The 102,079-nt window shown below is 41.9% G+C and overlaps 8 protein-coding genes and 1 pseudogene across 8 annotated transcripts; 5 read left to right on the plus strand and 4 right to left on the minus strand.

The window, feature by feature from the left end:
* Nucleotides 1-838: 838 nt before the first annotated feature.
* LOC118566926 lies at nt 839-15,535 on the plus strand (annotated as a pseudogene).
* A 4,136-nt stretch (nt 15,536-19,671) lies between these two features.
* LOC118566961 lies at nt 19,672-25,021 on the minus strand. Its single transcript, XM_036150801.1, has 4 exons — nt 24,938-25,021; nt 24,076-24,778; nt 22,142-22,245; nt 19,672-20,103 (listed from the first exon to the last, which is right to left on the minus strand). Exons 1-4 carry the CDS (start codon nt 24,967-24,969, stop codon nt 20,004-20,006), a joined length of 939 nt encoding a protein of 312 aa, XP_036006694.1. The 5' UTR covers nt 24,970-25,021; the 3' UTR covers nt 19,672-20,003.
* Nucleotides 25,022-26,799: 1,778 nt separating this feature from the next.
* On the minus strand, nt 26,800-34,970 carry LOC105932929 (rho guanine nucleotide exchange factor 33). The gene is made up of 11 exons (XM_036150972.1): nt 34,939-34,970; nt 34,511-34,626; nt 34,271-34,315; nt 32,563-32,727; nt 32,352-32,452; nt 29,829-29,962; nt 28,862-28,982; nt 28,602-28,740; nt 28,420-28,524; nt 28,247-28,336; nt 26,800-27,082 (listed from the first exon to the last, which is right to left on the minus strand). The coding sequence occupies exons 3-11, from the start codon at nt 34,310-34,312 to the stop codon at nt 26,900-26,902; spliced, it is 1,080 nt and encodes a 359-aa protein (XP_036006865.1). The 5' UTR covers nt 34,313-34,315; nt 34,511-34,626; nt 34,939-34,970; the 3' UTR covers nt 26,800-26,899.
* A 1,512-nt stretch (nt 34,971-36,482) lies between these two features.
* On the plus strand, nt 36,483-41,902 carry LOC105932936 (cyclin-dependent kinase inhibitor 3). Its single transcript, XM_012872274.3, has 8 exons — nt 36,483-36,597; nt 36,995-37,089; nt 38,043-38,098; nt 38,177-38,221; nt 38,429-38,651; nt 40,815-40,846; nt 40,930-41,033; nt 41,121-41,902. Exons 2-8 carry the CDS (start codon nt 37,007-37,009, stop codon nt 41,208-41,210), a joined length of 633 nt encoding a protein of 210 aa, XP_012727728.1. The 5' UTR covers nt 36,483-36,597; nt 36,995-37,006; the 3' UTR covers nt 41,211-41,902.
* A 4-nt stretch (nt 41,903-41,906) lies between these two features.
* LOC118556596 (protein cornichon homolog 1) lies at nt 41,907-51,610 on the minus strand. The gene is made up of 5 exons (XM_036150680.1): nt 51,453-51,610; nt 48,437-48,505; nt 44,605-44,717; nt 44,354-44,497; nt 41,907-42,860 (listed from the first exon to the last, which is right to left on the minus strand). The coding sequence occupies exons 1-5, from the start codon at nt 51,531-51,533 to the stop codon at nt 42,833-42,835; spliced, it is 435 nt and encodes a 144-aa protein (XP_036006573.1). The 5' UTR covers nt 51,534-51,610; the 3' UTR covers nt 41,907-42,832.
* A 2,117-nt stretch (nt 51,611-53,727) lies between these two features.
* Nucleotides 53,728-66,797, minus strand: LOC105932902 (glia maturation factor, beta). The gene is made up of 7 exons (XM_036150598.1): nt 66,678-66,797; nt 62,320-62,416; nt 60,316-60,365; nt 60,176-60,225; nt 59,984-60,066; nt 59,199-59,272; nt 53,728-57,334 (listed from the first exon to the last, which is right to left on the minus strand). Exons 1-7 carry the CDS (start codon nt 66,678-66,680, stop codon nt 57,263-57,265), a joined length of 429 nt encoding a protein of 142 aa, XP_036006491.1. The 5' UTR covers nt 66,681-66,797; the 3' UTR covers nt 53,728-57,262.
* Nucleotides 66,798-71,067: 4,270 nt separating this feature from the next.
* Nucleotides 71,068-75,401, plus strand: LOC118556599 (galectin-3-like). Its single transcript, XM_036150776.1, has 6 exons — nt 71,068-71,187; nt 71,575-71,592; nt 71,721-72,425; nt 73,403-73,491; nt 73,942-74,098; nt 74,381-75,401. Exons 2-6 carry the CDS (start codon nt 71,578-71,580, stop codon nt 74,534-74,536), a joined length of 1,122 nt encoding a protein of 373 aa, XP_036006669.1. The 5' UTR covers nt 71,068-71,187; nt 71,575-71,577; the 3' UTR covers nt 74,537-75,401.
* Nucleotides 75,402-76,477: 1,076 nt separating this feature from the next.
* Nucleotides 76,478-83,875, plus strand: synj2bp (synaptojanin 2 binding protein). The gene is made up of 4 exons (XM_012872281.3): nt 76,478-76,688; nt 77,133-77,269; nt 79,051-79,146; nt 81,677-83,875. The coding sequence occupies exons 1-4, from the start codon at nt 76,625-76,627 to the stop codon at nt 81,815-81,817; spliced, it is 438 nt and encodes a 145-aa protein (XP_012727735.1). The 5' UTR covers nt 76,478-76,624; the 3' UTR covers nt 81,818-83,875.
* A 2,103-nt stretch (nt 83,876-85,978) lies between these two features.
* On the plus strand, nt 85,979-100,168 carry LOC105932938 (deubiquitinase DESI2). The gene is made up of 5 exons (XM_012872276.3): nt 85,979-86,810; nt 92,200-92,272; nt 94,438-94,531; nt 94,628-94,769; nt 98,587-100,168. Exons 1-5 carry the CDS (start codon nt 86,772-86,774, stop codon nt 98,830-98,832), a joined length of 594 nt encoding a protein of 197 aa, XP_012727730.1. The 5' UTR covers nt 85,979-86,771; the 3' UTR covers nt 98,833-100,168.
* The last annotated feature ends 1,911 nt before the right edge of the window (nt 100,169-102,079 follow it).

Genomic DNA, 102,079 nt, shown 5'->3' on the forward strand with positions numbered 1-102,079 from the left:
CAAGCAGCTCTGATGCTAAGTGAAAGTATTGAAACCACTATTACTAAATGCAGTAATACCACAACAACGGGTTTATCACAAACCTTTTGTAGTTTTGTCATCTGAACTGCACTAGTGACTACCTAAAAAAGTAAAACCTACTAATTACATGTGATATGAACAGTCTCTTATTTAGAAACATCATGTACGTAATAATAACCATATTGATCACATTGCTTTGTTTACCACAGAATAAAAAAAAAAACCCTTAATGTTAACCCTGTCCTTTGACAGGAGCTCCTCAGTTACTTTCATAATTGATGTATCGGTTATTTTAAATTGATGCATGCAGGAGTCTTCTGTGTTTTACAACCCTTAAAGGAGTTATTAGGATGTTTTTAAATTACGTTTTCTTGGCACAAACACGAGAACAACTGTAGGCTTTTCAAAAGGCCCCCAGCACCTTAAAGTCTGCTTTTTCACACATAAGCTTTGGTTGTCACTTACATACCAAAAGCTTGAAAAAAAGTGCGAGACTGTCACTGTCTGATTGTTTTCGAGAACATGAGAGCCTGATTGAAGACGATGGATCAGGGTAAGTTGTTTTATATAGTGAAGTCAGAGTCTCTTGTCATATTTCTGACTAAAACACGCTTTTCCTGTTTGGATTAAACGCACCACACTCTTTATTCTTGCACCGGACAACGACGAGGAGGATAAATCAAAATGTATTGTATCTTAGATTATTTTTTCTCTGAGGCATCTCCGTGCTTTTTTCAAATACCAATAACCTGTAAACATATTTTGATGAATGTTACGAGTAAAAGCCTGATATGTATCCGTTTCTGCCCTGTTTTTTTTTTTACAGCAACTTCAGGAACGTAGCGAAGATCAAGATGACAGAGAAGGCCTGAAACAGGCAATTACAGCCTTGCTTAACCTGCAGTCCAGCGTGGAGCGCATATACGTCAAACACCAGCCTCGTCGTAAACCTGTGTATGTTCCCACCCACAGGATAAAAATCTTTTTAGATAACTAAAACGTGTTATCAGCTTGGCTTTTTAGTCGTTCTATGTCACGTTATGAGTTGGTGTATTTGTGATTCGCTCTTTTTGATGAGCTTCACTGTTTCCTCCAGCGAGGCCATTTACCGCCGGTACAGCCGGCAGGTCCGCGGCAAGCAGCTAGCCATCAAGCGAATGATCGAGATCCAGAAAAGCATCGACGGCTGGGAGGGAAAAGACATCGGCCAGTGCTGCAACGAGTTCATCACTGAAGGGACGCTTTTACGGGCAGGTGCCAAGCACGAGAGACACAACTTCCTGTTCGACGGCCTAATGATCAGCTGCAAGGCCAACCAGAGCTCGCGGCTCCCGGGGTCCGGCAGTGGGCAGGAATACCTGCCTCAAAGAGAAGTTTCTGCTGCGGAAGATCCGCATCGTCGACCGCGAGGGACTCCCCAGAGCTGCAGCACGCGTTCGAGTTGATTTTCAAAGACGAAAACCTCCGCGGTTTTCTGCGCACGGACAGCAGAGGAGAAGGCGAACTGGATGGCGGCGCGGATGGCCCTCCAGTACCGCTCCACTTTAGATCGCATGTTGGACTCCATACTGCAGACGGAGGAGCAGCCAGCGTCCTCTTAGACTGCCCTCGCCCGAGGTTTACCAGTTCGCTGTGCAAGACTCTGAGGAGAATATAGTGTTTGAGGACAGAGTGCAGAGCAAGACTGGGATCCCCATCATTAAGGGCCGGCCACAGTGGTCAAGCTCATAGAAAGGCTCACCTACCACATGTATGCCGGTAAGCTGTTGCAGTCTCCTCACTCGTGCAAAGAAAAAAATTATCTTTGTTGTGTTATTTCTATTGTTTGTTTTTTTTCCCCCTTTGATTTGTTTTAGATCCCAACTTTGTGCGCACATTTCTCACCACCTATCGATCGTTCTGCAAACCACAGGAGCTCCTCACCCTTCTTATAGACAGGTACGGATTATTATGGCAACTATTGAGGAAAAACGAGCTCTTCCTACTGCTGTAGTTCTTCCATAGCGCTGTATTCCTAGGTTTTGTGAACGTGCACATCTGTCTCTCTCACACAGTGTCCGTACCCCTTATGCGTGTTAAAAAAATTATATAACATTACAACCACAACCCTTAATGACTTTTCTTTGGCTTTAGTCTATTAGATAAACACGAGTGCCTGTTTTTTGGGGTTTTTTTTTTTGTTTGTTTTACAAAAAACAAAGCTTAAAGTCTAACTCTTGGACTGAATGTATTTTAACGCAGATGCATTCAAATAGACACCAGAGTATAGAAATGTATATTATATGTGAATTATGTGCGCCGTTTGGAAGTAATTTCGATAAAACTTGCTGTATAAGCGAAAAAGCCTGAACATTCTTCAATCGGGCTGCTCCAGAATGTGACGTCACAAACAGAACGAGTACCGTGCATCCGGCTGCTAACACTACGGCTTTCGCTACCGATTTATTAAATTTAATTAAATGTCAAACCAACTTCACCGCGGTCTGCACTACAGCCACCAACTACGCACCTAGAAGGCATTTTATTGTGGACTTAGTTCGGCGATTTTTTTTTTTTTAAAGCGCTTGCTCAAAGTAGACATGGATCAGCAGATTTGGTGTGTGAAAGAAGATACTGGAAAACATCCATATGTCCTTGTCCGCCGTACCGGTTGTACAACATAAACGCCTGTGTGTTTCTGTGCAAGTTCGCTTCGCGCATTCTCGGTGTTCTTGAACTGACGTCACACATCAGAAATGGCTGATCGTAAACGGAGGCAGCACTCAAACGCGGAATACCATAATCGGTGTAAAAAATTCGCAATATTTCATATTTAAACTTAATTTGAACACTTTTGATACTTGAATATTCAAAGTTTACCTTTTTCTGGAAGTTATTCAACGGTTTTCAGGATTTTTTTTCAGTCCAAGAGTTAGGCTTTAAACACATTGAAACGTCTGTATTCAGCCCCTCTTTAGTCTCGTATCCCTACATAACATCCAGTCCAACCGATTACAGCTGGGTTTATTTCAGACAGGTAATGACAGGTGCTCTGTTATGGCCCCACAAGGTTGACCAGAGAGCTTTATTCAACAACATGTATCACAAAGACCAAGGAACACAGCAGGACAGGCCTGGGATAAAGATTAGGATAAGTTAAAAGTCTGGTTAGGTTATCAGACGACATCCAAAGCTTTGAATGTTATGGTACAATCACAGACCTGCCGAGAAATGGCCGTCCATCTTAAATAACAGGGTGGGTAGGGAGACGATTTAGCAGAGAAGCAGACAAGAGACCAACGGTATTTCTGGAGGAGCTCCAGAGATCCGTAACTCGGGTGGGAGAATCTGCCGACAGGACGGCGATTAGCGGGGCCGTCCACACATCTGACCTTTATGGAAGAGCGGTGGGAAGAAGTTCTTTGGCGAAAGATGACAAAAGGAAGTTCAATTTAAAGTTTGCCCCATAAATTCATCAAATCATAATCATGTGTTGCAATGAGCCAGTCAAAGTCCAGATCTAATCTAGTTTTTTAGCTAGATTCTGATTCCCAGCTCAGTCAGATTAGCTACTTGGCTAATCTGATTGATGTTGAGCTAACTGGAGAGTTAAATATGTCGCTAGATATGGCTAGCTGGTACAGATATGCCAGGAGAGCTGAAGCTCTAATTGCAGTGAAAGGTGGTTATACTACTATGGACTCCGAGGGGCTGAATATAATTTTACATCATGTTATTCAGGTTATTTGGAAAATTAGAAAACTTCATACATATGCACTGCTTTGTGGTGGTCTATGTTGAAGTTTGTGGTTTATAACGTGCAGAATTGAGAAAAGCTTCAAATGATATGAATGTTTCTGGAAGGACATGTGCAGGTCTTGAGGTTTCACCGATGTTTTCTCAGGATAAATATCCCTGAGTCAGGAAACGGTGACGATGAAGTGGCCATCTGGAACGGCGATCCACCAACAACAGCCGAGCTCCAGCGGTTCCGCAGGGAATACGTGCAGCCGGTCCAGCTCAGGTACGGCAGCCGTCCCGGGGAAGTTCCTTCTCCTTTTAGCTCAGCGTTTCAGTGAAACGAGCCACATCCCATGTATTTAAGTCATAATAGTCAATTGAAATAAAGTTCAAACCGATTTGAATGGTTCCCTGAATAAGGTTGCCTTGGAAGGCTTGATCAGTTTAAGACGGCTTTTTATTTCACTTGTGTGGCACAAAAACGGCTTTGATGGAAAAAATGTAAAATCAAGTCGAAATGTTTAGTTTTCAGATAATTGCAACATTCAGCTGCACAATTTTATGAGTGAGTTGCTACAGATTAAAAAGCCAAATTTTCAATGCTATTTTTAGTTTTCTTTGTGCTAGCACACCTAAATAAATATTGACGTTTTATTCTGACATAAGACTTTTTCTGTACTAACATGGCCTTTCACTGAGCAACAATGGAGTCTCTACTATTTTAAACGTTTGTTCTTTGGCTTTTTTACACTTGAATTAAGAACCCAGATATTCACAGTGAGTCACAAAATGACTTTGTTGTGAAAGTTAAATTTATGTGCTTAAAAGGGATTAACGGAGCCAGAGTTAATCATCTTATCAGCATTAAAACCTGAAAGCTTAGCAGCACAGGAGGAGTGAAAGGCAGCTGCTGTGAGGGATTTCATCAAGGAGAACATGAAAACATTGCTGTTAATTGTCATTTAGAGGCATTTGTGCTAAAATGTGAACATTACCATCATCTGGTATTCTAGAGATGCCTAAAGAGTAATTTTCCTTCTGTTAGTGTGCAGCGATATATTGCAAAAACACCACAAACACAGTTATATAGGATGTCCTGTTAAAAAGCAGGATAATCCAGGAGGTGAGACATTTCTCTTTTTAGCTGATTGGGGAGAAAAAACTGAAAATATTATTATTTAAAGTTGTATATCTTCTAAATACTTTTTCTTCCTCATATTGAACAGTATAGAAGTCATTTATAAGTTCATAATCATGGAAAAGGTGATTTTTGAACGTGTGACTCTTTGTATCACGGTTCCTCTCCAGGGTTCTCAACGTGTTTCGTCAGTGGGTCGAACATCATTTCTACGACTTTGAAAATAATCCAGACCTGCGAGTTCAGCTGGAGGAATACATCACCCAGAAACTTCAACTACGGGGTCAGTCAAACATCTAGTGTTATCGCCAATTTATCGTTGTCGGGGTGAACTACTCAATATGTTGCAAAATTGATTTTAGGCCACATTAATTTGGACTTAGACAACTTGATTTGTCATTTTGTATGCACAGAGTTCGTACAGAACGAAATTTTTTTGCATACAGTTTGTAAATTGCAGTAAAATTAAGTTACAGTATAGCCCTATTTCAAATCTCAGAATTTAGTGTTGGTTTTCTCAGTTCCATCCAGCTTTGCTATAACTTGGTATTTCCTCGTTCACGTGGTACGGTGGTACAACCCCCACATACTAAATATTGCGTTGTGCCGTAGTCTATTTATCAAACAAAGGGCTGTGGCTCAAATCATTACGTTGTCGCTTCAACATGGTGCAACAGGTGAGCCATTTTTGAGTCCTGTGGTTTGTGAACCCTCCTGTTTATCTGGATAATCTTAGTACCCTAACAAATTTAAATGTAGTTCAATTGCGGTACAGACTTTACGGTTGGCACACAGATTTTACATGCCTAGCATGTAAAATCCTACCAAATGTTTCATCCCACCTGGGACATTATGATAATAAGTTTGATTCCATATATGGTGCATCTCTACTAAGTGAGTTAAAATTCAACGCCAGACTCAAACCGCTGTTTTTGCTACATGGATTTAATCCAGGATAGACGTGGCACATCTGCACCTTCTGCAGTCGAATTGAACCCCAGCACTGAGATTTCCCAATGATTAGAGATCAGCTAAGAAACTGACCCACAGCAAACGTCTCCACCTGTGGGTGGGTCACCATTCTTACGCCCAGTCCCTGAATTTAAGAAAATATCTTATTTTCTATCATCTCCACGTTATTGTCATCCCTCCATCTCAGTCTTTTTACTGTTGTGCCCTTTTGTCATTACCGTGTGATGGTGTGCTTTTGAATGCCCGTGCTTCAATAAATGTTCTTTCTTTTAGGCAAGTCCATGAGGAAGTGGGTGGAGTCCATCACTAAGGTCATCAGGAGGAAGCTCCAAATCCAGTCAAACGGCATCAGTCACAACATCACCTTTGAGAGCTCGCCTCCGCCCTTCGAGTGGCACATCTGCAAAGCCGGCCAGATCGAGAACTTCGAACTCATGACCCTCCACCCGATAGAGATCGCCCGGCAGCTCACGCTCATAGAGTCTGAGCTCTACAGGTAAACGGTGGCGGAGACGCTGAGGCCGGTAAGGAGGTTGAGGCAGGATTCTGTGTCGTAATCAAAAAAACGTCCCGCTTGATGCGCAGAGCCGTGCGGCCGTCGGAGCTGGTGGGCAGCGTCTGGACCAAAGAGGACAAGGAGAAGAACTCTCCCAACCTGCTGCGCATGATCCGCCACACCACCAACCTAACGCTGTGGTTTGAAAAGTGGGTGCCCTTCATCGCCGCCACTTCACACGTCTGTCGCGTGCCTCTGGAACCAATCTGAATTGCGTCGGTGTGTTGCAGATGTATCGTGGAGGTGATGAACCACGAGGAGAGGGTGGCCGTGTTATCACGGGTCATCGAGATCCTGCAGGTTTTCCAGGAGCTCAACAACTTTAACGGCGTGCTGGAGGTGGTCAGCGCCATCAACTCTGTCCCGGTCTACAGGTTAGACCACACCTTTGAGGTGAGTCGACATGTTGGAATGAAACCTGCGAGGTTCGTGCTGCTCTTCTCAGAGTTTGTCTCAGGACAACATTGAGATTGCAACCAGCGTTATTCAGCGACATGTGAAAGTATTTAAACTCCAGTACAATCATTACAATCAATGTCAAAATAATTTCAGGGCTGATTTAACGTGATAGATCGGATAAAAACAATCCAAACAGAGTCGCTTGCTTTTCTTCCCCGTTCATCCCCCTGAGTCACAACTGTGCACAACCAGCAAGTCTTTAGGGGTTTAGCACACATCAGTGTTGTAGTCAAGTCACTATGCCTCGAGTCCGAGTCCAGGTTCGAGTCACCAGTGTTCAAGTCCGAGTCAAGTCCAAGTCATTAAAAAAAAAATCCGAGTCAAGTCCGAGTCGAGTCACTATTGACGTGTGATGTATGACATGAAGCAGTAACATTCCATTGCACTAATAACTCTTTCGCTGTAGTTACCCTTGGTTTTACTCGGTAAAACTACCGCTTTTTCCAAGTCTAAGACGTCTCCTAACCATGGTTTTTAAATATTGTTTTTATGGAACGCGCAACAGCGACTCGAGGTACGTTGATAGGCCACATATGAAGGATTTTAAAGCCGCAAGCGGCGTCGATCGGCCCTCGCAGCCAAGCGCACTCCGGCCTTTTGGCCACCGCCGCGGTGCCGGCCGGCGTTCGGGGTTCGCGCACCGCCGCAGATGCTGTTACGCATTTTCCTCGCCCGTCCACCGGGCGATTCCCACAAACGCGTTCGGCAGCGTTCCCCCATTACTCACAACAAATCTGGTGAAGATCGGTCGATGCAGCGAGGAGATACAGACGTTGGATAATGATAATGCATTTGGCCACCGGACCGGACTAAATTGTTCGGCGGGCCGGAAAATTTATACCGATTCCTGGACGGTGACTACAAACAGAAAAAAAACGGCCGATGACGCAATGAACGCCAGGCAGGAGAAAAACATCGACTTACCTTTCTATCAACTCGGCCCGTCATTGTTGTATCTGTTGCATGTGTAATGGCTGGTTGCTACGTGCGCGCTCACACTGTTTGCCCTTCCTTAGCGGCAAGGGGCGTTGCTCATGAGATGGTGACGTCACGTGCGCGGTACGACATTTAGATATTAAAATCATACATCAAATAATATTCTAATGACATATTAAAATTATAGCCTAATGATATTAAAAAAAGTCGAGTCTTTTTCTCAATCTCCGAGTCAGAATGATCTGAATGTAGGAGTCCGAGTCCAAGTTCGAGTCATCAGTGCTCAAGTCCAAGTCAAGTCACGAGTCTTTAAATTTAGCTAATGACTCGGACTCGAGTTCGAGTCTCGGACTCGAGTACTACAACACTGGCACACATAGATACTGTAATCTGACGAGCTCAGTCAGACTGGCTGGACAGCGTCTGTGTTCAACGTCCCAGGTTGGCTTGGATCTAAGCGTTGGCTGGCTCCTTCATACCTTGAAGATGCTTGGATCTGAACCACTGTAGCTCCTGTGTCTGTGTGAAGGGTGGTTGCGCCGCTGGAAGGTGAACCGCCCTCCTTCTCAAGTCTAAAGGTCACTGAACCCCAACAAGGCAAAGCTTTGGGATCTTCAGATCTTCAGTCAGTAAATCCATCATTGCTCAATAGAAATATAGCCTAACTGTACGGTCTACAAATGTAATGCATAAAAATTATTTTTGTGCTTAAACGGACAATTCGGACCCTTAACTTTGCGCTAATTGACAGAAAAGTTCAGCTTGTTGAGCTCGAAAGCGGGCGAAGTTCACTTTACTCTATTCGCCCAATTCGTGCCCGTCTCGCTCTGAACGCCTCGTTCACATTGCGGACTGTTAATCCGCTCCTGATCACAGGGATAACCTGTAAATCACTCGCTCCATTGGCCTTGATCGTGTTCGGTGAGAACATACCTTCACAGCGTTTACCAGGTTTCCTGCCAGTATTGCTCAACATTTAGCTCCATCTTTTTTACCACTTAGTCTGTCGCTGCTGGAGAAAACATCCGCGCAGCATCACGCTTCCAGCAGCAGGTTTCACTGAGGGGGGGGGGGGGGGTGTTATGGGTGACCAGAGGTGTTTTATATGCCAAATGGTTCAGTATTTGGTCTCAGACGTTCCCACCTGAGCTCTTGATCTCTGTTTAGGTGGGAGGCAGTATGTCTTTAAGTTGTGCCATAACCTTCTTGATTTTCATATGATGGACTGAACAGTGGTGTATGAGTTGTGTAACGTTTGGCATGTTTTGTCATCTGAGCCGACAATTAACCTTTCCACAACTTCCCCGGTGACCTGTCTGCTCTGTTCCTGGGTCTTCATGATGCTGTTTGTTCACTAATCGTCTCTGACACACCTGAGCTTTCACAAATCAGCTGGATTCATACTGAGATCACACAGGTCACCTTTCTGTTGACCTGATGACTTGTGAGGGCGGTGGGATGATACCGAGAAGTAAAGTCATAGACGGGAGCGAGAACATATGCACACCGCTTCATGTTTTGATTTTCGAATAAAATGGGAAAACTTTGAGTGTCTTTTACTTAGAGCAATATCATTCAGGGGATGACTAAGAAGTAAAATAAAGTTGAAAAAAATATGCTGAAGTTTGTGGTTGTAGCGTAGCCAAAAGTGGGGAAGTTCAAGGACACTTTTAACAAAGTATCAAAGCTTTTTCCTTCCAGGTGTTTAAATTTACGCTGTTTCTATGTATCAGAACTGATATTATTCTGTGTAAAGAAAAAGTAGAAGAAGAGGTGTTGGTGGCTGCAGCTGAGCTGATTGATTCCAGACATTAGACAGAAACCCCCCACCGCTCCTTAGAGGCTGAGCTTTCAGTACAAAGCTGAACTAAACAGCAGCTAAGCTGAACTGGGATTAATGTGACGCGTTCTTCTATTGGGAGACCAGCAGAGCTCCTGCATGCTGCAGCCACTTCAACATGTTTTCCAATAATAGTTAGAAAGAACTTTGATATTGTCAAGCAAATTGTTGGGGCAGTCCTCCAGAAAACATTTGCCTAAGAATAAGCAAAAAAAAATATATATATGTGTATGCATGTATGTTTTTTTTTTTTTAAGGCCCTTTTAGTTAAGATAACCTTATATGAATTTGTATTTTCCTCTGCTTTCTGTCCTGGACAGGCAATACCAGAAAGGAAAAAGAAAATCCTGGAAGAAGCAGTGGAACTGAGTCAGGATCATTTTAAGAAATACTTGGCTAAACTGAAGTCAATAAATCCACCCTGTGTGCCTTTCTTTGGTAGGTCCTCCACAGCATAACGATTCAAGTTTAGTCTCAATGTATTTCTTTATTTCTATATTTTATATATAATTGTCGTCTGCAGACTGTCTAGTCTTATTCTGTCTTTTAGTATTAATGAAACCGTTACATTTCATTTTGCTTATTTCCTGATTAATTGTATTTTTGGCCTTTTTGAATATTTCTAAATGTGAGTTAAAGCCGTGTGATTTATACTTTCTGTCCTCTTCCCTAGGCATCTATTTAACAAACATTCTGAAGACCGAGGAAGGCAACCCCGACTTCCTGAGACGCCACGGCAAGGACCTGATCAACTTCAGCAAGCGGCGGAAAGTGGCCGAAATAACAGGCGAGATCCAGCAGTACCAGAACCAGCCCTACTGCCTGAAGGTGGAGCCAGACATCAGGGTGAGCGTTCCTGTCTGCAGGGTCGTCGTCGTCGTTCAGCCGTGAGAACTCGTGTCTGGAAGGTTAAATCTGTGCTTCCCGTGCTCCACAGAGGTACTTCGAGAACCTGAATCCGATGGAAAACATGAGTGAGAAGGAGTTTTCAGACCACCTGTTCAAAAAGTCTCTGGAGATTGAGCCACGGAACGCCAGGCAGCCCGCACGATTTGTAAGAGTTTCTGTTGACGTGGTGTGCTTGTGTGAAAGAGAAGTCCTTCCTGATTGGTGTGCTCTCACAGCCCTGCTCATCTCCAATGTAATCTTACATCACCTGACTGAAATACTTTGGCCACATGTGTGAAGCGTAACGCGATGTTCTCTTCTGGCATTTCTGAGGTTTTTATTGCTTTTAGAGCAACAATGTTCTCACCAGCTTCAGCATCTTTAAACTTGATTTCATTCTTCTGAGCTTTAGTTTCAGAAGTGACGTTTTTGACAACCCTGGCTGTTTTCATTTTAAAATAAAGTCGCCTTAAATCTTTTAAAGACATTTTCGGCACTGTTAGAGGCCATAGTTGATGCTCTGAAAGACATTTCAAGTAGATGGTCTGTGCCCGATGGAGGACAAACATCTTTCACATTTTCAGGATTCATTCGAATCGCAACCCTGATATTTTTTACAGTGGAAGGTTTTTTGTTACTGATTCACAATTATACTTTTTTAGCAACACAGCTCCTCAGAAACAAAATCTAGTCTCAATATTAGATCCTGGATCTAATGTTTGGCACCCTGCTGCTATTAAGCATTACTGCGTGACATTAACTCTAAAATCTGCGGGAGAAACTAGAATCAAAACTTAAAGAAGTCATTATAAATTAAAAAATAAATAACCTAAAAAAATACAAATAACATATATATACAAAAATGTCTTGAATATTGTTAAGGATAAACTAATCCGCAGGGATAAATATGGATAGCCGCTCAGACTGAACTAATAATGCACAGTTTCTCTTGGTGTGTGTTTGTGAGACAGAAGCAGAGAAGGGGACGAGAGGCTGATCTGTCCCAAACCGCCTTATGGAGTTAAAATTTAGGGATTTATATTTTTATAGGCTGGATATTGGGTGTTTGCGCTGATTGGGTGGAGGTTTCTTTGGGTTAGACCCACCTGCTGCGGCGGAGCAAAGCTCCAGGAGCCTCCACACTGCTGGGCTCCACACAGACAGCGCTGCTACCCTGACTTCAACCACTGACTTCAACCACTGACTAGAGTCTGTTCACGTCACAGCTCCACTCAACCATTTCTATGGACTCACGAAAATCATAGAAAAATCCCATGAGACTTAAAGCAGGTGACATACACAGAGGGTTGAGGTTCTTCATCCTCTAGGGATTAACTACAGACTGTTCTCTGTTTACTTTAGATGTTAGTAAAACTCCTTTTCACACCAAATACTCACACACGTAGCACGATATCACCTCAGCTCCTAATTAATGACAACTACCAGCAAGAAGGCTAGAAAAAAACACCCTGAATGCTGAAGCCCAATCCCAAGCAGATTTTCATTCAACCAAGAAGTTGGTTTCTGATAGAAAATCCGACAAATGTCCTTTAAGACAATAAATCGATGTAAAAAAAAAAAAAGTATTAGGTTTGCAAAATATTATTTGTTCTCATTTACATTTCGAGAATCCTCTGCTTGTTCCCCTCATTCCCTTCCTCTCTGTTCTCAGCCCAGGAAGACCACTTATTCCCTGAAATCCCCTGGGCTCCGGCCTGTGCGAACGTCTACCTCTGGCACCCTGAAGGGCCACCCCGTGGCCCTGGAGAGGGATCTGCAACACAAGATCACCTTCCGCAGCATCGCTGAGAACGAGCAGGACCCGCCGTCGTCCGTTTCAGTGCCCACCTCTCCAAACACGCCCACCCCTCCGCAGTCGGCCTCGTCTGATCTCAGCTCGGTCTTCATGGATCACGACCTCAACAGCTCCTACAGCAGTGAGTTCATCTGTTAACGTGTTTTTCCTCTGTCGACACAAAACAAAGGGAGCTATTTTCTGTGTGAAGCGTTTTCTGTCATGCTGATATAATATTTTTTGGTAGTATTTCTACCCTTTTTAAAGCTGCAGTGGGGAGGTTTGAGAAAACCGTGGCCTTAACCTGACAATGTGAACCAGCACAGCTTACAGGTCCCTCCCCCCTGCTGAGCTGGCCAGAGCCAGATATCCCTCCTGGCCCTGATTGGTTGTTTCTGACCGGGAGCGGTGTTTATTTGCAAATGTCAGCAGGAGGAGCCAGAGGAGCTCCATTTTTTTATTTTTTCACAGATCATCTGTCTCATATTTCGCTGTCAGGACATAGTAACAGTTTTAAAGAATATGTAAACAAATACATTTTTACAAATGTTACCTACTGCAGCTTTAACGTTTTCCCATATTGCCATGTCTGAACCAAAACTCTGTGTGTTTTATCGGCATTGTATGAGATAGAACAACACATGAAGGGATTTATATGAAAATTTAAGGATTTTTTTTTTTTCAAATTAGAATCCTAAAAGAGTAGCAATTATGTATTTGACCAATTTGAGTTTACTGATCCTTGCGCTGCAAATTCATGTTCACAGACATGAGTTTGCATGTATTCCACACTTTTAGGGATTTTTACTTTTTAAAACAAAACAATTGAAAACAATTCATTATTGTTCCTTTCACTACTTATTATTATACACAAGGTTGTGTTGATCTATCACATAAAACCTTAATAAAATATATTGAAGTTTGTGGGTGTAAAGTGAAGGGAGTAGAAATAATTTTTCGTGGTACATTACCTTTTATACTAAGACGTTAAAATAAAAATATTTGTGTAAAGGGACAGTTTTAACAATGAAGGTGAACTCTGCTTGTTTATATCTGCATTTATTGATTTATTCATTTTCAAACTTTTTTGTGAGATAATCCTCTTTGTGTTTGAATTTTACAGGTTCTGTATTTTCTCTGCCTCCTTCAAGTGAGTAATCAGCTTTCAAAGTTTGATTGTTTTTCACTTAAACAACAAATGACACTGATAATTACAGCTAAAGCTTTTTTAATTTATTGTCCGTTTGTTTTTTTGCAGAGTTTCAGTCTGTCTCCTGCGGCAGCCTCCACCAGCTTGGAGAGGAGCTAAAGCCGCCTCCTTTACCTCCTCGGCGCAAAGACACTTTGTCTGAAGCAAAAGTAAGAAAAACACCTGAAATAACGACCATACAATGAAATTGTGAGCTTTGTGACATTGATGTGAAATAAGGTTGGGATGACTGCAGATAAAAGCACAAGAGAAAAACGATAGCATGAGGTGGCAAAAGAAAAATGAAGGAAACTTTGATATTTCACCGGCCTCTGGTAGAGACAAACAAAAGCACCTGAGAACGCATTTTGGGACAGATTTACACTCATCATACACGTAATGAGAGTTTAAGAAGAGAAACCTTTATTAACAGCCTGCAACACATAACGCCTTGCTTAAGAATTAATACTCAGCCCCTCTCCTACTCCTACTATCCACCACTGCTGTTTAAAGAACCGCAGATGCCTACTGCGAGGCTTATGAACATCTAGAGACTGAAATCTCTGATTCTTCTTTATAAACTAGGTTTATAAACACAAATATGAACACACATTCTTGTGGTTTTTCTGTGTTACAGCTGAGCTCAGTGTGCGACAGCCCTCCAGCCATCCCTCCCCGGCTTCCTCCTTTGCCAAGAAACCAGCATCGACCGCTCCTCTACAACGGGCCCCCCTTTGACGGCCCCCTGCCCAGCCCGCCCCCTCCACCGCCGCGGGACCCTCTACCCGACACGCCGCCGCCGGTGCCCCAGCGGCCCCCGGAGATCTTCATCAACTACCCCCTCAACATGCAGCCGTCGCCCGGCGGCCGATACCACTGGGACTTCAACAGCTCGCCCAGCTCGCCCAACACGCCGCCCAGCACGCCGTCCCCCCGCATCCCCAGGAGGGGCTGCCCGCTCAGCGCCAGCCAGAACAGCCTGTGTCCGCTCCCCAACGCGGCTCCGCCCGTGCCCCCTCGCCACAACCCCGTCCCGCAGCTTCCCAAGCTCCCACCAAAGACGTATAAAAGGGAGGCGCTGCAGCCGCCGCTGCAGAGCCTGCCGCTGGTGGAGAACGCCGACAGCAGCCAGTGAGTCCGCGTCGTCTCTTCAGCAGCCGAACTCAGAGCTACTGGTCCGAAAGAACAAGACTGCTTCACACAATCCTCCCCCTGCGTCCATCACACCTGCCAGTCCTCTCAGGGGATCAGTAGCTCCGCCTCCACCACAAAACCCTCTGTGCCAATGACGACCCCCCCCCCCACCCCCCACCGGTGTGCCAGCTAACAAAACAACAAGGAGCGTTAGCGTCTGCTGGGAGCAGCGCGGCCCGCTCCGAGTGAAACTCTTTACCTGACGCGCTTCATCTGTCCCACAGCGCCGCCCCTCCAGAGAGGAGGGGGGGGGGGGGGGGTGCTTGTAGCCTCAACTGTGCTCTCTCTGTTTCTTTTGGGCATTGACATCCTCCGCATTCCCTCTGCCGCTCACGGGGCGCTACGAGCTGCGAGCTCCTCTGAAACGGTGGCTGTGGGCAGCAGGTGGGCTTCGCTTTTCCTACTTACTGAAGACAGTTGCCAAAGTCTTATTTTATGCAGGGGGATAAGGGATTTTCTTTTTTTGTTTTTAAAGCAGTTCTAACACTAAATGAAACACTACAAGGAGCCGAATCCCCCACTTTGTATCTCAAGCTGTACACTGTGACTGTAAAGTAGCACGTCAAACTGTCTGGACTGTTTCTATTTGTTTGGGGTGTTTGTTTGTTTTTTTTGTTTTTTTGTCTGAAGCCTCTCCGCAGCCACAAAAATGTTGCCTTTTAAAAAAATCCAACGGCGGTGACCTCTACACCCAGGCTCCAGTCCTATTGGCCCTGACGGACACAGTAGCTGAGCCAAGAACACTCCATTTGCACAAGGTTTGGGCAAAGTCGGCGGGTTTTTGATTGGACGAATAAAAAGGGAAAGAAAGGAAAAAAAAAAAAAAAGCAGATCTCTGTGCAGCGCAGGACCAGAGGGAGGTCTGCAACGATATCAAAGAGCAGCGGGGTGCAGGAGGAGGAGGAGGAATCTCACTTCAGCCTGCTCGCCTCAAGCCGATGTCTTAAGCCGTTCCCTCGCGGACGTACACTGCTGTCCGACACTGTGCTCCTCTTTTCCCTTCAACTTTGGAAGTTTGCTTTATTTGTGTTGAAACTTTTGCACTGGACGCACGCATCCTCCCACCAAAGCTGGGCCAGCCTTCCCTCCCTCCCCAGTGGCTGCTCCTGATGCCTAAAACCTACGGAAAGAGGAACTTTTTAACCCAACTTCCTCCTCTTTAGCTCTCCTTTTTGTTTTTTTGTTTTTGCTTGAAACATTTTTGTTTTAGTTTAGATAGACTGAAATAATCCATGCATCACGCTCGGATGTGCCTTTTTTAGTTTGTTTTCTACTTTACAGAAATAAGCAAAATGGTGTCTAAAATGCTTAAAAATAAAAGTTGCCTATGTAATGTTTAGAACAAAGCTATACACTATAAAATTGTACATGTCTGTTCATGCCGTGTATATATATACCATGTATACACTAACTCATTTGTATAAAGTGAAAATCCTTTCCCCTCCCTCGGTCCCCCCCGTCTTATCGTACCGTCATCCGCCTTTTTCAGTCAGATATTTCATAAAAGTCCAACGCTGCTACAGTCGGCTAAAAACAAAAAAAAATCTAAAAAAAAAAAGGAAAATAAGAAAAAAACAAAAAAGCAGGTCACTGTTACTAATTTGCAGACAATCTCCAGTTCAGCCACTGTGAGTATTTACCAAGAAAAGCCATTCCCCCCCCGCCCCGGTGGTGCTTTAAAGCAATGGAAACTATCCAGTTTAATATGCCAAGCACTTAAATAGAGGCGTGCTTCACTTTGTACATCCTACTAATTGCCTTTTATCTCCTTTTCAAAGACTTTTTAACGCTTACGTTCATCAAACTGAGGTTGGAGTCGTATCAAAGTTGCAATGAAATATATTCAGTCACGAGTTTTGGCGCATAGCAATTTTTTCTTTTTGTTTTTTTTTTTTGTTTGTTTTTTGTGTGTGTGTTTTTGGGAGTAACACACTTTGTGCACTTTAGGCTGTACTGTTTAAGAGCCACAGTTGTCGCAGGAACGTTTGTAAATGTAGTGACCCTGTGCAACGCGGATCAGGGCAGCAGAGACACACACAAGTCTTACCGCCTCATTTTTCAGTCCCCCTCCTGGCTCTCAGAAGCTCCAGGGTGTCCCATCACCACGAACAACCCGTGAAAACAAACAAAGAACCCAAACTAAACGTTAAGCTAAAGATGATGGATGATTAGTCGACGTTTTCAAACTAGTACTGCAGAGCGACGTTTGGGAGGATTTCCATTCTTATTTCATGTGCGAACAATTTGTCGTTTCGACTCGTGTTTCTGTTCCATTTCCCAAGTTTCCCGTGTCAGTATTGATGGGGTTCATCTTTACCCCCCCCCCCCCCCCCATCTTCAACAAAATGACTATTAAGTTCTCTGTTGATGGCACTGTAACAGCTTGATCCAGCAATCGGTTTGTTTGATGGTATGTGGCCTTTTAACTGCTTTGTATTAATGATCTTGATGAGATTAATAAATCACCCAGTCTTATTTTGTACTGAACCACTTATTTCTCAAATTTTTCCTGCTTTTTATTTGTTTATGGTTTGTTTTTTTTTGGGTGGAGCTGCTGAAGTGGGTGTTAAATGAGCTGCAGTGGGGATCGGGCTAATTAGCCCAAAGGAAATATGAATGCAGTGGAAAAAAGAAACCATTCATACACCTCAAATGTTTTGTCCAATTAAAATCACACAAGTGTGTTTTGTTGTAAATGTGTGTTTTAGGTCGACACAAAGTAGCGCCTAGTTGTGAAATGTTCCTCCATACAGTGTTTTCCATGTTGGCTCAGTTCTGGTCTAGTCTGAAAAGCACCTTCTAACACGTTCGCTGTGTCCCGTTCCTCGTTTATTGCAAACTCGACCTCCTACGGTTTACTTTTTCATCAGCTGCTCTTATTCTTGCAGCTCTAACATAATTGAATGCAGTTAATAGCTGAGCTGTCGACGGGTTCTCTCACCTGAGCCGCGGATCTCTGCAGCTCCTCCAGACCTGCCACCGGCCTCTTGGTAGTTTGTTGCTTTCCTCGCCAGACCTGTACATTTTAGGTGTCTTGCTAGGGCTGCAGTTGTTACTTTATAAGTAATAACAATAACAATAACTACGCGAGATATTCAGAGCATAGAATATTGTCTTATAACCCAAACCCTGCTTTAAACTTCTCCAGAACTTTCTCGTCGACCTGTCTGCTGCGGTCCTTGGTCTTCAAGATGCTGCTTGTTCACAGATTTTCTCAAACATCACAGAACGGCTCTGCATTTGTGCCGGTTCAGAACATCCAGACGGACTCTGGTCAGCCTTGGGTTTTATTAGCAGTAGCGGAGTAAAGGTTCTGAATATGTACGCACACCACACAAAGATTTTTCTTTGTGAAACATGTTTAGCAAATTTTCCTACACAATAATGCACTACTTTGTGTCGGTCTATCGCATAAAATCCCAATAAATGAGTTCACTTTCATGGTTATGCATCTTTCAAAGGTTTGAAGGAAAAAAAAATTATTAAAAAAAATACAAGTCATTGAAATATGAGGGAAAGTAGACATACTTCCAGTTGTGTACCGGTTCTGTTTCTTAGTAAGCCTAAAAGGTTCTTGTATCAAAGATTCCCAGGAGTAGGAAGTAGGTAAAATTAGCCAGAATTTTTAGTCATTAAAATAAACGAGGAAGAAACAAATAAGTGACTTTTTAACTAACTTATGCAATTCCAGCTCTATAACGTGTGCTTCTTCAGGAAAATGTTGTAGTTTTCTGGATTCGCCAGCATGTTTAATAAAACAACTTCCTAGCCATTCGGGCTACAGAGTCGGATCGGCAACCTTTGCTACAGGTGAATATCTAGATGTATCTAAATTGTGCTTTTTGTGAGTCTAGAGGCAGTTCTTTAGTCAAAATCCAGAATCCAATTAAGAAGAAAGAACCCCTGATGGATTGTGAGAATATTCTGTACATGGGCAAAAAGAAAAAAAGTCCAATATCTAAACATGAAAAGTGCATCTAATGTATTCATCCACCGGTGCAAGCAAAATAAAGACCTGTTCTGTTTCCTGCTTCTACTGCTCTTGTAGAAAAGGGTAAAAAAGGATAGGCCAACACCAAAAGAGTAAAAATATGAAAAGACGGATGACTCCCAACACAGATTCCTTTTAGCAAATGGGTCCCGGGTCCACCATACACAGCGCGGCCACTGCAGGTAAAGGTGAGTGAAAAGCCTTCTTTTATTGGCACATAATATGACACATTTACAAAAGTGTAAACTGAGTCTGTTCAGGGGTGATTAAAAAGAAACACACTGATAATAGTTTTAGCAAAATCTAGGTTGGTACCACTAATCGTCACATCTTTACATTTATAAAGAGTTCCTTGGGACTTGTAATTGGTAATCCATGGCTTGGTTGCCCTATTGTGCAAACATGATGACATCCAGAGGCCCATTTCTCTTAGCTACTAGGCTGGACGAGGTCAAAGAAAATCCTCCCCAAAAAAAGAAAAACCGAAAGGTACCAGGAACAGCTTCAGACTCTTATCTAGATGCCAATCTGTTTGGGATTGAAATTATACTATCATAAATGTAAACGTGCTGTTTGCTAGACTACTGGGACGTTAATCTGGTGCTCTGCTCAGATCGGTTGAGCTTTTCCATATCAAACCCTTCAGGTAGAGGACCTATGATGCTGTGGGCCTGCTTGTCTTCCAAAGGTCTAAATCTTTAGTTTTTTGGTATCGTGAATATTGTAAAATTATGTTACTGCGATAAGAAAAAAAAATTGCTATATTAAGACTTTTTTTTACACATTTTTATAACCTTTATTTTATTCTCAGGTGAGGAAAAAAAATGTATTTCATCCTCCACGCTGGCATATTCTTTTCATACTATCAGATAAGCTAAAAATCTATCAGGTTTGCCTAATATTATATACCAAGACAGGAAAGGTAATTTAATTTAAATCAACTGTTCTGCAAGTTGCTGTCCTATATTTACCTCAGTAAAGCTGGAGCCTGTATTCCCTTTAGTTCCAGCCCCGTCCTGCCCCTCTGTGGATAAAAGTTGTTTTTTTAAGTTATTATTTTTATGTTGGCATTCTCTCTTACGTTAAGAGATGTTATACACCTCCATCGAGAGAAAAACGTTGATCTACAGCTACACTTTTCATAGCTTTAGCTTCCCTAAAGAACAAGAAACAAAAATGAACCAAATGTTGCATTTGGACCTTTTTTCTGCTTGAACATGAGTCCAGAAGTTAAAGTGGCTCTTTGGGGCGATTCATCCCACTTGTGCTGCGGTCATCGTGCGTCCAGGGAGGACTGCAGAAAGTCAAACTGTGCTGCAGGGTCCCTCGCTGTCCTCGCTGTCCCACAGTCCTCCCCCGCCCACCGCTGGCGCGTGGTTCCCTCGCTGCTGAGCCAGCACGGGTCTGAGGTGATAAAGCAACAAGTTAAGGGTTGCACACCCAACCGTTAGCATAGATTAAATAGGATGAAAAAAGTCCTACAACAGAGGATTTCAATGATGTAGCTGTTAGTGAAGCTCAGGGTGAAGGATTAAGCGGTAGCCTCTTATTATTCCATCGGGTTTTTGTGTAATACAGCAGCATGACGCCTCCACCGCCGTGCTTGACCGTTGGATCAATGTTCTCAGGTGTGAAAGCCTCACCTTGACTTCACTACAAATTCTTCCTGACACTGAACTTTTTCTTTCTTTCTTTTCCTCATCTGACCCATAAATTTAGCTTCAGAAAGCAACTGAATTGTCCATGTGGGCAAATTATAGTCAAGCTTTAAAATTTGGGTTATTCAGCAGCACTATTTTCTCAGTCAGGACCCTCTAAACGTAAAATGTGCTTTTGGGTAGACCAGGAGCCTGCAACCTTTACAGTCTAAAGAGGCATTTTGCCAACAGTCCACTTGAATTAAACTCTTTCAGAGCCGCAAATGTTGCCTGGCCTTTTGAACAAAGGCAAGTTATAATTTGTGATAAAGAGCTACTGTAGGAAATATGTTGTCATCGTTAAAGAAACGTCCTTTTATGTCTATTTTGAGGTTTAAAAAAAGAAGATAGATGGGATGTTATTTATTGGATCATTATGTAAAAAGAATCTTTGTTTCCAACATGATTTAAAATGAAATATGGCACTTTTAACATCATTCTGTTGTGAAAATTAAAAGCAATTATTCCAAAAAAACTGCTAAAACCTGCATTTATTATCATTATTACATTTAAATACCATAATAAAAACATAATTTGTAGCCACAGTTATTAAGAGCCACAGGTTGCAGAGCCCTGGGGTAGACGGAGACGCTGATGTCCAAGCAGTTTCCGGTTCACAACAGTTTTCAGTCTCAGTTGCTGATCCATCTAACCAATTATCTTTCTTAGAGGAGTTGGATCTCCTACCAGGACAGCGATCCCTGAAACTATTTTATTTTTATTTTATTTTATTTGTGTCCTGTCTGGCAATGTGGCAGTAAGAATTGTTGTCTTAATGGCGAAAAGAGCCGAGAAACAAAGTGGTTTTGGATCGCAAAGAGCAGGCTGGCAAAAGGCCGATGGAAGGCCCTAATTTCAACTGTACATAAAACTTGTCAAATACGATCAAAAAGCATGGTCAGAGCCAGGAAACACACCCTGGAATTCATCTAAAAATTAAATCTGTCACTATCTCATATTCATCAACTAAAAAATTTTTTAAACCTTTGAGCAGATGAAAAATTTATTTGGTCTCCCTAAGACACTTCTATAGATATTTACAAATTAGAACCTTTTGTGACGACGTGTAAAAACTGGGACCAAACTTAATGAACCCAGACCTATAAAATAAATGTTCTAGGTTTATGAAAAGGGAAACCATAAAGTAATTAGTAAATTCTATGATCTGTTTCTGTCTATGGATATGAATCCATAAATGTAAGGCAGAAACGGGAGACTGAAATGAAGGAGAAAAAGCAGAGGACACATGGGAGGACATATGGACTTTAAGACTTCAGAGCACAACCATGTCCTCGTTAATACGCTGATTTGCTTAAATACAGGCCCTCTTTGTACATTTTTGGTATAGCATACCGTTGTGATTAAGAATGTGGGGATTATCTTGTATCAGAGGGGGTTTTACTGTGTTTTTTTTTATTCACCTCATTTTGTTTTTATCTTCACCTTTTCTTTATTATTGCATTGTGATCATTGTTATAACTCGACTTTTTTTGGCGATTTATAATGTGGAATATATTTACCTGTGAGAGATAGAAAATGTAACTATGGAAAAGTGTCACTAAATGTTAGAAACAAATAAAAATCAAGTAAAAACATTTTTTAAAGAGGAATAGTAAAAATATGCATCCAGAATGACGGCAGAAGCCTTAAAAAGCGTGTTGTCAAGGTGCAGCCTCCATGGAAACGTTAGTGGTGGGATGCATGTATTGTTTCCATCATTTGTGTGTTAGAGAAAATTCAGGTACCTCAGGTTTTCCCTGCTGGGATTGACGGCGTGGACGTTGTGCCTCACTGGAGCTGGAACTGGGATGAATCCAGGTCTGTTGTCCCTTTCTGGAGCCGAATCGGCCTGCGTGCATAAAGTCATTTGGATTTAAAGGGAGACGAGGAACGTAAGCAGGAGAGCACGTTATGTCGAGATGCTTGGATGAAAACTATATCACCAGTAGAACTGATTTTTATTGCTTAACTGCATCTGGTTTGCAGAGATTCAGTTTTGCTTTTACATCTATTCACCACACGGGGGCGCCAAATTGAATCCCAATTTAGAAAGACCCAACTGAGCTTGCATGCATATTTTTGGACGGTGGGGAAAAGCACCAGAGAAGACACACCTGCAGAGGAAGATGATGCAAATCCCATGCAGCAACAACCAGTGCTGGGAGTTGATGAACCCAGAACCTTCTGGCTGCAAAACAACCGTGCAAGCCTGTGTTTCCCAGCCCACAACATACGGTGTCCCTTTAAATGACCCCGGTCCTCAGCTCTCACCGTTCAGAATGTCTGCCCCTGCTCCTGCACACCTAAATCAGAATTGCTTCCTCAGGATTAACCTGGCCAGCCAGATTGATAATGTGCATCACTCTAGTTCTGCACATTATGTTTGTGTGGGGAAACATCTAAAGTGTGCAGACCGGTGAGTTCAGAGGGCTGATGGTGGGCTTCAGAGCTTTTGCACAGCTAAAGTTAACCCAGTGTCCTCCTTTTATTCCAGGCCACAGGATTCTTTTGTAAATATTTGTACACCTTGAACTTTCCACATTTTGTCATATTATAACCACGGTTTTATGTGATAGGGCCAACAAAAAGTAGAGAATAATTGGAAACTTGAAGGTAACACTTGGTTTTTACTATGTTGGACAAATATCTGACGCAGAGGAATACATTTGCATCCAGTGTCCTTTACTTTGAGATCCATAAACAAAAACCTGAACAACTGAAAGGCTTCAGAAAGCCTCTCTGAGGAGAGACCCACAGCTCCCTGTGGGATAATGTGCCAACTGGACAGAAATTAGTGCTCCACTGCAAAGATCTGGCAAGAAGAACGACATCGTCCCACTTCCTGTTCGCTGCATGTCCTTTAGGGGACACAGCAAACATGTAGAAGAAGGTCCTCCAGATGAGGGAGACTTTTTTTTTTTTGCCTACATGGTGGAAAACAAACATTGCATGTCACTCTGAACACACACTCCCCATGTTGACACACGTTAGTGGCAGCATCATGCTGTGGGGAAGCTTTTCTACAGCAGGCACAGGGAAACTGGTCAGAATCCATGACAAGATGGATGGAGCTGAACACAACATGAGCTTGGAAAGAAAAACAAAACACTTGAGGCTGGGGGTGTAGGTTCCCCTTCCAGCGGGACAACGACCCTGAAATACAGCAGGAGCCAGACCGGAGCGGTTCTGATCAATGGGTGCTACTACTGAATGGCCCAGTCAAAGTCCAGAACTGAGTTTAAAATCTGTGACATGATTTATTTTTTTTTAAACCGATGTCCACAGACGCTCTCCGGCTAACCTCGGGGAGTTTGAGCGACACTTTCGGTATCTAGATGCGTGGAGCTGTTAAGAGTCGGACCCGCAGCAGCAAATGGCGGTACTATAATATTGCCTAGCATGCTTTTCAGATTGTTTTGTTGGTGGAAATTGTGAAAATCATGCAGCTTTTCCCCTCTAAAATAAACATAAAAAAAACAGTAAAAAGGTTCCTTTGCAAGGAACTGCACAGAAAGTGGTTCCACACAGCAAGGAGGAATTATGGGCCCCATGACAAAAGATCTAAATCATCCCAAAAGCTCATAGAAATATATAAAAATGTCTTTTTGGGGGCCCTTGGACTAGCCCTAACTGTTGCCCTCCATACGACGCCCCTGATCAGAGCCACACGGGTAGCTACCTGCTTCGATGGGTCGTCCCAGATGGGCCTGAAGGCACTTTTCAGATGTGGAGGAGGCGACCCTTTCCTCAGGCTCACCAGCCTCTTTCCAAAGGAGCTGATGAGACACGGCGTCGGTCCCTCCGCGTACGGCCCCGCAGGGCTCCTAAGAGGAGGATGAGGGGTGAATCTGGGAATCTGCCACCTCACACACACAGTCCTCCCTCTGGTCTCCCCCGTGGGCTGCTGCTCCTGCTGCTGGCGGCTGTACGACGGATTCAGCAGCACCGGCACCTGGCTGTCTTCCTCGTCGTCCCCGTCGTCCTCGTCTTCCCCGCTGTTGGTGTCCAGCGTCTCCCTGCGCAGGGTGCCGTCCGGGCTGCAGGAAGTGACGGAGGAGTAGTCGAAGGCGGAGGTGTCGTCGGGGTCCGTCTCGCAGCCGTCCAGGCTGCGGGACGCGCGCGGCGTCTCCGGGTCGTTGGTGGATTTCACCGTGGGGTGGCTGAAGGTGCCCTGACCCGAGTCGCTGTTCTCCCCCCATCCTGCGGCGTCTGCAGTGAGCAGGGAGCAGCAGGCGGGGCTACAGCGGTGGGCTGGCTGACCCTGGCTGGCCTGGTGGCTTCTGAAGGCCTTCCTCCTCACCGGGCTGCAGGACCAGCACTCCAGGCGCATCGAGTGACAGCCATCCACCCCGCCGGTGAGGGGGAGAGCCGGCTGGACGTCCCTGTGAGAGGGAGGCAGGAAGTCGCTTTGAAAAGACGTTCAACGGGGAAAACCTTCTATGATATTGGCCTAGCTTGTCAGAATCTCCCAGATTTAAAAAATAAAAACCATAAGATCTGGCCTCTTTTGGCCTTTTGCAGGTAATTGCTGTCTAACCTACCTCTGAGCAGCAGAGCTGCACTCCTCTCTCATCTGCTGGCCCCTTGTGCAGCAGTTCCCGGCGTACGCAGCGGCCTCACATGGCCCGCTGTCAGGATCCAAGTGGTTCAGCGTGGAAATATGAGAGGTAGTTCAAAATTTCAGTCAACAACATGAAGTCTAACGAGCGAAAAGCAGACTGTCACAGAACGGAAAGGCAGACATACGTCAGAGAATCAGCTGCATTTCGCAGGAAGAGACAAATTCAGGAAGGAAAACAGAAAGCGCCTTCCCAAAACCAGCGGCGCCTCCAGAAATCTTTCGTAGGGGTGGCCAAATGGGGCCATTTAAAAGCTTGGGGTGGCACACTGAAACTAAAAGCCATAATTTCAGGATTTTATTCTACTGTTGTAGTAACGCTGCCTGTAGAAAACTATTTTAAAGACTTAAGTAAACGCCTACTAACATCTTTTGTTTTATTGTTTGATTTTTAATGTTACTAATGATCTGATATGCATAGACCAATAACAGTACAGTAACATTTTGAGTTGAAAAACAATTCCTTGTTATTGCGTAATTATATTAGGAATTAGGTGTACATTTATTAATTTCTTGAAAAACGAAACAATTACTAGGGGAAAGTAGATACTGGCAGATAGAAATAAAAGCGCTATAGAAGGTCAAGAAGAGCGGCTGCCTTGCTGGCTGTGCATAATCGGATTAAATGCTAAACTGATGCTAAAATGCTACTACAATTTACACTGGCCAGTGGGGTGGCATGGGGGGGGCCATGGCCACCCCTGGCCACCCCCTGGTGACGCCACTGCCCAAAACACGCTCAGGCTGGAACGACCGTACCACAAATAACCTCAACGGATTTCACAAACGAGGATTTGGTGCCTGCGTCTAACCTTGGAAAAGCAACGATGCTCTGATTCCCACAGGGTGGAAATTATAGAACGGATTATAGTTGATCAAATGTGCCTCAGAGGTTTTAACCTATCCTTTTCGTAGCTGTGGACGAGCTCCTGACTAGTTGCTGCTAACTGAGGGCTCCTCCTGGAAGAACTGGTAGTATTAATTTAACTTTAATTTAATTGAACCCAGCCGTGATTCATAATCCACGCGTTTCTCAATTGAGTTGAGGTCAAACCCACCGGAGAAGTTTGATCTGTCCTTCCCAAATCGAGTTCTGAACTGTATTTGGGACACGTTGTCCCGTCGGAGCGCCCTGTTCCAACCATCTGACCCAGAGTGTCACCCTGAGGTGAAAGGAAACTGTTCAAGAACAATCCTGGAATCACTAAAGCTCAGGCCAAACCATGACCTGGAGGATACTCCTGTGGACGGTGAAGGTAGTTTAACATCACCGTGAACCGAGACGGTCCTGACTGAAAAATGAGACGCCCTGAAATTCAACTGAGATGTGCAGCTGTCCACACAAAGAAGCCGAATGTCTCATGCAAAAACCTGGTAGACGACAAATAGAGCGAGCTATTTGGTCTCAATGGTGAGTAAAACGCTGGTGGAGTCAAGGCGAGGCTTTCAGACCTGGGAGTGCACCAACTTTTAAGCATGCTTGTGGCAGTGTTAAGCTTTGGAGATGTCTTGCTGTGTTTAAATCCCTAATCCATGCCATTTATTCCTCTAAATGAAAAGTCCCATGCTGTTTTTTTTGCAAATCTCCAGTCAGAATGATCCCAGGACCTCGTTTGCCGGCCACAAAAAGCACCTGTGCTTTTGTGCAACTTGCTAAGAGTTGTAACCAAAGTGTACATATTTGAGCCTGCATTTCTAATTTTAAATCTGTGAGGGTTAAAGAAAATCCACAACAAATTCAGGCTTGTGCGCCCTGTTGTAGTTTCAAGAAATACGCCTTGGGATCATTCCTCCTTCGAAACAACCCAAAATGAAATCCATGCCATGATGTACGTCAGCTTTTCAACAGAGCAACAACATAAAAAAAAAAAAAAAAAAAAAATTCTTAATGTGCAAGCCCCTCTTCGGTTATGCTTTCTGACCTCTGTCCCGCTCCTTCGTCTTCCTCCCATCGAACATCCTCCTCCAAGATCACATGGCAACGGGACAAAACGCTGCGCAGAGCTCGCTCGGACCCCAGCAGGAGGCTGCAGTCAGGGTGATCCTTACCGGTCCACTGCAACAGGTTCTTCAACGGGGAAATAACAATAGGCAAACAAGTCAGTTGAGAGATATTTGTCATTTTATGCAACCCTGCAAACACTTTTTTGAAGCTCTCATCTGATCAAGCATGGCAGGCGTCTGAGTTCAGCCCCCTTTCCTCTCTTACCGCCCCGGGTAAACAACTCCAGAGCAATTCATTCATAGAATCTTACTAAGGGGTGGACCTGTTTCAGTTGAATTTGCATGTTGTCTAAGCCATTACAAGGCCTTTGTTTGGCAATGGTATAAAGCTTGGTACTCCACATTACTCCAGACTTTTTGAATTGAGAAAGCTTCCTGAAGAGGAAGCGAAACGTCTTCAACTACGAAAAACAACTCCAGTTGCTTTGTTTTTTTACTTTTTTTTGGAATAGAATCTGGTGAGTACAGCTGCCACACACTCTAAACCTGGTTTCTGTGGAACAGTGGCAAGAAAAAAAAGCCCCAGATGAAAGAGGGCAAGAAGTCCCATTTGCAGTTCACCTCAAGCCGCTTCAGAGGACACGGCAAACCTTAGAGTACTCTGCTCATGTCAGACCAGAAACCCCCAGTGGGTCGAGGCAGATGACCGTTCACACTGAATCTGGTTCTGCTGGAGGTTTTTCCTTCCCGTTAAAGGGGAGTTTTCCTCTCCACTGTCGCTTCATGCTTGCTCAGTATGAGGGATTGCTGCAAAGCCATGGACAATGCAGACAACTGTCCCTGTGGTTCTACGCTCTTTCAGGAGGAGTGAATGCTGCTTGTCAAGACTTCATGCAATCAACTGGTTTCCTTAGAGAGGAAACTTTTTTGACCATCAGTATAATCTGATCCAATCTGTATAATCTGATTGAATTTGACTTTGGAAAGTGCCTTGAGATGATATAAATAAAACCAACTTTTCAGGTCAGGATAAATTCAAAGTACTGACTGAATTAGAATCGCACATCACTCCCGCGGTAAAACTGGTGGTAGCATCAAGGTGCTGGGAGGGAGCTTCTCCACAAAGTGTTGACCCAAGGGGGGCTGAACAGAATAGCATGTCACGCTACAGTGTTGAAAACCATGCATCCGAGCAATTACACACATCGTTGTGTTGATATATTGCATAAAATCCCAATCAAATTGGTCCGAAGTTATCATCTACTCACTATGGCCGCCGTCAACTCACCTGGATGTGACTCAGGTAGCTGTGGATGCGGGCGACGGGAGCCAGCAGCAAAGAGAGCAGTTTTATTTCCTCTCTCTCCGTCTGGGCCCTCTGTGAAATGAGCAGAAAGCTGCAAACGTGCTCTGCTGACTGCGGCGTATCCCGGTGGAAGGTCGGCACGCTGCAACACGTACCTGCGCTCGGTGACTCCTGCCTTGCTCGTCCGGCCTGTTGAACTCGAGCGAGAGGAAGGATGCCAGGGTGGTGGTGTATCCGAGGTACATATCTGAAAAAGCTGTCTGGACGAGCAAAGCCAGAGTAAACATGGAGCGGCCTGAACCATGCCAGGGCGGAGTGAAAAGGGGGAAGCTCTCACGTCGTTTTGGCCGATGAGCTGCACCAGGATGTCTCCGACCAGAGATTTCCAGTGCTCAGCAGATAGCCTCTCCTGCAGGGTGTTCCTGAAGAGCACGTGTCGCTGCAGGAGCTCCTCCACGAAGCCCACGTACGTCTGACTGCATCACGAGAAAGAAAAAAAAACAAAAAAGTTCTCAGACTCCGGATCGTCCTGGTCGCCCGGATGCACCAGCTTTCACCCGAGTTTTTAACAGCATCTTCAGCTGAGGTAATGCTCACTATGGCTCCGCGGTCATCTGGTGAGCCGGGGGTGTTTTGTACTTGTCGCACAGCTGCTTCAGGGTGGACACATATTCCCACTCAGAGTGCAGGAGCTGCATGGCCACCTGATGTCGGGCATCTGCAGGATCACAAATACATGTTCTTCACTCAGATTTCTTAACGCTGAAATATTACTTTTTTTTTTTGTCACACAACAGTTTGGTTCCCTTCTGTGTTGTTTGCAGAGGATGAACTTGTGAACTCAGAAGGTGGTCAGAAGCTCCTTAAGGCTCCCCGGCCAGCAGAGGGCGCCGGAGAGCACTGGACTCACAGAAAACACATCTCAAAAGGCCAAATTTGTTGTTTACCCAGGTTTGTGAATAAAAAATATTTTCAGCTAATAATTCTTCTGTATATAAAAGGACTGACAAGCTATACGGATGAAAATCTTTATAGTTTACGTTAGCAGACATTATTTAATGTTGCTGTTTAACCGTTTCTGTTCATTGTGTCTTTACTGAGTTACTTGTTTCAAACTGTGACTGTAAATTAGTAAATGGCAATTATCGGTGGTTGCTTGTGAGCTCAGCCAATCAAACTGGCCCCTTCCTCACTTTACTACGTCTGCATTAAAACACTGTGTTGACAAAATGGTCGGAGTCGGAGTCATAACCTTGTCTGAAGAATTTGTTTACTGTGATTTTATAAAATAAATAATATCAAGTGAAAATCAGATCAAGTTAACTTACTATGTTCACCATGGATCAAAGGCTTTTTTAAGCACAAGATTATTGGTGCTGTGGACTTGTGCGTGTTGTGGGGCCTCAAATGTAATTCTACTTAAGGCTAAGTACAAACGTGCTCCGGCTCTGGTGGAACTGACGTTACAACAGGCTCATTATCCCATTGAGAAAACATTTCAAAGTTAAAACAATTGCCCCAATGGACCGGAGCCCTTAAGAACCTCTCGTGTGGGTGGGCTGACCTGTTCCTTCACTCAGCCCAGCTTTCAGACCCTGAAGGAAGCAGTGAAGGAGCAGTTTCCCTCTGGAGAGGCTGGCTGGTGGAGGGCCCGGACACTCGCACACACTCTGGTCACCGACCGGCTCTGCTGGAAGGCTGCAGAGCAACAGTAGACACACGGTGAGAGGTTTCTCAGCTAGTTTCACATGTTTTCCCATGACAACAGATGTCACACAGCTTTCATTGCTCCTTTGTTGTCCTTTAATTCGGTCTGATTAGGCTGAAAACTTTTCAAATTAAGAATTCCACCTCCAGTTTGTCTTACTTCTAAAAGTTTAATGGATGTTTTGTCCCTTTGGACGTTGAAAATCCAATCCAAAATGGTTATAATGCATGATAAGTACTACATTTTGATATTAGCTACATATATTTAATACTGAATACTTCCAAATATGTATGATATTCCCCAGAAAGTTATAATAATTAATTTCAGACACATTCCTCTTTTAACGTGGTTGATTTCTCACTGTGGTCTTGAGAAGATACTCTGTCAAGAGTAAGTCACAATCATTTCATGATAAAATTATTAATAGTTATTAATTTCATGATAAAGTTACTAACAGTTATTAATCTCATGATAAAGTTACTAACAGTTATTAATCTCATGATAACATTATTCCAGCTTTATTAAAGGGATAGTTCGGAATTCCTCAAGTGGGGTTCTGTCAAAAGTTGATGAGAAGCTAATATCTTACCAGTGGTAGACAAACTTTAGACTTTATGCAGTATGAGTGCAGATTAGTTGGTGCAGGAGGCCGAAGCTAGCGGCTAGCAGAAGGGGGGCCTAACCCAACACTCCAGTCTCAAAAACACCAATAGCGAATTATTAATTATGCTATGAACTTTTAAACTGTTATCATGTTTGCATTGGATGGTTATTTATGATAAGGAAAATTCTAATTTACACAGGAAACTTAAGTAGGAGGAGGTGTGCGACCAACGACCTTACTGGTGAAAAACGCACTCAAAGGAAAATGTAATTAAAGTGTTTCCAATCAGAGTATCTGTGTAACAGAAAATTAACACTAGCAAAAAGCATAAATATTATGGCAATTTAAAGCTAAGGCTACTTTATGCATTTTACACTGCTTTAAGTGGGACTCAATTTTCCACCGTCTTCAACAACTTTCTTTTCAATCTGGAGAGAAGATCCCTGATCGTGGGTCTAGGTCTAATATTAACCAATGTGACGCTGAAAGACGCTGAAGTCCATTCAACTCTCTTCAGACCGAAGATAAAACTAAATAATGTCCTTAGCGATGAACAATCGCCTTTTAGTAAACGTGATAGCATTCTTGTGAACCGCCACTGCAGTTTCTAGACTGGAGTTTTTTTTAAAGGTCCAATTTGGTCTTAACCCCTCCCTGACTGGCTGCTAACTTCAGCCTCCAGGACCAACCACACAGGTTTTTTTTATTTTTTATTTTTTATAGTAATTATTATGGCACCTTCCATAATAATTACTCACTGCAGATAAAATATCACCCAATTATTACTTTTAAATAGAGCCACAGTTCAAGAATCCGGAGTCTCCAACAAGTAGAACAATGTACCAAAAAGGAATGTGTTTAAACAAGATGAAAGATACGCAAAAAATAAGATGATCCCAGCAAAGTGGAACCGGTTGTGAGATGTTGGGTTCGGAGAGCTGCTGTTAAACGGTGCCTTTAATTTAAATTCACCGCTTCATGATGGGCCCTTCTCCGTGCTTCACACACCTCCCCTCCCTGAGCTTTCTAGAGTGTACGTTGTAAATAATGCCAGGACCGAGTACAGCCTGTATCCATAGATAGATTGGATTAGATTTCTGTAGTATACTGACAAAAGGGGGAACTAAATCTCATGTTTTGTTCTGTGGTAGTGGACTATAACCATAAAATCAGAAGCGTGCCCAAAATAGAAATGACATGCCTGTGTGGCAGTGTTGTAGTCAAGTCACTATGCCTCAAGTCCGAGTCCAGGTTCGAGTCTCCAGTGTTCAAGTCCGAGTCAAGTCCAAGTCATTAAAAAAAAATCAGAGTCAAGTCCACTACTCATCCGAGTCAAGTCACTATTGATCCAAGTCGAGTCCTTATTAATCAAGTCAAGTCCAAGTTCCGCACTAAAGTAAGCATAGCCTACATGTTTTTGCCTACTAAAAAAAAATCCACACTCCACCACATTGCACTAATAATTTAGATATTAAAATCATACACCAAATAATATTCTAATGACATATTAAAATTATAGCCTAATGATATATAAAAAAAGTCGAGTCTTTTTCTCAATTTCCGAGTCAGAATGATCTGAATGTAGGAGTCCGAGTCCAAGTTCGAGTCATCAGTGCTCAAGTCCAAGTCACGAGTCTCTAAATTTAGCTAATGACTCGGACTCGAGTTCGAGTCTCGGACTTGAGTACTACAACACTGCTGTGTGGATATCTGTTCTAAGCCAGAGTAAAAATGTCTGGTCTCTTATCTGTGCAGCTGCACGGTGGAGATTGTACCTTTCTCTCGGTTTGGACGTGGAGCTCTTTCCATCCGGCTCAGGCCCGCGTCTCTTGCTGTACAGCTGCACGATTTGACACCTCAGCACTCCGAGTTCTTCCTACGGGATGACACGTCTCCGTTTACCTTTTGTATTCCAGAGCCTGCGTGGCTTCACAGCCAAGCAGGGCTCCCTGTTGCTGTGAGTGGGACTGCCAGGCGCTGCCTCACCCTCAGCGCCTCCACCAGAGTCTCCAAGCGGAAAGCTTTCTTCTGACAGCTCCTCCTGTTCTCCTCCAGTTCCTCCCTCAGGTGCGAGTCTCCGTGCTGGATCTGACTGAGCTCCAGCAAGGCGCTGGTAAAGCCCGTTTTCAGCTCTGTGACCATGCATTGTAACTGGAGAGATTCACAGCAAACAGTCACATGACGTTGCCTCGCAAAAGTATTCACGCCCCTTGATCTTTTCCACAATGGCTTGTGTTCTAACCGCAAACTTTCAGTCATGTTTCTAAGATTTTAATGGTAAAAGACCAACTCAAAGTAGTTTCTAATACTGAAGGGAAAAGAAAATGATACACGGTTTTACTTTCCAGATAAAACTCTAATCCAAAGTAGTGTGCATATGTATTCAGATCCCTCTAAATAAAATCCATTGAAACCAACTGCCTTTAGAGTAATACAGGTTTAAGATCAATATCACACCTTAAAGGCTTGTTGCAGAACATCAGTGACCAAAGAGCCAAAGAGCCTTAAAGACCAATGAACACGGCAGACAGGTCAGGGATGAAGTTGTGAATATGTTTAAACCAGGGTTATATCTTAAAATTATATCTCAGGCTTTCAACATCTGGATGGAGCCCTGTTCCATCCACCGAAATGGGAAGACCTACTACGACATGGCCGTCCACTGAAAGCGAGAAGCAGCCAAGCTATCCATGGTGACGCTACAGGAGCTGCAGAGATCCGCGGCTCAGGTAGAGAAGCTGTTGACAGAGTCAGTCTTTGCAGATCAAGAAAGCCATAAGAAGCCCCGCTTGCAGTCTGCCACAAGTCATGTAGAGGACGTAGCATGTCTAAGAAGGGGGCTCCGGTCAGATCCAATCAATACTGGCCTTTCTGGACAACATGCAAAATGCGTGGTAGAAATCTAGCACATCGGCATGCACGCATCATCCCTGTGTTGAACCGTGGTAGCGGTAGCGTCATGATGGGGTGTTTTCCTTCAGTAAGGAATACTGAAGGAATACTGAAATACAGGATGATCCTGGAAGAAAACCAGCAAGATGCAGCAGTCCAGAACACCAGTGGTCCAACTCCAGTCCTCAAAGGTTGGTGTTCTGCAACTTTCTCCTCTTCAAACACCTTGACTCAGATATCAGCTAATCAGCAGAGCTCTGTAGAGAGCTGAACTTGGGGTGTGAGGGAGGGGACACATCTAAAGGACCGCCGACCCTCGAGGACTGGAATGTGAGACCACTGGTTTAGATTCAAGCATATCCATATGTTAAAATGGCCAAGACAGGAGTCCAGTTCTGAAAACAAGGAGTTGGGAGTCATTGTAAAAAAATAAAATAAAAAAAAAAGTCCAAAATTGAAGTCTGGTTGAGACGTACTCCAAAAGACTTGCAGCTGTGGTTAACGTTAAAGGTGGTTCTACAAAGGAGTTCACTCTGAGGGTGGAAAAAGTCTTTTTTTTTTTTTTTACTGAAATGTAAAAGATCAAAAACCATATTTAATTACTTTCCACATAATAATTTAAGCTCATTTTTATTTGTAAATCCCATAAAATGCACTGAATGTTGTGGCGTTAACTTGAAACTGAAGAAAAGTCGGACGGGAATTATTTGCTGTCGCTGCTAATGGTAAAATAATTGGAGGGAAGGATCTAACGTGTACCGTCACTTTTACTAAACCGAGCCTGCTGATGACAGAAATTTACCTTTGAGATTTCAGTGACGAGCTCTGCCTCTTGAGGCTTCATGACCTTTGCAGAGAGAGACACAAACAAGCCAGTTTGCAAACACTCAGAGACTAATGAGCACAGAGTGTGCCGCCCAGCCGATCCGTCTGTTTTCCCATGAGCCCGGAGGAAACCCTGCAATTATTCTTAAATCCCGTAGATTTCAAAAAGTGGATTCGGTGACTTTTTGCGCTTTGTGTACCTGTTTGTTTGTGTTACCTGTTCAGATGTTGCTCCTGCCAGCAGCCCCTCTGCTAAGGAAGTGCCGAGCCAGCCAAAAGAGCTCACCCCTGCAGGGGGGATTGCTGCAGGAGCCAAGATCCCTCCTTATGAGTCTGCTAACAGAAGGGCAGGCAGGGATCAGAAAAACAGAATTAAATAAGATGAAATGAAAAAGCCTATATTATATGCAAAAGCTTCCTAATTTAAATAGGGATTAAATTCAATTTAACCAAAAGCCTGTATGGTTTTAATTTATCAAACAGTATTTATTAGTATTCATATATTATAGCTTGCAATACTATTTAAATCTTAGAAAGATAGAAAAATCCAAATTATAACATCAATGCCATGCAAATATCCAGCTATCTATAACGAAAGCATAAAAAAAATAACTTGTGTTGGAAAAGGAACTGGAATACACTCACCTGACTTAATTTTCTTCTGTATCTCCATTCAGTTCAAAAAATCTGTATTCAGTCCCAGGATCTGTGGAAGTTCTGTTTCTCCTATCCCGTGGTAAAGCCTGCGACATGTTGTGTCATTTGCGGTGTTGAAACGCTTGTGTTGCTCTTTGTGCTGCTCCGTGTCCACAGCAGATCTCCTCCTGTGAGGAAGCAGACCTTGCCGATGCCTCAGAGGAAGGACTGTAACAGGATGCAAAGCACGCCGCAGATGAGTGGACTCTGGATAAATGGGGTTCCCCTTTAAATCATATTTTGACGTTTATTTTGTTGGCTGCAATTCTCAACAATACATTTCTTTTTTTTTTAAAGGTCTGCTAAATGGAATTGGAAACTACTTTTGGATGCATATTCACACCCCTAGTATTTTTCCACATGGTGTCACGTTATACTCACAAACGTCATTGTACTTTATTGGGATTTTATGTGACAGACCGACACTAGAAGAACGTAATTGTAATGTGGAAGTAAAGGGATGCAAGGTGTTTAACTGTTTCTGTTGATTAAAATCTGAGAGGTCTGAATTCTGAACACTTTTATTCAGCCCCCCCTGAGTCCGTTCTTTTGTAGTACCCCTCATTCATTGCAATCACAGCTGCAAGTCTGCCGAGGTACGCCTAGTCTCTGGCAGGTCTGCACATCTAGAGAGTGAAAAGTCCTTTTTAGTAAAATAGATCAAGCTCAGTCGGGGGTAATGGGGAAGTATCTAAAGAGCAACTTTCAAGTCTTGCCATAGATCCTGAATACAATTTAGATGTAGATGTTCAAAGCATGAGAAATGGCATAAACCCACTTTTAACTTCCCTGCAGCATTATGTCTGACCTGTCTGCTGTGCTTCCTGGTCGCCTTTATGCTGCTTCTTCACCAATGTTCTCAAAGAAATGTCGCAGAACAGCTTTATTTATATGAATATTATTTTACACATAATCTGTGACTGTGTGCAATAATTAGAGGACTTCTGAAAGCAGTTGTTTACACTTGACTACTATATTTAAGGGTGTCAGAGGGAAAGGGGCTCAGCATGCACACGTGACTCGCATGCGTGGTTTTCCTTCCACTTCACAGCTATGCGCTACTTTTAGTTGTTCTGACACATAAAATGTAACTAAAATTCATGAACGGTGTCACAAGGCCCTGTGATGTCCAGTGATAGATCATATTAGGATGATAAGATAGATACTATATAAGACAGCCGCTTGCATTCCACTATAACACACAAACAAAAACATATACAGTTGTTGCTAAAAACGTAGAGTAGTTTTTCAAGTAGGGATATTTTCCACAATCTCGTTTTATTTTAGTGGTTGGTCAGTTTTATACCGTTCCTTTTTTTTCCAAAACATTTTTACTGGACAAGAAATTTAATACATGACATTACCTTTTTAGTTTCAGACGCATTGGTGGAGAGATTCACAGTTTTCACTCCGCCCATCCGTCTTGACCCAGCGAAGTCAATCGAACGGCCCTTTGCCCTGGTTGGTTGGTTTTGTGATGGGCGGAGTTAACTGTCAGCACTGAAATCTGATTGGATGAGAGCTTTGTAGCGTTTTGAAATCGTTGTTGTTGAGCTGTCTGTTAAAACCCGGTGCAAGAAGACGCGAGACAGCGAGGAGCTGAACAAGGTGGAGAACAAATAAGAAATATATTTGGATCCGACAACCTGCCTAACCTTTTGCTTCTTAGGACTGCTTTACAAATATTTTAATAAATGCTTTTAAACATTCTTCAAACACAGCGAAGGTTAGCATGTGAGAAACAGCACCGGCTGAATTGCGAAACCCTTTTAATATTGCGTGATCGTGTAACTATAACACATCTGACTCTTATAGCTGTCTTTCTAATGTCTAACCTACTATTTTGTTACCGTTTTACTTCAGCCGGTTCCAGTGTATGCTGGGTATTCTGCTATAGCTGAAGTGAACTGAACTACCAGGTTCTGTTTAGCATCCACCGGGATGTAAACAGTGTTTCTTTCCCCCGTCACCCTGAAGTACTCAGTCTGCCATTTTTCTCTTCCAGGCGTCTGAAGAAATGAGGACGACTGAGTTTGACTCTTCCTCTGATGATGAGGAGGAGGTGGAAGAGGGTCAGCTGGCTCCCCTCCACATTAGCTGGTATGTGAGAGTGTCACCATCATCTCCTTAAAGGTTTTGTTGCAGCCACAAACTTCAGTGGATCTTCTGTGATGGACCGACATGAAGCAGTGCATAGTTGTGAAGTGAAGGGAAAAGGATTTCTGATTTTGCAAGATAAAAAAAAAAAAAAAAAAGTGAGAATCTGAAATGTGCTGTATGCAAATATACTCAGCCCCTCTGGGTCAATACTTGGTAGGGTCCCCTTTCAGTGAAAATTGCAGCTGCAAGTCTTTTCAGACTGAAGTCTGTACCATCTTTGCACAATCAGTCTTAAAGGTTTGTCCATAGTTCTTAGCAAAATGGCTCAAGCTCAGTCAACCTGGGAGGTGAGGTGAACATCCAACCTAGTCTTGCCTCAGGTTCTCATTTAGAAGTAGGTCTTGACTTTGACTGGGCCACTCTAACCCATGAGTTTGCTTCGATCTAAACAATGCCCTTGTACCTCGGGTCGAATGTTTGGGCTGATGTGTTGTCGCCCATTTATTTTCCCATCAACTCTACACTTTCCTTCCACATCCCAGCTGAAGAAAAGCATCTCCACCTCATGATGCTGCCACCGCCGTGTTTCGTAGTAGGCGTGGTGTGTTCAAGGTCACGTTAATTGTGTTAAACACAACTGGACCCTACTTCCTAATTGGGTGACTTCTGAGGGCAATTGCTTGGATTTCTTTAAGGGTAAGAATAAAAAGTTTCAGAATAACGGCGGGTCTGTATCATATACCACTTGTTGTCTAATTCACAATTACGCCTCATCTGGTGTCGCTCCATCACATGTCATCAAAGAACATATTGAAGTCTGTGGGTATAATATGACAAAAGGAGCAAGAATTCAAGGGAAATTTGTACTTTTGCAAGACACAGGAGGCACGTTATTGTGCATTAATGGCCATGTTTGTACTGCATGATCATGTAATGTTTCGATTGGGTTTTAGGTTACCTCTGTCCATAGTCGAGTGCTCACAGTACCTTGGAATATGCGCTCTACCAGGTAAAACCATGTTCAACTCATAGGCTTGTTTTTACTGAAATTATGTTTTTTGTTCTAACAAACGTCTTTTCATTCCAGGTTGCAAATTTAAAGATGTCCGCAGGTCCCTGCAGAGAGATGTCGGTAAGTCGGCTTTCAGGCATCTCTGCTCAGCTGTGAATCATTCAGAACACGCATTAATCCCCAGAGTAAAAGCCAATGTTGAATTTAATAATGTGCATCTTATTCTTTCACGCTACTGATGCCCACGCCCAATCTTTTTAACCTTTGAACCCGCTCACGGAAAGCGACTAATAAATGCAATGCCCCGGCATCCCTTCCTGTTGTCAGGTGAGCTGAAGAACCAGGGCGTGCAGGATCTGTTTGTTTTCTGCACCAGAGGAGAGCTAAGCCGGTACAGAGTCCCCTCCCTCCTGGAGGTGTACGAGCAGCACGGCTTCACCGTGCACCACGCGCCGTTCCCCGACGGAGACGTTCCCGAGCTGGAGCAGTGCTGCCAGATCCTGGCCGAGCTGCAGGTCTGCCTTGAGAGGAACAGGAGGACGGTGCTGCAGTGAGTGACGGCGACACAGACGTGGGGTTAAATCAGGGGTGAAAAGTTGCAGAAGCATTAGGCCGATAAAGGCTGGAGGAAGATGTGTTCTCAATGTTTTTTCCCATTTTAGTTAAAATTCGGAAAAGATCTGGAATGTGGATCGCTCGCCACTGGGTTGTTTTTAAACTATGAGTTACTCAGGAAGGTAAAGGTAGCACCAGCAATCTATATTGCATAGGGTTGTCACGATACTACAATTTTAACTCGATACCGATACTCAGGAAAATATTTCATACTCAATACCATTTTCGATACCACAAGGATAAAAACAAAGACCCCGAAATTTAACAGAAATATTTTTATTAAGAAATAAAACACAAATAAATAAATACATACAATAAACAATAAGAACAATATTTTGTATGCTGTGCACAATATTAAGCAAGTTTGATTTAAAAAAAAAAAAAAAAAAAAAAAGGTGTTCCTTCCTTGGCTATGCTTTACACACATAACAATGAACTAGCCAAACCAGTTAACAAACAAAAATAAATGCTGTATTCTCAGCAGCTGCACCTGTTACAAAAAAAAGTCTGAAACTTAAAAGTGCACAGAATTATTCTATCACACAGTGTTCAGAAAGTGCATTTTCCTCTATTTTGCACTCTAGATGAAGGACTGTTTAGGTGCCACTGGTGGTAGCACTGGCCTGAAGTTGGGGACTTGGCAAACCCCCCCACACCCCACCCCCACCCCGCGGTATCCATACTTTTGAAAATGAGTATTGTATCTGGATACAACATTTTTAGTATCGATACTTTTTTGAGTATCGATACTTTTGACAACCCTAATATTGCAAGTTCCATATTTAAATAACCGGCCATACAGTCATAGGAAAGTCTTGAATTTATATTTAAAAATTGGGGAGAAAAAGGCATTAAAAATGGGTAAACGTCTCCTGGATCAAACAAGCGACTTCTCCACAGAATAGAAAAATTCACGTGCCGCTGACTAAAATCCTTTTACTGCTTTCCCACAAACATTTTCCAACCCCCCCTGCACAAAGATGGATTCTTTGGACAAATGAAAACTCAACAGATGACACGGTAGATATAAATGGACTTAACTGATGCTATCGTACATAATCTTTAGGCATTCTAGGTAGCAGTCGGTTGGTACGTTTTTATTTACACTAACAATCACAAAGCCAGAGCACAAAAATCAGAACATTAAACTAAAAGATGATCCAAAAGAAAGGGATAATAGCCATAAAAGTAAACGGTTAAAAATGAATTTAGAATATTTCAAATGATCTTTAGGAAAAGCGTGTTGGGATGGAAGTACCGTTAGCTGGTTTTAAATACAAGGGAAGCTCGTCCCTCCATCGAGATGCTGGAAAGAGTGACCGCCACTCGTTCCCAGGAAAACAAGCTGATTTTGGGTTTGAGGACCTGAGGGGGTTTTAAGTTGTAGTATGTGGGTTTAGCAGCGCGGTAACATAGGAAGGAGCCGGATCCTGCAGGACCCTGAAAGTGAAAGTGGGGATTGTCAAAATGAGTTTTAAAACCAGGAGGTACACGGTGCAAAGGCATCAAAGCAGGAGTGATGTCGGCTCCTTTGGTGGCTCCAGGGGATCGTGCTGCAGAGGTTTGGACCAGATGAAGGCAGTCCAGGGCTTCTTTTGGTCCATGGACGTGAAAAAGAGAGTCACAGTAGTCTAGATTAGAGGAAATGAAAGCGTGAATAACTATCTCAACTTCCTGCTTTCTTACCACCCTTGGTAGTTTGGGAATCTTCCTGAAATGATGCAGTTTTCTCCACGTTGCTTTGAATGTCTTGACGGGCGAGTTCAAAGGTCCGGCCTGTCGGCGGATCACTGGATCGTGTTCTCCAGGCCAACGATCAGACGCTCTTCCTTCTCAGAGTTCGGTTAAAGGGAGTTATTATTTCAACCATTCGGTACTTTCAGGCACAGGAACAGCTCTGAACCTTCAGCTCCTCTCCTCGTCCATCAGAGGATGACCGTCAACAAACATGCAGCTGTGCCTTTAAAAGCCTCGGTTCTCCAGATAGAGCCAGAAGGCCTGCGTATGATGTTCTGCTGTATTCGGGTCGCCACACCGGAGCGTTCTGCACCGTACGTTGGCCACTGACTTGACTTTGGCCTTTTCTCCCCCCCTGCAGCTGCTACGGAGGTCTGGGACGATCCGCTTTAAGTAAGGGTAGTCTACTTTTATGAGATGATGCTGTGATTTGGTGGACGGTCATGTCTGTAACAGAGCGGTTGTCTCCCGCTCAGTCGCCGCCTGCTTGCTGCTCCAGCTCTCGTCGACCATGACCGCCCACGAAGCCATCGAGATCCTCCGAGAGCACCGAGGAGGAGGAGCCATCCAAACAGTGAAGGTGAGAGACCGGACGGAGCCCATTTGGTTTGCACCCCCCGAGTCTTGGGATGTGCTTTTTTTAACGTGTCGGTTTTGTTTCTTGCAGCAATACAACTTTCTTCACGAGTTTCGGGAGAAGTACAGCGTGTTCAAGGAGAGAAGAGAGGCTTCGACAGAGCGATCGGTGTCCCGGTGATTCTGGTTTAGCTCTTTGAACCGTGGATCATTTGCATTCGCATGTAATTAACTCTCCAAGAGCTGCACTTTGAAAGAATAATATATTGCTTCTTTTAAGCTTTTAAGTAAGCCAGGAGGTTTGATGATCTGGATATTTGTTTTTGGGTAACATGTAGCGTAGATCCACCGGGAAGTTTCCTCTCAAAAGGAATGTGAGCCTTGAAGATAAACAAAAACGTTTTGTGTGCTGTGACTGAACCTTAAACGTGAGGCTATGATTTGGCCAAATTGGTTCATATTTAAAGTAAAAAAGATATAATATCCATACACAGTTGTTACATATTCATGAGTCAGTTTTATTTTTAAAAAGGATCTCACATATACACTATTGCCAACATTGGATCTGTTTAATCTTCATATTTTAAATTGTTGGCTAGTTGACCTTCTAAAAGCAACGATTTAACAGGTAAACCCTACTTAAGTTTCATGTCCGTTAAAGTGGCACCAATCAATCCAGCACACAAGGAAAAAGGTTTGTAAGAAAAATTTAGGATGGCAAAAACAAATATATATATAAAAATCTTTGCAGTTAGTCAAGATTTCAGAGTGGAGGTTATATTTAGATTGAATTGTTTTTCCTAAAGGTGACCTGATAACCATGTCACCATACCCTGTACAAAAACAAGAAAATAAATATTTCTATACCAATGAAAACTTGAGCTGAAGGACTTTTATTGAACTAAACCATGAGTTTGATGATGGAGAAGAGTTACATTGCAGGAGTGCTTGATGTCACAGAGGAAAGCAAGTAATCCAGAAAAACAATAAATAGACCAGAGATGCTAAAAAAAAATGTGGACTATTTGTGTTCAAATCAACCAAACCGTCTGAAGATACATTCAACAGTATGGCACATCAGCGTCGGGTGCTGAAGCGCTCTACCTCTATGCAGACGACTGTTGAATCTATCTTTCACTTAAGCGAGAGCTGCAAGGGAACATTTACAGAGGAGCGGCTCAAACACAACGTGCCCTCTGGATTTCTACAAATGCAACTAAATATCGGACAGGTAGAACATGATAGGTCTTAAATATCGAAACAGTTAAGAAAACTGATAAGACTGCAATATGTTTACAATGTTACCGCTCGTCTTTTGTCCCCTTCAGTCCATAGAGAAACGTCTGCAGCTAAGAAACCACATGGTCGGAGTACATTAGCTGGTAAAATCCACAGTCATTCACAATCCCAACCTGGAAACGCTACAGAGCAGGGAGCGATGATGGAAAAAAACAAATTTTATTTAAATCTCAAGCATTAAAAAAATACACAGCATAAAAAAAAAAAATCGAGTAAGGAAAAGAGAAACTTGTCCGTATTTCCAGATGGGATTTTGTTTTAAACTGTAGTGCTTTGATGGGAACACTGAGACCAAGATCCAGTCCTTGAAGAGGGTAAGAGTTTCCAACAGGTCTCTGCAGTGTGTGGGTGTGAAGGGGGGGGGGGGGGGGGGGGGGGGTCATCCACTTGAAATGACGGCTCATGTGGCTCCTCGGTGGTCTCCAGCAGGTCCAGTGTTCCAGCACTTTGGATCATAGTGTCTGGTCATCTACTGTACGGGCAGGTCCTCTTCCTCAGACTTCTTTAGGAGCTCACCAGAACGTAGATCATGCTGCAAGGTGTCCAAAACAGAGACGGCACAGGATTAGGTTGTGTCCACGATCTCCCAGATCCCAACAGTGACATTGTTTCCCTACTGTAAGTTAGGCTGAAGCTTTCATTGTTTATTACAGATAAAACACACGGAGTTGTACCCATTAATGCTGCTTATTAAAAACTGACCTGGATTTGAATATTTTAAACTGAATAATCAAGATTAACTGCAGAGGTTCCCCTAGAAATGGGACACGTTCTTCCACTTAGCTTTCCTTTGATTTCACAGAATACAGCTTTATACAAGCAGCCTCATTATTACATCTGGGATGTTTCTGATCCATTCATGAGGTTTATCTAGCAACAGAAATGTGTTTTCCAAGAATAAAGCAGCTATCTTATTTCAGTGATGGACTCAGGAAAGTGCATTTCTGTTTCCAACAGACTTAAGGTGATTTTCAACAATCAAAGCAAATTACATTTTTGTAGGACATCTGAAAATAACCGTAGAGCCGTTTACTTGTTGAGAACGTACTGCTTTGAGCGTTAATGTTTATAATCATCCAGTTTAAACAGATGTAATGATCCTCATATTTATATCAGGCAAACGTTCTCGGTATATTGATGTAATCAGGGAACCACGGGAAACAAACAAGTGCGTCCTTTTTCAGTTGTAACAAAAAAACAGACAAAGGACGCATTTATCTCATTGGATCCCACGCTACAGACACAAGCGATGCTAATTCTGTCGGGGATACTTTTCTGTCATTTCTAAGCGTTTCTCTTTAATCAAACAGTTTATGGTACGACGTCGCTTACGCGCTCGTAAAACTGAGTTCTGCATGTACCTGTCCACAGACTCATGTCCGCCTTGTTATGTCGGAGCCTAGAGACATAAATAGCTCAGGGTGCGATCTGTCGCTATTTAGAAAGGCTAATTTTAATAAAATTAACTGTGAACACGCACAGACGTATAATAATTTACTGCATGCCCTGACATTTTTTGGGGGTGGGGTGGGGGCCTCCTTGTTTGACTGGTAGGGGAAACACTGAACTGGAACCATTCAATTAAAGGGGGCCAGTGAAGTTTCTGCTAACTGGAGGAGCTGCAGAGATCCACAGCTCAGGTGGGAGAACAGGCTGACAGAGGCAAGAAGAATATTAAATCTGTCCACTGATGGTCTCCAGCCAATCTGCCTTGAGTTTGAGTTATTTTGAAAGGAAGAGGAACTTTTAGTCTCTGGATGTGCAACACTGGTGGAGACGCACCCCAAGAGTAGCTCCTTGAGTAAATCCTAGAGATGACTTAATCAAGGGGAACTGAAGACATAGATCACACACTTTACAGATATTTCTAAAGAGAATTAAACCAAGTATTATTTTGCACTACTTTGTTAGTATCAGTATTTATACAATTCCAATAAAATACACTGTAGTAAAGTGACAAGATGGGATGAATGTGCTTGGAAGGTACTGTGTGTTTTTCTGAATAAAGCAGAAAAGTGTGTGTACCCATAGAGGTAGTAGAAGAACGACAACAGGTAGAAAGCCAGTTTGCACCAGCCTTCTTTTTGACAATAGGCCAGGATGTCAGCATTCATGATGGTGGTTGGGTCGTAGAGTCCAGGACAGCTCATCACCGGTCTGCTCACGTACCTGTGGCACAGCAAGAGAAAAGCAGCTCATCCCAAACGGACCTCGGTGCAGTTTGGAAAGCTTCGCGTTCACCTATAGGAACGACACCCGGCTGTTCAGTTACCCACCTCCAGACATGATAAGCCAGCAGCGGCAAGTTGAGGAAGAGGGTGAGCCACTCGGCCGCGCACAGAAACATCACGCAGAAGAAGACGTGGATGAGATACTCCGGCAGCACCAGCTGGAAACAGACACGGGGGGGGGAAAGGGAATGTCAGAATCCAAGCACAGCCGCTCGGCCTTCCTGCTTAAAACGAGACTTCAGGGAGGCTAAAAATACACAACAGTCAGAGGACGACATGGGAGGATGCTGCAGCTCCCTAAAGAAAACGAGTCCTCCTTACAGAGCGCTGCTTTCAGACCCGTCTAAAACGGTGAACGGCTGATATCGGTATGAATTACTGATAATAAGTGTAACCTCTGGGGTTATGTGGTTACAGTGCATGTAGCTGAGGATGTGGCGATAATGTAAATGGCCTTCTGACCCCATTTTTAACTCAAACAGGGTGAAAAATCAAGATCTAACACTTGCAAATGGAATAACAGAAACACAAGGGTAAAAAAAAAAAACATGAGCTGCTCTTTAGAGGTTCAAGATCGATTCTTGCAAGTGGACTAAAAAGATCGATTTCCCACCCTGGTTCATTACATGCATCTCTCCACAACTAAAATCCCCAAAAGAAAACACAAAAGCTTGCTCAGGAGAACATTGGTGCACCTTCACATTAATATTTCTGCAGTGACAAATCTGCACACCACCCCACTGTGACAACACACTGGAGGAGGCCCCATGCTGTTAGAGCTAGCGGTGCTGATGCAGCGGCGTGCCTAAGGTCAGGTCGCGTGTCGCGTTCAGGGGGCAGATGGAAGCGCCACATGGAAGCCATGCATTGAGGGAGGTGGGGGGAGACAAACAAAAAACAGCGGGCGGAGCCAAGCCAACGGCCCCACAGGAGGACAGGTGTGGGGCGTGGGGAGAGAGGGATGTGCAGGACAGGAGGGGGACTGCAATGAACTGAGATCCTGCACTGCGCTGCCAAATAATTAACTGAGTAGCGGGTAAAAGAAGAAGAGGCTCTAAATGGCTCCGACAGACTGGACTGGGCTCCAAACCTGCACATCAGACTACGCAGCACGCCCTGGCTTACGGGTGCATGGAGCCTGACTTTTTATCCGCACCGACTCCTCCTCCTGTGGAAATTTCTAGCCAATCGAGAAGGTTTTAAATAGTGCTGAGCCAGAGAGTGGTGGGATTCTGCTGCCATCTGTTCAGAACCACAGGTGACGCGGGTCAGAGCCAACGCTAAGCTCATATACCACGGCCTCAATCTGCCCAACAGTGACTGCAGCCTCTTGATTCGTGGGAGAGGAATGCTTTGAAACGCATTTAAAAAAAAAAGGAGTTCTCCTGGAAGAGGCCGGTTAATAAACCAAAAGCCCTTCAGGTCCTGCTGACATACTAGTCAACAACTGATTAAAGTCTGGAGTTCGTGGGGACTTTGCTGAGCTGTCTGTCAAATCATAAGCAAACAGAGGGTAGATTAGAATAGAAATCATGCATGCTTTGAGCATTTGCAAGTCTTTTCAGTTAACAGCTAACACCTCAATGATCCGCGGCAGCTGACGTCTCGACCCAATACTGCCCCCCCCCCCCCGTTCTGCGCATGCCGTCGCTGCACCGTCTGACAACGAGCTGCACGTCAACCTTGAAATAATCCCCTTTTGCTTTGTCACATTTTGTCCCGATGCAACCACAACCCTATTTGTTTTTTTCAATAGACCAACACAATCGTGTAATACATGGTTTTCTACCTGAGAAGGGTGAAGTACATTTGTTGTTATCGGCCGTAACCGGCATATTAATTAGTGATATCGGTACCTATACCCAAATGTAGCTTTGAACACCCCACAGAGCGCTGTTCAATGAGACGACTGCCAACAGAACCACTGTTGAAAGAGAGCCACAAGAGGTCCTTTGCCAAAAAAAAAAAAACAATCTGTGCAGGGAACATAGTAAACGTAGAAGAACGTCTTCTGGTCAGATTAAAAGTGCATAGCCACATTATTTAACTTTTTTTTTTTATTATTATTTATACATCAGTATCTCACTCTGGTTGCATACAAAGTTTTTATGAAAGATTATCACATCCTGCTGGCATATTAGTTGTTATTTTAGCGTTTTATGCTTTGTTTTGCTCAATTATTAGTAAATAAAACATTTGGTGCGGAAGTACGTACTGCACAGGCGCAGCAGGGGTTAAAACAAGGAAACGGCTAAAAGCTATTAGCATCTCCCAGTGAAACAATAAAGAATGGTCCTAGATATAGTGGAAAAAAGTGCAAAAAAAACATTTCAAAGAGGGATAAGACTGGAATGTACTGGTAACACAGTATGAACGTTGGTGTTCACTAAAGCGGACGCTAAACCTGCTGATTGCTCAGATGTGACCGCAGAGTTCATTGACCTGAGTAAATGTTCTGATATGAGGAGCTTAAAGTTTTATTGATTGGTGTATTTAATTAATAACTGATGGCCTTTGATCACGCCGAGCTGGCACTTTATTGCAACGCATTGCAGAGAGTCAAGCTTGGTCTGGCATTATTTACAATTGATTTATAAATTAAGCAAACCGGCATTATGATAGTTCTGCGATACTGCCACTAGATGTCGCCACGTCTGTTTACATCTGTTCATCGTGCCTGAGAGGGGATTATTTTTTGTCTCAAAAAGAACCATCAAAACATTATCAAGATGGAGGCCTGGTGTATATAACCTTATTTTATCATGATCAAAAGGTTTTTGGTGTTTTTCATAAGCATATTACATGGCTTTATACCTTTAAACTAAAAAAAAAGAAAGAGTGGAGCTAAATAAAGGGGGAGTGGTGGAGGAACACCTGCTAGAGGACACACAGGAGATGAAACTGGGCCGGAGGTTCTCCTTCCAGCAGAACAATGAGCCTAAGATACCTGACAATGGTGTAGATCAAACTACAGAATGGCCCAGTCAAAGTCCACACCAAAACCCAATTAAGGTCAGACTGATGCTCCCAGACGCTTTTATTCAGTCCAACTGAGCTCAAACTACTGTTCAAAGTAGAACGGGGAAATAGTTCAGTCTAGGTGGAAACATGCCTCCAAGGTCCTCCAGCAGTAATTGCAGCCAAATGTGCTTCTGAAAAGTACTGACTCAGTTTGGCTATGTGTACGACCCACATTTCGCATATTTACAGTTGTAACGGGACAAAACGTGAAATCTTTCAAGGGCGTGAATATTTTTGCAAAACACTGTAATAAATACAATATCCGAATAAAAGCTAGCAACATAAAATCTGCAAGGTTGGAGCTGTGATGCCTCTGAAATTACTTTAAATCAAACTGAAATACTGAAGAAAGCAACAATAAATCTACTCCAACAATTCAAAAAATAAAACAAAAAAACTTGATGAGCACGTTTTCGTCCGATTCAAACTCGACTCGGGTTAGTTAACTGAAAAGACCTTAGCAAACACTTCACCGTGCAAAACGACAAGACTTCAGGCTAAGTTCAACTCAGCGGGCATTTTAAAGATTGGTACAAACCTTTAATGCAATTTTGACTCTTTTAATCTTTTTGACCCTTTCAATTGTCTTTTAGCCATTCAAAAAAAAAAAAAAACGGGGCGGGGAGGGCAAAAGAAGCAGATTGGAAAAACAAAATGAAAAGGCGTTAGAGTTTCACAGCTTGACATTAAGGTCACTCAGTTTACAACAGGCAGGTTATTTAGCATAACAGTGCAGAGAAACGATCGAAAAAAGATACGCGGATAAAGGTAGACTAAAAGTATCCGTAACAGAGCGCATATCTGCATGCAGTCATTTAGAGCAGAAAGGCGGGTGAAGCACAGCGGGCACACTTACCGGATTTAAAGTGTTACATTGATCTATAGGATTCTTGTAGTCAGTCTTCAGCTCGTCAAATGCTATTATCTGCAAAGAATCAAAAAGGTCACGTTAATACTGGCACGACAAGACTGAGTATTACATCTGCCTTCCTTGATCATCAATAGCCCCCAATCAAGTGCACATTGACACACCGCCGGGGAAAAATGTACAAAACGGCTTAAAATCAAACGAACTGTTATTGCAGCCACATGATCCCAAACTGAAAGATATAGCAAAAAAAATAAAATAAAATAAAAACAAAGCCATTAAATTCAGCACATTATTTTCCTGGGTCAACAAGGTTACCGGCACCACAATTAGCAATACCCTCCAGAATCCCCTTCAAATAAAAGTAACTGTGAAATTTATTCAAGTAAACCGGGGCAAAGACAACCAATCCATGACAGTTTTATACGGACGAAGGTGCCGGCATGTACAGTGAGCAGATGACAGGTTAAAAACAGGTTAAAAACAGGCCAGGTAAAGGTCTGCCCTGCCATGGACAGCTAAGCTCCACTGGGCCTTGAACTGAAACAGTGTGCTTTGATCAGACGAGCATCAACCAAACAAGTGGCTTTGATGTGAAGCAAACGTATAGAAAAGGAGCTGGTGCCAAACTATGAATTACGGTGAAGGAGCTGCGATGCCGTGAGTCTGTTTCTCTTCCAGAAGTCCCTGGAACCTCGTTGGGAGAGCATGGAGGCAGGGCTGAACGATTTTGGAAAATAATCTAATTGCTATTTTTTTTTCTTAATATTGGGATGTAATGTGATTTGTTTTTCCAGTTTAATTTATCATGTCTTTTTAAACATATACAAACAACAAATCATTTTGTTTCCTCGCTGTGCAGATTAGGTGCTAAAAGACCCGCAGCATCTAAACTCGGTGCAGAAATGATTGCGTTCTGCCTACAATATATTTCAACCAAAATTGCAATTTTGACTTTTCTCTGCATTAACCACAAGCAACAAAAATTGCCTCTAAATACAGATGTTTGTAAACAAGGACTATTTAAAACAAGAACTTTTAATGTTTCTATTGATCAGAATATTATTCAAGAGAACAGCTTTTAGTTGAGCTGGACATCAATCCTTGTTGAACATGAAGTGCAAAGTCCAACCAACAAGCAAGTCTATGTATTAAACTGATTGACCAGAACTTAATGCTTTGTATAATTATACAAACTCTAAAAGAAGTAATAAAAATAGATTATCTCACTGCTGCAACTGTCTTCCCTTCCATGTGGAGGCAAACCCACTTCAAACATTTTACTGACACCTGATGGACGTGTCTAATTCCCTAATTGTTACATAGCCATAAATTGCAGACTCTGCGATTTGGAAATTGCGTTTTTTTAAAATCACGATTATATTGAAAATGCGATTAATTGTTCAGCCCTACATGGAGGCATGACTTCTGGAACATCAATTGAAAATGTGGCCTTTCGACGACCTAGTGATCCAAAGAATATGGCCAAATCAACAGAGGAATGGTTGATTTCTGTGCTGGTCAACGGCCATCTCAGCCTAGCCTCGTGAGACCATCCTGATCTCGCGAGGTTTCAAGGTTTCACTCGCAGATCAGTCTGGATACTCTCCGTTGAAGAAAATTTGGAGCCGTTCACCAAACGAACGTCCAATCAGCGTTGGCTTTGAGGCGGGTTGAGGTGTGACGCAACGGGAAGCGCGTCAGTTCAGTCTAAACAACATGGCGGTTTCAGCCGATGAAACTAGCGTTAGCGTGGCTATCGAGCAAGTTTTATCGGAATTACAGAGTATTTCTCTGCTGAGCTAACGAGCCTTTACTTGCAGCAGCAAGAGTAGCTTGGCTTGTGGTTGTGTTTTCGTCGTCGCTCTGTTACGAGCGACGACGAATCTGATTGGTTTATTTGGCCCGTCTATCACCAACATAGGCCAATCAGCTGACCAGTATTTTCGCCCCTTCCCAAAATTACTTCAACGGAAGGTTTCCAGATGGATATGCGGAGCAAATCTATCTGGCGGAGTCAGGTAAATCTCAGCCCTCCTCACGTCTAAATCCTGACTGGGAAGATTGTAAACTGGAAGGGTCAAAGGTCACTCTGGCTCTAAGCTCCAACCTTTGGAAGGGGGGGTGTATTAATAATAGTGCGATCGCTAATTTCATTTATTAGTCTTTTTCCTGAGTTAGGTTACCAATTTTCGTGTCCATGACGTCTTTTGGGGGCGAGTGAAACCCACGGTGTGACGTTTCCAACTAAGAAATCCCAAATGCTGACGCTTACAAGGAAATAAATCCGTGAAAATATGACTTGAAGTTGCTCCAACTTCTCAGACTCGGCCGCCCTCGTCGTAGCAGGGGTGGTAAAGGGCGGCCATTCAACAGCAGAGCCACACAGCGTTTAGTTTGTCTGGTAAAAACATCCTGAACGCATTAGCCTAGCCGGCTAAAAGCTAGCAAGCCTGGCAGCTGTTAGCCTGACAGCTATACACGACTCCCGTGTTTCACGGACGTCTACGAACGCTAACTACGGAGAGAGGGAGGGGACAGAAAGTCCTTTCGCCACAGCGAGTCATTCACACTTGTACACTGATTTTGCACCTTTTTTTTCACGCCGCGTGCCCTTCTTTACGCAACCGGGATTCGAACCCGCGCCCCCAAATCAAAGCCAAAGACTCAAACCACTACAACGCGACCGTTAACAGAGGCGTGGAACCAGCCTCCATCTCGGTGTCACCGGGGCCAGCTTTCAGTCCCAGCCGGCCACAGGGTGTGGACCTTTCAGTCAGAGGTAGACCGATCGCCCACGTTAGGTGCGCGTCCGTTCACTTAGCGCCGAAACTCCCTTTTAAGACGTCTCCGGGGTCCTGGAGGGAGCTGACTCCGACCAGAAACCGTATCCTCTATGTGGCCACCAGGCAGGCCTTATTTTCAACCCCACCGCTCCTTTGGTTTCCTTCCTTCTTGTACAACCAGACAGCCAGGAAGGCAGTCGCTGTAAAGGTGTACTCACATGCCAGATAGCGAAAAAGATAAGCGCCGCCGTGAGCAGCAGAGCGAGCATGTAACAAAAGGCCGCGAATGTGAACGCCATTTTTCTCCGGTTCTTCTGGTCGGTTCCTCCTGGCTGGCTCCGTCGGCGGATGGTGCAGGCGACTTCGAGTCGCTCTTTTTCTTCTTCAGCCACTAGCGAGGATAGCTCAGGGAGGTGTTACTGCCATCGTGTGGACATTTCATGTACTACAGTGTTGGTTTCACTTGATTGAGGAGTTTTTATTTTCCAACTTTTGAAATATTTATAGTGTTATAAATAATCGTTTGACTTACATTACATTACAAAGGTTACATTATTATTATGTAGGGCTGTGCTGAAACAGTACACTTAATAAACACAATGCCAATAACCAGGATTCCCTTATTGCACTGATCTCTTCTCGGTTATAATGACAAAATAGAAATGTTACATAGCCTAAAATCCATTTTAGTAGAACCAGAAAAATACGTTTATCATTTAAAATACTAAATCAACAATAAATTCATCCAAATGTCAGCTTAAATGGCCAATTTAAATTCCATATAGTATCTAATTACAGATATACAATTCTTACAGTACTTTCCCAGATCTTGTTATCTTTTATCTACAAAACCTTAATTTGTTTTATTGTGATTTTTTTCACAAGTGAATCTCCCTACCTGCCCCAGTCTCAACTCATCTGTTGCCTCCATCAGGTTTTTGTGCAAGACGTTTAGCTCCACCCAGTTTTCTTGTCCTTGCTGAAGAAAGCCCCCCCCCCCCCCACCCCCCAGAGTTTTATGCTGCCACCACCATGTTTTACCAGTGGGATGGTGTGTTTAGTTTTCTGCCAGATTTAGATTTATGTATCCAGATCGCCTTTTCCCGCATCTTTGCCGCATCATATGCATAGCCTGTAGCCTCCCAGATAGTCAATCGTAAAAAAATAGGGTTTATACACATTTTTAACTTCAAATACCATCATTTTTCAGCTTTTTGTTCCGGAGTTTAAAAGACGACAATTGTGTTTTTTGTGAAGATGCAATGTGACTACTGTAAGATAAATTTTCCACATGAAAACTGATGAAGATTTTGAAGAAATCTAGCAGAAAACTGCAATATATGTAATATAATACATATATTATATTACATGTAATATAATACAACTGTTATTATGTAAAGATGGGCAGACACTTTAAAAAGCCAAAAAGAACTGCCAGCAGATAAGAAGAAGCATAACATTTTCATAAGAAGCAGAAGTCAGTGTAACAACAACTGTTAAAATATAACTTGGAAAAGCAAGAAAGAACTGCTCAAAATGCTTTCGGTTTGGCAAAATTAGTATGTTGGTGTGAGTCAAAGGCAGATGATCCTCTGTGTTACAAAAAGATGCATTTGCAGGACGAATGCAGGAAGATCCAAGGATTAGAGGAGATTAAATTATAAGAAAAGGGAGGATGGGCATGAAAGAGAAAAGATGGCATACACACATACATGCATATATACTGTGAAATTCAAATTTGGTGTATTCAACCCTCTACCCCCAGACTGTGGGTTGTATATCTCAAGCAGAAAAGCAGTGTTGGGGCGTGGGTGTTTTTTAAAATACCTTTGCAGTTGAATCCCCTCTGTTTGTAATTTTCACGTTTTTGTTGTCTCACAACCTGGAATTAAAATGAATCATTTGAGCGTTTGCACCATTTCTTTTAGGGATCATAACAGAAAACGTCAGCATGTATCTGGAGCAAACTGCCACAAGACTGCATGTTGAATTGTCTTTTTTTTTTACTGACATGTGCTACAAATAAACTTGTCTTGTTATATTTAACTGTTCACCCCACCCCCCTTTGTGAAAATAACAGTGGCAAGTGGCTTTGGATCAGTATCTGTGAGCTCGCCACATCTTGCCTCTGGGATTCTTGTCCATTCCTCCAGGGTAAATTGTTCCAGCTCCTTCATATTTGAGGCTTTTTGCTTGCAAACAGTGATTTCAAGTCTAACCACAGGTTCTCAATTGGATTGAGCTCTGGACTTTGACTAGGCCATTCCAACACATTTAAATGTGCCCTCCTAAAGCACTCAAGTGTTGCTTTAGCAGTATGCTTCAGGTCAATGTCCTGCTGGAAGGTGATCCTCCATCCCAGTCTCAAATCAAAGGCAGACAGGTTTTGCTCCAGAGTATCCCATTTTTCCCTCGACCCGTACCACTTTTTCCCGGTCCCTGCTGCTGAAAAACAAACATTTCTAGACACGAAATAGTCTCCGGAAAGCAGAGTAGACATCATTGTCAGTTTATTTGGACAACAGGACAGACACAGGTACAAATATGTCAAGTTTCACTGATGTCAGGAGACAGCTGGTAATCGTAGATGTTTACATTTTTAGTAAAAAGGACAGAAAATATAATAGGCATTTGACCCGAGAGGACACTTATTGAGCTAAACTACACATTCGCAGGTTAAAGTAAATGATTAAAAAGGCCAGCTTTACAACAATTTAAATGCACAGCAGATCAGGAATCCACAGGATATAACCAGATGCGAGGCTCGAAACCAAAACAGGTTGATTTTGTTACGCAGCAGCAGTTAACTTACATTTAATTTCACCGTGAAGAAACAGCATGTTTGCAAATACCTCAGATAAAAAATACAGCTCAAACCAGAGGCCTGCACTACGATGGGGTTTATCAACTCTGAAAGTCGGCAAAGGCTTTCAAGTCATACTAAATAGATGGGAGTTTGTATCTGAAGAGCTGTCCGTCGTGAAGGAAACAAAACAACCTGCTGAGCCTGAAGTTACTGCTTCGTAGAAATGGCTCAGGTTGCTTCTGTTTCAAAGAGAAAACCACTTTCCGATGTTAGGAAACAGCTCGGTGGAAACGGTTTACATTCAGCACAGAAAACACTCGTTTTACAGTAGCCGTCCACATTTCCGACAATGGAGGATTTGGAAAGGTTTTCCGTGCTCATTTATTCGCGTGAAAAGCAGCACATTGCACATTTAAGAGATATCCTACAACGCCCTCACTGGATGATCCTCGGTATATTCCATAGGTTTAAGACTTTTTGACGAAATGTAGTGTTGGTAGGTAAAAGGATAAGTCCTACAGTAAACTTTACTCTTATTCTCACTTGTAGCTTCATTACACAGGCTAACACGATGCAGGCAGTGTAACTCTTAGGTCGAATGTTATCAGTAGAGAGATGAATGTGTGATTAGAGCTTTAATTGGAACAACCCACGTCCTGCTATGCGAGCATGGCTACCCTCTACAGGTGCAGTTCATGTCTGTCAGCATGCTCCGAGTATCTTATTTATCATAAGCAGGAGAAAGTAGAATTTGAGTTAAAAATTTGAAGAATTTTCCTTTTGTTTTAGTCACTTATCCAACGTTCACTTAGAATTTGCAAATATACACAGAAGATGAAAAGAAATGAAGACAGGGCGGGTTTTTTTACCCTCCCCTTTTCATTAAAAGGGAACAGATCAAACTGCTAAGAGATGACACTGAGAAACGTGGAGCTCCTATGTGCCCACCCCAAGAATCTGACCAATATACCGAGCTGGTACGCTTTTAATAAGAATCAGAAATCATCCTGAGCCACCCACTAACCAGGATTTTCCTCGCCCATCCCTGCAGGACTTGAAATACATGTCTTATTACTAAAAATGTCAATATGAGGAAGCCATCACATCCAAAATAAGAAGCACAAACATCATTCTGAAGAGTTGCACCATTACTCCTAAGGCTGCATCAAATACAAAGCAAAAAAAAAAAAAAAAGCGGCTTTACATGAGAATTAGTCAACATTCAGTATAACAATAGGAGTTCTAACGCACAATAATAGCCGACGATCTCCCCATAAAAAGACGATAACCCAGAAAGATTTAAAAACGGGGGCAGACATGACCACCCTGTGTACACTGTTGTTATAACCATCGTGGTCGCTAGAGTTTTGTTGGAAGAAAGAAGGTTTTTGTGTTTGGAATGTTTCTGAAAATGTTGCACCCTGGTTATAACCGTGTAACAAATAACGCCGGTCAAAGACATTACTCATAATTCATGATTGTTTTCTTTAAGCAGGAATGAAAATCATTTATTGTCAAACCAACAAGGCTGCGGTACTCTGCAAAAGTGAACCTTTGAGCTTTTCCGTATCATGTAACATTATAACCACAGACTGCAATTTATTTCACTGTGTGATAGGCCAGGGGTCTAGCCTCTTTTGCTCTTGCTCCTACTAAATAAAATTCCTCTAGAGCAGCACAACCCAAATTACAATAAAAATAACTCAAGTTTCATGGGCACCTACTGTATAAGATCTATTTGTTTTTCCAGAAAGAATCACTTCCACTCTTTACATGGTTTATTATAAGGAATAAAATAATTCCTGTTTTTAAAAGAACGTTCCATATATATTTTTTTAGAAGAGTGAGAAAAAGAAATTCTGGAGACTGATAACCAAAAATAAAGCATTTCAAAATACTCCATGTACCGTTGGTATCATTCTCCTGTAGACATTGTGTGCAGATAAGAGCCTGAATATTACGTCTACATTTGTAGACATTGCTGAAATGTCTATCATCTTAAAAGCCACAGTGGAGGACCTTATGGGTCACATGTGGCTCCGCAGCTGCAGGTTGCACACCCCTGTAATAGACCAATGAAGAAGAGCAGAATTGAGCAGCAGAAGGAGCACAATACATGGTTTTTCAATAAAAAAAATCTAGTGAAATGTGAAAAGTTTGGCGTGCATGTGTATCAATTCCGCTTTTACAAATCTTTCATGGTCCCTTCATGAGTAAATAGCCCTGTGTTGCTTACTCTCAGAGTAATTACAGCTGTTCTGTGAAGCCCTCAAAGGTTTGTTTGAGAACATTTTTGAAGAAACGGCGTTTATAACGTGACAAAATGTGAAAAAGCTCAATAGGTGTGAAGACTTTGGCAAGGCGCCGACGACTTGCAGCCACAGTTTCTTGTTAATTAATGTGCTTAGTTTACCTCGCTACACGCGAGTATTATTGTTTGCGTCTTCTGGGGAAGTAACTACCGTATGCACCTCATCATTTAAATCCCCTTGGCTGGATACTGGAGGACCTCAGTAGTGTTTTCTGGATTCTAGCTACAACTATTCAAAAGATCGGGTAGGAAGAAACCAAATAATGCTCTAAGTTCGACATAAATCTAATTTAAAACACACCAGAAACAATAATAATAATAAAAGATCAGACAAGAAGACTTTCAAAAACCATGAAAAAATAATAAAGGTAGAAACAGATCAAACGAGGAGGGTCAGGTACAGAGAAAGTTGAGCGTAAACCTCTTAAGGAAACAAACTGTTGCCATGGAGACGCCAGCTTCTCCTGCATGAACATGCTTCGGAGAGGCTGAGTTTTCATTTCTGTTCACTTTTAAGAACAATGGGAGTGTTATTTCAGTACAGACACATCACTGGCACATGGAGAGATGGTATGGGAGGCAAAAGTAGGCCTGAGTCAAATAGCACTTGCAGACAAAGGCAGCCAGATGGACGAGGTTTAGATAGTGCCGCGATTGTTGACAATCAAACAAGAGCTTGAAGTACTCAAACTCTTGTGATTGTCTGAACCTTCTGGCACACGCTCAATTGTAATAAAAGCATCCCCAGCCCCACCAATTTAGCCTTCAACGTCATAATATTTGCAAAGACTATTTAAATCAGGTCCACCCAGACAGGAAGGTAACATCCGTAGTGTGTTCTTCTTGAAAGATGATGCGGGTTGTGCAGTCAGGACCCTCCCCTCATCCCAAAACCTCTGGATGAGGCGACTTTAGCGAAAGAAACCAAGTTTCTCTCTAAGCCATTCTTCTGTTAGGTCTTCTGTGTTTCTGATCTCAAACACCTGTAAGAAAATCAAAAAAAAAAGAAGAAGTTAAAATTAAGACCAAAAGGTGGCTATTGAACATCCTGCATCCTCTATAATTGCTGCAGAGTAAAAGGGATACAGTCTTTTTTCTAAAAATAAATAAATAACAACAACAACAAACATCTTGCTTCTGAGGTTGAGACAAGATGGAAACAAGATTAAAGCCATTAACTCGGGCGTTTTGTAGTACCAGAGTCGAGCTTCTAATAACATGCAAGCTTTAGAATTTGGGTATAAATTGATAAAAAAAAAAAAAATAGCAGTTAATCTTGAAACAAATGGTATGATCAAATACTCAAGTGAAAGAAAAAACATTTCATCAACAAGAATAAGTCATTGCGTTTCCCTACTTATAAACAGGACCAGAAGCTGGGCTAAAGATTTAGTGACATCTAGTGGCATAGTTGAAGACTGCAACACACGTTGTTGAACATGGTGCATTTTCAGAAACGATTAAGAAAAAATTACGCGACCACACGGGAGGATGCTGCAGAGCTGAAAAGCCTGTAGTAGGTATGCTGGGCCCATCGGAGGCGCCGTGACACTGCTAACGAAACATGCAAAAAACACCGGGCACGCGCAGATCAGACAGCTAACATGAAGTAAACAGAGTCAGAGGATGCTGCTGACGGCCGTAAAGCCGCAACACCGGACGACGCCATCTTTGTTGTTATTTGTGAGAGTGATGTGCATGCGGGTTACAGAGAGAGGCAAAGCTGCAACGGGCCCTCAATATACAACAAACAACCACTTTGTAGGCAAAAGGAGAGCTCTCAAGGCCTTTGGTTTGGTTCCTTGGGCTCCTTCAGAAATATAATGGTGCAATTTAACATATAACATGTGCTGAAATGCTGGCAAAAATAACTTAAACACTTCTAGGGCCAAAAGGTTACTATGGCAAATCAAAGTGAAATGTAAATGTTTAACGGCGTATCATTTCCTGAGCAGTAGGGGGCGCTCTGGAGCCATGAGTCAAGATTAGCACTTGAAGTAACTTCACAAAACAAAATAAAAAGGCTCTTTTTTAATGGTGCCAGCTGAAGCCGAACATATTTCTGACAAAAAAAAAACATGTTGTTGACGATCTTTTTTTGGCCTTTGTGAAAAGCAACAGCCCACACGTTTCTTTAACCCAGACCAAGGTCCTCAAAACTTAAAAAGCTGATGCGGAACAAGATAAAAATATCTAATAGCATCATACTAAGACTAAACATCCTTTGTTTTAAGGCTGCTGAGCCCAAGCCGCTTCATTCAGAGGCTGCTCAACCCGAGGCGCTTTGCTACGAGGACGCTGAGCCGAAGTTGCTTTGTTCAGTTTACTAGATGTGGATTCTCCAAAACCGGAAAACACAGAAGGATAATTTTCACTAACGACAGCCCTGACTGGTCTGAGAAGGACATAACTCATCTACTTACCTGCCCATGGATATCAGCCCAGACAATATTTGCTGGTGTTCATTCGCTAAACGGACACCGGCACAACCAAGCCAGATTTGAAACACTCTCATTCGGTGCCTTCAGTGTCACATTCCTGAATTCGTTTACCCATCAAGATCTTTCAGCTGGAACCAGACGGCAGAGGCTGGACTACGGCGTGCCAAGAAAAGCATCGGGTTGAATGCACAGTCAAAGTAAAACACGGCCTAAAATAACTCATGAATTAAATTACTGACGGACATCGGAAGACGTTTTCATTTTTGTTCTGCTTGCGACTAGACAAACTTATCAGCCTGTGGTCCCGTAACAAGGAGAGTTCAGCTTGTTACCAAATAGCCTATTGTTTGAGATCAGCAGATGCTAGCCTCACGCTTCAGTTTCACTCACAAAAACATTCACCAACCTTGGTCATTTCCCCCGTTTGCACCAGCTTGTTTTTGCTTCCAGCGTACATCATCTGTTGCTCCGGTCTACACCCTGCCAACCACAAATAGATGAACACGTGGAAAATAAATAAAACCTCTAAATGTACGCTTCTAGGGCCTTAGAATTTCAGTCCTTGGAGGCCGGTGTCCTGCATCCCTGGCCCGACGATTGATAAAACAATTATTGAAAAAAAACATGTACTTCGTTTAATTGAAAATCTGCAGTTCCTATATTGTCCGCGGGGGCGCTGTGTTTTAATTATCAGATTAAGCTTCAGGTGTGGAAAATTTTAAATCATTTCTTAATATTTATCGGTTTCATGTATTTTTTCATGCAGGACAGTGTTTTTAAGTTCCAAAAAATGTGAATAAATCTTTTTCAACATTGTACAATCACTGTGATCGGTTCTTATGCATAATGCACAAGTAAATGTTTAACTGAGTAAAAGTATTGTTGAAATTGCACATACTTTTCTTAAAAACGCTGAGGTTATTCATTATACATTGTGTAAAAGTGAAATTAATTTAATATAAAAATCAACAAGTCCACATTTATTAGTTCTATTTAATCTTGCAATGAGTTTACTCGTGTGGCCCTCTTGAGATCAGATTAAATTGTATGCGGCCCCTAAACCAAAATGAGTTTGACACCCCTGGTCTAGAGCCATGCTAACGGCTTTGATTCGGTTGTGTTGAAGCAGATCCAGATTTTAAAGTTGCAGGACACCAACCCCAGGGACTACGGCTTAGGAATTAGCCTTACCCGCTGGACTGGAGAAGATGAAGCAGAGAGGATAGGACACGCGTCCGTCATCGTGTTGATACTTATAACTGTAGACGAGGAACGTTCCATGTGCTAAGGACGGTACATCACACTCCAAGGAAATAACTAATGTGTATTTACCATTTAATAGAGCCAAAATGAATATTGAGATTTCATCAGTTGAAAGGATATCTGGGTTGTCTCTCAGGCAGTTCGTCCTTTAGCTCGTCAGGTGATATATTCTAAGAGAAACATTTGATCATCAGAACAAGATTAAAGGAGTCATTTAAAGACAGGTTTTTTTTTTTTTTTTAAAGAAAACGATAACTTGCCTCATACTCTTCATCAAGAATAACGAGCTGCTTGTCTTTATCAATCTTCACTGAAAGACACAAAAAACAACCCGGTTATTAAGTGAAGCCACTGGCGTGACAACTGTGCGCTTCAGAGGGATAGATTCCAGCAGCCATATTCCTCTCCGCCTGTATGTGGTGTGCTGACGTTGAGTCACGCTCCCTGTCACGCGAACACGCGACCGATCCCGTTCAGCGGCGGCGACGTTCTGACAGGGTGGAGGGGGAAACTTGTGCCGCTTTCATCTTTACAGTTCTCCACTCCGCTGCTTTTACACATGACTCACAGTATCACCACGGCCACCAGGCACACGGAAGCCTTCTGATATATATATATATATATATATATATATATATATATATATATATATATATATATATATATATATATATATATATATATATATGTAACTTAAAATGTAATTTGGTAAAAAGAAGTTTAACCTATATATATATATATATATATATATATATATATATATATATATATATATATAGGTTAAACTTCTTTTTACCAAATTACATTTTAAGTTACACTTCAAGAAATTCAGCACGACCAAGTTTGACATCAAACAAGTAATGAAAATCAGGAGTTTAGACTAGGTTCCCCCCATCAGAGGAGCGTTGGGCGTCACGTCCGGATCATAAAATTACAGCCGTGGGACCGTTTTGTTTCTAGTCTCAGGTTTTACATCTCGCCCAAATATAATCCAGTATTTACGAGGTTCTAAGATTACCTAAACGTCAAGTTTAAAAAAAAAAAAACATCTTAAAAACGTATGGCCTTACATATTATTCATGCAAGTCCAAAAATGAAAAGCTTATCTCTGCGGAATGACGTAGGAACAACCCATGACAGAAAAGCTTGTAGAAACATCTCAAGCAGAAATAAAGTCGTTTTCTGTGTTTAAATCTGTCTTTTCGACATTAATGTCCAGGAATTTTGTTCCTATTTTTTTTACACTATCGCTTTGGTTCATCGAGGTTTGCAGACACTTGTTAAAGGTCCCAGCGCAGCATTTTAAATCAGGCCTAGGTCTGGACTTTGACTAGATGAGTGTAAGCACCTGGAGACCTCCGCCGTGGTTAACGGCTACCAAGAGGTGTTTGTGCTGATATGATGGGTTCCCTTTTCTCTAAATGTGCCACTGTGCATTAGGGCTAGATGTCTCCACTTTGGTCTAATCTATAAAAAGGACATTGATCCGAGAAGTCTTGCGGCTCATTAAGGAAGCCTAAGTCATGCTGTCATATTCTTTTAAGAGAAGTTCAGTTTTTTTTCTAACTGTATAATCATTAACATTTAACTGAGGCCTTTAGAGTGTCTTGGGTTTTTATTAATTTCTCTGACCCTTGCACCATGGGAGCTTAGGGTGGATTTGCTGCGATGTCCATTCCTAGGAAGACAGACAGCTATCCAAGTTGTTTTCCACTAGGATGGTGATGGGCAACAATAAGTTCTTCTCTAATTTCACTGTTGTTATCTTTCTGCTTTGGGCCATTGTTAAGGCACATCCCAACCAGCAAACTGAGGTGGCAGCACTCGCTGGTAATTAGGTTAATTGGGTCCATTCATTAGCAGCACCAGGTAGCTATGTCCTGTCAAACCAATCAAGGGTGCAGTTTAGATTTTCACACACAGGCTGTCTGTTTGGACTTCATCTTTACGTTCTTTAATCAACGAGAGTGTCAAATCTGTTGTCGGTTTTGTTCACTTGAGGTTAGATTTGAAGAATTTTAGAACTGGCCCCATTTTTATTATGTCCTGATTAGTGAATCCCTGAAATTAAAAAAAGTGGGTGTTCTTTCTTCCTCCCCTCCCCCCCCCATTATTAAATCTCTACAAGATTGTACAAAAGGGGTTGGCCATGTTCGATATTTAAAGGGTGAGTGTGGAGAGGATTCCTGCGATTTGACCCAAGAGATTCTGAAGACATAACCCGTTAACAACAAACGTGTAGCACAACAATGTGAGAGACTCACTGATGATGGCCGCATTATTGGTTTCCTTCCGGAAGCGGAACTCCTTCAGCTTCTTCACCAGATCTTCATCCACATCACACACGACCAGTGACTCACTCTGATGAGAACAGGGGGGGGGGGGTGTGTCAACAGATTCAAAGGTTTCAAATAACAAACATAGTAAAAAATAAGCCAGCCATGTCTCAGTAATATCTAAAAGTCAAAAAAAAAAAAATTGAAGTCTGCTTGAAGCAAACTACAAAATTCATTCCTCGGTCTTATAATAGAAGCAGAGAATGCGAGCAAAGAAAAACGAGGGACATTAATGTTCATAGCGTCAAGTCTGTTGTTGTTTTGAAAGTAGGTTTATTTCATCTTTTCAATGGAAAAGTGTAGGGGAGCAGTTGCTCAATAGTAGGCCCAGGGATCAAAGATGTAATTGCTGATGTTAGCAAAAATACGAACCCATAACGAGAGCAATAACGATGCTCTCGTTAATTCATTCCTTTAGTAACGATGTTACTACCTTGAGTCCCTGCTAAAGGCAGGATTCAGACCAAGAGACAGACTGACCTACAGTAGGGCTGGAAGTGAGAGGGGCTGTTTTCTTGGTGTGCTCTGATTGGAGAATATGAATTACGTAGAAAGACAACCTACTAACTGTTTTCTGATCTGACCGTTTTGGAGCAAAGCAACAAAGCTGACTGCCCCTGAGCAGGTCCTTTGGTATTCACTTCTGACATTCACACGGCCTCATCGATGCAAAACAGATCATATTGTACCCTCAAACCTCAGAAAAACGAAATTTGCTGTCATGGCCCCGTTAAGGCTCCTTAGCGCCTGTAAGGGACGTCACGGGGTTCCTAGGCTAAACTAGCCACAGGTGGAAGCATGCAGGCTCCGTTTCCTACCTCCTTCCTTACTGACTGCACTATTCGGACAGGACTTACGGCGACCGCTGACCCACGCTTTGGCTAAAGGTATTCGGTGGGAGCCTCTAACTAACAGACTTAGAAACAGCTTCTCTCTGAAAGCTGTATGGACCATCATCCCCTGTTGAAAAATCAACAAAACATCTGCACCAGTTACAAACACACTTCTGGTTACACAGGTTTCTGATCTGATGAGAATCCTTTATACTGTCTCTCACTTGCAAATGTTTATTTACAAACTGTTTAGAAATCCACTCTTATTGCACAATTTTATAACTAAATTATTTCACAGTGTTGTAGTCTGCTGTCCAACTTTGACTTGAAAATGAGTCCATCAGCTGCTATGGACTGTAGACGCGTGTAAGCCCCCCCCCCATGGAGTGTTGGGCTCCATATAAACAGATGTGCTGCATGTGCAACAGGAAGTACGTTCTCACATCCACCCATTGTCCCTCTGACTTCTGCCCTCAGGGCAAACAGTCACATAAAATAAACGAGACACAGCACCCTCTCATCGTACTGAACTGTTAACAGATTTTCCACCAGCTTCATCCACGTTTATTTAAAGGAGCTATAAGTAATCCTGACACTTTGTGGCTCAAATCAGTACAACAGCCAATCACGACAATCTATTATGGCGTTTTTAACGGCGTGAAACCCTTCTGAACACAGTATAGGTATATGATGTTGTATTCTGTTATATTTCTGGTCCGGTTCTCTTTCTGGCTTCCATGTTTGCAGGCTGCTGCTCTTTTGCCAAAATAAAATACCAAATGCTGCACTCTGTGTTGGAAATCCCTGGGAAACCAGGAAGTAAACACGGGCTACACTCTGAACTGAAGTAGTTCCAGACCGTACCTGTTTGAGAGGAGAAAAATGTGACTAAGACATTGTTGATGGAGAGGACCGATTGTTATAAGGTATTTTCCATACCGTTAAACAACAGAGAAGCTAATATACGGGCCTAACTAATTTGTATTCCATTTTCAGTTTAATTGCAGCTTTAATTATATAAACTGACACAATAAAGAAAATAATTCTGCTCTTTTACAGATAAAGTCTGCATTCCTCTATATTTGTGATCAGTGAGTTTTGGAAAAGGTCTTTGTTTCAAAACTGCTCAGATTTCCCATCACTCCGTTTCTATCGTTTAAAATACTTTTAATAAAAAGTCAGATAACATGCAGGGGTTTTCTTCAGCTGTAAGGAGCACATAGTAATGCATCACTGTCCGCCTCTACCACTTGTTGCTGCACACTGTTGGTCAGCTTGCTGAAAGAGGGCTGCTACAATGTTTCCTCATACAAACACGAAATACTTAGGTTTGGGAGACAAAAAAAAAACAGACATCCATGATGAGAAAACTAAAGGGGCACCACCAAGGTCACCTAGTAAGGCAAGTTTGTTTCAAAACTATGTCAGCTGTGACTGCAGGCTCTACCTGAGCAGATAATTAGCCAGCTAACATCAGTTTGATTCAAATGTGTTACTCTCCAAAAAAGCAAAACGGCTAAAAAACGTGCAATATTTCACACATTAGAAGCTTAAAAATGTATTTTTTAAGTTATATTTTATTTTTCCTTAAATGTATATATTTAAATAAATCAGAGTGGTATATTATTTTCTCCAACAGTAGGAATAATGTTTGTGACAATATTCCACAAGCGTAAACCTTCTCAAAACTAGTATGTTCATCATAATGGTGTTAAACAAAACACAATCTATTTCTAGCTAAACCATGAATACATGCAATAGCAGCAACCCAGATTTTTTTCTTTTCTTTTTTTTAGAAACAGCAACAGTGCTAATGCTGCTTTCAACAACAGTCCAATCTGACTGATCTGAAACCAGAGGATTTCATCCAGAGAGGAAAACAATCCAGCCTGAACAGGATATTGTTGGTCTCTGTCACGTCCACGCGCACGGCATTACATAACTACATCCCCAAAAAAAAAAAAACATAATTAAAAATCTCTTGAAGAGTCTCTGCAGATCTTTGATTGCACCTTCCCGAACAGATGGCCGATGGGAGTCCGGATTTCACTGAGCTCTTGGAGGGCTCTTTACAGATTAACGTGAGATTGCTGCGTCTGTGGGTTGGGTCTGCAAAGAAAAACCTGCTACGGGCATTTGCAACAGACAGGAGACCACATCTTTTGTTAATGTTTAGTTCACATTCCTTTAGGCTCTCCAGATCGCTGTGGTCAGTGAGGCTGCTAATTCAACCAGGAGATGGCAGGGGAATTAATCTCTGCTATCTGACTAGGAATGCCTCTCACGTCGGGACAGTGAAAGGGGAATATGGGCAGACAGCGCGGGGCATCGAGCTGTCACGACACGCCGCCGAACAGCCGGAGGGAAACATTGCTCATCATCGCGATAAGCAGGGCAGCTAGCGTTAAGGCTGCTCCCAGCCGCCAGACGTGTTAAAACCCGGCCAGCGCTGCGAGCTGCTGCGGGAAGCTAGTCACACACTGAGGCAGGAAACGCGACCTGCTCAACTTCAAAATAAAAGCATTTGGCAGACGGTCATGACACAACGCAGTGGTACTTTCACACGTTTCCCATGTCGACATTTCTTTTTTTCAGGCTGAAGAATTCAGAGTGTTCTGTTATTTTTGGCCCAGTTTTTTAACTTTATGGCAGAAATGTATGTCAACAGTGGGTAAGCCTTTAAATACAGATCCCGCAAAAAAATAAAAAAAAAAATAAAATAAAAAATAAAAAAAATAAAAAATAAAAATTATATATATATATAATATATATATATATATATATATTATATATATAAAATAATAATTATTATTACTATGATCATTACTAATAGTCATAATAATAATTTAAAAAACGGATTAAAGAAGAGGATCGTTGGATACCACTTTAAGAGAAAAGGGCTTGGAAAAGCCTGGATATAAATATACTCCTAACTGCCACCAATATTTCGTGTTTACCCTAATCTAGAACAATACTCAAGTCAATTACCATACTTTTACGGACTACATGGGAGCCCTGAACCCAAAAGAATCATTCACTGATTATCAAGTATGCTTAAAATTGGCCCGAATTTAAGTTGCTTTAATCAAAAATGATATATGACTAATGTAGTATTATCAAAGCATTTAGATTTAAAACTCAACTATGAAAAATCCAACTATACAAAGTATAACAATGTGGCAAATATAAACAACAGTCTTAAAGCCTGGGACTTTAAATTGGTTCTAGGTGAAGTTTATTTTTTTACACCCACCGGAAGTAGATTGTATTATTGCCGCCTACGTGACGCAGTTCCAAGGCAAAGAGGGTGGAACTAGTGCTAGGCTAGCAGGCTAACGCTAAACAATCTTCGATGTCACTTTTCAGGAAAACTCCCAAAAACTTCTTGTTTCGTCTCAGTGCGCAGAAGCGAAAACGGAAGTAGCTGGTTCGCCAGGAAACATAACCACTTACCATAATTGTATAGTTCAAATCTCACAGAAGCTGCAGCTGCTCTCCTGAATGGCAGAAACGGTTTCAGTCTATTTTTTTCTCTGTACTTCCCATCATCCTGTGACTGCTTTGACCAATCCCTCACAGGCTCCCCCTACTTCACACCAGGCTCAACACAAGCTCTGCAGTCGCACAATACTATGAACAAATACTTATATTTTGTTAGAAGACATTTAATTGACCTTAATTGGCATTTTGGAAGTCATGTTAGCAGTTGCTGTTTTTTATTTTTTTTTCATTTCTTATTTTTTAGACTTAGACAACTTTATTGTTATTTTGTATGTACAGAGTGCACACAGACCGAAATTTCGTTGCATACAGCTTACGACAGTGTAATGGGATTGCAGGTGGAATAAGGCAGCATTACAATATAAAGTGCAGCAGTGATCAGAATGTAACACTACAGGAGAAAAACAGTGTGCAAGAACAGTATACAGAAGAACGTTTGTCCATTCTTTATATGCAAAAAAAAAAAAAGGCAAATGGATAATGAAAGTTCAGCAATGTTTGTAGTGCAAACTAAATGTGCAAATGTGGTGCAGAGTCCAGATCAAAGTTCAACAGTCTGATGGCAGCAGGGAAAAAGCTGTTGGAGAACCTGGTGGATCTGCAGTGGATGCTGTGGAACCTTGGTGGATCTGCAGTGGATGCTGTGGAACCTTTTCCCCAGAGGGCAGCAGGGAGAATAGTCCATGGTGGGGGTGTGAGGGGTCTCTGATGATGTTATGGGCTCGAGACACGCAGCGCTGGGATGAAATGTTCTTAATGGAGGGGAGAGGAGCCCCGATGATCCCTTCTGCTGTCCTCACCATTCTCCTCATGTTCTTTTAGTTTTTTAGATTATTATCTGCCACATTGTATCTCCTTTTTAGTAACATTGCCTTGTAAACCTCATTAATCCACACATGTCTATCTTTATGTTTACTACTTAAATGTATTTTTAAAAAGACGTGATGGGCTTTTTGCTTGACTCTTGTGGTACCTGTGATCTAAGCATTGCTAATCTGTTGTTTTCTCATTACAACCATATTATGGTAGAGTGGTTGAATGATAATAACAAGAAAAATATTCTCCTATGTGTCATTTTTTACAATCAATGTTAAACGTAGTTGAACTTTTTTCTTTTCAAACCTACAACAAAAACATTTTTAAACATAAAAGCTTTGATGCAAAGTCTGCAATATAAACTGTTTTTACATGAAACATTAATAACTACAGTGTTGCAAGAAATTATACCAAAAAAAACCCAAAGAAACAAAAAAAATTTTTTTTATAGGGAAGGATAAAAACATTGCTGTAAACCCAAATATACAAATGAATCACCAAGGAGCCCTTTGGCTTTTTATTTTAACAATTCATGTTCATGGTAAACACTTTATTTATAAAAAAAAAATCTGATAGTACAATTCAACCATTTTTATAACTTTTATTTAGCTATTACTGGTTTGTTCTCAGTGGAGTATTTCAGTTATGTAATTTCAAATTGAGCCAAACATTTAGATAAATTCAAAACTGTTATCTTAAACTAATTCACTTGTATATTGATTTAAAATCAATACACTGTGCTTGCTCAGGAGTCAGGACAGATTACACCATTCCAATTGGATGGAGCTGGACTCAATTGAATACATTCACACATATGTATATTGTCTTGGTATGGCTAACCTTCATTTCTCTCCTCTCTAGGGCAAATCTCAATCTCACTAGATTATCCTGCATCTTTTCACTGCTCTTGCCGCAGATCACAATGTCAAATGCAAACATCATAATGCACGGATATTCCCATCCAACCTCATTTGTCAACCTGTTACAACAGCAAATAAGAAGGGGCTCAGAGACCATCCTTGATGCAATCCCACTTCCTCCTTCTTCTTCTTCTTTAACTGCCGACTTGCAACCAGATGGAGCATTATCACCACCTCCTATATCTTAATTACATGTTCTTAAATCCTCATGTTTAACCCAGTTTGTTGTAGAAAAGTTGACATGTGTTTAAGCATCATTTTTCCAGAGTTATTTGAGAAAGCACTTCCACCTTGAACTCCTCAGTCACTGTCACTCTAACATACTTCTCTGCTACTTCAGACGTCCTTATACCACAGCTTTTCTCTTTTCTCTAGATCTGCAAAAACGAACGCAGCTCCTCCTGACCTTTGTTCTTCTCCATCAACATCCTCAAAGCACATGCTACCTCTGTAGCACTTTTCTAAACAGAAAACCATACTGCTGCTCACAGTTGCTCATTTCTGACCTCAGTCTAGCATCCACTACTCTTGCCCACAACTTCATTATACGACTCAACTTGTTTTCCTCTGTAGTTGCCAGAATTCTGCACATTTCCCTTGTTCTTGAAAATATGTACTGGCACACTTGTCCTCCATCCCTCAGGTCTCGCTCTCTAAGATCTTATTATACAGCCTAGTCAGAAACCCTACTGCTGTCTCTCCTAGACACTTCCATATTTCCACAGGTATGTCATCAGGACTTACCACCGTTCAATTCTTCATATTTTGCAAAGCCTTCTCTACTTCATCCTGAATAATCTTTGTTACTTCCTCATCCACAGCGGTTGCTCCTTTTTTTTTAAAATTCTCTATGACTCTCCCCTTTCATCGACTTTTCAAAGTAATCCTTCTATATTTCTTTCACACTTGTTGTCTGTACATTTCCATCTTCATACTTAATCCCCCTAACCTGCTGAACATCCCTCCCATCTTTGTCTCTCTGCCTCACCAGCCTGTATGAATTCTTCTCTCCCTCCTAACTGTCCAACCTGTCATACAAGTCACTCTGCGCCTTTTGTTTGGCTTTAGCATTCCTACCTTCATTTTTCGCTGAATCTCCCTGTATTCCCTGCAACTCTATTCAGTGTCCCACTTCCTCTTAGCTGATCTTCTTCTCTGAACACACTCTGTACTTACTTATTTTACCACCAAGTCTCCCTTTCAACTTTCCTTCTAGAAGAGGCAGGAACACAGGGCAATTTACAAAAGTGGAGATAGGAACACACAGGTGAATTATATGTTGTGTAGATGACGTAACCTGAAGGAACTCAGTGACTGCAAGGTATTGGTAGGTGAGAGTGTTGCCAGGCAGCACATGATGGTGCTGTGTAGAATGACTGTGATGGTGAGGAAGATGAACAGGATCATCTCTGTTCCCAACTTCCATTAGTCTATGGAAAACTGCACCAATCGCCTCTCTATCTTTGCTCTCTGAGGATATTCTGCATTCCTTTATCTAACTTACTCAATACTCATTGAGTCATTCTCCTCTAGCTCACACCCTACCTCTTGAACATTGCTGACAAACTCTTTCAAGATACAGTAAGTCCTTTATCAGGAGTGGGCGTGTCTAGGAGTACAACAAAAAAAAAGTGGTTAAGCAAAGTTAATGCATTTCATTATTATTTAATATAATAAGAGTATTTTTTCCAACTAAATTACATTGGTTTAGGTAGGCTTTTTCTTTGGTAAATAAAATCATCGTAAATTAAATTTTTTAGTTCCGCAAGTTACCTTTGTCACAAATTGTTTAATGGTCAGAAACGTTAAAGTCACAAAAAAGCACAATGAAAGGAAATTCGTAAGAACGCGAAAGGTTTTTCACAGCACTGTACTTATATAGACAGAGCTCAACAATGACCCTTAAGAGAATATTTACCAACTACTCTAACTTTAATATTCTGAAGCGAAGAATTATAGTTATTTTAAGGGTAGGATTAAATTGTGAGTCGAAATAATTAATTGGAAACAAATAGTTGTGATTTATTATTATTGTTGTTGTTATCATTGTAATTATTATGTGTTTACATATGTGTTAATTTTACATTTTTATTTATTTCAAATTATAGAATAGAATTATAGCTACTTTATGGATTGGATTTTGAAAACTTTAAAATTCTACATTTGATAATCAAATTCCTTGTATTTATCAATATCATTACAACAGCAAATTATATGATTATTATTATTATTATTATTATTATTATTATTATTATTATTATTAGTAGTAGTAGTAGTAGTAGTAGTAGTAGTAGTAGTGGTGGTGGTGGTAGTAGTAGTAGTAGTATTTTAAGGATTTGGTTAAGAAATTCATGTAAATAATATTCAAACAGTTTTTGTGGTTTTATTTAACTGTTTGTGTATTGTTTGTTTTAAAGTTGGACTGATACATTGGCGGAAATAATACTTTAAAAATGAATTCCCTCCACGTTTGATTTTTTTTATTTATGGATTCCTTTTTTTATTTATGGAACATATATGAAAAGCGGATGTGCGTGTGCTTACACCGGAAGTCGCCCGTATGCCAGCTTCCTTTCCAGGAGTTGTAGTTTTTCGAAGCAGATCTAACGTTAGCTTGCACTACTGAGCCTCGCGAGGCTAAAGGAGTTGGCTAACAGGTTTTTCGGAGCTGTAGAAAACGTCGCGCTTTCCTGCTGACATCCAACAAGAGTCTAGCTTCTCACCAGGTACCGGGACACATTAGTTTCACCGTCCAGTTTTTCTCTCGCGGTGCATGTAGACCAAACAAACCTAAACTAACAGTTAGCTGGGGTTAGCTAGATTATTAGCCAAGTAGGTAACTGTAGTTTACACTGTCCTAAAAAAAAAATGTTCCACCCTGGTATACGATTTAAAGTGCCGTCGTTGTTATAACGGTGGTATATTTAATATTTCAGTCACGTAGAGTTGTTTTCAGTCTATGGCAGTGGACTTGTGAATCACCATTCCAGGGTGGAAACATTTACTCAGAGCTTTTTGGAACTGCCCACAGAATGTTTTTTTTACAGCTTGATTAAGATCTGTTTGGAAGTACTTAATAAAACCGATTAAAGTGTGTTCTTGTTTTATTTTAGATCATGGCAGACTTCTCGGTAAGTTTAATGGATCGTATGAATTTAATCCATGTCACGGTGGTTTGGATTCCCTGTAGCTTGCAGTAGAGCTGACTTGTTTTGGTTGTGGGTGGAGCAGGTCAATGGTGCTTTCTCTTTCTGCGTAGCTCACCGATGCTTTGGGAGACGACACGCAGGGCCAGGCTAAGAAGATAGGCCACACCAACCCCGCTGTCCCTGCCAGCAATCAGCCTTCTTCAAACCCGGGGTGGCCTGGTTCCGCCCCAGGAGCTCCCACCCAGCCCTCAGCACCAGCTGACTACAGCAGCGGATTATCTGGCCCCGGAGCGCCGGGGCCATTCCAATACCCCTCAGGTCCCGGAGCGCCAGGACAATACCCGGGACCTCCCTCCGCACCCGGTGGCTTCCCTGCTGGTCCCGGAATACCTGGACAATATCCTCCTGCGCCAGGCGCCCCGGGCCAGTTCCCCTCCGGCCCGGGGGCGCCTGGACAGTTCCCCGGGCAGTATCCGTCTGAAGGGACCCCTGGTCAGCTTCCCGGAGGTCCTGCTCCTTACCCAAGCGGACCGTTTCCCTCTGGCCCCGGTGCTCCCGCCGGCCCTTATCCGAATGTGCCTTTCCCCGGTGGGCAGCCAGGAGGAGGCAATGGGATGTACGGACCAGGAGGTCAAGGTGGGTTTCCCCCTCCCGCTGGTCCAGGAGCTTTCCCCGCGTTCCCCGGAGGCGGATTCCCCCCAGTGCCACCTGGGTCATGGGGATCACCAGGAGGAGGCTTCCCGGCTGCCCCGGCTCCGTTTGGTTCCGGGCCCATGGGTCCGTATGGCGGTCCTGCTGGTCCAGGAGGCACGTTGGTGAGTACGAGCATTTCGTTGGAATTAACGTGGGGCTTGCTTGCTAGATTTCCCTGTCCTCCGTCTGATCCGGTGTTTGGGCGAGAGCCTCCAGATGGTGTTCTTTTGGAGCTTTCTTTAGTGGACTAAAGGTTACTGCTCTGCTGGTGGGGTCTGCCTGAGGGGTGCGTCGGGTCTGTGCTCGGGTGTGCTGCAAATCTAAAAAACGACTTCGATTGTTTGTTCAGTAGGAGTCAACAGACGTGTATTTGTGTCTTTCAGCCCAGATATTATCCACCCTATTAATGAAAGCAATGAGCTCAGCTTTTCAGTCGGACCAGGACGCCACATCCAGCCTCGCCGTGCGGTTCGCTCGGGGCCCAAAGACTGAATACAGATACACGTCAACGAGCTGCGTTTCAAACGCAGCGTTAAATCCACAGGATTTAATTCTACAAGTGCAATATGATATAATTTACTTTGACTTACTTTGACTTGCCAATCATGTTTACCAGATCGATGCAACTTTAATCTTTCCATGTAATCTATCACCACTTGTCAGATTCAGCTCTGACTTGCTTCTCACATGTTGATTAAAAAAAAACAAAAAAAAAAACGTTGGCTATTTATTGTGAAAATGTGCTGTTTGTCGCCGGTCAGTGTGAAACGCGCCAGGGCGTTGAAATAAAAGGAGATTATGACTCACCGAGGTATTGCACTGGGAATGTGGGCAGAGTCCAAATTTGAGCTGCTATTGCTTTGTTTCACCGAATTCCCACGAAGCATTAGCGATTCGAAATATGAACAAACCCGGATCGGATCGCACCTTGAAGATATTGTCAAGCGGGGTAAACACCATTTCTCTTTGTACGATGTCATTTAAAAGTAAAAAAAGTAAAAAAAAAAAAGTGTACAAGCACCATTAAAAGCTGTTTGTTTCCTCGTCAGTGGAGGAGAACAAATGCTGCCCGTATTTATTCTGTATATGTTTCTTTCAGATGGTGCCGTACGACCTCCCCCTTCATGCCGGGATCATGCCCCGCCTTTTAATCACAATAATCGGAGAGCCTCTTCCCTGTGCAGACAGGTACTTATTTCCCCAAAACACTCCTTAGGGGTCTGGGTTTAAATCCTTCACCGGGCTTCGGGGAGAAATCAAAACGGCTGAATGGCTCAACCTCCAAACCGCCACAGTTTGGATCAGACATCTGCAAAAAGCGTTCACACCTCTTGAAATTCTTCACATTTTGTCACAAACGTCAGTGCGTGTCGGTGGCATTTTGCTCAAGGTAGTGCAAAACTGTGAAGTGGACACAGGTGTGTTTCTCAAGGTTATATATATATATATAAAAAAAAAAAGCATCTGAAGATGGTGCTGTCGAATTGTATCCATCCCCGGTTTGTCTTCTACCTTTAAAGTTATATATGTGGGAACAGTGTTTTACAATTGAAAAAGTTGGAAAATATAAGTTTTACTCGTTTTGCTGCTGAAGGTTTGTCACTGTAATAATTCTTCTTTTTTTTTTTTTTCCTGCAGGTTCCAGGTTGACCTGATTAAAGGTTCAGACGTCGTCTTTCACTTCAACCCTCGCTTTAACGAGCAAACCATTGTCCGAAACTCCAACATCGGCGGTTACTGGGGCCCGGAGGAGCGAGAGGGGCCCTTCCCCTTTGTTCAGGGGCGCCGTTTTGAGGTCAGATATTCTTTAACTGCGCTCTGTCGTTTTAAAGAATGTAAAACGTCCTAACGATACTGTGTTCGTATGTTTTCTTTTTTCAAAATGCTTTATTGTCAACTGGTAAAAGTCAATTTACGATCTTGCATTTTGAGACGACTTGCAGGAGCAGAGACCACAAAAGCTTTCTCGTCGTTGCTGTGCATATAAAATCCTCGCTTCACGTTCATGTCCAACTGTCCGTTTGTTTGTTCTACGTTGAATAAAAATATATATTCGCCTGTGCCGCCGCTCTTTCAGTTGAAGATCCTGGTGGAAGAGGACATGTACAAAGTGGCCGTGGACGACACCCACCTGCTGGAATACGAGCACAGAGTGGGCGGCCTGGAGGAGGTGACCCTGGTGCGGGTGACCGGCGACGTGGTTCTCTACAGCGCGGCCCCGAGCATGATCTGAGGCCGGAACCGCCCCCGTCGTCCCGTGGGTCCAACTCAAATTATCAACCCGAGTATCCGACGCCTGCCTCCGTGCATCTGGCAACCCCCTCAGAAACACGAAGGCAGCTGATGGAGCTGTCAGTACAGCCAGCAAAGTGCAATTGTCCCTCGCGTGGCACATTTACCGCAAAAAGCGTGACGCAGATTGAATTAAGTCAGCACTTGATAATCTGTTTTTTTTTGTTTGTTTTTTTCTGCTGAATGAAATCTCATTTCAAAATTACATTTTCGATTTACATTTAGCAAAATTGTATTAACTTTTTGTATTCCTTTTTCTGCCCAATTCTAATCAAGGAGACGATTGGGTAAAGTAAATGTGTGACAAATGAAATAAAGGAATAATTAATTTATTATTAAAAAAAAAGAAGATTGTTGGCAAAGAGGGAAAGAAGAAGCGTCCCATAGAGTTCCTATAGTTTTTGCTGGGGAGCAGTGTTTTTGTTTACATGTGTTTTATTTCTTTCTTTTTTTTTTTTGTCATAACACGATAAGCCTTTGTAGTGCATGAAAGTGTGATGCTGAAAACTCACTTTTGTTTCAATGCTGAACCATGACCCTCTGGAGTCACATATAATAGATTAATCCTAAAGTTTCTCCAAATGTAAGTATTTATACACAGCGTTTTGTTCCTCTTCTCTTCAGCTGTTCTCCTGAGCTACAAGGCTGCGTCAAGGGTTGTTGAAATGTTATTTCTGTTTAAACATAACAGCCAAAATGGCACTAATCATTAAATCAAATTGTGGAAGGGTTTGGATTTTCTGACTTGGTGCCAAAGAGAAGTGGTACATATTATGAATTTCTAAATAAAAAGACAAAACTTTCAACTTGTTACAGTTTTTTTTATTCATTGAAATTGAAAATTGGGAGAATATTAAATATGCCATTATTTTTAAGCAGGGCACATTTGGAAATGTGTCAAAAAAAACCAGCAGATCCCGGTGTGTGAAAGCTGAAGGCTTGTGATAGCCACAATGCTATAGTTAGAATGTTATAGTTGACTTCTTCTGCATTTCAGTGGTCAGAAAAAAAGATTTTAATAGAGGATTTCCTTCCACAGTGGCATTTTCTACATTTGGTTTAAGCCTAATATTTATATTCATATGTTTCTATAATTTGTTTATGTGATTCATAAAGTGTTGAGACTGTCAAAAAAGCAAATCAAACAAATTTAGATGTGTAGCAACCCTTAAAATCACTTCATATTTTTATTTATGTCTTGCTGAATGGTTAAGAAAAATCAAGCATTTAATTTTGATTAGATTTATTCAATGAGTAAGATAATGCATTAAGAAATAATTTAAAAGAAATAGTGGATACGCAGTTACTATAGAACAAACATGGAAAAAGCACATCTTGCCCAAATTTAGGTGGAGAATGTGGCACAGTGGGCCCATTTCTTGGGATTGTATCCAGTACTGAAATGTTATGCTACTGTAATAAAAGATTAATTATTTTTCCACATATTCTCCAGGGGTCCCAAATGAGTTTGTGTCTGGATGTGCAAAAAAAAAAAAAAAAAAGGGAAACTTTACATGCAATCAGAAACTACATTGCAGTTCTGATATTTCTGTTGATCAAAGCGCTCAGATTGCGTCGTTGGGTAGGTTGGTTTTTTTTTCTCTTCTTTGTTTTTATTCAAAGAATAGACAACAGTAAATCAGTCAGCGGCTCGAAAAAGTGCATACAGAAATAAATGACTGGCATATGTGTAATAAAATAAAGAGTATAAGTAGTAAACTAATATCTAAAGGATATAAAACACTCATATAAAGGAATTATATATATATACAATCAGTGTTAGTCCTAACAAATGTCACTGAATCACCGTTAGGAGCGGTTTGTGTTGGTTTTCAGCCAGCCTGCAGCTCCTTGTCTCACCACCAGGGGGCAGCACTTATACACAACCTGCCCACAGCAGAGGAAGCAAAATCGAAACTCTCCAATGAGTTCACCTTCAGAGTAATAGTTTGTCCCCCCTCTCTCTCTCTATCTCTATCTCTCCTTCTTATCCCCTCGCTTGTTTTAATCGTTTGGACTATTGGCAAAAATGAACGGCTCTTTGCACCCCCACCTCAAATATGTGGACATAAAACTGAAGCGAGGACCTGCAGGTAAGGAGAATCCTTGTCGGCCAGTTAGCAAACCGCGATGGCGGTGCTAGCTGACTACGTAGCACCAAAAAAAAAAAAAAAAAATCCAATCTGCAGCTGAGCCTGGAGCTAAAAGCTAATTGATAAAGATGAGCCACGTCCAGCTCTTGTGTCTGGGCTGTCAGGGGCGAGAGTCTGCCGGTTTAATAGAATATAAGCGATATAATGGGGCTAAATGTTAGTTTAAAAAGTAGCATTACATGAGGCTCATGTGGGGGGGGCAACATTTAAAGCTGTCTTCTCTGAAAGTTTCTGTGACGGAGCTGCTGGAGTTACGTGTCAGCCCAGCTTTCCAAAGGGCTCCTCTTCTACTTTGATCGCACACTGCGCCCACCTCGCTGCCCCCTTAATTTCTACTCAGCACCCTGGCTGATTTAGCTCTGTTATCGCTCTGTATCTTTTCAGGCCTGGGCTTTAACATACTCGGGGGCGTGGACCAGCCATGTAGGATGGATGACAACGGCATCTATGTGAGTAAAATAAAAGAGGACGGAGCAGCAGCCCTCGATGGACGACTCAGAGAGGAAGACAAGATCATTGCGGTAATGTATCCTGATGGCGAGCTGGCACACCTTTACACGTCCTGCCATGGCATAGACACACACACATGACTGCTTGCTGTAAGTGAGGACAACCTTAAGCTAGAGCATCATTTTAAATAAATGGCAGAAAAGGGACAAAAGTGTCCAAGCCCTGTTTTAAATTGATCCTCCTCCATCATTGTGTTTTTGCAGAATACCTAAAGCTCAATCAGGTCGGATGGAAAATGTCTGCCACAGATACTAAATCAGACTGAAGTGTAGGGACAGGGACGGGGGTCCGGCATGGAGAGCCAGGATAAAAGCCAGCAGCATTGCAAAGAGCCGTGCAACAAAAACTTCTGCATGATTTTTAAAAACTCTTGAATATGAATAAGTGTCATATCAGATGAACTGATTGCTTGAAAATAAGGACCCACTTCTCTACTTCAAGACAAGCTGTGCCCCCCTTCCCACTCCACCACTCCTGGCAGTCCGTCTCAATGCAGCAATACCTCGCTGGTATTAAAGGAATGACGTGATTAATTACAAACCCGCCGCACCGTCACCTTAATGCCGACTCAATCTGGAAAATTAGGTTTTAAAGTGGATGGGTAGATCTAAATAAATGTTTTTTTTTTTTTTTGTTTTTTTTTTTTGCAATGTGGAGGGGGGGCGGAGGTCATGGTGTACGTGTGCGGTACCAACAACACTGCAAAAATGGATCTAAAAATAAGTAAAATGTTCTTAAAGTTAGTGTATTTGTCCTTGATTTGAGCAGGTAAATAAGATTATCCGCCAACGAAATGAGTATTTTAACCCCTAAAATAAGATAATTGGACATCATGCACTTGAAATAAGATGATGGAGATGAATTGTTCCTATTTTAAGTGCAAAAATCATATTCCATTGGCAAATCATCTTATTTACCTGCTCAAATAAAGGACAAATACACTCATTTTAAGAACGTTTTATTTATTTTTAGTTCCGTTTTTGCAGTGAAGCTAAATATGACTTGCGAGCCGCGCGTTCTCGTGAACCTGGCCTAGGCCGTTCTAACAGGCGGATGTGGGTTTTATCCTCCACCCGAGGCTCAAGTCCGTTTTTAGCTCCATCCATCTTCCCATCAGCAGTGAGCAGCGTTCCTTTGCTCCCCTCATCATGATGCTGCCACCACCTCAATGTGTTTTTTTTTTTTTTTTAATGGGGTTGGTGATTTCAAGTGGACCTTCAGCGTCAGCTTTCCCAACGCTGCAGAGTGTGTTGCACGAGACCGAAGGATTCAGTTTAGTCTCATCTGGTGTGTGACGCATTTTTGGTGGTGAGCTGGAAACGGCACTCAGCATTTTCACTTTGCCGCTCTTCTACAGACTAACAGTCCTCCTGTCCACCGATTCTCTCGCCTGAGCTGCGGATCTCTGCAGCTCTGCTATGTTAGCGCGACGTAGTGGACCTTTTGGAAGTGGGTTGTGCTGCATTTTATCTTCTAGTATCAGGTTTCGGGGGCTTGAATACAGATGCATGCCAGACATTTTAATTATAAATTTTTTTTATCCAACCTTTTAAAACCCTGCATCCTTTTATTACCACTTTGCAGTATTTTGCTTTGTGTTGCTCTTAGTCCCAATAAAATACTGTGACCCGACCAAATGTGAAAAAAAGGGCTATTAACACTTTATTTTTTTTATTTATTTATTTAGTAGTCTGTTAATCCCTGCCCCCAAAGGGAAACTAATGATTAACTGCTGCGCGGCTGAAGACATATTTGATCTGAGTTTTCTGTGTTTGTCGTGTGGATGTTGCAGATAAACGGAGTCTCACTTGAGAACCGGACACACAGAGAAGTGGTGGACCTGTTCCGGACAGCCGGGGAGAACGTAGAGCTCCGGGTTCTAAAGAAGGTATTGAAAATGAGCCCCGTGCGTTCTGTGCAGGTCCTTAGCAGCTGTAATTTCACTTTAGCTCTTCAAAACACAAAACGACTGTTAAATAGCAGCGCTAGATTCCTCTATGTTATGTAGGTTGACACCGTAAGCTGACTTACAGGTTTCTGCTCCTTATTAATACATTAATACGTTTGTTCCCTGATGCACAACCTCAGTTAAACCTAAGAGTGATTCAGTTTTTTTTTTCATATTCTCCGAGCTTCATGAAATATTTTGCACTGGTTGGGTTTGGTCGGTCGTACTTTACATAACTGGTGCCAAACTCCAGCATCTTTGTGAATCTGACCCCTTTTGGATTTATTAACCTAAATGATTTACATATCATGGCCATTCAGAATTTAATCCTGCATGTGGGGACCTCTGCAACGTGGAACATTAGCAAATCTGTATGCCATCAAAAAGAAAAAGAAAAAAAAAAAGCAAGATGAGTTGAGCTTTAAGTTTTTAGAAGGTTCTCAGGAAAAATCTTAGATGCACAACTGTTACATTGTTTTAAGGTAATTAACTGCATGCTACAATAGTTGGGTCCACAGGGTCAGAATTATGCGTACAGGCTGGAAGCACATAGACTTAGCCAGAAATGTGTCCACATAGAGACTTTCAACAGAACAATGATCTCAAACACAAACATCAAAACTGTTTTTTTTTTTTCAAACTCTTCGAGCAGGCTGACACCAAGCCGACTTCATCCCCTTTTTGAAATTCATTGATCACTCTATTAAAGCTTTTCCTGTTAAAGAGAACCAATTCATTTTAATATGCTCAGAGTGGTCAGATATCCAACTAGAACCCCGTTTATTGCTTTGTTGAGGTCAAGGGTCGAAATATTCGTCAGGGTGTACGTATGAATTTGATTGTGCATGTTTAGTTTTGCAGACGTTTGGGCAAGAGAAAATCCACAGTAAATTCAGCCTTGTGTCGTGTGATCATTTCACATTCACAAAAAATAAATGAAAATAAGCACCTCCTGCTCTCATCAGCAGGTGTTCATAAAGACAGATGATTATCTTTGTGCCATTATTAGGGGAACTTTTTGTGTTCAAGGTTACAAAGGTGTATATTAAATGGACTCAGCTACAGTTTATCAGTGTTCCCTAAACACCTTGAATACATTCATTTATGTCACTTCGGCAAAGGTGTTTGTATTGTGTTGGTCATTTTTTGCCCGTTATTGAAACAGAAAATAAATTGTTACAATTTATTTTTGTCTAAAAGTTATCATAGCTGGTAGGCGTAACACTACTTGTAATGTAATATTTTAGCAAACAGTGTCCACATATTTGCTCGCACATTTTGCTGGTTTGGTTATATTTAAAATTATTTTATTTTTTTTGTTTGTTTTTTTTGTTGTTTTTCAACCCTCATCCATCAGTTTTCATTAGGGACAAAAAAAATCACTTTCTAAAACCTTAAAAATGGTGCTGTGATTTTTTTTCTTTTTTACTTAAAATAAAAAAATAATTATGATTAGCTATTTCTTGTGGTTTTAAAGGCACGTTTTTGTCCTCGGATACAAAACATACATAATAAGGTCAAACTGATGTTGATGTTACATTTTTGATAATTAGTTTATTCAGTTCAGTTCAAAAATACTTTAATCCCAAAAGGAAATTAAATGTTGGATTAGCTCATGTTATACCGGTTTCTTATTCGAGAAACCCGTATAACCTGTTTATACAGGTTATTAGGGCTTAATAAGTTGTTGTTTTTTCAAAATGTATTTTTAGTCTTGGCAAAACTGTTACATTTGATAGTTGTACTAGGACTAAACTTGATCAAAAAATATAAAAAATATTGAAGCAGATAGTGAGAGTTCTGTGTTTAGTTATTGATGCTTTTGGACATTTTATTTTACTTTAATAATTTTACGGAGCTGGGAAACTTTAAATTTGAGGCTGTACAAAAACAAATCATGCATCAGAGGGACTTGTTTTGAATAACCTTTGATATATCCAAGACTGATGAAATAAAACCCCACCATCAATTTTTCTATGGACAATAAATCATTTAGAAAAAGTATTTGCAACAATTGATATTGATTTTAATATTGGATGTTTGTTTGTTTTTTTTATCAGCTCAAATTTAACACCTTGGACATTAATAAGTTAGAAGTTTACTAAATGTTAAATGTTTTGTGGTTTTCTGAATCCACAGACTCTTTAAAACCTTGTTTATGGTACCCTGCCTGGTTTAGCACATTTGTTCCTGAAGGTCTGCAGAAAGCAAAGTTCTTATTCAGTCTTTAAGATTGTTTTGTTTGTTAAGCTTTTCTGTTTGAAAGACACATGCTAGGGTTTGATGGGATTAAAAAATAGAACCCACATCATTCACTGAGCAAGGAAGAACCATCTACATTTATCCCTTAAATGAACTCCACATTTCAGTCTTTGTTTTTTTCTGTATGTTTTTAAAAAAAAGAAGCATTTCTGTGTGAATATCGCCACCAGTTCAGCTGTAATGGTTTCCCTGGTTTTGTGTCTTGCAGTCGTCTTTTCTAACAAACGGACCGGCAGACTGCCCACCTGAAGGCCAATCATCTTCCATGTCCTCTCTGGGAATGCTGGCGCTATTTGCTGGAGCTGTAACCATCTTTGTAATAGCAGCTCTTTACAAACGGCGCAAATAGGGAAAATCTTTTTTTTTTTTCTTCTTCTTTTTTTTTTTTATCTAAGCTGACGATGTCTGTATCTTAATTTTAGCACCAAAAACTTTGCTGAATGCCAAACAAGTAAAGAGAGGAGCAGTGTGGACGGTAGAGCTTTTTCCGATCATCGGGTAATGGTGTCGCGATCTCGTTCGTCTCCACGTTCGTGCGTATTCTGTGATTAATGGTAGCTTTTTGAGGCCTTTCCTGTGCAGGAGGACACTATCTTACCATCAGGGTTATTTTATACGGAGGATCCTGTGCCGTACCGAGATGAAGGGTCATGACATTCCTGCTGTGGGGTCGTGCCCCCCCTCTAAGCAGCTGAGAGCAAATGAACATTTTGGGGAGACCTTGGGGAAAAAAGGGGTCAGATTTACACAAGCGCCAGTTATTCCTAAAATTTAAACACTGTCTTTTGCAAGAGACGCAGATCCCTGCCTGTACGTCTGTGGCTGAAATTCAGATCGGCGAGTGCAAGAGGAGTCCGTGGTGTCAGACTTGAGACCGAGTGCCTTTTCTGTGTAGAGAACGCGTCTGCTGAATGTTGTTGCTCCATGATAATCAAATCTTCCAAAAGAGACCAACTCCAACAAGCTGCTCTGTTTGTAAGAGATATTAAAAGATCACGCTAAAATCCAGCTGAATCCTTTGGTAAAACATCTGATTGTTGACTCTTTAAATCTCAGATGAGTCAAGCGTTCGTTGGAGGGACTATTTTTGGCCGCGGATCAAGACACGCGCTGCTTTGGTGGTGTTCCGTAGGGGGATTGGGGATAGACGCATTACACGGTGCAACAGTTTGACCCACTGAAGTATTTTAATAGTTCTGGAGGGCGGTGGGGCTCTGTGGCACAGACGAAGGACCTAAAGCATATGAGGTGTCCTTCATAAAGTCAGTGTAGTGTTAGGTCTGTTTACCTGGGCCTTTAAATAGAGCTCTTCAACGTACATGTGCATTTCAGGAAGTTATACCATCATCAAAGAGTTGATCTGTTTTTGTGTTCATATTGTCTGTTACGTTGATGATTCTGACCTGCACCTAACTAGAAGACCAGTTCCATAGAAGCATTAAAGAAAGGGATTTTTAATACAAAAATATTGCCGTATTTAAAAGAAAGTTTGTGCGCCGTACAGTATATTCAACACTTGGCCAGGTTTGCTCTAATAACGGCTTTTGGCGCGTCTGCACTGCTGGCCCTGATGTCTTTTATCTCTAATACTCCATAGATTCTCTGTGGGGTCTAGGTCCACAACATTTGCAAAACAACAACAACAACAAGCCCATAAAGGGTCATTAAAACAGGTTTTGGTACTTTCCCCAGAGGCTGGTGCGCCATTTACTGCCACATCTTTTCCTTCCACTCAACTTTCCATCAATCTGCTTGGATTCAGTCCAATACGTGAATAATTTGCCAGCTTTCTGAGAATTTGAATTTTGGATGTTCATTGGGTGTAAGCCACAATCATCAAATTAGCAGAAATAAATGGGTGTGTAATGGATCTATGAGTTTAACGTTTTGAAGTACGGAGATTTATTTTTCAGTAATCTAATTCACTCAGATGCACTTGTACCCCTTAAGTGATTGGTAGAGTTTCTTGCAACTCATTAAATCAAGGGCTTGCAAGGATATATTTCAGCAAATATCTGATTTATTTCTTGGATGGAGACGTTCTCTGAACCTACAAGGAAGGGATCTGTTTTTTTATTTTATTTTTTATATATATATAATTTATGTATCAGACCAACAGCAGTGTTGAAATGAGCTTCTGTCAGAAACTTAATTTTTTCATTTTGCACTAAAACAACAACCATGGAGCCTTTCCTGTAAGGCTGGAACAGGAATTGATGCATGTCGTGTTTTCTTTTGTTGGTCACATCATCACATCTGTGTCTCCCTATGTGGTATGTTGTATGTAAATACATTTCTGCCAAGTGACATTGTGAATATGTGCAGTATGCCAGAGAATGAAATCAGAAGCACTAATAAATTATGCAAATATATCCTCCGGACATGTAATAAAATGTGTTTAATTCACCTTGTTTTTACTCCTTTTTCTTTCTTTCTGGAGTAAATTTTTTTATGTGCTTATTATTGATTGGAGGAGACATGTATAGTAACATGTGAGCCTTTTCATTCATTTATTGATTCATCCATTCCACTTCAAGTAGTTACTGGTAAATAAAAATGTCCAATTTCTAAGATGAGGTGTCTTGATGGTATTTTTAGGTTTCAGTTCCGGATTTTAAAGAGCAACCAAGAGCTTTAGGGATTTTTAGGGTTGCTTTATGGTCAACTGACTTAAAAAAAGGTTGTTTATATTATCTGTTATACTGATGACTCTGGCCCTCCCCTTCTTTTCTCACACACACAGCCTCATGTCGTGGTGAAGTAATGAGATTACATTCTCTGTTAAAATCAGGTTAGATTACATCCATTCTCTGCTCCTGCTTGTCCTTCCTGCAGCCCCTGACGGGTGGCTGGTGCCTACGTTCAGTAAGCAATAGGAAGGGAGGTCAAATTATATGATTTGTAAACCTAAAAGGAAGAAACTGATAATCAGCTGGTTATACTTTAGATTTTGGTTCATTGATTACAACCCAGGAGAACTTTTCCACTGCCATTAAAAAGCTTTGTGTGATGTATAAACAAAAAGGCCATCCAGCCAAGGTTCATTCCTGCTGATCCTCGCAGGATTGCAAACTAACCATAGGAAAAAATGTCAAGTGGTTTGATCAGTCCAGAGCTTCTGTACAGCAATCATTGATAGTTGCAGGACTAAGGCCTTTGGTAGAATTTCATTTGGGGACCCACCTCCTGCTAAGCCCACTAGCCACTGCAGTGTTGCTGCTATGTTTATTTTCCTTTTTGATCAACGCAACATTTTTTTAAGTTGCGTATCATTAAAATGTTTTTAGGTAGATGAGGGGCTGGGATGGTTCTTGACAGGGTCCAACAGGGGCCAGTGCTCTCATAGCACTTTGAATCATCTTGTTACTGAAAAGTGCTGTACAAATAAACTTGCCTTGCCATAGAACTGGCCTTGGCCCCTGTACTAAAGACATAATATTAAATACATTACTTATGATATGCACTGGCAAAAAAAAAAACCTAATTGATTGATCACTGGGACCAATTTTATTTTTTACTTTTACAGTTTTACTTTAAAGGAGCATAGCATAAGTTCCAGGGTTTTTGCAGACATCTGCCCCCCTCTGGCGACAAGTTGAAATGACACCAGTGTTGTGTGTGTGTGTGTGCATGGGAGAAGAGGAAAAACACTGCACAGATCTTTTGTTCAGAGGCGTAATGTCTTCTGAGGTAAGAAAGCTATAAATGTTGAAGTTAACACGTGTTCTCTCGCTAATGCATCGTTTATGGCAGAGACTCAACTAAGTAGCCCGGTGAACAAAAGTGCCTAGTCAGCATCCCTCAGATTCAGCCCAAATCACTCTCCTCTAAACTGACTTAATGGAGCCTATAGAGAGTAAATACAGGAAAACTCATTTTACACGTCGGGCAATCGTAATAGCATGCATGGAAAAGAAAACAATTGTATTTAACTTCTAAACTCGCACTATACACCTTTAATGATTTAAAAATGAAGGTGTTTCACATTTAGCTCCAGCCAAATTAAGAAAGGATCACTGTTTTCATCCTAGATCAGGGGTCAACCTGCAGTTCCTCATCCACAATTACTGCGGCTCACTTTAAATGTATTTTTAAAATAAAATAAAATTTTGCCCTGTCGTTTTGTTTCATTATCTTTGTTCTGTGCCCCCTGAAAAAACACTTTGATGCAAGAACCGCCGCTGGATATGGAGCTATGGATCTAAACTCTCACAACTATAGATTATGACTTCATTAAGCCAATTTTCTCAGTAGCCTACATTCAAGCACGTTTTTGATATTAACAATAAATAAAAAAAAACACTTCGCCGAATGACACGTTCTTTAAACGTGTCAACCGGTGATCTTAAATGACATATAATCTTTAATGTGATCATTATGATTGAATTTTCCCCCCACAGAGCTCGCTGACTGAAACGAAACGGTGCCTTTCGCCGCCCAATGTGCTCCTGGACTCCCACCAGCGGCTCGGTCTCCCATCAGCTGTTCGGAGGATGGCTCGGAGGCAGAAATGATGTAATCAGGCAGAGGGAGGCCGAGCCAGAGCTGGATCGCAGCCGCACGACGCGGACGCATCTCCGCCGCGAGGAAACGCGTCCGCGAGAGGCTTCGTGGGGTTCGGGCCGAGGAGCCAGATCGTCGTCGGCGGAAGGAGTCATGTTGCAGGGGTTCGATCCGCTCCTCCTTTCTCCTCGCAGGGCAGAGGCTACTGGATGCGGGCCAGCGGCACCACCTCCTCCAGCGCCGGCGGCCGGGGGATGCTGCTGGTGAAATTCCCTATCTGTTCCTGTAGACGTAATTAACCCCTGTGGGCCAGGAGTCCTCTCCCGCACCTGCTCCATCATCATCATCATCATCAGCCGAGTGGAAATGGTCCCATCTCCGCCTCCCGAGTCGACATCGGGCCGCTGCTGTCGCCTTTTCGCCCACGATGACGGCAGGAGGGCGCCCGCCTCGGGTTTCAGCGCACGCAGGCCCCTTCTCCCTCGCACGGCTCGCAGCATCGGTTCTGATCTGATGTTTTAGGACGCATTGCCCGGCGAGGTTGTTGTTTTTTTATTTTATTTGTGTGCCACATCGCCTCTGCTGCCAGGATCGATTGTCTTTTGCCTTTTTTTTTTCCCACCCCGGAGATGATTGCAGTGTCCCTGCAGCAGTAGGTCCTCAGCGTGGGGGGAATGAGCTGAAGCCTGGCCGCAGCTGTCCACCGTGTGCCCCCTGTGACTGCACAGGAGCGTGGGGGCGCAGACCCTCTCACCGCCTGGAGTTAAGGATCGCCTGTCCTTGCAGCTCAGGTTTGAACCATGGCCAATGAACCTGTGATCCTTAACGTGTATGACATGGTAAGGACACCGCTCACCCCGTAAAAGCCATATTCCCTGGTTTAATGCGCGCTCATTTTGCGCGATTTATGTGAATAAAACCCCCCAGAGCTCTGCAAGTTTCAAAAAAGATCAAGTAAATGCAAAACATCTTTTGCACGCAGACTAGTTACAGACGTCAGTGTAGTGTGATTTCCTGTGGTTGACTTGTCAGACGTCTGAAAAGTGTTGCATGCATGTTTGCCCATCGACTGTCAAACAGGTAGCTAAATCAAATCTTCAGAAGTCACCTAAATAATCTTTTAACCCAGTTGCAGCTACTTGACGAAGGCCTCAGATGTTTGTTAGAAGACACTGAGTGAACAAACGGCGTCGTGAACGCCAAGGAACGCAGCAGAAAGGTCAGGGAGAGAGTTTTCTGGGAGTTTAAAGGATCAGGTTAGGCTACTAAACAACATGCCGACCGCAGCACATACCACACAGCTCTGCTCAGTCCACTGCAACTGCAAAATTACCAGAACCCCATAAACTGACAGGTCAAGCAAGGAGAACCCTAAACCAGAATATACTATTTTTTATATTCCTGTATGTTTTCTTCTGCTGTGGATTTTTTTTCCCATACTTGCTGCTGATGCGCCTGCATTTTCCCACTGTGGGACGATAAAGGATTATTTTATTCCAACCTAAACGCGAGAAGGCAGGAAACAAGGCCCACGGCAACTCGGGAGGAGCTGCCAATATGTCCAGCTCAGGTGGGAGAATCTGTCGACACAGATCGGCCTTTCCTGGGAGAGAGGCAAGCCGTTGTTGAAAGAAAGAGAAAACAACATCAATTTGAAGTTTATCACGAGGCAGCTAGGGGACAGAGCAAACATGTAGGAGAAAGACAGGAGCAAAAGGAAACTTCTAGGCCTATGTGCAAAACAGTCTTTGGAGGAAAACTAACACTGCACATGGCTATCTTTGTGGGAAGCATGGTGGTGGCAGCATCAGGCTATGGGAATGCTTTTCTTCACATGGAAGCTACTCAGAGCTGATGGGAAGATGAACAAAGCTAAATGCTAGGCAACCCCAGAAAGCGGGACAGCATCCTCAGACACGGGAGGAAAAAAGGGATGGAGTTACAGTGGAATGGTTTAGAACAAAGTATATTCCAGTTTGATGTATTATTATTATTATTATTATTATTATTATTATTGTTATTATTATTGTTATTATTATTATTATTATTATTATTATCATTGTTTATGTGGTCTTGTCAGGAATCTAAATGAGAATCTGTGGCAGGTTTTGAAAACGGATGTTTATAGACGCCCTCGTCTAATCTGAGTTTGAGGTATTTTTAAAAGAAAAATGGGGAAAACACGTTCTCATACAAAAACGATGGTAGAGTCATACTCCAGAATACTCAGAATTGTAATTGTAGCAAAGGCTAGATTTAAATGCACGGCACACAGATTTTTTTTTTAAGTGTTAAGAAAAATCTGTTTTCTGTCCTCTTCACCATTGTGCATTGCTTAGGGTTATTTATTCTATCACATAAGATTCCAGCAAGAAAGAAAGAAAAAGTGAAATAGTTTAAGGGACATAAACAATTTTAAAAGTTAATGCATTTTGGTATTTATAGATAACTTTTAATGCTGATATTCAGATGTTTTCAAACGGCCACACAGTCTTAGAACAAAACAGGGTTTAGGGTGCAAATGATCCAACTTCAAAACCTTAAAACTCTTCCATAACTGAGGAAAGTCTTACCAGCATCAGCTTTTTAGTCAGATTCATTCATAAGAAAACAGAGAAGAAAGATCGGAGAGAGAAAAAAAATGCCTATTTATACTCGGAGCTGTGAAACATGATTCTCCATCAGCTCTCTGACCTCTGTTACCGTGTCCTCAGTCCCACATGAACAACACAAAGACAAGGGTCCTCCTTCAGACTTGAACGCACCACCTGCTTTTCACATTCTGTGCTGCTTGGTGGAGAGGGAGCATAAAGCACAGCTTGTTGTCGCAGCAGCGCAATAATTTTCTGCAACTCGAAAAGATTGGATGAGGAAATTTTTCAAAACGAGCACTTGTGATTTTAAACAGTCATGTGTCATAATCCATTGGTAATGGCTCTGGGGGAAAAAAACTGTTTTATACTCATTTACATCCACACAACACTAAGTATATCTAGCATTTAACATTAAAATTCTTTAATTCAATGATAATGAAGCCGGTTATTCTTTAAGCGCCTAATCAGGTAGAACACTGCAGGTTTTGTCCTGGAGGTTTGGATACACCCCGAACAGGTTCGGTTTCTCACCCAGAGAGCAATGCTGGTGCTCTTGGTTTTTGGGCCGTGGGAGGAAAATTGGAGAAAACCCACGCAAGTATGGAGAGAAGGATACTAACTCCCACTCAGAAAGGCCTCAGCAGAGATTCAAACTCGGATCTGTCTCTGTGTTCTGCTCAACGTGCCGCTCCGGATGACTGTCTTCTGTACATCTACAGATTAAAGCGGAGAAAACTAAATCAGAAATCTGTTACACTTTGGACAGTCACACGTTTTTTACACCTAAAAGAATTGGATTAACATCAGCGGACAGTTTAACTAAAAAACGGAGGACTTTTTTTTTATGTATGTATTTATGTACTTTTTTGCATTATAAACAGGAGCACACATGCACTAGATAAAAAAAAATATAACTTATTGATTGCGCATTTAACAAGTTTTAGCAATAGAAACTGGGTCCCCTGCTTGCCGCTGACAATATGGAGACCACTTTAGGTATTTTGTGCGGGACTCTTGCATTTTATCTGGTTTCCGAAATAAAATAATTTGTCACGCTTTGACTAGTTTGGGGGGAATCATTTCTGTAAGAACCTCCACTGCCTACATCCAACAGACAACCCATGAATGGAACTGAAGAAAAAGGAGCCTGGACTCTGAATGATCTGGAGAGATTGTGCAAAGAGAAATGGTCCAAGACCCCTCTGTCTGCCGGCTCTGTCTGTAGGCTCCAACCTGGTAAAATGTTAGATCAGAAAACTAACTACTGTCCTACGGCCAGTAGGAGTTGTACAAAATATTAACAAAATATTAACAGTATAGATAACAATAATTGAGCCATTTAGTAAAACGACAACATGCATTTCTTAAGTGATTCTTTTTCACCAGTTGAACAAATGTACTCAAAGTAAAGATCAGACTTTTTACACATCTTTGCCAGGGGTACCAACAAATCAAACCCCGGTCTTTTAAACGTTTAACCACATTCAAATCCCGGCGCAGTTCGCAAGTCACTGCTCTTTTCAAGTTTTCTCACAGATAAGGGTGTCTCAGCATGCCCCCTGATGTGCCAGTTACTCAAATGTCTGGATTTAGTCCCAGCATGCTGGACATAACCGTTTACATTGGGCTGTTTCGAACTCTGGAGAAAGTCATCACAGCGGAGGCGGCAGTCAGATCCAGCCTCGAATTCCTCCAAGAAAATAAAACAGGAGAATAAAAGAAGGCAGCGGGAGTGAGTCATACCAGCAGGGAGGACGATGAACTGATTGTCAACAATGGGACCAGTAAGGCCTGTAAAAACAAAGAGTGACGATTGTTAAGAGGCTTCACTGTGCTGGTGTTCTATTATGAGAGTCAGGCGTGTCAGATTTATCATGTTTTACGCTGCTGGAAAATTTTGCTGCATTAGGCTGTTTCCTGTGTGGAAGCGGAGTGTTTTCTACGCATCCCTGGTACAAAGCGTGAGAGGCAGCGTGCTAGAGTAATCCTAACTGGAGAAAATGATGAGACTCAGCTGACACACAGTAATGGGGTGGAAATGCTTTTATGGTGTGACTCTGGGCCGGGAAATGTGTTTTATTATTCATAAGGGACAGCTGGGGCAACATAGATGGCTCTTAGCATGTTTTCTCATGGTGCCTAACAATATGGATGTATCAGTGGGTGACGGGTGGGGCAGCTGCAGTGTTTCCATGAATTATTCCCCCAGTTGTCTGTAGAGAGGGGTCAGGAAGTTGATTGACACTAACGGCAACCCGTTTCCCTCTTTTGTAATTCACTGTAAATCAGTGATATGAAGGATCCATCAGTAGGGCTTTTCTACTAAGACTCTTAGTAGAAAAGCCCTACTGACTCAGTATGAGGGATTGTCTCATACTGAGGATTGACCTGTTGTTAGAAGTCAAACTAGGATGAAATTAACGTGTAAAATGTAGGTTAACACTAATCATAACTCTCTGTGCTATGAAAAATAACCACGGACACACACGTTCACACCTAAAGCGCAATTTAGAGAGACCAATTAACCGTCATGTTAGGTTACTGTGTAGTCCAACACAAAGGTACCCCACGTAATAAAAAAAGCAGTTTTCAAATGATTTTATTTATCAGGGTAAAAAGTATACCCAAACTGATCTGACCCAAAATAAAAAAAAGAATAAATACCCTCCCTTGCTAAATCATGAATTCACTTTGATTAAACACTTTTTTTTAGCTCAGTTTAACCAGCTATGCCAGGGCCTGGTTAGCAACAAACCTGTTGTATCAAGAAATCCCTCGAACAGAACCTGTCCAACAACACAAAGTAGGCTAAAAGAGCTCACACAGCAACTTGTAACGCGCTGACAAATTTTGAAATAATGGCACCAAAGCGGGCAGCGCCAATAGACACGGCTAAGTGTGGGGATGATGTATGGGGAGAAAAACCTTCTCGTCTCTCCTCGCCTTTGGCCAATCACTGAAAAGCAGTGTGTTCACGTCAAAAAACTTTGATCCAGTCCGCTCGGTTTGACCCTGCTGTTGGGCAGGGCTGGAGAAACCCCCGGCTGGGCCCGAAAAAACTGTTGCTGAAATGCGGGCGGAGCCGAGTAGAGGTCGGCCGAGCTGAGCCGGAGGAAAATGAGCTGTTGCAGCACTTTCAAGAGCATCTTTGAGTACTCTGGCTGATGCCCTATGACAAGAATACACAAACCCCTTCCACAACCACACTTTGTATGAAGACGTTGTCATCAAACAGCCTTTAAGTACTGAAGTTGTCACAGATTTTTGTCACATTTAAGCAGGAACTAATTTTCTAGATGGCTCCAGCATTTAAGCTAAGCTGGGCTAAAACACTTCTGTCATGAGCATTATGTTTTTACCCTAGAGACAGAGAAAGCTATAACTACGCAAAGAACATATGTTTTCCAAAATGTCAACCTACACATTTAACTGAAAGGATTTCTTTTATTCAAACTGGGCTGCAGAACGTCAGCTGTGCAGCCTTCATTGTCACGCATGAGCGTTTCATTTAGCAGCCGCTATCAGCCTGTGATTTTTCTGCATTATTTAAGGTGACAGGATGAGAGCATGTCTGCTGAGCTGCTGCACAGCTTCTGCTTCCTGACTCTGTCTTTCTCTCCCCGTTTCTCTGCAGTACTGGATAAACGAATACACCTCCAATCTGGGCATTGGAGTCTTCCACTCAGGCATTGAGATTTATGGCAGAGGTAAGACGGGGGACCGTATTTACATCTGTATTTACATCTGTATCCCATTTCACAACCTCGAGCGCAGGGTTGCTCCTGGGCAACGTTCGATGACGGATGGTGAGATTTGTGCGAGGCAGATGAAGTTATTACAATGGAATATGGACTTATACTCCCTAACAGCATGACCCCGTTTCTCTGGTTTGAGTCACCACTGACTCACTCTGTGTTTATGTGTGTGTGGACTGAAAATAGACGGGCAGAATCCCTGGTGAAACCTGAGCTCTGGAAATCCAATATGACCTTGGAACTAGAAATATTGGCTCTGTACACAGACAAATAAGGTGACAGTGAAGCTGTAATCCTATTAGGACACAAATTAATTGCATACTTTTTTAGAGGGCTTTGGAAAAGTATTTTCCCCGTTCACTGCAAAAAAAAATAACTAAAAATAAGTAACATTTTCTTGAAATGAATGTATTTGCCCTTGATTTGAGCAGGTAAATAAGATGATGTGCCAATGGAGTGAGTATTTTTACCCCTAAAATAAGATAATTAGACATCCTGCACTTGAAATAAGATGAGGGAGATGAATTGTTCCTATTTTAAGTGCAAAAATCTTATTCCATTGGCAAATCATCTTATTTACCTGCACAAATCAAGGTCAAATAGTTTAATTTCAAGAAAAAAATTTCTTATTTTTAGGTCTATTTTTGCAGTGATATAGATATCTTCTGGGGTTTTTAGTCACTTAAATGTTTCAGATCACCAAAGAAACCAAAGAAATTGTTAATCAAAGAAATGTTAATAGCCAACAAGATAACCCAAGTAAATTTAAAATAATGTTTTCAAATCAATATTTCTTTTAAAAAAGTAATTTTTTTTTTTATCTAAACCAACTTGAACCTATGTGAAAAAATACTCATAGTTTAGATACAAACACCATCAAGCACTTGTGGTAAGTTGTAATGAGTCTTTTGGGTCTTTTAGCCAAGTCTTCTTTGGATAATTGTTTTAACTCAGCCACATTGGGGAGTTTTTGAACATGAACAGCCTTAAGTTAGCCTAATTTGGATTTAAATCCAAAACCTAAGCCAATCCAAAACCTTAATTCCTGTTTTTCTGAGCCATTCAGAGGAGAACTTGTTTGTCTGTTTCGAGAAAGCAGAATTCGCGCCTCCATCAGCTTTCTGTTTGTTTCACACCAGATGTAACGGGATGCACACATTCCAGAAGGTTCTTCTTTGTCACTTCCGTCGACAGAATAGTTTCCAAAAAGTCTTGGAGGTCATCTAAAGGTTTCTTACTGGCAAATGTGTTCTTTATGGATCTGGGGTGGTTTCCATCTTGAAATACTCTGGTGGATGTAATTTTTGCCCAGTGTCTTTTCTTCCTGTTGAACCAGGAACAGTGACCAATGCCTAGTGAGGTATATGGTGCTTCAGGTATTGTTCTGGGTTCTTTTGTGACCTTCACCATGAGGTGTCGATGCATAGATAACTTTAGTGGGCCAGCCTGTTCCACGTTTCCTCCATTTGTGGATAGTGGGTCTCAGTGTGGTTAAACGATAGCTTTGTAACCCTTTCTAGGCTGACACTTTACTTCTCACGTGTTCTTGTATCTGTACATTCGAGTATGGTGTGTAGTTTAATGAGATCTTTTACCCTACCACATGTTGGGCTATTTCCTGATTCTGCAGTATTGGTGGGTGTCAGCCCTGGCTGTGGCTTGTGAAACTGAACAAAAAGGCAAATTCATGATTCGTGAAGCATTTATATTGGACATACAGTAGTTTGGATAACTTATTCCATTAATCAAAGATGTCACCATATAAAAACTGCATTTGCACATGATGATAGTGGCACATAGACTCTGTGTTCATTGTTTACTTGTACACCTGGAATTGTGAGGTATTTTTTGCTGTGACAGTCTGAATAAATCAGAGCCTACAGTTTTTAGGCTAAGTTTTCTTCACAAATTTGTGGCCCCCCCCCCCCCCAAGTTTGTTGTTGCTTTCCTTAGTTTGCTGTAATGATAGGGGATAGAACCCTGCATTAAAGCCAGACCAAATGGGTTAATTACAGCGTGTCCGTGATTAATCGCTCTCTTCTTGGTAATCACAGATGTTGAGTGCTTTCTTTGGAACGACTAACCTGTGTTTTGCATCTTCATCCTCTGCCCCACAGAATTTGCATACGGCGGTCATCCCTACCCTTTCAGCGGCATCTTTGAAATCAACCCTGGCAACGCTGCCGAGCTAGGAGACACTTTCAAATTCAAGTGAGCGTGCATCATTTCAGCGCATGAAGCACTTAGACGTTGCTGATGATCATGTTGGAGGTGCGCGCTCTGACATAACACTGTTATTTCTAACAGGGAGGCCATTGTTTTGGGCACCACGGACTTCACTGAGGAGGACATAGATAAAATCATGGAGGAGCTCGGGAAAGAGTTCAAAGGGAACGCCTACCATCTAATGCACAAAAACTGCAACCACTTCTCCTCCTCACTGTCTGAGGTCAGTGTTATGTACGCTTCCTCCTAATTTCGCTGAGAAGCGGCATTGGAGGAAGCACAGCATACAAAAAATATATATAGAAATAAAACACAACTCACCTGTTTGATATTATTACATCAAAATGGGATTTTCATTTTACAAATAAATATATATTATATTCTTATTTGGACAAAGTTCCCTGAACTAACTTTACAGAAAAAAACTTTACTGCCTTTTTATTATTGAGGTACAATAATGTAACCTTGGTGAATTAATTTTAAGGATAGGGTAAAAAAACAAAAACGGTCATATTATAATTTAAATGTAGAAAAAGAACAAAAATGTTGGACAATTAATTTTTTTTACAGTGCCTTACAAAAGTCTTCACATGCCTTAAAAGTTTACCCTTTTTCACATAACACCCACTAACTATATATGTTGCATGTATTTAATGTGATAGACCAACACAAATCAACGTATCATTGTAAAGTGGAATAAAAGGGTACATTGCTTTCAATTTCTTTTTTTACTTATACATAAAAATTGTAAAGGGTGGGGGATGTGTTCATAGGCAGCCCCCTTTACGCTAAAATATAATGTAAAAATTTTAATAATATTTAAAATGAACGTGTGTGTAACAGCATCCAGTTGTTGTGTGAATGCGCCAGACGTTAGGTAGAGAGCATTAGTGCAAAGACAGCATCATGAAGACCAAGAACCAGTTAGGATCTAATGTGCACACCTTTAAATAAGTGTGAGTTTTAAAAAAAATATCCCCAAGCTTTGAACATCTCCTAGAGTGTTGTTCAATAAATCATCCGAACATGTTACGGCACAACTCCAACCCTACAACTGCATGTCTGGCAACATAAACTAGTAAGCTAGGCAAGGAGGCCCTTAACCAGCGTGGCATTCAAGAGGCCCAGCTATGGAGTTGCAGCTCCATGGCTCCAGTGGAAAAATCTGTGGTCAGGACAACTTTTAGTCGTGCACTTCAAAAATCTGGCTTTCAAGGACGAGTGGCAAGAAAAGTCATAACTGAAAGAATGACATTAGAAAACCTATGTGCAGCTAACCCGTGCAGGGGACACAGCAAACAAGTGGAAGGAGGTCAACATGAAAAAACACTATGTGAATAAAAAATAAAAGTTATTACAGTGCGCAGGCCTTCTTGAGCAGGCGTGTTTTGAATTCAGACTTGAAGTGGAGAAAAGTGTCAGGATTGCAGATGTCTGGAGGGAGAGAGCTCCAGAGTTTGGGAGCATAGAGGGAGAAAGCTCTGCTCCCCATGGTGCTGAGGCTGGAAGGAGGGTTACAGTAATTGATGTGGGAGTTGACAGGACTATGGACAATGATTAATGCAGAGGGCAGGAATAGGGAGGGACTAAGACGATGAATATTGCACAGGTGGAAATAGACAGAAAAGAGTGATGGTATTGATGTCAGAGGTAAAGGATAGAGGGCTATTTCAGGCCAAGACACTCTCAAGAGGAGGAAAACTTTCCATGCACTCCTACCTCAACATAATGAGAAAAGACAATTAATTTTAAGAAGAAAATAGCAAAATAAACTTTGAACAATACAGTATTAGAATTTCCCATACTACAGTAATAATGTTCTCTATCAGTGTGTTAAAAAGAAAATGCAGTACTATTTGTAAATTTGTCCTTCTGATTGTCTTTAAAATATGGAAGCAATACAACTTCACCATCAACCTACAGTAATTAAAAACAGAAATTAAACTAAACATGTCATTGTCTTTGATGCATAAGTTCATTTCTGCAAATAAATCTAGATAATTTATCAAACTCAGTTGTTACAATTCCTAGGTGTTCAGGCTTTTGTTTTCTTCCGTGTCTTTGTTTTGATCTTTTCCTTGTTCTTTGAAATGTTCTAAAAGGTCTTGCCATAATTGTTCAAGAGTTGTCTCTAACTTTTTGCCATATTAGTTAATTCCTTTGTGTTTAGTTTCTTAGTTTATTTCTTGTGTTCAGCTCTCTGTGCATTCTTGTCTTTTCACTTTTGTCATCAGTACTCTTTTTCTCTTGTTTAATAATTTCTTTGTTTTAGTTCAGCTCCATTCATTATAGTTAGTCTCCCAGCCTTCCGTTTGCCTTAGCTGCTCTGTGTCATCCCCTGATTAAACTTAAAAAACTATTAAGGGATAAATAACTTCTAAAATGAAAGACATTTCCTTATTCTTGAAACAATATAATTAATCTTAGAAAATCTGTTTTTATTTTAGTTTAACATCTAAATGTGTTATATTCTTTTAATATTCTTATGGCTCCTGGGCTTTCCCTATTTTTATTTTGTCCAAAATGTGAACTAGTTATGTTCTCTGGTCCTAGTTAAAAGAAGCAAACATGTCAGTAAAATAAGATAAAGCTTACCACTCCACAAGCCTTTATCTAATTAAAGGTTGAAGCACAACACACGTATATATATATATATATATATATATATATATATATATATATATATAAAATGTTTATTTGTACAAAGAAAGCCAATAAATTACATAAAAACTCAATAGTTCACAGTTGAAATGGCTACATAGAAACAAATTTTACAGTATGTGTTAGAAAAACATATTATTACCAAAGAACATTATTCATTGCAGCTCTCTAAAAGATAAAGCAGAAATCTGCCTATTTCCCACCATGGACCGTGACTTTAACTGCACTTATCTGTTCTCATGTCTCAAGTTCTCTGTGTGTGTTCAAAAACATTTTTAGTGGGTCAAACAGTGATGGACCATCCCCTTTACTCAGACATATCCCGAACCTGTGTGTTTTTTCCCCATTAGGAAGCTCTTTTTGCTCCTGAACTACTGAGGAAATAAACTCCTCCTGCGTTGCCCTGTATTGGGGGGCGGCTGGGTAGACAAAACCTGTCGACCATGGAGCTCCGGTAGTCGAAGCCAGGTGTCTCCGTTATATTGAGCCTCATCCCGTCACCATAGAAACACCATTTTTTTGGGGAAAAATTTGTGTTATTGCAGGAACATTTTTCAAAGCACTTTAGACTAGAGCCACATTCATCCAGTCGCACTCACATCCATGCACAGATACCTAGACTGGGAGGCAGCTTAGGGTTCAGTTCCTTGCCCAGGGCGCATCGACATGTCGCAGGAGTAGGCTGGAAATCGAGCCCACAACTGGGATTGCAACTCTTGCCACTGTTCCACAGTCGCCCCAATGTGCAAAGCTGGAAGACATGCACCAAAATCCCAGCAGCTGTAACTGCAGTGAAGATTGTTGTGCAAAGTATGAGTGGGCTGAATACAAATGTGTGTTACTCTTTCATTTTTTTGTAAAAAAAAAAAAAAATAATACATGATAATTTTTTCTATTCACAATGCAGTTGTAATGTAACAAGGTGCGTAAAATGTTAAAGTGAGGAGTTTTTGTAGCATCATCATAAATCTCCATCTGTTCTTTGTCCGAGTTTTAAAATTGTCTCCAGAAGTATTTGTGAACATAAGAATGACCGAGAGCAGCCGTTGTCAATCAGGCCGCCATTAAGTAGCCTTTGGTTTATTTTTTCACTTTCTAGTCTAAAACTTAGTAAGTAAGTAATATTTTAAACCAGCTTCTCTATAGAGTTGTAAAAAAATATTTTCCCCCTTAAAGATTTTTTTTTTCCTTTTTTGTCATGTGAGCGTTCATATCAAAATAATATGATGTTCCTAAACATGTAAGTTTGACCAAAAAAAAGCAAAAACTGATCCGATCTATAAGAAAAAAAGACATTTAAACACCTATTTCCTCTAACTTAATCAACAGCGTGGTTGTATCCTGCTCTCACCGTCTCTTCTGTACCCTTTTTTTTTCAGTTGCTCTGTGGAAGAGAAATCCCTCGCTGGGTCAACAGACTGGCTTATTTCAGCTCCTGCATCCCCTTTCTGCAGAGCTGCCTCCCCAAAGAGTGGTTAACCCCGGCCGCTCTACAGACCCACATCAGCCTCGGCCTCCACAAAGAGGAGCAGAACGAATCGAGCGACGAGGACCCGTCGTCGCCGTCCGGGGCGGCCGGCGCCGGCTCGGGCTCCTCCCACAGCTGTCGTCACACCCGGGTCTGAAGGAACCCCTCACCCTCTGACCTCTGGACTCAAATGTCACTGCTGCTGCTTGGTGACTTCAGTAGGCTTGAACAACCGTCTGACCTCATACTGTTTGGCCTCTGAATGCTGAGACACAGGGAATAGGAGTCCGCTCTTTTAGCGCAGGAACTGACCGCAGAACTCTCCAGACCTGCAGCCCTCCCACGACGACAAGACTGGGAGAAAACCCGGAGACCCGAAGGGGGTGCTCTGACCTCAGCAGTACACACCTGTAAATCCACAGTTTGTAGTACAACGTTCGTAGTCTTTTCCACAAAATTCAAAACCTTTGTCAGCCTTGTTTCCCTGCCCTGCCTTCAAAGCTGCTTTTGTAGAGAACAAAAGAAAACTTTCTAGACAATGACATTACCAGGAAACTGCTAATCTCCGTAAATTCAGCAAATCCTCGTTAGATAACCTCTATGTGGCCTTCAGATGATATTGCTGATTTCCGTTTCTTAACATGCACCTGTTCTTTGGCCATTTTAGAGGATGGAGGGGTCAGTTTGGGGAGGGAGGTTAGGGACGATATTTCCTTAAATGAGAGTAAACGTTGCATGTTGATTGAATGTCACAAATTAGCCAACTAAACTGAGATACAGTGGTTTAACAAAGTGTTTGACCCCTTACTGATGTCTTTTTATTTGTTCAGCTTAGTTTTTTCTTTGCTTTTCGTCACGCTTAGATTATCAAACAAAATGTAACGACAGAGAGAGATAATCTTAAATACAAAAAGCTATTTTTTTAAATTATGATTTTACTTATGAAAGAATAAAAGCTATCCAAACCAAGCTGACAAAATGTAAAAATAGAACAGCGCTTATGTTAAACAGTGACTTCAACTGTGGCTAACCACATGTTTGGTTACATTTCACTAGTTTCACCAAGTCCTGAATAATGCCAGAGATGTAAGATCAAAAAGTCACTACAGAAGAAACTGTCTGCCAAAGGATCTCAGAAACCATCACATTGCGGCCAAATGGTGACTAAGACATGTTTAAGGCTTTGGAGCTCCAGGGAGCCAAATTAAGTTCCATTAAGCACAAATAGAGAAAACATGACACAGTGGAGAAGTTTCACAAAATTCACCAGCCAACCAAAATTACTCCAAGAGTTCATCAACAAATCATACAGGAGGACAAAAATAAGCCCAGAGCAACACTTTTTCAATGCTGTAAACCTAATTTTCTTCTGTTAAGGTCAGAATTTAGGATTAAACAATAAAAGAAAAGCAGGTAAAAATGGCTTCCAGGAGACAGCACCAAGGCCAAAACCCCTCCTCACCAGAAACAACACAAAGATCTGCCTTTTGTTTCTTCAAAAAATTTCCTATGGTGTCCCAGGCTTTTAGGAAAATATTCTGAAAAGTAGAACTTTTTTGGAAGGTGTGTGTCCCATTAAATCTGATGTAAAACTAAATGGTTTCAGAGAAAGAGCATCATACGTACGCTTCAACTTGGTTGTGGTAGTGTGATGCTCTGGGGGTGCTTTGCTGCTTCAGCACCTGGATGACTTGCAGTAAGTGATGGAACTAGAAAATCACCACCAGAAAATCCTGAAGGAGAATGTCCGGCCATCAGATTGTGACCTTCAGCTCAAACACTCTTGGGTTATGAAGTGGGACAATAATCAGAAGCACACCAGCATGCCCACCTCTGAATGTTAAAAAGAAAATCCAAAATTAAGGTTTTTGAGTGGCCTAGTCCAAGTCTGGACCAAAATCCAATTGCGATACATTGGGACGACCAGAAACATGTAGTTTATGCCGAAAACCCATCTAATGTGGCTGAATTAAAACAATTCTGCAAAGAATGATGGGTCAAAATTTCTCTACAAAGATGCAAATCACTCTTACCAATTATTGCAAATGAGGGGCGTTTGTGCAACAGTTGCTTTTTGCTCAAAGAAACAGGTTGGTTTAGATAGCTAAAATCCTGATTTGAAAACCAGTTTTTGCATATTCTCGGTTTCACTTTGTCTGACTTTAAAATCTGACGTGTACAAACACACACACACACACACAAAAAAAAGTGAAAACAGAAGAAATCCATGTGTGGGCGAATGCTTTTCTCCCATGGCGAGTCGCTATGTAACCCTTCTCATGATATTTTTTGTGGAAGATAATCTCTTTACTTAAAATTACAGAGTGAATAAGCCATTAGCTGAGTAGCTAGTTTCTCAGTGGCTGCCAACAATCAAGGGGGAATGCTTTTAATTGAAACAGCAGCTGTTCCTATCTCTGACCACCTCAGACAAAAGGTCCCAGCCACTCTTCTCTCAGTTGCCGACTTTGTGACCTAGTGCATTTTTCTGACTACTCTTTTATATCCAAGTGATCTTTATACTGTTAACGTTTGATGACTTACAGGATAGAAAATAGAGATTTCCAATCAGAGATAGCTCCTCTTAGTTAAACCCCCGTTTCACCATTTGAACTATAGAGCTATAGGTGCTGGGAAAAAAAAGAGGAGCAGAAATCTGTGCTTTCCCTCCCGTCAAGAGGCCCGGTATGTTGTCCGTGCAGTTACTGTGAGCTCAGCTGAGCATTAAGATCGGCACTTCACAGGCCGCGGTTCAACCCACTGTATTGACTTCTTAAACTGTTTGTTGTGCAAAAGGCAAAAAAAAAAAAAAAAAAAGAGGCAAATGAAAAATCCGGATTTGTTTTGAGAGATTATGTGCTGAGCCGTTCCTAGCTTAGCACCAGCTGCACGGAAAGAGGAGTTCCTGGAAGTATTTGGGTTTACATTGTTGAAACATTGATTTTTTTTTCTTGATTTTTTTTTTCTTGTGATGATCATGCAAGCCATATGTTTAGAGATGCAGGAAAGACAATTTTGATACCTTCGGATAGGGCCGGACTCGTCTTTTCACACATCTCTGGTCTGTGCACCCTTGTCTGTTTACAACTTTGTTTCTTGCAAGCCTAAAACGATGTAAAAAAACAAAAAAGTGACTAAATGTTTAGAGTAAGATAAATGAGCAACGCATTTCAAAAAGACTGCATTTTCACAGCAAGAGCTTAGGAACTATGGAGAATATCATGTGTAATTTGAGCTCTCCCTGATTTTATACGTTTTTCAGACACACACCGTGTGGTTTGGTATTGTCTTGCTGAAGTAAGTAAAGACATCCCTGTAAAATATGTCGTCTCAGTGGTGGACCAACACAAAGTAATGGTTTTCATAGCTTTAGACAGAAACAAATTTTAAATTTATATTTGACC

This window comes from Fundulus heteroclitus, chromosome 19 (genome assembly GCF_011125445.2).
Source record: "Fundulus heteroclitus isolate FHET01 chromosome 19, MU-UCD_Fhet_4.1, whole genome shotgun sequence".
Classification (NCBI taxonomy): Eukaryota; Metazoa; Chordata; class Actinopteri; order Cyprinodontiformes; family Fundulidae; genus Fundulus; species Fundulus heteroclitus.

Excerpts from the sequence above, each read along its gene's own strand:
- LOC105932929 (XM_036150972.1), bottom strand. The coding sequence starts at position 34,312 with ATGAAGCCTCAAGAGGCAGAGCTCGTCACTGAAATCTCAAAG. Across the intron at positions 32,453-32,562 it reads CTCTGGTGGAGGCGCTGAGG|GAAGAACTCGGAGTGCTGAG; the intron begins GTGAGGCAGCGC and ends GTCATCCCGTAG. Across the intron at positions 28,741-28,861 it reads CAGATGACCGCGGAGCCATA|TCAGACGTACGTGGGCTTCG; the intron begins GTGAGCATTACC and ends CTCGTGATGCAG.
- LOC105932902 (XM_036150598.1), bottom strand. Across the intron at positions 60,226-60,315 it reads TTCTTGATGAAGAGTATGAG|AATATATCACCTGACGAGCT; the intron begins GCAAGTTATCGT and ends TGTTTCTCTTAG. Across the intron at positions 57,335-59,198 it reads AAACGGGGGAAATGACCAAG|GTGTTTGAGATCAGAAACAC; the intron begins GTTGGTGAATGT and ends ATTTTCTTACAG.
- LOC118556596 (XM_036150680.1), bottom strand. The coding sequence starts at position 51,533 with ATGGCGTTCACATTCGCGGCCTTTTGTTACATGCTCGCTCTGCTGCTC. Across the intron at positions 44,498-44,604 it reads CTGGCTTATCATGTCTGGAG|GTACGTGAGCAGACCGGTGA; the intron begins GTGGGTAACTGA and ends GCTGTGCCACAG. Across the intron at positions 42,861-44,353 it reads TTCTTCTACTACCTCTATGG|CATGATCTACGTTCTGGTGA; the intron begins GTACACACACTT and ends GACACCTTGCAG.
- LOC105932938 (XM_012872276.3), top strand. The coding sequence starts at position 86,772 with ATGGCCAATGAACCTGTGATCCTTAACGTGTATGACATG. Across the intron at positions 86,811-92,199 it reads TCCTTAACGTGTATGACATG|TACTGGATAAACGAATACAC; the intron begins GTAAGGACACCG and ends GTTTCTCTGCAG. Across the intron at positions 94,532-94,627 it reads GGAGACACTTTCAAATTCAA|GGAGGCCATTGTTTTGGGCA; the intron begins GTGAGCGTGCAT and ends TATTTCTAACAG.
- LOC118556599 (XM_036150776.1), top strand. Across the intron at positions 73,492-73,941 it reads CCTCTTCCCTGTGCAGACAG|GTTCCAGGTTGACCTGATTA; the intron begins GTACTTATTTCC and ends TTTTTCCTGCAG. Across the intron at positions 74,099-74,380 it reads TTCAGGGGCGCCGTTTTGAG|TTGAAGATCCTGGTGGAAGA; the intron begins GTCAGATATTCT and ends CCGCTCTTTCAG.
- LOC105932936 (XM_012872274.3), top strand. The coding sequence starts at position 37,007 with ATGAGGACGACTGAGTTTGACTCTTCCTCTGATGATGAGGAGGAGGTG. Across the intron at positions 37,090-38,042 it reads GCTCCCCTCCACATTAGCTG|GTTACCTCTGTCCATAGTCG; the intron begins GTATGTGAGAGT and ends ATTGGGTTTTAG. Across the intron at positions 38,652-40,814 it reads AACAGGAGGACGGTGCTGCA|CTGCTACGGAGGTCTGGGAC; the intron begins GTGAGTGACGGC and ends CCCCCCCTGCAG.
- LOC118566961 (XM_036150801.1), bottom strand. The coding sequence starts at position 24,969 with ATGAGAGAGGAGTGCAGCTCTGCTGCTCAGAG. Across the intron at positions 24,779-24,937 it reads TGCAGCTCTGCTGCTCAGAG|GGACGTCCAGCCGGCTCTCC; the intron begins GTAGGTTAGACA and ends TCCCTCTCACAG. Across the intron at positions 22,246-24,075 it reads GGGACGACCCATCGAAGCAG|GCCGATTCGGCTCCAGAAAG; the intron begins GTAGCTACCCGT and ends TTATGCACGCAG.
- synj2bp (XM_012872281.3), top strand. The coding sequence starts at position 76,625 with ATGAACGGCTCTTTGCACCCCCACCTCAAATATGTGGACATAAAACTG. Across the intron at positions 76,689-77,132 it reads ACTGAAGCGAGGACCTGCAG|GCCTGGGCTTTAACATACTC; the intron begins GTAAGGAGAATC and ends GTATCTTTTCAG. Across the intron at positions 79,147-81,676 it reads AGCTCCGGGTTCTAAAGAAG|TCGTCTTTTCTAACAAACGG; the intron begins GTATTGAAAATG and ends TGTGTCTTGCAG.